The 121,896-nt window shown below is 34.1% G+C and overlaps 6 protein-coding genes across 6 annotated transcripts; 2 read left to right on the top strand and 4 right to left on the bottom strand.

Moving 5' to 3' along the window:
* The first annotated feature begins 3,778 nt into the window (after window positions 1-3,778).
* Window positions 3,779-6,303, top strand: LOC128206221 (uncharacterized). The gene is made up of 3 exons (XM_052908551.1): window positions 3,779-4,195; window positions 4,536-4,699; window positions 5,172-6,303. The coding sequence occupies exons 1-3, from the start codon at window positions 3,779-3,781 to the stop codon at window positions 6,175-6,177; spliced, it is 1,587 nt and encodes a 528-aa protein (XP_052764511.1). The 3' UTR covers window positions 6,178-6,303.
* Window positions 6,304-7,931: 1,628 nt separating this feature from the next.
* LOC128225206 (uncharacterized) lies at window positions 7,932-10,056 on the bottom strand. Its single transcript, XM_052935278.1, has 3 exons — window positions 9,736-10,056; window positions 9,306-9,502; window positions 7,932-9,087 (listed from the first exon to the last, which is right to left on the bottom strand). Exons 1-3 carry the CDS (start codon window positions 10,048-10,050, stop codon window positions 8,034-8,036), a joined length of 1,566 nt encoding a protein of 521 aa, XP_052791238.1. The 5' UTR covers window positions 10,051-10,056; the 3' UTR covers window positions 7,932-8,033.
* Window positions 10,057-10,697: 641 nt separating this feature from the next.
* LOC128222545 (mutS protein homolog 4-like) lies at window positions 10,698-31,344 on the bottom strand. Its single transcript, XM_052931604.1, has 26 exons — window positions 31,208-31,344; window positions 27,119-27,293; window positions 26,536-26,768; window positions 26,150-26,298; window positions 25,391-25,514; window positions 24,980-25,046; window positions 24,337-24,458; window positions 23,868-24,011; window positions 23,145-23,275; window positions 22,750-22,890; window positions 21,692-21,811; window positions 21,424-21,436; window positions 21,130-21,183; window positions 20,360-20,544; window positions 20,120-20,132; window positions 19,696-19,741; window positions 19,061-19,185; window positions 18,576-18,670; window positions 18,249-18,296; window positions 17,487-17,654; window positions 17,037-17,109; window positions 16,313-16,377; window positions 13,502-13,572; window positions 12,748-12,851; window positions 11,414-11,502; window positions 10,698-10,917 (listed from the first exon to the last, which is right to left on the bottom strand). The coding sequence occupies exons 1-26, from the start codon at window positions 31,236-31,238 to the stop codon at window positions 10,747-10,749; spliced, it is 2,757 nt and encodes a 918-aa protein (XP_052787564.1). The 5' UTR covers window positions 31,239-31,344; the 3' UTR covers window positions 10,698-10,746.
* A 2,260-nt stretch (window positions 31,345-33,604) lies between these two features.
* LOC128244665 (mitochondrial thiamine pyrophosphate carrier-like) lies at window positions 33,605-40,129 on the bottom strand. The gene is made up of 6 exons (XM_052962690.1): window positions 40,052-40,129; window positions 39,252-39,398; window positions 38,763-38,918; window positions 38,318-38,497; window positions 37,544-37,730; window positions 33,605-36,356 (listed from the first exon to the last, which is right to left on the bottom strand). The coding sequence occupies exons 2-6, from the start codon at window positions 39,372-39,374 to the stop codon at window positions 36,052-36,054; spliced, it is 951 nt and encodes a 316-aa protein (XP_052818650.1). The 5' UTR covers window positions 39,375-39,398; window positions 40,052-40,129; the 3' UTR covers window positions 33,605-36,051.
* A 24-nt stretch (window positions 40,130-40,153) lies between these two features.
* LOC128243212 (mismatch repair endonuclease PMS2-like) lies at window positions 40,154-61,642 on the top strand. The gene is made up of 24 exons (XM_052960822.1): window positions 40,154-40,259; window positions 41,231-41,423; window positions 41,793-41,879; window positions 42,363-42,465; window positions 43,648-43,750; window positions 44,516-44,685; window positions 45,212-45,290; window positions 45,739-45,830; window positions 46,210-46,309; window positions 46,560-46,644; window positions 47,297-47,376; window positions 47,898-48,010; window positions 48,252-48,279; window positions 49,416-49,527; window positions 50,513-51,198; window positions 52,699-52,780; window positions 53,176-53,278; window positions 54,271-54,438; window positions 56,292-56,392; window positions 56,927-56,995; window positions 57,187-57,224; window positions 57,824-57,928; window positions 58,743-58,778; window positions 60,123-61,642. Exons 2-24 carry the CDS (start codon window positions 41,249-41,251, stop codon window positions 60,183-60,185), a joined length of 2,778 nt encoding a protein of 925 aa, XP_052816782.1. The 5' UTR covers window positions 40,154-40,259; window positions 41,231-41,248; the 3' UTR covers window positions 60,186-61,642.
* A 20,439-nt stretch (window positions 61,643-82,081) lies between these two features.
* LOC128225268 (L-xylulose reductase-like) lies at window positions 82,082-87,622 on the bottom strand. The gene is made up of 7 exons (XM_052935382.1): window positions 87,507-87,622; window positions 86,476-86,573; window positions 84,518-84,672; window positions 84,261-84,303; window positions 83,906-84,070; window positions 83,376-83,493; window positions 82,082-82,269 (listed from the first exon to the last, which is right to left on the bottom strand). The coding sequence occupies exons 1-7, from the start codon at window positions 87,571-87,573 to the stop codon at window positions 82,160-82,162; spliced, it is 756 nt and encodes a 251-aa protein (XP_052791342.1). The 5' UTR covers window positions 87,574-87,622; the 3' UTR covers window positions 82,082-82,159.
* Window positions 87,623-121,896: the final 34,274 nt, after the last annotated feature.

Below are 121,896 nucleotides of genomic sequence, written 5' to 3'. Positions count from 1 at the left end.
AAAAATATCAAAGCGAAGAATAAAACAATAATTGATAGACACATTATAATAAGTCCAAATGTAACTATCAAGAAAACAGACGTCAAAAATTCTTCACAGCCAACAACAGACAGAACTACGAATGCCACCGAGTCGCGGTGACTTCGAACCAGTGAATCATTTTAGTGGCAAATACAAATACTTTACATTTCAGATTCAGCATACTGGCAGTCGGTAGATGTTCCCGTAACTTAATTCGTTTCAGAATTCCATCGTGGATCCGGGCTGGAGTCAACATCGCTTTGACACTAGTTACACGGCATTTTCATTTCAAAACTTGCTTAAGGGCCATATGTCATTACAAGGACCGGCTAGTTAGACCCCGAAGGTGTACATGGACCGAGGCATTTTTTTATTTCTGTTTACTTCTAGAGTTGGGGGTCTAACGTGACCTCGTCATCGGTGTTAAAGTATAATGTGAACGTGTTTTGTGTACCTGATTGAAAAGCACGTTTTCTAACTTATTTGCAAACAGTGGTAAAACATAATGGACTTAATATATTTTAAACATCAGAAATTTTCTAACATTTGCAAATATTTCGGCTTCATATTTTCGGTCACTGGGCCCCGTTTAAAAAAGATGGTAAACCCATTTTGACGTCAACTGCGCTTCAACAAGAACTATTCAAGTCTTAAAGCTGCACTCTCACAGATTGAACGTTTTGACAACTTTTTGTATTTTTTGTCTTGGAACGAGCCAATTTTTGCAAAAATCCATGGAAACCAGTTATATAAGACTGTTGACAAAAAATAGAACGCAGATTTTTATATTCAAGTTCAAAAATTGATGTTTTATGCCTATTTCTTAAACCGTAAGTAACGGTTTAAGCCATAAAACATTAATTTTCGAACGGAAAATATAAAATTCTGCTATCTGATCTTCTGTCAGAAGTATTATATCATTGGTTTGCAGATATTTACGCAAAAATTTGCTCTTTTCAAGACAAAAAAAAGTTGTAAAAATGGTAAATCTGTGAGGGTGCAGCTTTAAGACATTGATTCTGTCCGTATATTTACGGGTGTCCTTGAACACTCTTAGGCTGCGTAAGGTTGACGACTACAATATCTTACTTTACATCATCTGCAATCCTAACATTATTGGACCTGATACACGACAAACGTCGATGTTATATAGGACCTCTGATTACATTATTATTATAAGCAAGGTTACGTAACACCCATGTTTCATAAACAGCCGAACTTGAAGCTTAGAGCAGAAGATATTTTAAATGTAAGCACCAAAACATGAAAGGGTAAGTTGTATACTGTTAATATAAATTTAAAACTAAATGCTCCTTCTGTATTTTAACGCACCAATGAAAACAGCGCACCAATGAAAACAGCCTTGACGTTCTAGAGCTAGTATGTAAACATCCTGATTGAAAAAGATAATCATGAATGCACACGAGCTTGAATAAAAGTAATACATTGTTGATGACATTAATTTGCAGTGATGTGCATTTTTAGGGTGAACTTAGTGCGCACTTGCTTGCCTTAATAGTATATATATCTGACACAAACTTTCTACTTATTGGGTACAGGCTGTCCAGATCTGGTCAAACGGCGCTTATGATAAATGATGCTAGTATCCTATATAATACCAACATTCAACTGAAACAAGACAGCACAGCTCACAGCGGCCACTACAACAGATACTGACGGACCATACACACGTGAATGAAAATATAAGTCCAATACTGCACATCATATTGAATGTTGATCAATTATCTTTCATTAGTCTTCAATAAGCATAAGTTTTCTATAACTTCTTTAAATCCTTAAAACGTGTACTTGTGTGTTCGTGTATTTCCATTTTATGACTTCATGTTAAAATATAAATAGATATTAAGATGTAATCGTGTAATTAACTTCTAACATGTGCTTAGTCATAAAGCGTTTAAATAATTTACACTGACATGGATACGCTCATGAGACATTGACAGTAAAATGTGTTCAGAAAATACTGAGTTTGTTTTTAACTACAAACAGGGTTCTTTCATACCAAAAAATAGCAGAACATTACTTAAATTCGAAATCATGGTTGCTACTTTAACTTTTTTTAAAATTACATAACTGTGTTTTCCAACTACTATCATATGAAGTCGTATCTTACACCAGTTCCCCAAAACATTAATTATGTTCAATACAATAGGATGGCATTTAAATGATAGTAGTTTAACCCTTTTATGTATTTTGCGCCATTTTTTTTCTAAAACTTATTGTCAGATTTCAGCATTAACTTCGGCTTTAAGTGCTTCGAATGAAAGTACAGCCATTCGTAAAAATGGTATCTAACTTTGCAAAATCTCTTCAGATTCCGGAGTTCCGCTTTTATGCACAGAAGGAAGATGGGCTTTAAAAAGTTTGTTTCTAATTTCCCTTTTTTTTTTATATGATTGTGATTGAATAGTTTGTTAACATTCAGTTGTTGGAGTTTCTGGTGAATTACGGACACTACGGACCATGGACATTACGGACCAGATTTAGGGACACTACGGACCAGATTTAGAGACATTACGGACCATCTTCGGAATCTTACGGACCATGATTTAAACATTTTTTTTTTAAATTAATCACTCATTAGTTTTTAATTTGTTAATAATTACTTGAATATGAGTGCTCAGTATGACGTTATATCTTCCATAAAACTGTGAAAAATACCGTGAAGCTCGAATAGATCAATGGTTCAATATAAAATCTTGTGAAATTCCAAAAGGTGTTAATGACCTATGCATTTATAACAATTATGTGAACAATAATGGACGAAATTTGAAAGATTGGCAGTTAAATCAGTTAAAAGCAACAGAAGAAATATTTTCCAAAACAGTTTATGTACCAAAATAAATCGAGCATATATTAAATAAACGATGTGTTTGTTGCAATTCTTGCAAACTGATGTTTAAAACTGGCAATTTCTGTTGCCTTAATTAGTGTTTATTAGTTATAATTGTACCCGTAATTATCGGCGGTATATTACAAAAGAAACACACATTATACTGGCAACCTTTAATTGGCAATCATAAAAGTGTGAAAACCCATTGTAACGGCGCACTTTCACTGAACCCACGGCTCAATACACAATCCGTTGATTTTCGGCTCGAGTCGAGCGTTTTGGTGACGCCATCTTGCACTGAAACCAACCATTTGGTCACTGACTGAACCTTTCAATTAAAACAGATGAAAAGGAAAACAAACAAATATGACGATTTTAAGTTTATTTCAGAAAGCAATCGATCACATATGAAAACATTAATATTCACATTTACAATTATAGGATAAACACATATTTCGTTCATTATTATTCAAATTATTATAATATTTTATTAAAAATACATTGATGTTTAACATTGGAATTTCCTTGGATTTTTCAGTTACATTAAAGGCAATTTTCATACTGAGCACTAATATTCAAGTATTTATTAAATTTTTTAGACCAATGAGTGAATAAATTAAAAAAAAAAAAAAAATGTTTAAAAACATTATAAATGATGGTCCGTAAGTTTCTGAAGATGGTCCGTAATGTCCCTAAATCTGGTCCGTAGTGTCCCTAAATCTGGTCCGTAATGTCCATGGTCCGTAGTGTCCGTGACCCTTTCTGGTTACCCGTTGACATATTCTTAACTTACTGTTTTGAATCATTTGATTGGATCCTATTGTCCTTTCCGATAACTTGGTTACTTCCCCTGATTTCTAAGGGAGGCTACTCCATTTCCTACTTCCGGGGAATACATTTTGCAAGATGGCCGACGTAGACAATGAGATCACTGGGGCGTGTATGAATAACAATGAGTTGACACCATTTAAGGTCGTCGATTTGAAAAGATACCTTGCGAACCGGAAATTGAATGTATCAGGTCTTAAATGCGAATTGATTGAGAGGATAAAAGGCGCATATAGACTTTCTATAACTGACAAACGCGTGCTGGAGGAGAGAGATCGGGAAGAAAGAGAGAGAAGAGCAACCGAACGCTTTATCCTCCCATGTGGCGAGGGTCTTCCACCGCCATCAACACTGAAGGCATGGAAGTCCACTATTGATCTGTTTCCTGCTGTAGAGGAAAAGGATATATACAACTACATTGTACTGAAAAGAGACTCGAAACGTCAATTGAAGGCGAGGACTTATTATGTGGACGGACATGTACAGAAAGTTGAGGTATGTCAAATAGTGAGTTTATAATAAGTCTGAGGCTGTTTTTTCTGCCATGTTTACTTCATCTAGTTATATAATTAGCTCAAGGGGACTATTTTGACTTGGACATAAAAATAATTTGGTGTGAAAAATGTACTCAACATTTTTATGTAGGCGGGGCTAGCCACAATTAAGGGGGGTGTGGTGGATGCAAGCACATGTATGTGTCGAACCACACTGACTATATACTTATCTTAATTTTAAAAAAAATAATGTATTTTGTACAATTTTCATATGTTCTATGATGTATGTTGTTTATTTATTGTCATTTAAATTAAAATATTATTTATAATTTATTCTTCAGGTCCATCTCATAAGCGAAGAGTGCAGCCACTGTTATGTTCAAGCTTCCGTGCTGCCATCATTTCCAACTGCAGACAAAAGAAAGTCACCAGAGTACCAACCCTGGATCCTTCTGTCGAAAGTGACTGGCTGCATACACTCCGCGTTCTGCAACTGTCCAGCTGGGTAAGTTGAATTAATTTGTGATAAATCAAAGTCTCTGATCTGCATTGATGAAAGGTGTCAAACCCACACACGCTAGGCTATTTTGTCAGTATTATCAAATACTTAAACTTGGGGCATTCTTCAAACTATTTCATATCTTCTTATCAAACTTGGTACACTTGTTACAAGAGACAAAAAAGCACATGTTATAACTGTCATAATTTTGGCTTTCATGGTTAGCTGAGTTTTGCTATTTTTTTCTGAATGAAAGAACAGGCGAGCTTATGTATTGATTCAATGAACTCCCTTCACCGTGTTGGTGTTTACTTATGGCACTGTTTGTGTTTTGTATGTTCATGGCCTACCAGGAAATACTAAGTGTAAAATACTGTGTATTCACCTCCATTTTCAAACTTTAATGTTTTGGAATATACATGTAAGTATAACAAGTAAAAAGGCACACATGTAAATGAATTTTTTTATTTTCATCTAGTGAAGGTGAATGCTGCAACCATATTGGTGCCCTGCTGTATGGACTTGAAGACCTGACGCGTAAAAAAACCCTTGCTCCAACATCCAAACCCTGTGCCTGGAACAACTTCAGCATGCTGTCTGCACCACGGAAACGTAAGCTGTCGCCTAGGAAATCTGAAGATCTTATGTTCTCAAAGAAGAAACTGTACAACGTGTCAGTACGTAAAGTTTCTGTAAACAAAAACCATGAACTGAACTCTATCAATGGATGCACTGTTAACATTGACAGATTTAGGCAGAAACTGGTTGGTTCGAAGTTGAATGTAGGCTGGTTAAAAAACTTTGAAATTGAAACAACTGAAAATGAACCAGATCTCCCTGTGTTACATTCTGTGCCATTCAACTACCATGATAGTGTAAACTTGAGGGACAGTTCTAGTAAGACAGTGTTTTTGGATCATTTTGACTCTTTGAAGCAAAGCGCTGAAGAAATTCAATTAACTGAAATCTTAACAAGGGGCCAAAAAAGTGGGAAATGGCAAGAGGCCAGAAAAGAACGCCTAACAGCTTCAAACTTTGGCAGCATCTGTCGTAGGAAAGAATCAACTGAACCTGACGGACTCCTGCGGCAGATGTTGTATTCCAATTTCACAAGCAAGTACACAGAATATGGAATTAAACATGAAAAGGCTGCAAAGAGAATGTATGCGAAAGCAATGCTAACTGACCATAAAGGCCTAGCAGTTAAAGACAGTGGTCTAGTTGTATGTGCCGACAGACCCTACCTTGGTGCCAGTCCAGATGGGCTTGTGTTCTGTTCACATTGTACAGAAAGTGTTGGTCTGGTTGAGATTAAGTGTCCTGCCTCTAAGAAATGGAGGATGCAAACGCCTGAGGAATGCTGTGAAGACAATGATTTTTTTTGTCAGAGAATGGCAAGGTGTTACTCAAGGAAACACACAAATATTACTACCAGGTCCAAGGGCAGATGGGAATCACCGGGAGGAAATGGTGTGATTTTGTAGTTTGGACATGTGTAGGTCTTTCTATACAGAGAATTGCATTTTGTGAATCATTTTGGCTGAAAATGTTGTGTCAACTTGACAGATTTTGCCTTGAATCATACATTCCTGAACTGTACGCACAACGTGTTAAAAGGGGAATGAGTCTGTTCAATTGATTTGTACATCGTCTAGTTATGTGTTGTTTATACATGTACATTTGAATGATCAATAATGGCAATTTATGTGAATATCTTGTTTGCTTTCAGTTATTTTCATAACTATATTCAAAATGAAACTCCAAAATGACTGTATTGTTACTATAATTTGAAACCATGAATAAAAAAGTTGTAAATCTAAATTTTGGGCAGTATTTTGAAAGTATGTGTACTTTTGTCAACATATTGTGATTATGCGATGCTGTAAATCTACTTTAATTATTTCCTTGTTTTATGTTTGACCTTTTCTACTTTTCCTTTCCATTTATCTAGTTTTCAGGGATGTATTTCTGAGCTTAATAAATGGACATATGTTTAACCTTTCAAGTGTGTTATTATTGCATTTTGTGTGCAGGATAGTGATAGCGTTTATATTGCCATTGTTTAAAGAAGTAGCTGAGTTTTACTCTAAAACAATTGAAGATGTTCAATTGAATATTGGTTTGCATGTAGCTACTGCACGGCCCATAACTCAAGACTGTCGAGTTGTTCTCCTTTTCTGACTTGCTAATTAAAAACAACAAATGAGTGTTACTTTCTTATGTTTGCAGGGTGCAAAACTTAAAGGGGCTATACACCATGTGATGAAATATCGAAAAAAAAAAGAAACTTGTCAAAAACTGACATAAACTTGGTATCAATGTGTACAATGCATTGAAACTAACTAACTGAAGTACCACATACCGTAGTATACAATTAATTTATTTTCGCATTATTTTTTCCATATTTCTCCATTAATTTTTTTTTACTGGGTATGTATACCTAGTAGAATTCATTCTTATGCGTGATTTGCTAGTTGATGATATCATGGGATATAACCAAGTAAGGTATATTAGCTTAAGCATTCATATGGTTTCGGATAAGCCTTCGTAGCAAAGTGGATACAACACTGGACAGCTATTTTGGTGACACTAGTTCAATCCATAGCTCAATTTTCTTTTACATTTTGGTATTTCTTTACCATTATCATATCAGAAGAGTAAAACATTTTATTAAATAATTTGTCCTGAGATTTGTTACAGAAAAAAACTTTATTGGTGCCAATCTGGTGTACAGTCCCTTTAAACATTGGGACATATTTAGCATGGGGCTAGTTTTTTTAATCTAATGTATCTTAAAGTTAACATTTGTCGGGCATTTCAGTTTGATCTATGGCACTCTTGCCTATTCTTATTTCCACTTAGTTCAATTATGAAACTGATATGAAAATGGTTCATACTGAAAAATCCTTTAAGCAATTCAATACTAATGATTTGAAGTACGTGGTAGATCAATTACACATGGCAAATAAAAAAAAACTCATTTCAGAGCCAAACTTAATAAGTGATCTTTGACTTTTATTCTTAGAAATGTTACAAATAATAAAACCACAAAATACAAAGCAGATGTTTCACAAACAAAAAATTATATCAATAAATTGATCAGTTAATGCATACATGTTTCAAATCAAATCTTGAAATCCATTCACATGAGCATATTTCCTTATCCATTTTTGTCAAACCTGAATCAAATGTGTAATCTCATATGTTATCATATAACTTGCTCGAAAAAATGATTTTAAAACAAAATTGTAATTTCATTGTTCTAGTTAGAAGTATACAAGTTTTTATCCCTAAATCTAATGCTTGATATATACAAACGCTTTCATTGACACATGAGTTATTATTGAACAAGTGGTGGCCATAGATTTGTCAAATATGTGCATATTTTGAACACTTTAGAAATTCTCCTTGACTGTGTTATAGGAATATTGCCATGCAATATTCGAAAGTTCTTGATTCTCTCCATTTGCCTTTCAACATGTATTCGTAAACTTGCAATATCTTTTGTAAGGAGAACCTCACGTTTAGAGAATTGTTTTCCTTTCTGTTTAAATGGTGGAATAATGAGATGAATGCCTCTTGGAGTAGTAAGGTCTGTAATAGTGAAACCCTTATCAACCATTATGGCGTCTCCTTCTTCAAGCAAGTCCAAGAGTCCACATTTTTCTGTGAGTTTCTTGTCACTGGTACAGCCCACCCAACAGTCGGAAACAAAAGTTACAACACCATTTGGGCTTATACCCACCAAAATATTATGAGTCATGTGAGACTTGTAATCACTGTACATTAAACTTTTCAAAGAAAGAGAACTGGATGTTTCACTGTAAATTTCAGTGCAGTCGATAATAATTCTAGTGTTAGAATATTTCTCTTTAAATTGTTCAGGCATGTTATTTTTCACTACCTCACGAGATGGCCATTGAACAAGAAAGGATAATTGTACATGTAAATAGTTGATCCATCTTTCATCAATGTCACTACATTGTGAAGTGGATATGCAAAACCTAGTACCTAGATCTTCAAATAACAGACCTAGACGTAGGCGCATCAGCACCATGAAAAATTCATCCAGAACACTTAGAGTTCTTGGCCGTCCTCCATCTGAATCTTTATAGTTAAGTTTCCGCCTTGATGTCCGCACTTCAGCTTCATCCTTGATTTCATCAAACAAAGCTTCAAACACAACTCGATTAGGGATTCCGGTGTAAAAACTGACCAAATCGTCATTGTATTTTACGTCATCATATGTGAGCATAGGTAGCTGACATTGTACACCAAAGTCTCTAGTAGAATGTTCTGTTTGTGAACTGAAGTCTGCTGTTTTTCCCAGGAAACTTTCTTCAGTTTGTACTTCCATCACTGCACAGTTGTTCTCAGTCTGTGTGTCACAACATCTGAAACATATACAAATTGATCATGTACCCATTTACCACATCTTACATGTACAGTCTGGTAACCCTAACCAAATGTTTGTTTTTTTGGCCTTAAACATTTACAAACACTTAAATTTTCCTATTTTTGTTAAAGAATGAAGAAAAATGATCAGAAGTAATTAACTTATCAGATCGATTTCATAGCACAAGAAGCAATATATATATATATTGAACAATACCTAAAGGACTGATTCTGTGGCTGTAGTACTGGTCCCATGCAGTAATCATGCAGGTGGACAGAGGTATCAATGGCATGCCCGGAAGGGGATACAAATGACAGTTGTGGCTGTATACTATCATCATTTGACAGTTCTAGGTCTAAATCGTCATTGACCGTATCACCATCATCATCATCACCTACGTCTTCATCAAGGAGCTGAAATTGCAAATGAAACTGTACAAGATAAATGTTTTAGTACAAAATCTGCCAGGCTATATGGTACACATTTTTCCAGGCTGTATTTGAAAACAATTCTTTAATCATTTCTTAAATTACAAAATTTACAAATAAGTGCTGTGACATTGTTTTTAAGCACCGTTGATATAACATAATTCATTTTGAGGTGCATGTAAGGAAGAACTTAAACTAATATAAGAAATAAAAAATACCGTTGGCTGGAAGGTTTTGGTAGCACCAGTCTCAGTTGGAAACATAGATGGAAGTGTATGCTGGAATGAAGGTCCTCTGAAGCCAACAAAATGCTCACTACACAATCGTCTGTGTTCATTCCACTGGAACGATCTCATGACCGTTTTACATCGCTGCACCCACACACGTTTTAAACGTTTGTTCTGAGGAAAACGGTGCAATGACACTTTTCTCCCATCAATAACCTTTCCTCTGTAAATTCCTTTACAAATACAACAGTACTTAGGGGTTTTCCTGCCCGTTTTCTTTATTAGTTTTGAATCTTTACTTTCCATTTTCACTTGTTGCTGTTTACTTCCTGGTTTGTGTAGTCCCCGGAAGTAAATTTCCGCTTTTTGCGCATGCCCACTTGAAGAGTATTCAGGGAAAGATAATCGAGTTATCGGAAAGGACAATCCTATAGCCATATGCTTAACGAGACGCCAAAGCGGCAACGCCGCATTAAAGCCTGATTTTTAATTTGACGATGCAATTTTGTAAACCCAGGATTTGAGCTAGTGACCTAGTATTTATAACCAAACAGACCCATATTTATACTTATCGGAGATATCGTTCATACAAATAACCTGATCAACTGAAACTATTCCATTTGTGTGAGGATAAATGAACATTTTATAAATCAGCTTTTCTAATAAGATCTGTCCCAGAGACCTAGTTTTTGACCCTAGATGGCACACTTTATCATCTTAAAATCGGGGGGGGGGGGGGGGGGGGTGCGGGGGCGCATCCAACGCTTTACACCATGTAAGAACTTTAACAGAGCCGACTAGATTTCGTTTAATGATCTCTTTACATGATTTTCTTAATTTATGTTTAACTTATACTTTTTCCAATTCATGAAAATGCACCTTAAACGAATTCAGTTAATTTAATCATATTTATAAACAATATACAGTAGTAGTAAAAAACCAGAAGAGTGCAACAACAACATATTTTTCCACCATATATTTTTAGTTTTCAAGAGGCAGATATCACTCCTCAATATTTCCCATTTCGTCCAGGTATTTTTTCCTCAGACTGGTCACATATTGTCTGAGACTATCCTCATCTAGCTGGGAGCTCCTGGCAGCCTGAACCAGTCTGTTGGCTAGTTTGAACACCGCCCTTTGTCTACACAATTCTTTATCATTGCGCTCATTGTTCTGAAATGGAGAAACACATAATTTGCACATACATCAAATCAACATAGTTGTGTTGGTATGACATCTGACATTATACAAATATTGACAATGTACCAAAAACAGCAAATGAAGCCTACTTATATACCAAGTTAAATACCAACAACTATACATTCACAAAAAAATACATGAATTGTAGATAGCACAGGGAGATAAATTCAATGCCAATTCACATAAGTGTTTATTTTTAATCCATGGCAATGACTTACTCGTTTCAAGGACATGCAGATAAATAAGGTGTGGAAATGAGTTAGTAAGTCATGTCCACAACATAATTAAATCATGAGATAACTCAGTTGCGAGAATGATATAGATAGTTATTGCCACAAGTCATTGGATTGAGTAAGCAAGTCCTGGCCATAAGATAAAAAAATATTACATATGTCACCCCTATGCCATTGTTAAAAATTGAACTGATTTGTATGCAAATAATGTTTAAACTATTAATGAATCCAGCTACCTTTTTCTCCTCTGCAAGTTTGAGTGCTAACTGTTTGGCTTCTTTTATCACAGACTGTGGTAGGGTGGATATCTCAGCAAGCTGAATGCCTACATGATAAAACAGCTGTGTGTTTAATTATGAATAGCTAAATATCATATTTGGCAAAATTCCTAATTTAGACAAATTCTTACAGACATTTCCATTCTCAAACCATTGATTTTACCAATATATTTTAAATTTAGTTCTAAATGCTTGCTACAAAATGGCCACATGTCCAGTAGCCGATTGTATACTTTAGCTCCAGCATATACATGTACATTTTTTTTATTTCTTTAAAGTTAGCCTAAATGAATAAAGATTGTTCCATATTTAACCAATAATTACTATTATCCAATCAAACCATTTAAATGTTCAAACTAGCCAAAAGATAACCTATGGACATCAAATTAAAGTTTTAAACCATTGGCTGCTGTTTATTAACGTGAATAACTTATTGTGACACATAAGAAAGTCAACTTTGATCAGACATTCCTAGCAAAACTAGAAATGTGTCCATAGGACACGGATGCCCCCACTTCGATTTTTTGTCACAGAAAATAAGCCATAATGATTATTCAGGATAATCTGCACATATAGGATAAGTTGAGTTGAGTTGGGTTTTACGGCATCGCAAGACTGTATAGGTAATATGGCGCCATTCAGGCAGGAAAAAACTTGTTGGATCCACATTGGACACATACTTTTCAAGAATTAGATTGGAAACATATATTTTTGAAGTATTTTTGGCAAAAAAGGGCCGTAACTCCTAAATGACTAAAGCGATTTCCATGACTATCGAACTTGATCAAGATATTATGGTCACAAACATGTGTTTAAAGTTTGGTGAGGATTGGACAAACAGTTTTCAAGAATTAGATTGGAAACATATATTTTTGAAGTATTTTTGGCAAAAAAGGGCTGTAACTCCTAAATGACTAAAGCGATTTCCATGACTATCGAACTTGATCAAGATATTATGGTCACAAACATGTGTTTAAAGTTTGGTGAGGATTGGACAAACGGTTTTCAAGAATTAGATCGGAAACAATCTTCGGGACGTACGTACGTACAGACAGACAGACGTACGTACGGACAAGGGCAACCCTATATGCCGCCACTTTGTGGGGGCATAATCATGACAGTTAATTTTGAATGGTCTAAATGATATTTTCAACTAATACCACAAACAAGACTTCAGTTCTTGCTAGCATTAGTGAATCTTGTAATGGAATTGAATGACACATCTTCAAAACAGTTGCTAACTAAAAATCAGATCAAATCAAGTACAAACATAGCAAATATAATTGCAATACCATAGTGCTTCTCCTGAGTTTTCCCCTTGGCCAGTATGTGAGTGTAGATGACCTTGTCACTGTTTGCTTCAGTGCTGAAACTTCTCTGGATCTCAAAGAAGTAACTGAAATACAGTAACAAAACATATGCAAGCACTGGGAGGGAAATCTTCAGTTGAAATATACATTTTCAATCAAAATATTTACTAGTATATGAAATCATATTTTAAATACATAATCATTTAAATGCAGTTTAAGTAGTTATGCCAGAGTAACAACTGCAGTGGGGTTTTTTCTGAACAATTTGGAGCAGAAGTTTGGCTGGTTCCTAGTATGCTAAAACATATACTTTTTTAATGAAATTCTTTTAAATCAGTTCTTTTTCTACTTATTTCATAATTTTTTTTGGACAATATCACATTCTTTTATCTTATGCATTGTTGTTCATTTCTAAGCAACATTGGAAGTCCCATTTTCAGTCAAAATAATGCATTTGTCACAATCCCTGACCCCATTTGCAAAATGGTGAGAAAACAAACACACTGATTTGGATTTTATCTTAATGTAATAGTGAAACATATCAAATAAACAAACATGTATAACTTGAGATCAAATTTATAATTTGTTTCTAAGACTGATTTCAAAAACAATTCTTCAACAACGATTTATTGAATGTTATAACTGAATCCAAATATTTTTTTAACAATGACTTAAGGAATTAAACTGGTCTGGTTCTTCAAAGATCTATTTTTATATATTTCTTGTTAAATCTTACTTCTCAACATTTGGGTACAGGCTGTCAAGAGTGGTTAGCTCAGGGAAATGGGTCACAAAAAAAGTGAATGCCTGAAACGAAATAAACACTCAAGGTTTGCGCATAAACAAGAGATAAAGGCTAACAGCTATCCTCTTCAGATATAAAGGTACATACAAACATGGCATTTGTTGAACATAAATCAAATTTACTGCATTTGCACTCAAAGTTTTCAAATAAACAAGTGAAAAAGGTTATCAGCCTGTACTTAAGGAATCCCACCCACAAATAAATTACGCGGTAGTTCTCTGACAGCTCCATCTTAAATCTTAATCTTAAATTTTGATGTTCGGTGACCCATATTTTTTTATTTTGGTATCATTTGAAAAGAATATTTGCTTATTGATTAGGAATATGTAAATTAAATCATCAAAAGTACATCAAACAAACAGCTATTACAGTAAAATATATCGAGGGTTGAATGCGAAAAGGTTCTAAGTGACATTAAATAAAGAAAATAGAACCTTTTCGCTTTCACCCCTCGATATGCTCCATTCAACTGAAATACTAGGTAAATAACATTTTTTTGCAATCTTTGAAGGCCAAAAAAACTTGTTATATTATGTTCAGTTTTTTTTTGTACATTTTCCTATTCTGCTCACAAAACTTTGTCAAATGAAAACATAACACGACATGGGGTTGCCAAGCATCTAAAATTCACTTTTTTGTGGATCGGATACTTAAATATGGCCTTTAACTATTAAAGCAAATTCAAGATGAATACAAGACAAAATTTGATGCAAGACATTAAAGACGCGGCTGAAATAAGTTTAGATGTGAATATATATATTTTTTATCATAATTTGAATATTAAAAGGTAAACAGAAGTTTAAACAAGTTAATTAATGATTAAAAAAAGCGACAATTTAGGAGAAATGAAGAAAATGTTTCATTAACATCAGGTGCTTACTCTGCTAATGTCTGCCTATTGCATCATTATGCTGTCATGTAATGGTGGACCTATGAGGTTTTATAGAACGCCAAGTATGATGTGCTCTTAAACAATTACTGTGAATGGCAGATACTAGAGTTGTCAGAGTATACTATTATACTAAAACATACGCTAAGCAACTTGTACCCTGTGGTTCTTACTGTTACAACTTACGACAGGCACATGTATGCGGGTGAATATGTTGCGATTTTCAAGCTCAGTGCCTTCCATTGAAAAAGGGAATTAACCACTGTGTATGACCAGTGACCAGTCACAATAACAAGAGGGTCAAGATGGCCCTATATCACTCACCTGAGTAACACTTTGTGCTATAGACTTGTTGGCAATAATAGGCCCATTCACATTCTCACCAAATTTTGTGATGATTGTACAAATGCTTAAAAGTTATTGCTAAGACAAGAGCAATTTTAGGTAAATTTAATATTTAAGCGCAATAACTCTCGGGTAACTAAAGCAATTTTGCTGATTATCAAACACGTTCATACACATTCTGACCAAATTTGATCATGATTGGAAAAGGGTTCAAAAGTAATTGATAGGACTACCTACTGGATGGTGCCTGTCTGCCCTTCCATACAACATAGGTGGAACTATTATATGTCCAGTTTTTTTAAACAGGCGTGTAAAAACATGACAAATATGTATTTGTTTAAAAAGATACAAAGGGCAATAACTCTTACAATATTTAAGTTAGATTTATATAACTTGTCACAAAATATCACTATTTACTGTGAATAAGTTCATGAAGTTTGAAGTTGGTACCTTCAATGATTTTAAAACAATAAAATAACAATAAAAAAAAAAAGATGACCTATATTCGAACTTGACATAAAAATTATCAAAAGTTACCTTTCTGACAAATTTCCAGGATATTTGGACTCAAAATGTTACCTCTAGAGTGTTAACAAGGTTTTTCTATATTTGGGATCTGTGACCTAGTTTTTGACCCCAGATGACTCATATTCGAACTTGAGCTAGAAATCAACGAAACAACCTTTCTGACAAATTTCCAGGATATTTGGGCTGAAAATGTTACCTCTAGAGTGTTAACAAGATTTTTCCATATTGGGGCTCTGTGACCTAGTTTTTGACCCCAGATGACCCATATTCGAACTTGAGCTAGAAATCATCGAAACAACCTTTCTGACAAATTCCCAGGATATCTGGACTGAAAAAGTAGCCTCTAGAGTGTTAACAAGATTTTTCAATTTTTGGGTCATGTGACCTAGTTTTTCATCCCAGATGACCGATATTCGAACTCATTTGAGTAATTACTGGGACAAACATCCTGAACAAGTTTCGTGACAATTGAGGCAAAAATGTGACCACTAGAGTGTTAACAAACTAAATGTGGACTGACAACGGACATTCATCGATCCTAATAGCTCACCCTCAGCCTATGGCTATGGTGAGCTAAAAAGGCTAATAATTTTGTTGTTTTATGTTATAGCCATCTGGCTAACAATTCTTTATAAAAATATTTTATATTAGTGTTTTATTTATTCGATCATCCACATCTAAAGGGGTTCTTTTACAACATAGTTTAAGAAAAGATGAAAGAAATGTGTTTAATTCATAAGTATTCACTTTTCTTACAATCTAAAACTTATCCACAAACCCTTAATCATTGGAAATTGTAAAAATGTATCCCTATAGACGCAGCCTTCAGGTCACATCTAATAAAACGTACTTACTTTATTTTAAAATGTAAATCTGCTATCAGCCTTATTCATATAAACTTGAACCTTGAACATGCCGTAAAACAAACAAGACAGTAGCACTAAAGAAGATAAATGTCATGATCTTTAACACTATCTCACCTTTGTTTTCAAGAGATATTCACAAATGGAGAAGCAAAGCCCCACTCCTTCCTCCACACTGGTTCCTGAAATGAAACTGATTCCAATTAAATTCAGCAAAAAATGCTATCAAAATAACGTTTATATCAACTGATCATTCATTGGATATTTAAAAAAATTGGCCAACTTTTCATAATTTTTTTAAATATATCTTATGTTTGTTTCAACAACTGAGCAAAAAAAACTTGACAGAATTTTCAACTGTTACAGCCACACACCTTAAGAGATTAGGTTCAAGATGTCAAAATTGATATTTCATGACTAGCTATGAGATATTTCATGACTAGCTATGAGATATTTCATGACTAGCTATGAGATATTTCATGACTAGCTAGAAGATATTTCATGACTAGCTATGAGATATTTCATGACTAGCTAGAAGATATTTCATGACTAGCTATGAGATATTTCATGACTAGCTAGAAGATATTTCATGACTAGCTAGGAGATTATTTCATGACTAGCTATGAGATATTTCATGACTAGCTATGAGATATTTCATGACTAGCTAGGAGAGATTTCATGACTAGCTAGGAGATATTTCAAACCTAGCTAGGAGATATTTCATACCTAGCTAGGAGAAATTTTGCAGAAAGTTTGAATTTGAAGAAGTTTGCAATGTTGGTAATCTCTCCTAGGTATAAATTATCCCCTAGGATGCTTGATGAAATGGTGGCGAGATTACCTCTACCAAGCTCATCAATGATGATTAGAGAGCTGGTGGAGACAGTCTGAACAATGTAGTTGATCTCACGCATCTGAAAAATAGTTAATTTAAGACTGAAAAACAACCAGTTTGCACAAAGCACATGAAAACATTTCATGGTGGTAAAAGGGTGTAATGACGCTGTAATAACATTAATAACATTTCAATGGACTCTTTGATCTACATTGTACTATATTTCTTAAAATTAATTTGTGTGTGTTTACCTATCATGTAATTATTTATAATAGTTACAAGTGGTAGGTAGTTCAGTTATTTAGTTTAACTTTATTTATTGAATGGTTAATACTTTCCCTGAAGTTAGACTGTGTTTAAACAAAATTCATCAGACAAAATTTTAATTAATCACAAATATCAATTAAAATACTCTAAATAAAACGTAATTTAATTGTGCTATAACATATTTCCCACCTCCATCATGAATGTTGATGAGTTTGTTTCAAGGTCATCATCACTGCCAATCCTAGAGAAGATCTGATTGGCTATTCGAAAAGATGCATAATCCGCTGGCACGAAGGATCCCATCTGAGCCATGATCTGTAGTAAGGCTATCTGGCGCAGGTAGGTTGATTTTCCACTCTGAAGTAGTTATCAAGCATCATTTTTAACTTATTTTTATTATATATCTTAATTGATTTCTTTTGAAATAAAAATCTGTTCTGTAAGACTTTTGATTTAATTATCCTACAATGAATTACATGTTTCCTGTTTAAACTAAAATCATTTTTTATAATTACAGAATAAAGCATTGCTTTTCAACAATATTATTTTTGTGACAACAAGGGGAGGGCCTTTTGCAGCATGTTATGATAACTTGTGACCCGATCAAATTGTATAAATATGGTAACAGGTTCAAGTCACACAGTTAATTCATAGATTTCTATGAAACACTGAAAGCATCTCTTTGACAATACATTCCATAAAATGGAACAAAATCACAATATGAGGATGTCAAGGTGCCAACTTACAACCAGCACTTATATATATACACACAAATTTTGACGAAACAAATGCTATTATATTTCCTGCTAGAGCTGTAATTATTAACCTCTTTAGAATTAACATAAATCCCTAAGGCAATTGTCTAAGATAAGAACTAGAACTATATTGATACAGGCCTTGGACTTTCTTTCCTAGGCTCAAACCTAGGACCTAAGCCCAGCTCAAACATACCATATTTGGTCCTGTAATCACCAGGAAGTTGCTGTCCTCCGAAGCATACTGAAAAGATTCAGACTTAGTTTTAGCACCTACTAACTAGTTTGAACCAACCACTTGATGAAGTTAACAATAATTATTCAGTCAAGGTACTATCATCTTGAAATGACAATTATAATGACTAATTTGTTATTTTGCTTCATCAATGATGAACTAATGTTAACAGAAAATTATACAAGTATGTATAATGTCACAGCAAACAGCAACAACAAAGCATGATATAATACTCAGAGCAAAGAGTATATCAGTGAAGTCCAAATAAAAAATGAGCCTATAACCTACAATGTTGTTTGGTACAGGGGTTTCAACTGAGATTCTCCCCAGGATGGGGTGGCGGCCTTGATTCACAGCCAGGGTGTCTGTAAACTCTGGTCGCACTGCAAGCATATTTATGATTAAATGAGAATTACCAAGTTTATGAAGGGGCGTCTGTAAACTCTGGTCCTGCTGCTAAAGAAAAGAATCACACAAACTGCCTAATAAGGTTAACACTGTCAACAAACTGATTATTCAGTGTCACATATATCTTTGGATCAAAACCAAAGTAATCCAAAATCTAACATATTAACCCAATGATATTACCTAAGAACTCATTTTACTTCGATTCAAATTTAGCTTAAGAATTTCAAAGTATCATAAATGCATTGTTGCTTTGTTTCGGGTAAGAAAATTGTTAGGGTTTACAAGCAATGGATTCATACCATTACATGCTATTTAATAAGCCCTTTTATGAATTTCCAATCTGTACATTTCTTGTTCTCACTCACCAAAGTCCGAGAGTGTACAAGCATGGGCAAAGGAGAGTAGCATGTCCAGCATAGCGACAGTGTCTGTGAGCTTATATAGACAGCCTATGTCATCACGGACACCATTCAACAGCTCCGTCATCACACTAGAAAGGAATGAAAATGCCAGATAGAACTTTAGACAGTAAATGATTATGTTATATTGAGGACAAAAAGAGAAATGTAATATATATTTTAATTTTTATGTCACACTTATTGAAGACTTCTCGCAGAGGTCATTTCTCTTATTGAGACTGGGTACATTTTAAGTCACTTCTCCTTAAGTTTTAGTGTAGGATGAACTCTGAACTAGCTAAAAAGGTCAAACAAGCTCTGTAGAGCTTTCATAGTGACAAACACATAAAGTTTTAAAGCCTCATACATACATGAAATAAAGGGTACATGTCTTTGATCACCTACATCTACCTTGCCCTTATGTTTGAAAAGTTTCTGGTTGAGAGTTCTAGCAGGTGAAATCATTTATATTTGAATAACATGCATTTAGAATTTGAATGTGTAATTTGAGTTTTAGTATTCAAGAACGAAAAGAATAGCAAAGAATTTATCAAAGCTTATGAGAATTCGGTCAATTATTGCAAATTGAGTTTTGTACCTACATGCTGGTCATTATGTAGATCTCATGCAATGATTCCTTTACTCTGTCTGCAAAATAATGAGATTATTGAACACTTATAATATACTGATATTTATTCAAAATATCTTGCAAGCACTGTAAATGTTTTTTAATTTGTAACTATAGAAGCAATAATGACTTTAATTATCAACAGCTAAACAAGAACACAGCAAGCGATAGCCAATGCTCACCCATTTTTCTTGGTCAATTGAGAACTATAACTCACCAAAAAAATAAGCTACAGTTATGGAACATGCTCTAGACAGCATGGTGGACATGTGCTTCCATACTGCATGTTTTTTTTTTCTAAGTTATGGTATACATTGAATGTTTAATGCTTTGCAAATTGCCACAACGCTATAACAATAACTGGACAATCATATAAAGTACGGTATATGGTAACTTACCATTCATCCTGATCTGAAATTTAAAACATCAATGATTAAAATGTTTAAGGAATGAACCATTTGTATAAAGATTTACATGAGTGTCTGTGTAACAGTGTAAGTTCAGAATGCCTTGATTATGATTATTTTTTAGATGCTTCATTTCACAAATTATCCAGGCAATTGAAAGTCAGAATTAAGACCTTTTCTACAACAACAGAGGCAAAGTCATTAAATAAACATGAACAAAATAGTCCTCACCAAGTCTGTGGTGGTAAAGTTGAAAGTGTTCTTAATCTTGGTGACTTTAATAAAGATTCCTGGCAGAGAGTCCTGTGTGTGTCCGTCTGGCCCTCCAGTGTACATCTGAATGTGGAAGCCCCGTGATGAACTGTACGCCACCTTCAGGGGAAGGTTGTAGGTACCAGACATCTGCTGAACTAGGTCTGAGGAGGAAATTGGGACTTTTTGAGTTTTGTTAATACACATTTAGTCTAGAGAGGTTTCATCATTACTTAGCTTTTCTTTAAATGAAATAAACAGTCTAGTCTAGAGTCTAGTTTCCTGCAGAAAATTCTATAATTGGATTTAAGTTATAAAAATAATTTAATAAGATAGCTTAAGAAAAGTAGCTTGCTGGGTAGTTTGTTTGGGTTGAAACCAGGGGCATATTCATAAAACCTCTGAAGTAATTTCCTAACTTAAGTCACTTAGTATCTCGTTAGTCATATGAAATAAAAAAATGAAGTATTTCCAAAATACATTATTTTCATTGACCTTACTGAAAAAAAAGACAGATATTTTTTAATGTTAACAACACTTACAAGTATACATTTTGTAAAATTTGACTATGAAATTTTAGGAAATTGACTATTAAAGTTAGGAAATGACTTTAGATGCTTTATGAAAACTGTACTACATGTATTCATCTTTTATTTTATTTGTCATAATTTAATTTTTGGGCTGTTTGGATCTCATTTTAAGTAAGGTACAGTGCACTTAGTTCTAATATCACTGACAATAGATGATACCTGTTATATCGTCAATAATTTCCGTGTAAGTTTTTCTGGCAATGTCGAGTAAACCTGAAAGGAATGAAAAAAGGAGAGTAATATAACAAACAATTAGAATAATCACCTGTTATGAAATAGATGTATTAAAAGAGCATGATCCAATACTTAATTATCAATGTATTATGATTAAAAAAATCCTCAGATACTTAAAATATCTAAATGTGACAGGCAGACATGCAAAAAAACAATAAACATATTGCCATATAAAACAGAACTTAAAAAAACTGAACTGACATGCAAAGGAACGGTTACCATTTATATTTGGCTGTTAAAGAGAAAACATCATAATTATCATAATCAATGTTGTCTTAAAAATACTTAGTGATACTGTCTTTAAAGAAACACTATTTATGATAAAGAATTGTAAGAAAGGTACTATAGTACCTGACCTTTGAGTTTTTGTGTCACAGTTAAATTTTGAAGCAGTTTAAAACTAATGTATATCTTCCATCTATGTGTTTTCCACAAACCCAAAAATAATTTCTCCATATATCCCCCACCCACCACCGACATTACATACCTTGACAGCAAAGCACTTCTGTGACCTCATGATGAGCGCCCCCTTTTGGTACCTCGCATCTTCATGCACAATACAGTTAATCTTGTTGAGCATCACAGTGAACCGAGGGTCCTCCAGCAACTAGAAATAGATGAATAAAATATCATGATAATTTATGCAAATTGATTACTTAAAAGTTTAGGTTTGGTGGGGCTCAAACTCACAACCTCCCCAATCACATAACCAATTGTTTTAAGGGGGGGAGGGGGGGAGGGCAGGGGGGCTACCATCTGCATTATATGCCTGTAAATTTCAATAGCATTTTTTTTGTTTTAAAAGCTAAATATCTGCATAATTTTCCTCCGCACAATACCATTATCCCAAGATACATAATGAAGCCCGATTGGGAAACTGACAATGTGAAAAATACATGTACCAGGAAATGCTTCTCTATTCTAGTGGTGAAACCCATGCACCAAAATTCTATTAACTCTTTACCTTGAAGGATGCTTTATAGAGAGTTTTCACAGTTTTAGTCAATCACTGAATGGTTGAACCAGCTCCACTTGGAGATCACTTGCATTTTTAAAAAAAAAAAATCTGCTACTTATCACACCTACCCTTACCTTGTAGGAAGCTAAGAGGAGGCAACATATCCCGAGTGATTTAAGATATGTGTAGATAATCTTGATCTCAGTTATCAATCACATTTAATGACAAGAAAGCACTCTAGAATAGCCATTTATTTTTAGCCTTTGATTTCAAATACATCAAATATTGCTTGGAATCCGTAGGTAGATGTAATCTTAAACAATGCATTAGAATTGTGGAAAGTAAGATCATTTTGATTTTATAGCAAGAAATTGAAACCTCCCGTTTTAAAACTACATTTTACGAGAAACCTGACCCTTCAGAATTCGGTTATTTTTCTGATATTTTATACTTTCTGTTTCGCATCAGAGCATTATAAGAGAAAGTTGAAAGTCTGCTTGCATGTCTTTCAGAACATCACATTTTTCATGATATTTTATTCTCCGATGCCGATCACATACCCATACATATAAAACCAGCCTATATACCTTATATGAAGCCTTAAACAGTGGGTTTTCACAGTCTCCCAGTGCATCCCTCAGTGGAGGCACCAGCTCCAGGGTATGTTTCAGGTACATAACATTTGTAATTTTGTTCTCGGCTGTCTTGATATTCTCTTGTTTTGGTACCTAGAGAAATAAGCTGCTGATTGCATTTGATAGTTCAATAATCCTTCAATTTTGCATGCATGATTATAATGCCAAACTACATTAAATATTAACACTTGTTTTTTCATAGTTTGAATAAAATTGGCACTAAAAGAATCTACAATACTTACCTAAGAAAATAAATAAAGAGGAAATGTACCTGATTTTGTGGTAATCACTTTTATAATTTTAACAAGAAGTTATAAATTGAACTCATTTATCTTGCGAGAGTGTACCTGTACACAGAGTGAAAGTAGATGGTCAACATCAAGGAACCTGCTGATGACAGCCTGAAGATTGTAGAACACCTCCGATTTCTCTATCAGCTCAGATACCACATCCTGTCTCAGTGTGATTGTGTCTGGGTCTTGAAAAACGGCAAGGATTTGTTTGACAAACTAAATCAACTAACAGGCCTGAGATTGCAGAACATCTCTGGCTCTCTTGTAAGTTTTTGTTAATTTATTTTTAATTCAGACTTTTCATAATTTTTAAGTCTTAAAGAACTGAATACAGACTGCAAGATACTTAAACTTCTAAACGTCCTTTAGACCTCTCCAATAGCTTGTGGCAATGCTTCCATTTCTGGAATGGGGGGGTCCTGGATTCAATCCCTGATCGTGTCATACTAAAGTTTAGTGTCAAAATGGTATCAGTTGTTCCCTTACCTGGCACCCAGCTCTGAGGGTAGTACTGGGACACTTACAGAACTAAGTACTGGTTAATCCAGGAAAGCTATCTTAGTTGTATTGGTGATTTACACTCAGCATATTAAAGAACTAAGAGGTCTACTCAAAAAAGAGCTATAATAACTTACCCACACAGCCTTGTATCTCACACTGTGTTTTCCGCTTTCTTTTCTGCAGTCTCTTCAGTAACCAGAGGACAATAAGTGTCCATGATAGTTTCATGGGATTCAGATGGTAAGATCAGAATTATATTCACACATACATACTTACCTGATGGTGGCTGGAGTATGTTAGACCGAAGAAGCCTTGCCCCTCCTGAGGTTTTGGTGTAGTTTAGGACGCCATACAGTGTGTGGTCACTGCGGGGATCTCGCTGGTTCTGGAGCAGTTCTAGGTTACGTGCAGTGGACATATCTGTAGGAAAGTGAATGAGGTTTTTGGTGTTGTTTTGGATGCCATATAGTGTGTGGTCACTGAATAGCTTTTTGTTATGGGCAGATGACATTATGTGTACAGAAAATAATTATCTGACAAGTGAAGAATTTAACATGCATGCAGTATTTTAAGAATATGGTTTCACCACCGGCTGACAGTTATCCAAGCTGCTACAAATGCTACAAAAATACTGCTGAACCCAGTATTATCCATATCATTAGTTTAACATACTTCTGCAGTGCAAAAACAGATTAAGTTCTTATCAATAACTCTCTACCAGGTTTAAACATGAAAAGAAGCTCACCAATCATTGTTGTATTTTCACTGCCTTTGAAGATGATTTTCACTGAAGAAGGGGCAAAGACAGTGTTCTGTATGAACTCAATATACTTGACGAGGGCAGCAGCAGCAGCAAGGCAGTAGTACCTAGAGAAAGAAATCAATACTAGCCAGTAGATGCAATGAATTGAGGTAATACATTTTCAGCAGTGATTCATTTTGCTGGGCAATCCAAGCCTAAATATACTCATCATTTTTACGGAGGACCTGTTTTTCTTAAACATGTGCATACAATGGATGCATATTTTTAAAGTAACCTGAGTGCACAAAACTAGGTAATGATGGGGTGTCATTGTTTTACAGAGGACCCATGGTTTTGAAATATGTGTCCAAAAGAAGCATTTTAAAACAAATCATTGCACTTTTACTGATTGTTTTGTTCAATTCTTACACAGAAATTTTGTACTTTTTTCTATGGAACTTTACTATCTGATTCATTTCTGGCTATTGTTTGTAAGCAGAATAATTAAACTCAAATATTTTTACACACACTTACAGGGGAGACTGATAACCAAGCACTGAGGGTGCAGAAAATGAAAGATACAAGAATATAAGATAAAAAGCGTTAATACTATTCAAAGTTAACATGAAATTAACTTTTGATTTACTTTGATGCAACCTCGAGCTCCACACTGCTATATTCAGGCACACACAGCTGCTTGACAGTCAACAGGCCTGTAAATAAACAATTATCATTGGCAAGAAAATTATTTGAAATGACAAGACTCGAATTTAGTACCAAAATGATAATAACACAATAAAGGATTTTTGTCTTAGTTTCAAATATCTTAAGTCTATGTAAATGTCACAAATATCAACACCGTTATCAATTTTGTTTATTTCCTCAACTTAATGTTAATTTTCAAGGTTAACTACAATTAAATTTACACAAATATGCCCCAAAATCATGAAACAATGGCACAAAGATAATTTCAATTTACGACTCAAATCGACTAAAATATTTTTTGAAACGGCCCCCGGTTCTCTCATCATAAATATATGACAGTTTCAGTCAATACCCTTTGTTTCATTGAAGTATTTTCTCTGCACTGTAGAAATGGCAGTGTTTGGGAACTGGTCAGTCACAATCTTGGATAGAGTGGTCATAGTTCCTGCCTCACATGCTGTACTCGGCAGAATGATCTGCAAGAACATAAATGATTAACTTCATACTGTATTCACTTATGGAAATGATTTTAATGTAAAAAAATCTGCAAAACAAATTAGGTCTACAAAAAAGTCTTCTTGACAATGAAAAATGAACAATTTTGTATTCACTTTCCCTTTAAAAGATAAAATTTAAACAACAGGCCCAAATTTGTCAAACTATCTTCAGTCTTGTGAATGTTTCACAGCACATTTTGAATTCCAAATTTTAGCCAAAATGATGATCAAAAGGCACCAGCCCCATTCCTAAAATGGTGGAAAATACACTGGGCATAAGCTTTTTGTTTCAATATAGTTTACACACATTCATTTTAAAATCTGCCTGCATTCCTCGTAAATCATAACCAAGAATCCCCAGCACTACTTTGCGCACAATAACTTTAATACAGTGCATCTACAGGATACACACATTTAAAAATAATGGCTCTTCAGGAAAATAAAGTATAGGACTCAGGTCACGCAGCAAAATGAACAACTGGATTTGTGTTAAAAAAATTTATAAGGTAAAGTTTTACTTTTAAAGGATTTTTAAGATTTGTTGAGAAATCGTTGCCTGGTGGTCAAAATTATTTTTCCCACGTCAGAATACCACAACCATTGCTGTACAATACCTCCAGTGGATGGGCAATCTGCAGCTTTGTGATTGTTTTCACATATGTTGGCATATCTGAGAACTGTGACAGCCACAACTCTGGTTTCTTCAGGTCTAGGGAGGCCATACCAACCTCTCCCCGAGCCAGCCCTCGACCCTCAACTATTGCTGGAATGTTAACATGTCAAACTATCTGTAAAAGTGAATGTTAAAATAGATAGTTTTTTAGTTATTCAAGAATGTTAAAAAGCCCAAATAAAATCCTATACAGAATTTGTATTCAAAAATTATTAATAAGTAGACATTGAACCATCTTTGACAAATTCACATCCAAAACTATTACAGGCTCAGCAAAGTCAGCTATGAATTTGAAGTATGAACTTACCTGAATGTAAAACTACAAACCAACAAGTGTTGTGCAGTTAACAGCAGGAGTGGTAGGCCCTGGAGTTGCTGCACTGCTTCCCCCGGTGTGAGGTGTGCGCCGGGAACCGAACGTACGAGAGGAACTAGATACCCGAGGGGTCCTGTTGGAGGATGGTGTGGCACTGAAGCTTGAACTGCAACCTCCACTGCTCAAACTGCTATAAGGACCTGTGCTATATCTAGCTCTTCTGTCCAAAGTACTCACACTGCCACTGAAAAACATTAATTTTAATGGATTATGCACAGTATTTATTAATAATGAATTATATAATACTCAGAATCTGTTACATGTGAACACAATCATTTGAGCTCAAATTATTACTTTATTAGTAATTTGTAACTTTTTATCACAACAAGTAAGTTTTACTCTTTACATTATTTTTCCTGTAAATCTAATCTCCATAATTTATACTTGACAGGAACTCAGCAGAGAAGTACAGTTTCTTAAGTAGTGTTTTTATAGTGAGTTCAAAAACTGATTGTTAAATTGCATAACCAGCATCTTGATATAAACATTTTTCCATTAAGATGTTGGTTATTCAACTTAAAATACTTATTTTACCCTGAGGTTAGGTTGCTGTAGTTCGTAGGACCTGATGATGATACCCTTTTCGATGATGACCAAGGTGAAACATGGCGACCATGGGTAGAACTTGTATCTGACTCTATCATAGATCCATCAATAGTGGATATTTCACTCTGGTCTGCTGTAGCTGGCGTCTCTAACAGACCTAAATCTTTGAAATGAAAACATATATAATTGTTCTTATTGTAATTTTGACATTAACTCACGGAAATTCAATATTAAACAAAAATGCCAAAAAAATATGTATTCAAATGGCTGTAAAAAAGCTACTATTCGTCACTTAAAAATTATAACGACTTAAAGGGACTGTACACCAGATTGACACCCAAAAAAGTTTTTTTCTGTAACGAATCTCAGGACAATCATTTAATAGAATGTGTTACGCTTTGAAATCATAATTGTAAAAAAAAGTACCAAAATGTAAAAGGTTCTAACCCGTGTCGCCAAAATTGAAGTCCAGCGTACCCACTGAGCTTCGACGGCTTACTCTAATCGAATGACATAATTAAGCTATACACCTAACTCGGTAATATCACGTGATAACACCGACTAGCCAATCATGCATAAGGAATGAACTCTACTAGGTATACATACCCAGTATTCTTTTTTAATGGGAAAATACGAAATAACTGCTAAACTTAAATAAATTGTAAACTATGTGGTACTTCAGTTAGAAAGTTTCATTGCTTTGTACACATTTGTACCAAGTTTATGACAGTTTTCGACAATTTTCTTTTTTTCTTGCAAATAGATCATCTGGTGCACAGTTGGTTTAATAATATATAAAATGTGGCATTTTGGTTTAACAGTTTTACCATATTAATTTCAATTGATATCACAAAGCAGGAGCATACTGACCAATAAGATTTACCAGTATCCTGGAAAAATGCCTATAAAGTATAATAAAAAACGCCTGTACAGTTTTGTAGAACATAAATTTATCCTTGATAAAGAACAAGAAGGGTTCAGGGAAAGAAGAGATACAACCCATGCACTCCTCATACTTGTTGAAGATGTAACTGTTGGAATGAACCAAGGGAAGATGACTGCTGCTGTGTCTCTTGATATGGAAAAGGCTTTCTACACAGTGTGGAGAAAGGGGCTTATGGTCAAAATGAGCAGGTTAGGTATACGGGGAAATATATGGACTTGGATAGGAGACTTTCTACGAGACAGGGAGGCTTATTGCTGTGTAGAGAACACCGATGGAAAGATGATGGAGACATCAATAGTATTACCTAAAGGATCTGTCTTATCTCACTTACTTTTCAATATCTTCCTTAGTAATATGTTGAAAGAGGTGACAAGCTCAAAGGTGAAGTTTGCTGATGATGGTACAATTTGGAAAACTAGTAAAAACCAAAGCAATACTTTATCATGACCTTGATCAAGTGACACTATGGACAAAAAAAATGGAGAATGAAATTGAACACTGAAAAGACGGAATACATAATTTTCACACAGGAGCCCGAAGAAAAGAACCTTGGATAACACTTCAACAAAATGGAATTGAAACAAGTTAGTAAGACCAAGCTGCTTGGTGTGCTTCTGGACAAACAACTTACATTTGAGAATCACTTGAGCCAAGTAGAAATGAAATCAAAAACGGCAGTAAACTCCTTAATGAATGTTGCAAAGTCTGAGAAAATCAGTCCAGAAAACATGACATGGCTATACAAGAGCCTGGTAGTACCTTACATGGAATATGTGTCTCCCGTATGGCAATCAGGCAAAACAGGCAAAACACTAGACAAAGTCCAGAGAAAGGGTCTCAGCATTTGTCTTGGTGCTGTGCGCTCAGCCAGCTTGTAAGGTCTTGAGGTTCAAGCCAAATTATACCTCTAATAGATCTAAGATTTGAAGAAATTGCCATCAGAGAATACAAAGATTATAATGGCCAAACCTGACACATCCCTGATAAAACAGACTAAAATAGAGATAAAACCTGGGTGAAAAGAGGATAGATCAACTAAAACAGCCAACGCCAGTAACAACTAGAGCTGTCACAGGAGTGACGAATACCCCCAAATGCCGCCTGGACACAGGAATGGCAAACCATTCCTTTGAAAAGAGGCCATAACTCCAAGGTTACTGCACACTGCATCTTCTTTTATCATGCATTATTGTTTTATTTAAATCTGTTGGGTAATTTAGAAGTTACACTGCTGACAAGAAAAACTAGCCTTTCAGGAGTTATCGCCTGGAAACCGTTTTTCTATTTTTAGTAACAGTGACCTTGACCTTGGCCCCACCAGCCCCAATATCAAACTTGACCTGTATCTTCTGATGTTACACCTGTGTACCAAAAATTGTTCAAATCTGTCAAGCCTTTCATGATTTATCGTCCGGAAACCGTTTTTCTATTATTAGTAACAGTGACCTTGACCTTGGCCCAAGCAGCCCCAATATCGAACTTGACCTGTATCTTCTGATGTTACACCTGTGTACCAAAAAATTTTCAAATCTGTCAAGCCTTTTATGAGTTATCGTCCGGAAACAGTTTTTTTATTTTTAGTAACAGTGACCTTGACTTTGGCCCAACCAGCCCCAATATCGAACTTGACCTGTATCTTCTGATGTTACACCTGTGTACCAAAATTTTTTCAAATCTGTCTAGCCTTTCATGAGTTATCGTCCGGAAACCATGAAAACCGACAGACAGACCGACCGACCGACAAGCTCACTCCTATATACCCCCTCAAACTTCGTTTGTGGGGGTATAAAAATGCTACAACAAGTAACAGACATGAAATCACTGAAAGACATAAACACAAATTCAATTGAACCAGATGCATCCTACTAAGAAGGGTTACAACCAAGTAGAAGAAGGCCAGAATACTGGAACAACCTAGGTCTTAAAAACAAGAAATCTAGCACAACAAAAAGCTGCCAAAAAGATAATTTCACATATTATTGCAGAGGATGAAGTGAACACTGTAATTGCATTCACAGATGGGTCATTCTTAGGAAATCCAGGGCCATGTGGATCAGGAACCTGCATTTACTTCAATAATCAGGAAAGAGTAGACTAAATGAGCCAGCCAGTTGCCATGAGTGCTTCAATACTAGTTGGAGAATTAGTGGCAATAAAAATGACTTTACAGTGCATTATTGATGAAGCAAAGAAGAAGCAAATACAAAATATAAGGATACTACTAGACAGTCAAACCTCAGCTCGAATTCTAACCTTAGGATGGTCCTTCTCTTCTCAAAAAAGCTTGATCACTGAAATTCAAAACCTTCTGCAATCTTGTGAACAATCAAACATGCATGAAATTTCTTGGACACCAGGCCATGCTGACATTCAAGGAAATGAGGTAGCTGCCATGCTGGCCAAAAAAGCTGCAAAAGAGGCTGAGCTGCTGAATGAGGATCTTATGACAGCAGTTTTCCAAGGCGACATCAAATCAGCAGCAAGAAACGCGCTTTACATTAAATGGGCAAGACGATGGCGCATTTCAGAAAAAGCAAACTGAATACTACATTCCAACCACACCTCTGTTAAACAGAATTTTATTTCATTCGACTCCCTTCCATGGACCAAGGCATTCTGCTACAGCTTCAGAGTGGGCACTGCAAACTGAATGATTACCTCCACAGAATTGGAGCACTGGTGTATATGTGGTGAACCTGAAACCATTTCTAATTACCTGATTGACTGCAATCTCTTCTATGCTGAAAGGGAAAAATGTTCTCTAACCTCTACAACATAACTGGAACACAGCACCAATAGGTCACAAAACACCTTCTCCTCACTCCTGGACAAGATGATCCTACCAAGAGGTCACAGAACACCTTCTCCTCACTTTTTGACAAGATGATCCATGGGAAGAGCATTGACAAATTAACGCTGAAGAATTAAGTGCCTTTGTCGAAAATACAGAACGATTTTCAAATTGAATAGGAAATGAATCCCGCAATGTGATGTCTATAAAACAAATGTACCCGTGCGACTTTATTTGTTGACAAATACTGATGAACGAGTCCTACCATAAGTTATTGCGTCTAATTGAGTACAAGACGAAGAAATTCTATGAATACCATTTCGAGTGTTAATTTACTTACTGTATTTCGGTTGAGTATTTGCTTTGGACATGGCTACAATTTCTAAATTTCCTTCCAATCTGAATCAATTCAAACCTTGGAGCCACCACTCAATGAACGTGTCGCGAAAATGGATGCTTTTTCTAAAATAAAGTATGTAGCTTCAAAGCTTTACAACATCAACGAACCCGAAACAATTTGAATTGAACAGAAGTTTTTCAAATCATTGTTAAACATTTAAATTGTATAAATTCCAGTATTAATGAAGTAATATTGTACATCTAAAAGTGCAGACGATGTTTTCATTTTAAAATATTTTATGTCGTAAGATTGGTAAAACAGTCGGTCAAACGACAGGAAATAAACAATGCGTGAAAAGTAACTAAGACTTAATCGGAAAGAAACAGATTTTTCATTCATTTTTTATACTTATTTTACATAATGATACTCTGCCATCTTAAATCACGACGCCCAATCATAGGCACAACATTTTATTTTATTCGTTTAAAATGCTCTACCGTTGTGCAAGTGTATTGTCGACCTTTGAAGGCTATATTTTGTGAACGTTGTGGTGGCAATATATAGGTTTTGGGGCCAATGAACAGTTGTGGTGCTCATGCATTTTTTATTAAATTAATTCCGTGTGCATTAAAATTTGCTCAAGGCTGAAATATCGTCTATGTGTAGTAATTGCACTCCATCGTCGTGTAAAAGTCATCACTGAGCACTATCTACGACGTTCCCATATAGATACAGATAGACATTATTGTTTAAAAACATAAAAAAAAAATCTCAGACATATGGTGACTCTCTCTCTGTGAGAAATAAATAATCTTTTTTTTTTTTGCTCTTATGTTAATTGTAAGTGGATTTTTCTCTTACATAGGAAACATATATACAATAAGGAACCAACATTGCATTGTATCAGGTTGAAAGCATTTTTAGCCTTATAATGCAGTATATCATGTATTTTTTTTATCAAACTGTACATGTACTACTTGAAACAAACATAGATTTTGAGTGACAAACCTTTAACTACTTAAAAAAATCAATAACTGATAACAAGATTGTAACCGTGTTTTTAATAGTTAAAAAAGCAAAAGTATTAAATGATTGATGGATTATAAAAGATTTACTGTGATCTACTATTGTTTCATAAGGTAGAAATACCATGTTTTCTGCACTTTTCTTTCAAATTAAACTAGGTAGTCTTCATGAGAAACATTGCTTTCGACATTTATTCATTCTTTTTGGTATATTAAAACAATTGTTTTAATTGTGGTTAATATTCTTGGGAGTAAGAGTGCATCTTTAATTTTTTAAGGAGTTTTGCACAACAGAATAATGCAACAGTATTTCCTCAGATGAGAATACTGTCTTTACATATGTGATTCTGAGAAATTGTCCAACGTTATCGAACCATGTTAACATTTACCTTATAGAAATAATAAATTAATTCTGATAGTTTTTTTGTCTTTATAGCCTAGCCAACAGTCATTCATAATGCTTCATGTCAAGTCAAGAAATTAATTTAGTAAGTATTTAAAGGCCACCGGCCCTAAATACCATACATATATGTACATGATAAAATAATCATGAGTTCTGTCAAGAGAATGAATTCAAGCAGATATAGCTACTGTACATGCTAAACATGATTATTTCTCCTTATTTGTTAATTTCTAATATTATAGTCACACAGAAAAACACTTTACTTGGAAGCTCAATCATAATTCATTGTTTTTATAAGATTATAAATCATTTAAATCTTTACCAGAAGAGTACCAAGCAAACAAATATTGTCTTCTTATCTTGTCACAATTTGATAATAAAACATACATACGATCATCTTTTGCTGTGTTTAGGTGCCCACAAGTTTCTATTCTCAATTTATGGTTCGAACATCGTAGTTTTGAAAGTGCTACCTTTAAATTTTAATACCTTTAATATGTTTAAATGGTATAGCTACTGATAGGGATCTTTAAACATTTAATAGTGCTTTAAAGTTTTTATTAAAAAACGACAACTAGAATTGTTTTCAGATGCAGACCAGTTCTGGTTAAAACAATAAGTCTGTGTTTAAAGATATTTAGAGAAACGTTAAACGTCTTGATATTTCAAAATCCAAATGTTAACAGCATGTTTTTTGAAATTGGTTGCCCAGCAAGCTCGTGCAACTTCAAGCGTTTTAAGCATTAAATAGCATTGTCTTGAATGTCTACATGATTTATGGCCATTTTAATATCTCATACATTTAGAAAAATATGATATACATAATGGTAATGATTCAACACTCTCTACTTACATAAGTTATACTGTGCATTAATTAATTTGTATATCTTTCATGGCCCAGTAGAAGGTGACATTAACAAAGTTGAAACTTAAAACAAAATACAACACATAACATTTTTAAGGATTTTATTTCTGAATATTCACAGTAACATCACAAAAAAACAGTGTCAATTCATTTACAAATAATCAAATTAAAACAATATACAATGTAAATGACTTTATACATGTATGTCAAAACGGCATTTATTCAGAACAATGGCTGTCACAAAACATGACTGTTGGATAATAAGTCATTTGTATATAATATATATAATGTTGAATGAAATGTTTGATTAAAATCCTATTTATCTTAGCAAACGTTTAAAACTCTGTGAAGATGTAAGATCATAATGGCTGACCTCTGAATGTGACCTTTGAGAACAAATTTTATGCTAAATACACTTTCTCATGGTGCTATACAATCACATGAAGTTTGATTGAATTCCAATGAAAAGTTGAAAAGTTATGGCTCATTCACATATTCTTACATGAAATCCATATCATAAAATATCGACCTCCAAGTGTAACCTTGACCTACGAGATAAGAGCACAAATTGTATATGGGATACACCTTTCCATAACGCTGAACAGTTCTATTAAGTTATGGTTCAGACATGAATAATTGCTATAATTAATAATTTATAACATTTACCTCTAAATTTGACCTTGACTTTTAAGATAATTGCATCTATTTTATGAAGGACACACCTTCCCATGGTGCTCTACAATTCTGTGAAGTTTGAATAAAATACCATCAATAACAACAAATTAATTCATAAGACAAGGTTGTAACAGCTGGACATATGACATACCTTTTAAATAATTCCAAAACAGTACGCAAATCTATTTATGAGTCAGATTCTTAAAACTATGCTTATAACAGTTTAAATAAACTAACTGTCACAAGTAAGACACATATTTCAAATATAAATTCAAGCCCTCCAAACTAACAGGGAAAATCTCATTTAGACTGACTTCTGTACAATGTGTATAAACAAAATTATTGTTGAGCAGTATAGAAAATTAACAGTGAATCTTTGGGCTTTAAGCATAATACATACTCAATGTCATGTATAATACACCAGTAATAAAACACATATATAATGACATATATAGTTCACCAGTAACAATAATACACTAAAATACATGTATGTAAAAATTCCTGCAGTGCACTGTAGTAGAATCTGAGAATGTAAGAGATTCACAGGTAAGAAGAAGTTTAATGTACATGTGCCATTTAAAGCTGCACAGATTTACAATTTTGGCATCAACACCTCTAATTTAGTTATACAAGATAACTCGAATTAGAACAGATCTCATTTGTTAGAAAAACGGCCAAAAATTCCACTTATTTTAATGTGTTAGTAACGCTTAAAAGTAGCCATAAAACATCAATTTTCGACCATAAATATGAAAAACTGTGATCTAATCTTAAGTCAGCCTTCTTATATCACTCGTTTTCATACATTTACGCATACATTGGCTCATTCCTAGACAAAGAATAAAAAAATGTCAAACTGGTCAATCTGTTAGAGTGCAGCTTTAATATAATTTTAGATCAGTTGTTTTTAAAAGTAACGATATACAATTTAACTACATAAATGAAACACATTCACAATGTAGATCTATTAGTAATGCATAGTACATGAAACTCAAAATATAAAATTATACATATATCACTTAAGTCTAAAATCATATATTAAAACAAATCCTGTTACACAAATGGTGTGAAGATGAGTTTGACACACAATGGGTCGATTGTTCAGACTTTTGATCTGCTGTATTTCTAATAAGATTTGGGACAACTGTTTCAGCTGTACTTCTACAAATTTAAATATGTTAAGACACCATCATATAGTTAATGTTTAAAAAATAGCAACATCGTCGTTAATCTCATTGTTAACTTTAACAAAGTTCTGAACAATTGGTTTAAAAAAGGAGGTATGTATGTAGGTAGGTAGAGATGTAGTGCATGAAGAGGTACCTGCAGGCCAGTCTGTTTTGCAGGAACCCAAGTACAATTTTGGTAACAGACCAACTTATGTTTGGTGCATTTGAGGTGTTTTTATGTCAGTATTGTTCCCTGCTGCTTCCTGAAGTAAATAAAAGGAGTGTTTTTTATCACTGTGATTTTTCATAGATCACATTACCACACCATGTGATTGAGCTCACATGAACAGAGATAAAAAACTGTGTAAACAGTACTTGTTCCTGTTGCAGACATCATGGTTATTTGTGGTGGTAAAAAAGGGCACTAATCTTTGTAATGTTAATTTTGCGACATGAAATGTACATGTTTCTATGGGTACTTGCAGGAAATTGTTAATCGGGTACCCAGCTCCAAAAATTTTACCCGCCTATGCCCTAATATATAGACTGATCAACAAAAAATATTTATATGCCTCCTTTTTTGTGGGGGCATAAAATCAATGCAAAAGAAAATCCAATACTGAATGGGTCATATTTAAACAATTCACAACATCTAAATTTCTCACTTTTCTATTTATTTCTTCACAACATCTAAATTACTCACTTTTCTATCTATTTTTCATCATAAACACATAACACACTTGATCATAAACACAGAAAATAGTCCCTGAAACAAACACCGCCTTTAGCAAACTAGGACTCAACCCCTTGTACATTCCCCTTAACCCTTCATCCTTCAATGACTGCTTGATGCAGTGAACGACCCCTTTATATTGTCTCACGGCACCAAAGTTTTTTCTCGCTTCCTCAAAGCCTTGAATCTGGAGTCTTTTCTTGGTGACGTCCATTGGATACATGAGAAGCTTACTTAAGAATCCCGACCCAGAACCACAGATAAAACTCTCCACAGCACCTGGAACAAAATACATTAATGTTATAACAATCGAGGTGAGAAAATAAAACGTAATTCAAACCAACTAACATTTTGCAGCTACTATAACCATCAAAACAAGCCAGGGAATATTACAAGAGTTGTCACTCACACTTGCATACTCACAAAATGCGAGTGAAAATTCGAAAATGTGAGTTGAGTTTTAAAGCTGCACTCTCACAGATTAAACGTTTTGACAACTTTTTTTTTTTTTTTTACTTGGAACCAGCCAATTTTTGCGAAAATCCATTGACACCAGTTATATAAGACTGCTGACAAAAAATTAGATCACAGATTTTAATACTTAAGTTCAAAAACTGATGTTTTATGTATTTTTCTTAAACGGTATAAAAACCGTTAGTAACGGTTTAAGCCATAAAACATTAATTTTCAAACGGAAATATGAAAATCTACGATCTGATTTTTTGTAAGCAATCTTATATCATTGGTTTGCAGATATTTACGCAAAACATTTCTCTTTCCAAGACAAAAAATAAAAAAGTTGTAAAAATGGTATACCTGTGAGAGTGCAGCTTTAAGGTGCTTGCAAAATTTTGTGAGTGAAAGATCTTGAAAAATAGATGACCATGGTTATTTTTGTGCAGACTGCGCATCAGACTTCCTTAATTTTTTTTTGCTATGTTAATGAATCTAATGGCTTTAGAAGATGAATTGATATGGCACAGATTGCATTACATTTTCCTAAAAAAAACCAAGAGGTTAACAAAAAAAATTCGAGTGAACTTCAGATTTTGAGAGTTGGCATTTTTGCACTCCCAAAAAATTGCTAGTACCCCTCGTATAATTTTTTTTCTAAATTCAAGCCTTCTTTTTATCAATATAATAAATGATGTTATTTCGAAGTCCTGCAAGGTAATTCAAACACTGATAAGAAAGTTCTACATTTGGCATCAGCGCCCATGAAAGGTCCGTTAAACATTTTCATTTCTCAGTTTGTCGATAGGCATAATATGATGTATTTCAATCAGAGTTATGAGAGTTGCTACTGAATACCCACTGTAATTGTTAACATGAGTACCAAGTTTCATTTTAATACAGATATCTTTGATGATTATGTTTCCATGCCTTTGTTTCCGGCAACACAAGACTATGACAATATCTCAATTAATTATAAAGAAAAGAAAACAAGATTGAAAGGAAAGAAAAACCTGGGTAGGGTCTCTGTGAAAGATCAAATGCAGAGTTCCAGACGTTTTGCAGCAGGGAGTAGAAGCCAAACTGGAGACCCATCTGTGGGGCCACTCCGAGGCAGGCAGGGGCCAGACCCTTGTAGAACCCTCGGAACCCCTCAGTCCTTATGATACTGCTTGCTGCATGGTACATGGATCGATACACCTGGTGTGAAATGTTATTATGTAAGCATCAGTGAATTGCTCATCTGTACACACATGTAACAGAATTAAGAAACAAACCATTCAACGCAATTCACTAACACAAAATATTATATTCAGACAGTGGCAGCAAACACCATTACACACCAAAATTATGTCAACCGAAAGAGAAATACAAGCTAGTCATTTTTCCTCAGTTAATTTTTGCATAACTCTGTTGAATAACCTTTGCAAATCGATAGCAGAAACCTCATATTCTGATAGGAATAATTAGTAAAGTGAAACCCACGCATTGGATTCAATGCCCGAGACACGGTTCAGGCAATATGCAAATAGCTGAGAAGTTACACATGTTTAGTTTAAAATTAATAGTCACACACAACGAAGTTCCACAAGTGTATTTCTCCATGGTACATGAGGTAGAATAATACAAATCATTAAGAGTGGGTTTCGAGGATGACTTATAATGTGTCATTGAAAACATGTGTCCTTAGTTTCATGAAACTTTTTTGCAGGACTCCTTGACAATGACAGCAAGCCAGTAAAAATATCATAAGACTTATTTATACAATATCAACATTAAGTACTTACCTTAGGTTCTCCTTGAGCTATGATCCTGGTGCGGATAATATCCACAGGCTGAATGACCACTGTGGCCAAAGTAGAGGACAGGCTGCCTCCGAGAGCATGAGCCAATGGCTTGTATCTTGTTTGGAAACTCTCTGGTAATCCGTACCACAGAATCTTGGTGATGTACTCAAAACATGTAAACTGGAATAATGTTTATTGCATTTTTACTATGTCTCTGGTGAATGAATGAAAAAGAAAAAAACACTGATTACAAATACAATACTGGAAATTAATAAACCTATAAATTCATTGAAACATTACTTTGTTAATCAAAAGTTCTTCCACCATTTTATGTTTTAAAGCTACTCTGAAATACATGTGGACTATGTTCTTATCAAATTGTTTTTAGCATAGTTTTGTTTCTCTACAAACAGTAAAGTTGCGGATACTTTTTCATTTGCTATACCTCTACAACTCCAAATCCTACGGAGAGTATCTGTGCTGGAACATGGCCCTTCCACAGAGCCCGAGGGCCCTCTTCCCTCACAATACACCTAATTGCCTGCAGAATGCTCCGATACTTGGAGGAACTGCTGGATGATGAAATAGGCTCCACCTGCAACTGTTGTAGAGATGGCACTTTTACAATTTTTCTACTACTAGGTATTTCAATTTAGTTTTATGGATTTCTACTTTTTACTTGAACTTATTCCAGAATGGAAAGAAAGTGATGCATTATTGAAGCATTTGAGTGTAATAAATCTAAAACATAAAAATGTTGCTTGCATCAAATGAACTTAAGATGACAGATTTAATACCACTAAATATCTGGAAGCCAAGAAGGCTACCATGACAAAAATGAATGTCAGTTCTAATGATCAACTTTTAAAAACCAATGGAACCTATTATATAATTTGTTCATCATAGCACTATGGATATTCTCATTTCTTTGTACCTGAAATCTGATTTTGAGAACATCAAATGGCTGAACGACTGCCCTGGCCACTATGTTACTGACTGCTCCAGCCTGCGCCTGGTCAGCCTTGGTAAGCTTGATATCAGGGTTATATCCTACCATTAATCTTCACTCTTTGTACACAATCTGCAATGTTTTTGACATAGTCTAAGTCAAAACAATTTAGCAAAAATGTGTCAATTTTTCTTTTACTGTCCAGATGAGGCTGCTTTCTGTGGTCCAGTGTAAGAAAAGTAGAATTAGATATTACCAGCTTACTTCTACCACTGATGACAATCATCAAACTCTGTAAGGGAATTTCGATTGCCAATTAGAAACAAACATTTTAAAGATCCAAGAATTCCACGAATCAGAAGCATTTCTTGTCTGGAGCGCCAATTATTTTTTTCAGTCAGCATGACATTGATATATTTACACCAAAAGCAATAGGGGTCATCTTAAGACCCTGACCAATGCCTCTACAAAGTCATTCAAATATTATTGATTGGAAACGACAGTGATGATAAACTTTCTAGTGAAGCTCAAAATGACCTTTGCTCCATTGAACCTAAAATCGATAGAGGTCACCTTTTGACCATGAGTTATGACCATTGTGTATACCAAGTTTGAAGACGATGTTGATAATCCAATCAAAGTTACTGGATGAAACTGAGTTGATCGGACACGAAAGTGTAACTCAAACGCCGACGACCATGATGGACAAAGTAATCCCTACGTGTCTTTCATGATTCGCCATCCATATAAAATTGACAAAAACAACACCAATACAAATAGGTTACCTAGATCTTAAACCAAAAATAAATAATTTGTCCGAAAACAAACTTCGTAACGGAGCAAATTTTATGACAAAATATTTTTACGACATCGGTTTGTGATGCAGACAACAGTTTTGGTCCTTGGCTCGAAACTCGAAATGTAAAAGGGAGAGCTAAAAGCAACTAGTCTGTAACTAGCTCTTGTAGCATAAAGACATCTTTATATTAGCAGGTAATTTTATTCAGAATTACACAACTGGCATGCATAAAACCCGTAGCTTTTTCAGATATTGTGCAATATTGGTATTTCCCACTTAATCAATTACAGTGTATGGTCACAGTTCAGGAAATTATTGTTATAATTATTGTTAATTAGTGTTTGAAATTAACAATAATCAAAAGTTCATAATATCAGTAAGAAATACAATCATCACATTCATTTATATATATGGTTTAACAATCAGTATGTGTGATGCTATAGTCATCACTCATGCGTTTTACAACAGTAAGTAAATATCCATAACAGTGGTTACCTTTTTCTGTCTTTAATAACAAAATGATGCACACCGCATCAAGAAAGTTATCTTAGCATTTTATCCATGTGAAAGCATATTAAATATTTGTTAACCAGCTTAACATTTAATAACCTGTAATATTGGAGTTCATTAAAATATCTTAATTTAATAAAACTTTCACAAAAAAGTAAATTTGTTAATAACAAACGATACCAAAAAAGGTTTCAAAAACAGAATGCATCGAGCTGGGATCCCTGGTATTTGCAGGTAATACCGGACCCACTACACCATAGAGACAGATTATTGAGGTTTTATGAAATATATAAACAATTAGAAACAATTTGTAATTTTGGGAGAGTTTGTAATTTTTAAAGCTAAAGTGTTTACATTCACCAAATTTGTGGAAGAGAGTGAACTCCCTTGTTAAAATGAACTTAACGAAAATTTACCGGAAAGAAAAATTGACATTTATGCTACGTTGACCGCATAACAAAACATACATTGTTAACAGAAGTAACATAAGCGACATCGATTTTGGCCAACCACTATCGATTGTCACCGTCATAGCATTTTCAGCGCTGATTAATCGATTGTACTCGATAATCGTTTCATCAAAATTGTTAATTATTGTTATCTTCAAGTCAAAGAAAGTGTAAGATTTCGGTTTCATCATATGTTGGCAATTCAGTTTCAGGTATCTCAAACAATGGATGAGACAGATGGATGTGAACCAGACCTAGCTCATCCAAAGGCCAGCAATATTTGTGCTATTGACAAGAAATCTGTACACAGGATTTGTTCGGGGCAAGTTGTGCTGACGTTGGCAACTGCTGTCAAGGAGCTGCTGGAAAACAGTATTGATGCTGGGGCAACAATTGTTGGTAACTAATAGTTATGATGTCCCCAACTTATTGACAAAGGTGTATTGTGCGTGGCTGTGTGTTTTAGAAGTTGGAAGTGGTGAGAGTGGATGGCAAAAGAAGGAGGGGTTATCAAATAGGGCAACATACCAGGCACCCTTTTTTGTTAATAGCATCAAAATATATGAATTACTTATAATTTTAGAAGAATTTTCATGTATTCATATTTGCTTTACAACTTGACTTGTTATAAAACCTGTTTTAGAATTTTACTATTTTGTGTTTGATAATTTGTTAAGTGACACTTTCGACGTCTGTTTTATCTTGTTTACAAGTTTAGAACATGTAATAATGTATTCAAGTTATAACCATACCATTTGTGTTTTTCAGACATCAAGCTCAAAGACTATGGCAGTGAACAGATTGAGGTTTCTGACAATGGCTCTGGCGTACAGGAATGTAACTTTCAAGGACTCAGTTAGTAAATTATAATGATGATAATATCTTTATTTTAAGGTGGTTACAGGTTACACATTAAGACATTATTATAAAACTATAAAAAAACATCATATTCACAATGTGCCCTTCTATTAACAGAAACATATCAACACTTATTAAAATATTTGTTCAATAATATTACATTTATATGAGTATGGTTTACAAACTGTATCTTTTATTATAACATAGCAAATTTTTTCATTTAATTTCATTTATTCACCGACAGACACTCGGTCAATCACACAATATACAGAACATTGTTGTTATGGACATCCGACATAATATACCTGAGTATCCCAAAATGATACTATTAACTGAGTGATATAAAGGCATATGTTTGCTTCCTTAATAAGTTGTCTCACAGTACTCCATAACATGTTTGAAGTATAACAAAATACTACATGTACAAAATAAGTTACAATGCATACATGTTATTGTGCAAACAGTAATATCTTTCTTCAGCATTGAAGCATCACACATCGAAACTGCAAGACTTTACAGACCTCATGAATGTGGAGACCTTCGGGTTTAGAGGAGAAGCCTTAAGCTCGTTATGTGCTCTAAGGTACATTTATGTCGTTTATGCTTGGTAAGAACCACTGGGTATGTTGTACTCTGAAGTTAAATGCGAGTAGATTATAATAGTAGAAGAAGCATTTATATGTAACATTTTACTAGTACATAATAGTTCCAATACATTAAAAGAAGTATTATCTTATGATTTACTGGTTTGAAAGTATTCTCAATATATACTACAAGAAGTTTTATGTTGCATTTTAAAAGTTCCAAAAAAGACGCAATACTTTTAAAGAAGTATTAAATTACATTTTACTAGTCCCAAAATAGTCGCAATACTCTAAAAAAGCATTATGCTTTGTTTTACAAATTTCAAAACAGTCCAAATACTTTTAAATACATTTTTTTAGTCTCAAAATAGTTGCAATATGTAAAAAGAATTACTATATTGATTTTACTGGTCCCCAAATAGTCTTAATGTGTTGAATGAAGCATTATGATATGTTTTACTTATTTATTAAGTCCAAAAATAGTCTCAATAGTTTGTATACCTTTACCTTCAGGCTTTATTATTAAATGAATTGAATTTAGCTTAGGAATAAAATATTGTTCCACTTAGGACTAATATTTTGTACCACTTATTTTAAGGACTTAATGTTTCTTTCGGATGTAGAGTTCTAAAATTGGTCTAAAAAAATATGTGTCATGGTACCGATACCTATACAGGTGGTGAGGAGGTGTGTAAGCGGTCCGGTAGCTCAGTCGGTAGAGCACTCGCCCTGATAGTGAGGGGTCCCGGGTTCGAGCCCCAGTCTGGCTGCACACTTTTCTCACCATGTGACATTTGGCGCCCAACGAAGGACCGTGGCAGCACTGTTTAACAGCATAACGTGCTCTCAGTGTTAATTATGTGCATTCCTTGCCACTGGTGTTCCTCAAAGTCGAGGACGCATTTCCAGTTTGCGTGGAAGTATGTAACGGTACCGGTACCTATACAGGTGGTAAGGAGGTGTGTAAGCTGTCCGGTAGCTCAGTCGGTAGAGCACTCGCCCTGAAAGCGAGGGGTTCCGGGTTCGAGCACCAATCTGGCTTCACACTTTCTCACCCTGTGACATATGCATAATAATTAAGTTATTTCAATTATTTACATATTAAACACAAAAAAGAAGTGTTGGTGTATGCAGAATAAGGAAGTTTTGATATATGCTAATACTGAGAGTCATTTTTACAGTACCCTCAATGTAACAACAAGACACAAGTCAGCCAGTGTTGGTACAAGAATGGAGTTTGACCACAATGGCAAGATAACAAAGCAAACATCCATGGCTCGACAGGTAGGTTATAACTAAGTAATGAATTGAAGAATTTCCGGAAAGTAGAAGAGTAAATATTCACAGTGTTAGAAATATGATATTTTTGCAAATATTCCATCAAGTTAAACTTATGTCTCATAAGTCTACATTATTCTTGATTTACCCTTTGACAAGTATATAATAATTATACCACACTATCTGATGAGCCATGAAGGTTTTTGATAAGATTTTAAGACTTGAATAGTAATGAGTGTATGTCTCATCATATTTGTTTTTCCTCAATGTGATGAAATCTAAAAGCTTATAAAATGGTAGCAAGTCATTTCTTTTGGTAGAAACTAAAACTTATTCCTTATTAAGAGGTATCTGGAAAGTGCTACAGTCTTGGATCATACCTGGGACTTTGTGGATAAGGGGTGGTAATCTTGACCACAGCCAGTCGATTGTACCCACAGCCCCCCCGGTCCAGGGGTATACCAGGGATAGCCGGGGAAATGGGCCATGTTTTTACCTTCCAGGTGGCCCTGCAGTGCCGGGTGAATGCGGTGGTTTTGTCTTCGCGCCAAATATAGCAGGGAATGGACCTTACCTAGTGGTCGCTGGGGTGCGGGGGCATTTGATGGGGATCAGTTCGTCCCGGCAGGGCAGGGATTTTACCTGGGCTTGGCTGGACGGAAAGTCAAAGTCCCAGCTATTCGCCGAACCATGGGGGACCGTGGTTACAATTGACTGGTGCATAACAGAACCTATATCTGTCTGGGTTCTGAATCTTGATTTTTTCTTCAGATTGGAACCACTGTCACACTACAGAACCTGTTCTACACACTTCCTGTACGACACAAGGAGTTTCAGCGGAATGTAAAGAAGGAATTTATCAAGATGGTCCAGGTCCTTAACTCGTACTGCATCATCAGCACTGGTGTCCGCATCACGTGCACCAACCAGACAGCTAAAGGGTGAGGCTGCTGTGTTGATTTTTGAATAGTTGATGTTATCAGCAATCAGCATACATGTTCATATCTTAAAAAATCTCTCTTATTCCCATATAAACATTACCACAATTAGCCAGTCATTTAATATTTGTGTGTTTTCAGCTATTAAATACAGGGTTACAATCTTGTTATTAGTAACTAATATTTTCCATAAATGCATTATGTACAGTAAGTAGTTCAAGGTTTATCACTCAAAATTTATGTTTGTTATACATTTCTAAGTTGATTTTAAGTACAAGTATGACTAAGTAATTATAACATGTATTTATATTTTAGTTAATTTAAACTTTATGATAATTCATAAACATTTAAAGATTTTTTCACTTTCTGCCTTTGTACAAAAATGCTCAATGCTTATCAAGATTATAATTTGGGTCAAATTGAACTGTACTTACACAAATGAATCAGATGTACTTCAAGAATATAAACTGTTATTCTGAATGTTTCATTTTAAAGTTATATTATTTTCTAGTAATTCATCTACTTTCAGTAATAGGTCTGTTGTTGTAGCAAGTAAGGGTAACACTGCAATGAGTGAAAACATCTCAAATGTATTCGGTCCGAAACAGGTATGTGGTGATTTGTTAACTCTTCTGATTATAAAGAAAAATAATTGTAGTATCGTCATGGCCTTGGTGTCATTTTCATGGGTATCATCATGCAAATTTTGAACTTTGGCCATAACTTTTAAACAGATCAAGGTATTCAAATGATACTTACTTCTCATGTTGAACAATGATCTTATGTATATCAAGGACCTTACCTTTGGCTTAAATAATTGAGTTATATCCCTTGTGTTTTACTGGATAAAACCCCCACAGAAATACAGATAAGCATTTACTCTGCCATGCTCTTGTTTCAATTTAAATCTTACCTACTGCTTTGTTGAGAAATGCAGTTTCTTTAGGGGTGAAAGCATGGCCAGTTTCAATGCATAGACCAGTTGGGTAGACATGGGTTTTTTTCCCTTTACCCTCCTATTTCATACTATTTTTGCATGAATTCATGAATATCCAGATGTCCGGTCTAGAAGAGTTTGTACAGAAGTGTCCTGAAGAAGAAACATGCCAGGAGTTTGGTATTAAACAAGGAGCAGACAATATCTTCAGGCAAGATTGCATGTACTGTGGTGATTTAGAGCATAAGTCCTTTGAATTACATGTATGGAAGATCTTGGATGTTTCTGGTGGACATAATAGCAACAGTATAGCACTTAATTGAAAGTTTCTTCAGAAAGGGAATTTGAATGCATATCTCCCTACCGGTAGTCGAAGGGCATTTGCAATTTTCAGACAAAGAAACAATATAAACTGAAGTGTTAGGAGCTGATGTTTGAAGTAAAGTCATTATATGAGAAAATATTTTTTTTACTGAAAAATCTGTTACCAGGGTAGAAGAGTATGTATCCAAGGGTGCAAATGGTCTTATCTGTTATCAGGGTAGGAGGCTTTGTGTCCAAGTGTGAGAATGGTTTTTATCTGTTAACAGGGTAGAAGGCTATGTGTCCAAGTGTGAGCATGGTTTAGGACGAAGCAGTACAGACCGACAGTTCTTTTTCATCAATGGCAGGCCATTTGATTCAATCAAGGTTAGTCTGTTAATAGGTCTTACACATATAACCCATTTAAATTCTCGTTAGCCTTTGCTTATAGTTTTGCTACTAGTATACACACATGTGTATTCATGTAGTTGCTTTAATGATTACTTAATTTGATAGTGAAAGTGCTGAAAGTTTGGTTGTCCAGTAAATACTGTAACCACTGTAAAACATTAACAGAACAGAAAAGTATAAAATATATAATGTAAACACTCTCACTGTAAAACCGGGTATTTTACAGCTGAGTAAGGTCGTGAATGAAGTGTACCACCAGTACAACAGACACCAGTACCCATTTGTGGTCTTCAAAATCTCAACACAGAAAGGTATGTCTATTAAGGCATTGACTCTGTTGTAACTAACATTGCTGTCAATGAACAGTCTTAATCAAACACGGTCTGCTATTTTTTGTACTTCTGAATGACATTTTTTCCCAACAAATTAGCACATGTTTTTAGAGGCAGAGAAGAACTAAATACCAAATAGGATCACATATATTAATTAATACCTACAATTGTTTTCTGAAACACAACAATGAGTACGGTTTGCCAAATGATCTGATTTGTTTGAGACTATTGGTGACTTAATTGACTATCTTTTCTATTAATACTTTCAATTCTTATATTCTTATAATAGTCGTTTTGACACAAAAGATTGTCCTCACAATTTTGAGCTTAATATTACCACTTTGTCCATGTAATCGTTACAATATGTAACCATTATCTGGGTGACATGTAACAAATCTGCATGTATGTTTAGTTATCAAATGAAGACACTATTTTAGCTTGTAAAATAAACACAAACATAGGTGAGGTAGCTGTTATGTAGTCCACATAGAGATCTAGATGAGTTAGCATGAACAATGCCAAAACAGTACTAGCCCATTCCACATGTAGGACTAAAATTCTCAAGGCACAGAAAATATTTCACAAACTGGGGCATTTTGCGCAGACTGATAATATGTTCATGTAATTTCAGACAATGTGGATGTAAATGTGACCCCGGATAAGAGACAGGTCTTCATGGATGGGGAGAAACATATTCTCGCCACAGTCAAGGTGTGTACCCTCATGGGAAATGCTCGTATTATTTCTGCAGTGTGATATTGATTCTGAGAAACTATGGAATCAAGTATCTGTAGAAAATATACTTTCTGTGTAAATTCAATCAAGACATACCAAGTAGTTTTGACAAAAAGGTTTATTGTTTTGGTTTCCCTGCCAATAAAAAACCAGATCCTTGTTTTACTTCATGCCAGTAAATGTGATTAGTTAAAGTTTGTAAACTTTGTTTCACCAGATATAAAAAAGGAATATGTTTAAACTAGACTCCATGTATGTTAAAACTAAATTTTCTGGTTATATTCATGAAATTTATGACTTGGTAACTACATACAATATCTTCCATAAGTAAGTTATTTCAGTTGGTACCTAGTAACTGACTTACAAAGAGGAGGTCCCCTGGAAATCTAGGGCCAGTTTCATTTTAGACAGTGGAACTGCCTAGTTGGGTACTAGATTGCACTTATGATTTTTGATGAAATGGCCCCTTTTGTATTCTTCGAAAATTTAATTTGCAGTGTTCATTGGTAGCTATGTATGAACCCAGCACGTCCATACTCCGAATGCAACAGCCAGCTGGAATACCATCTCAGCTTAAATCTCCTTTGCCAGAATCTGTTGACCATATAGGGTAAGCAACATACAGAATCTTTGTGTATACTTAATATGTTATGAACTTAGTGTTATTAATTCTTGTGTCATGCATGATTTACACATTTGTATGTAAGTACTACAGTAATGTCTTATTTAAACATAAGAACATTTGATCTACTATCCCTAACACTAACACATACATTGTTTTATCACATACATGTATATATATATACTTCATACTTTTAACCTTAATTCAATTGATTTTATTTTATTATTAGGCTGTCAAGACACCAGAGTCTGGAAAAGGTATGTATACTTACATTTTAATGAATATGTGGATACTAATTCAGTGAAAATGCGTTCCCTCAAACAAGCGGTCGTTCAAGAACCGGCGTTCCCTCGAGGTCGGAGCTTGGTCCCAAACTTTTTTCCTTCTATTTTCTTATAAAATATACCCACGCTGCATCGAAACCTAATTATGATAAGCAGTCGAGCAATATCCTCGGTCTCAAGTACACAAATCGTGCACAAAACCTTATGGCTCCCTCGAGGACATAATTTCACACTTTTTCCCGTACCCGTGTTCCAAAATAAACAAACAATTGCTAGGTGTTAAAATTTTTTGCAAGTTGTGAAAATTGCAATGACAGTTGAAAGGCAATTTGATAAGGTGTGAAAAACCGTTTTTCACTGTTAACGCATGACCGATATTAGTTGATAATTAAGTTAAGTTAATGATGAGAAGTTAACGCTTTAGATGTGGTCAGAAGGTTCTTTGAATTCACTGCCGATGCTGACCGTTATCTTCAGACGCTCTGTACGCTGTCACATCACATTACGATTGAACAGTTTCGCGAAACCGACAAGATGCGCCAATCAACAATCCTTGATTTTGCGAAACTTAAATCACAATATGCCACAATATGTACTGTCATTCAAATGTTGCTTGTTATGAAAATGTGCTTTTTTGTTAAAATAAACATTTCTATTTATTCGTTTATTGTTTTTTCTTTTGTGTTTTACATTTAGTTTACGTCAACCATTGAACATATTAGCAATTTCCACAACGCAACACATAATCGGTGTCTTAGTAATCCGTCTGTTTGATAACTTTAAACTTAAAATACACTGAAAGATATTTCATATCAAACTGGAAAATTGAAAATCGGGTCGTTCGAAACATCAGTTCCCTCGAGGTTTTGGCTCGGTCCCTGGCGACCTCGAGCGATCGCAGTTTTACTGTAATACCTTTTTGTCCCATTTATCTTTTAATCAACACAAAGTATAACATAATGTTCTTTTTACATTTGTAGATCATGTAGCTTTGAACATTCTTTGAAAAAAGACATATTTGAAGTACTCATACTTAATCTAAACAAGTTTTGTGTAATCTCTGTGGAAGTCATTGTATGCAATATCTTTACTTAAAATTCTTCTTACAGCCAAGCGGTCTTTCCTCCCTGCAAAAGTTGAAAAGGTCGTTCAGTAGTGCGTTTTCCAAGGGGGATAACTCCCCTCAGGCCTCCCCTCGCAGTGGAACACAGCCCAGTAAACGTAAGATGGTTAACACAGACTTCTGCAGCCCTGGAGTAGCCAGTAGTATCTATTTAGCTGTATGTGTCATTCAGTTGTGCCTTTTGTGGATAACTTACCACAGGTATCTCTCCACACAGGTGACACGACCAAGTCAACATAGGTATAATATATGCATCCATTCTGCGGCCCAGTTGCCTATTTGCTATCCAAAATCTAAAGATGTCATAACAGTTGTGCATTAAAAAGGAGATAACTCTCCACAGACCACTCGAATCAGCCCAGTAAATGTTATTATGTTATTAATTTTTCAATATCAATATCAATTCATTAAATAAAAGTGTTTCCAGTAAGAAACCTCATGAATTGAAGTTTGGTCAATTAGAATATATCCTTTTGCTAGTTCTGTAAATAATTTTTTTCCTTTTTTTAGCTTGTCTGATTTTTGAAAGAAATGACGAGCTATTGTCGTCATCGTTGGAGGCATTGGTTAATTTTTGCGTTAAGGTCACTTCCTTGGAAACTATCATAGCTATCACTTTGAAACTTGGGGAACTTGTTCATCTAATACCCTTCTTCACATTGTACCCAAAAGATGCTGAGTCTCACCTGTTTTGGGGGTGAAAAACATGAATTTGATGGATTTTGGCTGATTTTGAGAATTGGACATAGCTTCTTCAATTTTTGTTGGATTGATCTCAAATTTGTTCACAGACAATGAATGGATTATGCCTTCAATATACATGTTTTAGAGGGCTAATGAAAATTGTGGTCTTCAAAGACAGTATTTTAGCAAATATTAACATTTGCTTAAGGGTTCCAGCTTTTGGTATCTTAGTTTTAACACTTCTAATGATTTGCCACACTTTTATTTTGTCATAAAAAAAGTGCATTATACAAAAACCTGTGCCTTTTGACCCTTCAGAGCCAATGGCCGAGTGTTGGCTTCTGTTTGTGGTGTTCTTGTTTGAATATCATAGCTACATTTTCATATGTTGAATTTCAGAGAGGAAGCTGGATGCCTTTGTTTCATCATGGAGTCCAGCAAAGAGAAATAAAGACACTTCACTGCACAAACTCTCTTCTCCATCAAAAGACATTGCAGGGGAGGGTAAGAACTTTGAATTTGTAGAGGAAAGAATTCATGAGAGATCTGAGAGTTTTATCATTGACAAGAATTGTGATAGTGACAGAGACACTATGAATGAAATGACGGAAAATATTGACAATTGTAAGCGTTTGTCTTCAGAATATCAGTTAATAAATTGCGATGAGAGTAAAAAAGATTGCAGTATTATTGAAGAAACTCGTAAACATCTTAATACTGATACACAAAAAGAATGTGATACAACAGAATCGTGTTCCAGTCAATCAATTAAAATAGTTCATCACGGTGTCAACTCTCAGGCAGTTGAGGTTAGTGAGTGTAAATCAAACCAACAAAGTATCGATGCTGATTCAGACCACCATGAAAGTCTTTATCATTACCAGACATCAGAGTGCTCATCACTCAGTGAAAAAATCAGCTCAGAAAGAGACAGTACACCCCAACAGTATGAAGAGAGTTTAACCAACATTGATAAACATGAAGCTGCATACAAAAATCAGTCAGAGTTTGATGAAGGGCATGAAAACATGAAGACAGAGGAGATTCCAAAAATCGACTGCACTGTGGATGCCTGCCATATTGTTGTAAGATATATTTGTAATTAGTACTTATTTGTAGTTATATGTTATGAAATGGCTTGTTTAAATGATAATTACTCAGACATAATGCTATTTCCGTCACATTAAGTCAGTGTAGTCTGTTATAATGCTATTATAGGATTTATAATATCTCTAATCAAATCTCACCTTTACACAAAAGCTTAAATAGTAAATGAATAGCATTATTTCTCTGATATTTACAGGGCTTTTTCTATAGTACCCACGGGTCCGACTATCGGACCCATTCCCAAAGCAAAATATAAGATATTTTTCCCAATCTTAAGAAAAAAATCCCAATCCAAAAAAAAATAAAATATTTTTTCCTGTACTGGTTCATTTTCAACATCCTAATAAATTATGTCATGTGAAGTTTTTTTGGTAATTGAACTCAGAAATCATTGATTTTCATCACATTCAGAGATCGGAAATATGAAATATTATCTGTCATGATTTATTGCAATAGATATTTACACCCCAAGGATTGATATTTCAGCCATTACGGGTCTTTTAAAGGGAAAAAAACTAATATTAAATCATTACCTATTTCGCAGGAGACTAGACAGCTTTTTCTTTTAACTGTAAAATTTCCCAATGATCTGATTTATAATCATCCATATGTTAAAGCTAACCTTTCAATAGTAGTTTATCTGCTATGTAAAACATAATTATCCAAACATAGAGACAAATATATTGCAAAGAATTACAAATTTACAGTGTTTCATGAGACTTAATAAAATGAGAATAATGCTATTTCTATCCCATTAAGTCAGAAACGCCTAGCAAATCTTATACTTATTAATTATCTGACATTATCCATGCTATGAAAGCTAACCTTTCAGTGATTAATCTGCAAAGTAAAGCATAAATGTAGAGACTGACTTGTAATTAATATTTTTTGAGATCTGCTTTATGTTTATGCTAGCAGTCTTGGACTAAGTCTAATGTTTAGATCCATGAATTCTTAAGTTTTTTTCAATTTTGCTGAAGAAATATTGCCAAAAGAAAGTTAAATACTGAGTTTTGAGCAAACCTGTAATAATTATAGGGTAAAAAAAGAAAATGCGTGATAATAGATCTCCCTTAAAATGGTCTGAAAACATTCAAAGATTATGTGTTATTTATCCAATTCTTGTAAAATATCAATGCAAGTTTTTTACAGAAAGGTATTTGCATTAAACATTTGGCAATTTTCAGAATGAACTTCTGTTTAAAAGTTGTTTTTCTTAAGCTTAAATAGAAACCGTATTTTTGGCTGACACAGTCACTTTATTCCTCCAATATATATTGGCAGTACTCAGGCTTGTGCCAAATACTTTAAACTTCTTGCTTAAACATTTAAATGCGGTGTTCTGCTTCTAAACAAATATGGGCCAAAGTTCAAACTTTGGCCCCATTCCCAATGTTAAAACATTTATATTTATTTTATCATGGAATAATTGGTAATATGGTGGAAAAGATCACTTAAATGTTTCCATCTTTCATCAGGACTCCGAGGAAGATTTTAAAAAGGCAGAAAAGCCAATCCAGTTTTCTATGGAAAACCTAAGGGACAGATGGAGAAGAAAAGGTATCAAAACAGTATTTTATCAAATTTGAAGTATTTGGTGGACTAGGAGATTGAGTTATTTTATGAAAAAAGGTTTGCTTTTATTGATAACTTGTGTCACTGAGACACACCACATGGCCACTGGCAACCGTATCATTTAATAATTGTGTAATATGCTTTCGCGTTACGCTTTATGTGTGTACAGTTCATCCCTCAGAATTAGCTACAAGTATGGTTCAGTTCAACCCACAGAATTAGCTAGTGGGATGGTCCAGTTCAACCTGCAGAATTAGCAAGAGGGATCAGATCCATTAGATAATTTAGGACAACATAAAAGTAAATCTATCAATAAACTTAGACAAACACTAGTGCATCATTGTTCCCCCTATGTTAAAACTGTTACCACTGTTTTGCAGCAAAAAACAAAGAAGATGGTAACAAGTTTTCTAGAGCTTTTCGTGCAACCATCAACCCAGCCGAAAACAGTACTGCTGAGCAGGAATTGCAGAGAGAAATCAAGTAAATTGTTTAAAAAGATTTCAGGGCTTTAAGGTTATAAGTCAAAAGCCCCAACATGTCAGTTAAATTTCCAATATTTACCATACCAATGTGTTCTGCAGCCCAGGATACATTTATGTCTTTCTTTCTTTGTAACAATCTTGGCTTTGAAATACTATTTAAGGCTTAATTGGTGAAGAAGTTATCAAATTGTAAGGTTAATGTTAAAAAGTGATCTGTAGATTTATAATTCAGTAGATTTACAATATTTTAGATGTATGACTGTTGAAATTGAAGAAGTGGTTTGTGTTAGCAAATCCTTTTTAACTCTTATAACTTTTAAATATATTTCTTTTATCTAACGCTTGTTATTTCAATGTTACACAAGAGTGTTGTCTTTTACAATGAGGGGAATCTTGATAAGCTGGAGTTAACCCACTTTTCCAGCTTGTTAATGCCACCTAGTAAATCCACACAGTTTTGTCTCAAGATTTCTCTATTGCTAAAGTTATACTTCAGCCTTTGTCACTACTTTCTATTTACTTTTTATCCCCCGCCTATGAAATAGGGAGGGGGATATTGAAATGGCGTTGTTCGTCCATCCTTCCGTCCGTCTTTCCTTCCGTCCGTCCTTCCTTCTGTCCGTCCATCCGTCACCTGCGTTTTCTCAGTAACTAGCCGGTAGAATTTCATGAAACTTAAAATAAATATGAACCACTATACTGGAATGATGCCTGTCCAAAAATAAATTTGATTGGTCAATTGTCCTTGGAGTTATTGCCCTTGATTTTTTGAAAAATGCACATTCACAGCCATTTCTCAGTCACTAGCTGGCAGAATTTCATGAAACTTAAAATAAATATGAATTACTATACCGGGATGATGCCTGTTCATTTTTTTTTTGGATTGGTCAATTGTACTTGGAGTTATTGCCCTTGATTTTTTGAAAAACTCTCATTTACAGCTATTTCTCAGTAACTAATTGGTAGAAATTCTTGTTTTTATAATTTTAGAAAAGACATGTTCTCTCAGATGGAGATCCTAGGGCAGTTTAATCTTGGCTTCATCATTGCCAAGTTTGAGCGAGATCTGTTCATTGTTGACCAGCATGCTACAGATGAGAAGTACAACTTTGAGACATTGCAGAGGGACTATGTTATACAAAGCCAGAAACTCATATGGTAAAACAATGCAGAGAATTAATGTATATGTATATAAATGTAACTTTACATAAAAATTCAGCCATATCCTGCATTTGTTATAGTAATGTAGTATATATATCTTTTACAACGATTATTAAGAAACTATTGATAACTTATACTAAGTCACTCTTGTGGGCACAATGTTGCGCAAGAGTGTGATCTTGTGTTGTTGGGGAAACCGGAGTACCTGGAGAAAACCCACTTGTCTAGCTTGATGACCACAAATCAAACTCACATGCGCCCAGGCCAAGAATCAAACCTTGATGTGATGCGAGAGCACTAACAACTACTCTAACCAGACAACTGGCGTATAGTAATAGTAATTTAATACTTGTTTAAAGCATGTGCATGAAGTTAACATTTGGACATGAAATAGTTATAACATTAGTGATGTTGAGGTTTTGTTTTTAACTTATCACTGATGCTCACTTTTTTTAGCTTTTCAGTGTTTTTAGCTCACTTGAGCACGAAGTGCTCAAGGTGAGCTATTGTGATCGCCCTGTGTCCGTCGTAGTCGTCCGTTGTCAGCAATTTGACTGTTAACACTCTAGAGGTCACAATTTGGGCACAATCTTGATGAAACTTGGTCAGAATGTTACCCTCAATAAAATCTTGGACGAGTTCGATATTCAGTCATCTGGGGTTTAAAACTAGGTAACCAGGTCAAATTAAAGGAAATGCTTGTTAACACTATAGAGGTCACATTTATGACTGTATCTTCAGGAAACTTAGTCAGAATGTTAATATTAATAATCTCTAGGTCAAAATCGAATCTGGGTCATGTGCGGTCAAAAACTAGGTCACCAGGTCAAATTGAAGGAAAAGCTTGTTAACACTCTAGAGGTCACATTTATGCCTGTATCTTCATGAAAGTTGGTAAGTATGTTAATATTTTTAATCTTTAAGTCATGTTTAAATCTGAGTCATGTGCAGTCAAAAACTAGGTCACCAGGTCAAATCATAGGAAAAGCTTGTAAGAAATCTAGAGGTCACATTTATGACTGTATGTTCATGAAACTTAGTCAGAATGTATATATTGATTAGCTCTAGGCCAAGATCGAATCTTGGTCATGTGGGGTCAAAACAAGGTTACCAGGTCAAATTTAAGGAAAAGCTTGTTAACAATCTAGGGGTCACATTTATAAATGTTTCTTCATGAAAGTTGGTCAGAATGTTTATATTAAAAATCTCTGAGCCAAGTTTAAATCGGGTCATATGCCGTCAAAAAATAGGTCACCAGGTCAAATAATAGGAAAAGCATGTTAACACTCTAGATGCCACTTTTATGACCATATGATCATGGAACTTGATCAGAATGTTATTTTTGATGATCTTTAAGTAGAGTTTGAAACTGGGTAATCAGAGGTCAAAAACCAGGCCACTAGGTCAAATCATAGAAAAACTTGAATTGCATCAGGTGAGCGATACAGGGCCTTCAGGGCCCTCTTGTTTAAGCAAAAGGCTTTGGTACTGTACATGTTCATGTATTTCCATAATGTTGAAGTCATTAGTATGAGTCTCATAGTGATTGTTGGGAATGTGCAAACACTTTACCCTTTGACCTTTATCTAGATAAAAGAAAACTTGATATTAACCTTCATCTAGATAAAAGAAAACTTGCTATTAACCTTTGACCTTTATCTAAACTTTGTACAAATGTTACCAATGTGCATATACCTAGCAAAGCCCTTCACTCTTTCTATAATAATTGTTATGACCATTGTCTTTGTGAGTAAAATCTATCTGGGTATTAGATAGCATCCACAGTTTTTAATATTCTTATAAAAAAATGTGTACGTCTCACATCGAAATTATACATATCCCTTTTTCAGCCCTATGAATCTAGAACTGACAGCAAGCAATGAAACGATACTAATGGACAACCTTGATGTGTTCAGAAAGAATGGCTTTGAGTTCCAAATAGATGAAAATGGTTAGTAAGTTACCATTTTATTTTAGTATGTCATATATGCATGTAGAAAAGATTATGAATGTATGTTCTGGCACTTTTAATTGTCAGTAAGCCCAGCACTAGTAAAACATTGGTTTGGCTTGCTCCTGTTAAACTGAACACATTAAGTGTGGCTTGTTAAAATTGACTAAGCTACATGTTTAGGTTCAATGTTCATAGGTTTATCGTTTTTTTGAGAAATAAGGTCAAGATTATCCTTGTTAGTCCTTATCATATGTAAGCAGCTGTAGCATCTTTGTCACTTGGATGCAAACACTTTAACATTGACCTAATCTAAAAAAAACTTCAAGATAATGAAACTTGGAAGACATGCAACAAAGGACATACATCTGGCTTAAAATAATTGAGTAATGCTTCTATTTGACTTGAAAATTCAGACGAATTGTTGGCTTTTGCTCTGCAGGGCTCTTATTTCTGATAACCAATCTTCCTCCAAAGGCTTCATTTTCACTGATGGATGTCAAATATAATTCTATGTTTTCATTATTTTGATAGGTCCTCCGATGCAGCGAGTAAAGCTGGCGTCTACCCCCGTTAGCAAGAACTGGAATTTTGGAAAGGAGGGTGAGTATACAGTGAAATTTAAACCATAATTCAAATTTTGGAGATGTTCTGATCAGATTTTAGCAGTTTCAGCTGTCAAGTGCTTGAAATAGGTTTAACCCCAGTGAAATTATCTGTGTTTATGCTGTCGGTTCTTGGACAGTAAATTTAAAATAATTTGATTTTTTACACAATTCCAATTCTATTTCCAGATATAGAGGAGATGATCTTTATGCTGACAGACTCCCCTGTAAGTTTCTTGGTTACTTGTACTTTCTAAAGTTGGTAATAATTCAATATTGAAAATTACTCCTGTCATGAGCAGAAATGGCAAGAGATTATATTTGGTCGGAGATAAAATAATGAATGAAAACTAATACTTATTTGGTTATTGAATTCATATTAGTGCAAGTGTCTGGACTATTATAATCTGGGTAGACTTTAATAGTGCATTTCAGGAAGCACATCTTGATTTTATTAGTCTCGATAGCACCAGGCTCGCATTTCTAATCATAGGACTTCCTAATAGCTTAAAGCTATATGGCTTTCATATAACTGGTCTGTATTTGAATCCAGGCATAATCATTTGAAACTTCATGTGTAAATTGTAACTTTAGCCATAACTTGTTCAAGGAAAATTAACATGAAACTTGGTATAAATGTTCACTTCAACCATGGCGCTTGTGTAGAAAGTTATGTAACTCTTGTAAACATTTGTTTAGTTATTCCCCTCTATTCACTGAGGTAAAAACCAAGACAACCATCAATGGGCATCTTCTTGGGATTCTTTGTTAAGTAATTTCTGACAAATATTGAGCCTTTGTCATATACGTATATTTTTTATGCCAGGGTGTTTTGTGTCGACCATCCAGAGTGCGAGCCATGTTTGCCTCTCGTTCGTGCCGGAAGTCTGTCATGATTGGAACCTACCTCAACAAGCCAGAAATGAAAAAGGTCTTTGGAAGGTTTTAGTTGTACATGTGTATATTTTAAAGTTAGATTTATGTGTGAGATTAAAGGAAAATAATTTCAATGATGTTTTGTGTAAAAAAACAACTTGATTGATAATTCTTATATTAAATCAAAATTCAAATGTTGCTAAAAATCATTATGTACCACAAACTAAACCACTCTGAGCTTGTACAATTGCCATTTATTGTGACGTCGTCAGCGAGAATAAATCATGATCATGAATATGTGACATTTCATTTTGCCAATTAAATGGAATTATGTTTGAAAATGATCCCTTATACAATTTTATCCACTAAGATAAATTTTCCATGATAGTTTATTTATTTTTCTTGGTAAAAGGACTCCTCAGGATTCATTTTCGTTGATGACATTGACAGAAAATACTTTTTAATTTTTGGTTTACAATCAAAAGTTTCTAGCTTATGTTTTTTTTAACTTTGTATTGTAAGGCGTAAAATTATTTGTTTTCACTTACCAAACCAACCCTATTTTTTCCTCTCGACCCTTAACTTTTTTTCCGTAGTTTTTTTTTTTTTCCGAAATTTCCTACAAAATGTGCATGTTTTGGTGGACATTTAAAGATTTGACAATTTCATATTTAAAATGATCTACAATAGTGATATATCCTGATGAAGAGCAGTTTGGTAAACAGAATCCCAGTCCTAAAAAAGAGGAAAAAGTTATGCCTACATACCTACCTATTTTTGGAAATGTTAGTGGAAACAATGAACTCTTTTTTAGCCTTATGCTTAAGTTTTTTGACACAGGCCATTAATTTTCTTTCCATCATTTTCAGCTGTTGTCTCATATGGGAGAAATAGATCAACCATGGGTATGTGCTTTCTGTTCAGGGGATATATTCTTAAAGTTTCTTAGTGAAGTTTTTCAACTTATTAAAAATATTCCAAATTTTGACAAAAAATTCTATAAATACCCTGTATTTTTCATGGAATTAATATTCACTATCTCATTTGAATCTTTTCCTTGTTTATTTTCAAACATTGCTAGTTTTCTTTTAATTCAACTTTGAGAAAAGTGCTTTCACAAAGTTGACATTTTTCACTAAGATGCTCTATGAATACAGCTTCTGAAACATACTTCTGTGATACAAGGTACAAGAAAAAATATATTAAATTTGATATACATAAATTACAACTGAAGCTCATAGAGCTATTTTCTGACAAAATGCAAATCAAATATCAAAAATGCAACTCAGAAACTGGAAGATAATAAATGCATTATAAGAACACAATTATGCGTAGACTTAAGTTTAAAGGGCCATTTTATAAAAAAAATGCACAAAATTTTTTGTAAGATCGAAAATTCTGGTTTGATATTGTAATAGTCTCTCAAGAATTCAGTTGAAGGTTTTGTTTGCCAATTTAAGTAAATTTTGTTTAAAATAACCATTCTTTAGATTTGTTTGAAAATACCTACCGGTACCTTCACTACTCAGAAATCTCGGTTTGAAAATACCTACCGGTACCTTCACTACTCAGAAATCTCGGTTTGAAAATACCTACCGGTACCTTCACTACTCAGAAATCTCGGTTTGAAAATACCTACCGGTACCTTCACTACTCAGAAATCTCGGTTTGAAAATACCGACCGGTACCTTCACTACTCAGAAATCTCGGTTTGAAAATACCTACCGGTACCTTCACTTCTCAGAAATCTCGGTTTGAAAATGCAATAGTATTATATATTTGCTAAGGGCTATTCCATTTAAACATATAACCCCCGGGGGTTATATGTTTTACTGGAATAGCCCTAATAAGACCGGGCCTCTGTTCTTATATTTTAAATCTGGAGCTGCATGAACCATAATATTGGGATCAACATTTTGTTAGTCATGTTTTGATTTAATAAACGCAATGTAGTGGTATAGGTATCTACCTTTCACTGAGGAGACTTCAAGGTGCATATTCTCTTGGCCTCTTATGAAGTACTGGTTTCTACCCTGGAAATGACCTTCATTCATATCAGCTTAAAACATTTATCTGAATTGATTTTAAGTAAAAAGGTTTAAGAAAAAAGTACCTAAAATATTTTGGCTTTAGAATTCACAGTGTAGTTGATTATTTTAGGACCATTGCAGAATAGAAACTTCATATAATACGTACCAGATACTGTAAACCAAGATATCTGTCTTCAATAATATATTTATATCTTTCAGAACTGCCCCCATGGTAGACCAACGATGAGACATTTAATCAACCTAGACATGCTTCCTACTTGACAATGATGATAAATTTAATTAAACTGGACATGCTTCCTACTTGACAATGAGGAGCCATGTAATCAACTTAAATACCCCTTCTGAGACATTTACCGTCCCACTTGACAATGATGAGACATTTAATCAACCTAGACATGCTTCCTACTTGAAAATGATGATAAATTTAATTAAACTGGACATGCTTCCTACTTGACAATGAGGAGCCATGTAATCAACTTAAATACGCCTTCTGAGACATTTACCGTCCCACTTGACAATGATGAGACATTTGATAAACCTAGACATGCTTCCTACTTGCTAGTCCCATCATAACATCTCAATTGTGCAGATTGTGTGTTTGCCTTCCAGTAGGAGACATGTCATATTGTGCAAACTCACTTGCAAGGAGCAGACCTCTCATATTTAGACTCGCAGGTTTGCCTGCAGGTATGGAAACCATACTATGTGCAGACTCGCAGGTTTGCCTGTTTGAAGCAGACATCAAATTATGTGTAGACTCACAAGTTTGCCTGCAGGTATGGAAACCATACTATGTGCAGACTCGCAGGTTTGCCTGTTTGAAGCAGACATCAAATTATGTGCAGACTTGTACTCGCTTGCCTGCAAGTACTGACACCATATTATGTGCAGACTTGCAAGTTTGCCTGTAAGTACTGACACCATATTATGTGCAAACTGGCTTGCCTGCAAGTAACGACACCATATTTTGTGCAAACTCGCTTGCCTGCAATTATGGACACAATATTATGTGCAAACTTGCTTGCCTGCAAGTACCGACACCATATTATGTGCAAACTCGCTTGCCTGCAAGTACCGACACCATATTATGTGCAAACTTGCTTGCCTGCAAGTACCGACATCATATTATGTGCAAACTTGCTTGCCTGCAAGTACCGACACCATACTTTGTGCAAACTCGCAAGTTTGCTGCCTGCAAGTACCAACATCATACTATGTGCAGACTCCCAAGTTTGCTGCCTGCAAGTACCAACATCATACTATGTGCAGACTCGCAAGTTTGCTGCCTGCAAGTACCAACATCATACTATGTGCAGACTCCCAAGTTTGCATGTTTGTCTGTTATTGACTATCCAAGGTTGACGCAGAGGTTTTTGTCTGCTATGGATGATTGACACTGGAAATAAATTATCAATGCCTATCACAGCAAGAACAGTTGTATAGGATCCTTGTATGTCTCCTTTTCAATTTACAAGGTTAGACATACTGTTTTTGTCAGTATTCTTATTCTTCTTCAACCGATTTTGTCCAAAGTGGAACTTGGGAACTACTGGAAGGAAATGATTGAAACTTAGAAGATAGATGGCAATATAAAGCTATGCCATTGCAAGAAATATAACACTGGTGCAGTTTTTCAATTTTTAAAACAATACTACCACATTGTGTTCATGAAAATGATGTATTTGTTGGTAAATAAAATGCCACAAAATGTGTTCATATATAAAAGATTGTGTTCAGAGATTGTGTTCAGTTTTATTTATTGCTATAACCTCTGGCAATTGCCAACTTTTCTTCTTATATTCTTGTTTAACCGATGCTAAATCATTGAATCTATGACTACTTCACCAGCGTTGAATCTATCTTTGTTAATCAGGTCAGGTGATCTATTGAAGATTGTCGTCATAATACACTTTTTTTTGATCACTTTATGTATCTCCACATATACTACATGTTCTTTCTTAATTGGTATACAAATGTTCAGAAATAAGTGCAATATTAATGGCCTGTCGAAGACACTCACATGAAACGAAACTGATTGCAGCCATCAGCGATATGAAGAATACGGGGTCAAGCCCAGTAGTCAAAAAATCAAAAATAAACCATAGGGGCATATATGTCGTATACGAGGTGTCAAAATGAACTAAATACTGAAGAGGAGGGCCCAATACCCCGCATAGCATGGACATATGTACAATTTGCAATCAATTAGAAAAACACGATGGCAAACAAAGCTCTTTGAAGCGCCGACAACTTCATTTTCATAGCGGCATCTGGGGCTGTAAAAATTGACTGTCTTGGTTGCAAAATGGCATCGTCTTTGTCCTTTTATTAATTGATTGACAGGAAAACTTTGTTTTAGTTTATTTGCAAACAGTGGTAAAATTAATCAGAATATTGCAGATTATTGTATTCTATTGTAAGCAATTAAAAATGTAACCTTACAAACATAAATCTAAAATAAGATTTTCTTTTATTAACAATTGAAATGACTGTTCCATGACAAGTAACATTATTTTATTGTCTTTGTTTTTGTTTTAATAGTTTGTTTATGAATGCTATGTAATACATGTATATGTTTTGTTACTTATAGTTATACATTCTACAAAAGAGTTTGAATGGGGTAAAATTTACTCACCCCGTGGTAGGTTTGTCAGTCGTTCAGTTAGATGGGCGGTCAGTCAAACAGTACGTTGCAGTTTTCCTTGTTTGTATCAAAACTTCATTCAAATGGATAGAATATTATAAAACTTAATACAATGATAGAACATAATGAGAGGAAGTGCAGTATGTAAGAACCATAACTCTTTAGCTTATTACTGAAACTGTCCTTTGTTACATTTTCTTGTCCGGAGCCTAACTTAAACGACTGCATGTATTTTTATTAAACTTCAAACAATGGCAGAGCACAATTGGAGGAAGCACAGTGTGAAGAAACCATAATTCTATTTCAGCTAACGAGGAATTGCCCTGTGTTATTTTTTCTTGTCCGGAGCCTTTCTTTAAAACAAATGAAAGGAATTTAATAAAACTTCATACAATGATACAACATATTGATTGGATTTGCAGTATGGAAGAACCATTTCTCTTTATTAGCTGATTACAGAGTTGGAGCCTTTTGTTACTTTTTCTTGTCTGGATCATAACTTTAACTTCTGGGTGGAATTTAATTGAACTTTATAAAATGATAGAACATAGTGAGAGGAAGTGCAGTATGTAAGAACTATAATTTTATTTAAGCTAATTACACAGTTATTGCCCTTTGTCACTTTTCATTGTCCGAAGCATTATTTGATAACTTCTGGATGAAGTTTTTGCAATGGTAAAGCAACATAAAAAGAGGTCTAGTGTACAATAACCATACCTATATATCAGCTGTTACAGAGTTATTGCCCTTTGTTACTTTCCGTGTCCGGGGGATAATTTTTAAACTACTGGATGGATTTTTATTTAACTTCATTACACTGTAAAGCATCTCGAGAACAACCGCATTGTTTATTTGAGCTACTTACAGAGTTTATTGCCCTGTTTACTTTTTTCTCTTCGGCAGCGTTACTTGGTAATCTATCAATGGATCTTAATTAAACAACACACTGTTGTTAAGAATAATAAGTAGAAAAGCAGTGTAGAATAACCTTAACTACATCTTGACTAATTTAGGAGTTATTACCCCCTGTTTCTTTCATTGTCTGCTTCAAAAGTTGAAAGTAAGTATTGGATGAAATTTGATGAAACTAGCTGCTTCCAAAATATATAGCTTCATCATATTTCCAGTAGAGCCTGGGCCTCTTGTTTCACAAAATTATGTCAAAAGGTTTCGTCACAGGGGCCAGGCCCCTGTGGGTTTCGTAAACAGTTTGACATTCCTGTGTCCAGGCAGCATCGGGCAAAGCTCTAGTTTGAAAACCTCTGCTTTCAATTTTAATATTTTTTTGTATATTTATTCATTTGTCAATATATTTTTCAAATATCAAGTGCCAGAAACATGTCAGAAATACGACCAAAACTATTTTTACCATATGGGCGGAATTAAAATGTTGTTACAGCCTTTTACACCTGTATATGTGTAGGCATGCACATGTTGCTTGTATGGTGTGAGTTGCATGTATCATGCTTCTACATGTATATTTAGTTGATCTTCATGAAACAATTGTTTTACTATCTAGGTTATGTGAAATTTTAATATCTATGTATTACAAATTTGCATGCTTCATTTAAACATGCATATGTAAAGAGATGCATTTTAAACAACTTTTGTTCCTGTTGAATGCATCCAATATTTTAGCCTCGAAACGGACAACAGTTCAAGTCAAATACGCCCTTAATTGACTCATGTAAACTATTGACCAAATTTATCTTTCCTGAGCAATTCTTCGTGATCGGTCGAAGTCTGTGGACAACACTTTGTTAAAACTCTAGCACCCACTCTTTATAGAACACCATTTTTTGAACTCAATTTCAAGTTCGACTATTGAGTATTTCGGGTCTATAAATAAATAAACCTATTAATAAAAAAAACAACAAACACGTTCATCATTTAGAGGACTCATTTTAGTACCAACATATGTCGTATAATGAAACAAAAAGGCATTAGGAGCAAAAAAACCTTAACTTTCTACAGGCAAAAGGTCACATGAACACAAATAAACGATACAAGACGATGACCACATTTTCTTCCTATTGTTTATTGTTATACAGATTAGGTAATAGCGTAACTACTTTAAGATATCAAGTCAGGTCAGATCCAGAAGGCTGCTGTTTCAACCATGATATGAAACAGAATATTATTTTAGAGTCTAAATGATGTCCGGTTATAGGTCATGTCTGGTAAAAACAAATGGAAGACACTACATAAATAATGTTAATCAATAGAACGTCCTTAAGGGAAACGTTTCTACTTCTTCGGCACAATGTTTGGGTCATTTTTGGTGACTGTTTCAAATACCAGGGTAAAAATTATCCACTCATGTCGTGTAAAATTCATATTAAGTTATATGAAGGAAAAACAACACATTTATGCAATATTTAATGATTTCATTCTTGAATGTATGGTACCCTTATAAGCAATAAAAACCCTTAATCGCGAGCGTGTTTGTTTTTTCTCTTTTTCACAAATACTCAATTGCTAGTTTCGAAAATGTATTAGTTTTCCTTACTGCAATTTTTTGTTGAAATAATCAAGCCTTCGCCTTAGAGCAATTTTTTCCCCAAATATGTTGGCCAAATTGACTACATAATTGCCACTTCTGTCAAATCTGTTATTCGACATGTACTGTAAAGGCGCTACTTCAAGAAAAAAATAATCACTTGTCTTCGTCGCATTGGAGTGCGTGCGTTTTCCCCAGCCTTTTATATCAGGGTCACTGTATCCGCTTGTTACTTTGCTTCGAATTCACGCTATTGTCACAGAATGAAATGGATGTGATTTGTTAGTCCTCGGGGATATAAAGCCGGCAAACATGAAACTCAGATGATCCCTATTAAGGACGTGCACTATGGTGATCTGATGATAAAATAAAGATTTTCGCGTTCCAAATGCATTCTTTTTTTTCTATCAACCCACCTTATTGAATTTCGATCGTAAATTATACATGCATGCAATGTTTTTGGCCTTTTCACCGAACATCATCACGTCGATTTTTACATTGAGATCACGATATTTTGAATACTCATTATTATGCCCCCCCCCCCCCCTTCGAAGAAGAAGGGTATATTGCTTTGCACATGTCGGTCGGTAGGTCGGTCGGTCGGTCCGTCGGTAGACCAAAGCTTGTCCAAGTGATAACTCAACAATGCCTTGAGGTATGGTCATCAAACTTGATAGGAAGAAAGGCCCTACCAGTAGATGGCCCCTATTGATTTTATTATGCCCCCCTTCGAAGAAGAGGGGTATATTGCTTTGCACATGTCGGTCGGTAGGTCGGTCCGTCCGTCGGTAGACCAAAGCTTGTCCGAGTGATAACTCAACAATGCCTTGAGGTATGGTCATCAAACTTGATAGGAAGATAGGGCCTGACCAGTAGATGACCCCTATTGATTTTAGGGGTCAAAGGTCAAGGTCACAGTGACCTCAAATGGTAAAAGGATTTTAAAGCTTTTCCGAGTGATTAATCAACAATGCCTAGACCTATGATCATCAAACTTGACATGGAGGCTGGGCCTGACCAGCAGATGACCCCTATTGATTTAAGGGGTCATCGGGTCAAAGGTCAAGGTCACAGTGACCTTGAAAGATAAAAGGTTGTCCGATTGGTATTTTGATAATGCCTGCACCCATGGCCCTCAATCTTGACTTGGAGTTTGTGTTTGACCAGTAATATTGATTTTGGGGTTCATCGCGCCAAGGGTCAAGGTAAAATTGACCTTAAATGATAAAAAGTTGTCCAAGTGATAACTTGACAATGCCTCCACTCATGGCCCTCAAATTTGACTTGGAGGTACGGCCTGACTAGTAGATAACACCTTTTGTTTTTGGGGTTCATTGGGCCAAAGGTCAAGGTCACAAGTCAATTGTCCAAATAATCCTGACAACATGGCGCTCAGGGGGGGGGGGGGCATAATGTTTGACAAGCATCTCTTGTTTTCATTCTAAATTGTAAAGAACTCGGATAAGCCTTTATCGCCATCGTGTTTACTTTAATGTTTTTGAGGCAGATTTAAATTGCATGTGTCTGAAATTTATTAAATTTCCTATCAAAAATAATGTTTAAATCTCAAGCCTTAGCCTTAAAAGAGATTTTTCCCCAAGATGAGCAAATTGACAACATAATTGCCTCTTTTGGCAAAACCATTTTTGACACGAGAATACTGTAAAGGTGCTTATTCAAGAAAAAATAATCAGCTTCAAGACTCCATATTAGAGGTTTTGCTTTTCTCTAAGCTTATTATTTTTGGATTAGGGTCAATATCCTGTTACGATGGTAAGTATTACGCGATTGACACAGATATGAAATACTGTAATTTATTAGTCCCTGGGGAAATAAACCGGCAAAAAAGAAAGAAACCGAGATGATTTATATTAAGAACATAAAGTATGGTGATCCGTTGATAGAATACATTTTCGCATGTTTCCAGAAAATAATATCGGCGTTGTTAAAATGTTTTATTTAAGTATACCATCTCGATGATGTGGGAGGGGATTATGCGAATTCCCGTTGTTAATCGTCCTGTGGTCCCTCCATCTATCAGTATACTGTTTGTAATGCTCTATAATTTAAACGTCCTGAAACATCCTAATGAAATTTGAGAGAACAACACGAAGCCAAAAACCTACTTGATTTGTTTGAATATCGTTGGGTCAAGGTTAGGTTCACAAAACAAGGTCAATGGTGTGTGCTATGCACTTAATGTGCAATCGTAATGCCTTAACCTTTAGATTGATGTGTAGAAAGAAACGTATCACCTGCTCACTGTTCAACCTATCAAGGCAACGATCAGAACATGTGTACGAACATCCTCAGATCATGGTCAAGTCTGCGCTTCATAGGTTTGAATCCATTAGATACTTGTATAGCGCGCATCCAACATAAATCACACAACGCAATCGGTCCAGGACTGGTAAATCGGTGACCCCATATTTTTCTATATTGGGTCACCAAATTTATATCGTAACAAAATGGCGTCTTTTGTCCGATTCCGATGAATAAATGATCGAATTATTTAAACATGTAAACAGGTTGTCGACGTGATATATACGTTACGGGGTTAATAGGTGACCCCGTAACTTATAATATCATACAAATATTATACCCACTTTGAAGTACATCAATGATACTTTCGTCACATATTTAACTGATCAAGGCAATATGCAGATCACATGTTTAAACATCGTCGAAGGTCAAGGTCAATGTCACAATACAAAGCATAGGGCTTAGCCTTTATTTCGAGTCCACTCTATATATTAAACATATATTGTACCATATTTCACTGATATCAACAACTATTAATTTCAAAGTAAGAAATCAATTTTCCTCTTGTTTCCTGTAATATAAATATCTGTGTTATTAACTTGGTTTACTATCTTTATATATATATGTATTTCGGATTCACATGCATCCATTAAACAGGACATGATGCATTAGTAAAGAAATAAATTTAGAATCAATCGTTTGATTTTTAAAGCAATGAAGAGTTTAGCCTTTAAACGGTTTAAAAGTGAAAGGCCGACAATCCAAAATTGGACTCGGTGGCTAAAGACTCCAAACATTCTCAAAAAAAAGTTCTGGGAAGAATAAGTTTTCCCTCCTGCTATTAAATGTTTAGATCTAAGAGCCTAAGAGTGTTCTCCCCCCCCCCCCCCCCCCAAGAAAGCTAGACAAATTGACTACATAATCGCCACTTCTGTCAAATCTGTTATTCGATGTGTACTGTAAGGGCGCTAATTCAAGAAGAAATAATCACTTGTCATACGGCCTATTGGAGGTTTTACTTTTCTATCAGCTTTTCATCAGGGTCACTGTATCCTCTACAATAATTGGAATCCACGCAATTGACACAGATTTAAAAGGATGTGATTTGTTAGTCCCTGGGGTTTGAATACCGCCAAACATGAACCCTGAGATGATTCGTATAAAGGACGTGAATTATGGTGATCTGTCGAAAAAAAATCCAGAAAATAAAGATCAGCATTCTTAAAATAATCTTTTTTCTAATATCCTGCCTTATTAAAGTTAGAGGAGATAAGCTGATTTCCGTCTTCCTGCAGGTCCTTACGTCAGTATTCGATTTGTGACTATAGTCTTCTTCCTTGAAAGATGTTGATTGAACTTGTGGTATGTTATAATTATCAAGGCTACCACAAAAACCTTCTGGTATGTTGGAACCTCGTCGGGTCAGTGTATGTTCACCATAGTAAATACAAGGTTAATGGTTTGAACATTGCTTTTGTGTTTACGCCATAATCTGTGATTAAACCTCCTCATGTCAAGCCTAACAACAAAAGTTAACATAAGGACTTGGTTTCCATTACACATAATGAAGAATATCAGTGATACATATGTTGGATCATCGTCTGATCTAGGTCAAGGTTACATTACAAGGTCAAGGCATGGGCCCTTAATTCTTGTCTACTCCACATATCATAGACTCCTTTATTGCAGCATATTGATAAAACTTGTTCTACTAATGAATATACCGTTAATCTATCGCAAATTTGAATCACGTCAAGTTAAGTTGACGGTATGAGGACTTTAATGAAAACTTGGTCATTTGTTCTTCTCACGCATAACACATACTGGAACTGCTAAAGGCCAAGGTCACAATAATGTACTCATTGATAATAAAGTACAGCGTATAATACGCTACGAAGACCCAGGAAACTTTTGTTCTACAAGGGTCTTGAAAGATTTTATAGATTGAATAGGTCAAACTGTTGTCATGTATGGCATTTTCTTATACTAAAAATATTACCATACAAACACCATTTTCGGAAAATTGATTGTGAATTGTTATTTAACTGGTGGCTGTTTTATTCAATCCCAGTTTCTAAATTAAAATTCCCTTTATTGATTTAGTTTTTAAAGAATAAAATCAATTTTCTACCAAGACAATGATCATGGATAACCTCTGCTGACTTTTAATCCCATGTATTATAAAAAGTGTCTTAAAATATAATAGTTTCATTAATCCTATTACATTTTTGCGACCCAATTCCGGTCATTAGATCATGAATGATCATTGTATGATTTTTCTTTTCACCACATAGATTTTGTTTAAAAATGCTAAATATAGAAAAAAAGTTGGCTCTGAATAACTTTAGTTAGGGTTGACATATTATGACCAATCTTGATATTTATGAAGGCTTTATATATACCTTTCATGGGATTGCGTTTGGACAAGGTGACGGTCACTGTTTCTTAAAAATAAGGTTCTGGTACTCAATAACAATAACTCTTATGTATTTTAAGAATCTACTTAAGTATGTTACTATAAGTAAGTAAGATGTTTTAATATCTTCGTAATGCTAGTCTTGTCTTTACAAATAAATTTGAAACATAGTTTTGTTTTGTATCTTATTTGAACATATTTGCTTGAAATTTAACATAAAACATAATCTCGCAATATTCTCCACATTCTATGAAAACGTTGGCTAATTGTTTCCGTAATGCAAAAGGTGGAGCTATTTTATCTCTTAATAATACGATACAGAGATTCATATGAACGATTTTCATACCGCTCAATGTTTGATCCTCGCATGTTTTCTTCTGACATTATAAAAGCTCACCTGAGAAATTCTCGTGATCAGCCGTAGTCTGTTGTCAACATTTTTTTGTTTAAACTCTAGCACCCACTCTTCACCGAACATAATGCTATGAACTTATGTTCAAGTTCGATTATGGGTAACAACAAAATATACCACTTGGTAAAAGATGAACAGCACACTTGTTAAACCTTAAGATACCATTTTTTCTACCCTAATCTTAGTCAGACTGTTTGCCTCATTTAAGCTAACTACCAATATAAGTAGCATAGGGTCAAACAGTGTATTCAAGGTCACATGTTAGAAACAAACCTCCTTAACCTTCCATAGGTAAAATGTCTCTTCAACGATTACTAGGAAAAACTTAACGATCCAGGATCCTGTCCATATTTTTTTCCCCTTTCTTAATAAGAGTAGGTCATATAAGTGAATATATGTCAGGTTCGAAATGTTCGAAAGCCATTGAGAACACTCATGACTGCCTTTTCTGCCAATGTAACATGGGACTTTTATATTTATATAAGAGTCTAGATGATGTTCGATGATTGGTTATGTATGGTGTAAAAATGGGACGATGTCATATAAACTAAAATGTTCAGTTATAGAACGTCCAAAAGCGTTACGCTTCTGAGCTTCATCGCTATTTGGGGGCCAATGTTGATTGACTTTGTTTCACATCCGAGATTAAAAACGTATTTAATTTTGTTGGAAAAAATCTAGGACATTTGGTTATTTGAAGGAAAATATCTTTGCATTTTTTCGCATTACCACCGAGCATCATCAGATCGTTTTTTTTAATATCGAGATAATGTTAATTTGAATAAGCATTATATTTCATTCAAAAATATATATAACTAAGATGATCCATTATCGCCATCCTGTTTGTATTACTGTTTTGAAATTGAAACGTTTTTGAAGGGGTTTTAAATTGTGGGTGTCGGAAATTTATAAGATTTCCTAGTGAACATTAAAGTTCAAATATCGAGACGATTCTTTAAAAGAGATTTTCCCCGATATAGATGAACAAATTGACTACATAATTGCCACCTTTGTCAAAACCTTTTTTGACACGAGTATACTGTTTAGGTGCTTATACAAGATAACAATCACGTGCCAGACGTCGTATAAGAGGTTTTGCGTTTCTCTAAGTTTATTTCTCTTTATGTAAATGTCATTTTATCCACATGTTTCGATGACTGGAATTCCCGCTATTGACAGATATAAAATAATGTACTTTGTTTGTCCTTAGGGACATAACGCCGGCACACATGAAACTTAGATGATTTCTATAAAAAAGATTATAAGTATCTTCCATGGCCGAGAGTGTAAGATAGGTTCATTCCGACCCGAGCGTAGGGTGTTTTGCGGAAACGAGGTTTACCGAGTTTCCGCAAAACACCCTGCGCGAGGGTCGGGATGAACCTTTCTTACACGAGCGGCTATGGTAGATGCTTTTTCTCCCACCTCTGTTAAACAAAATTAAGTAAAAATGTATTTTTTGCTGGAACTCGTTTGTGCTTAGTGAAAATAATTGCGTATGGATATGCGATAATTCGTTGTTATCATGGATATGCGCGCAGTGATTCAGATTATGTTAATAGTCAAATCGGTCTTTAAATAGTTCTAAGGAGAGTGAAGCATTGTTTCTTGAAAGGTGTGTGAAAACTGTTTTATGGTGACATTTGAAGCGAGAAATAATTAATTAGCGATCTAAATATTGCCACAAGACAATATTTCTATGATGCTACAGACGACAGTCTTCGACAAGGGATGTAATTACAATGTGGTGACCATTAAAAAGGAGTTCCATATGGGCATTTTATCTTCGCCCGTGGGCAAGATAAGAATGTCTAGCATGGTTAAATTATTAGATCTACTTATCTGAGTTGGGAGAAAAAGTAATCTAATGGTGATCTGTTGATAAATTACATTTTCACATGTTTCAAGGGAATAAAGTCGTCGTTGTAAAAATGTATTTATTAAGCAACCACTTCGATGATGTGGGAGGAGATAATACAAATTCCCATCGTTTACCCTCGTCCGGTCCGTCCATCTGTCCGTATTCTGTTTGACTCGCTCTATAACTTATAACTCATTGAAATATACTAATGGAACTTAATACATGTAATTCTCGACAATATGATGCTAAGAACCTACTGGATTTCTTTAAATATCGTCGGGTCAAAGTCAAGTTCACAATACATCGTTAGTGGTGTGAGCTTGGCAATTCGTATTTCCTCATTATATCTGCACCTCTTGATTGATTTGTTGGAAGAAACGTAATACCTTTCAAAGCAACGATCAGAACATGTGTACGAACATCCTCATGTCAAGGTCAAGGCTGCGCTTCAATGGTTTGAATCAAGTAAATTCTAGCATCTCATACAGATATTATATACGTTTTGAATTATTAATGATACTTTAAGAGGGCTAAGCTTTTATGTCGAAACCGCTCCACATCTCTTTCACCAATTTGTGATTTAAATGAAACTGTTGTCATTTGTTCTACGTGTCGACGTAAACTGTAACTTCACACGCTCAACTTTAAGGCATTGTATCTTTCAAAACTCCTGTATTTTAATATCTTTGTACATATGGACATACTTGATGAATATCAGTGTGTGATTTCTACGTTATAACGTAAATAATCTAAAATGACTCAACTGGAACTTTCCTAGCTTCGTCCACGCGAACGTCGCATTGTTACTGATGAAATTAAGCGTGAATTATAAACAACGAACATGAGTTTGTAAAAATAAGATACTTTTGTGCTAACGATTGCACTTTCTTGCAAAAAAATAAAAAATAATATGTATCCAACCTGCAAACATTATTCTCAGGATAGTGTTTATTACATATTGGAAACAATTTCTTTAACTCGTGATCATGTAAAACAGTTTTTGTCACTGGTGACTGTTTTTATGACAGCTCTGAAACAAAACATGATATTTCACTGAAATCAACAACTATCATCTATTGATTTAATTTTCAAAGTGTGAAATTTTCCACCTAGACCATTTTTACAGACAGCATGTACTGACTTTACACTAATGTAGTTGTAGTTTCTACAGTTTTTAATGGTATTTATGCTGTTGTTGATGAAAGACTACTTAATACATGAATCTGCTTCGTTACTTATTTCAACATATTGGTTTTTTATTAAAGAAAAAAGTTAATTGATTAGTACTTCTGCAGAATGTCAGTTTCAATAAAACGTCACAAATACAACCAAAATTGCTTTTGCAATATGGTCGAGATTGAAGTATCCTTACAGTCTTTGACTTGTATTTTCATGTACATGTGTACGTACATATTTATTTTTGTTGCATGTTACATGACTCTTCATGTGTATAACTGTATTTGGGCTGATTTGCTTCCTATAACATAAATATATGTTTTATTAACTAGGTAAACGGTCAAATGTGAAAGGCAGATGTTCCCTTAATACACTCGAAGATTAAAGACTCTAAACATTCTCAAAAATTGTTTGGGAAATGAATAAGTTTTTCTGACTGAAATTTAATGTTGAAATCTTAGAGCCTACGCCTTAGAGTAATTTCCCCCCAAGAAAGCTGGACAAATTGACTACATAATTGCCACTTCTGTCAGATTTGTTATTCGACGTGTACTGTAAGGGCGCTAATTCAAGAAGAAATACTCACTTGTCATACGTCCTATTGGAGTTTTAACTTTTCTCGGAGTCTTTTTTATATCAGGGTCACAGTATCCTCTACAATAATTAGAATTCACGCTGTTGACACATATATAAAAGGACGTAATTTGTTGGTCCTTGGGGATATAAAGCTGGCAAACACGAACCCCTGAGATGATTCCTATTAAGGACGTGAATCATTGTGATCTTTTGAAAAAATCCAGAAAATAAAAATCAGCATTCTAGAAATGGTTTGGTTTCTATGGTCCCGCCTTGTTGAGATTAGAGGAGGTAAGGTACATTCTGTCTTCCCGCAGGTCCTTACGTCAGTATAAGGTTTTGTGTCTGCTCAACAACAACATCTTAAGATGATATCTTACTCCTTAAAGTATGTTGATAAAACTTGTGATATGATATATTTATCAAGGCAGACACAAGAACCTTCTGGTATGTCAGAACCTCGCCGAGTCAAGTGCAGATCACAATTATTATAACAATGTCAATTGTTTAAAGTTTGCTTTCGTGTTTACTCGATAACCTTCTTATCATTTGAATGGTATTGATGAAATAGGCCACATGCTCTACTCATCAAAGCGACGTTCAGAACCCTAAATTTCTGATTGATACTGAAGGATACACTCCACTCTAAAATAATACTTAAGATCTTGATCTTTGCATGATTGCTTATGACATGGCCTCCTGTAGAATTTCTGTAAATAAGAATCAATTTTCTCTACGTTCAGGTCAGACGAATTCGACGAGTATTGATCAGTTTCCTAACATAATCCACCAATAGGTACATGAAAGCGAAATGTACACATCAGTTGATTTTAAACCGTTTTCATAGTTGGAAGATAATTGATAATGCACACGATATCTGCCTGATCCTCACATATTATTAAAACGTTTACATATTCCGTATTAACCCATTGCATTGTCTGGTTCCCTGCCAACATTATAAAAAATAGTAGAAAACAATGTGTCACGGGTCATGGTTTTGAATCCCCTTGCGAAAAATGAGCTTAGTTGGATTATATTGCATTTTGTTTACTATAAATATATGTATCGTTATTGTCAAAAGTGTTATAATAGTCATTCTACACGCTTGTAACCCATGAGGATTTCATCGAGGATGCAGAGAAAAACACATTGAATCGGATGTCCTTTATGCTTTTCTTTATGAGTGAAAGTGGTAACAAAACATCATTTTTACCACTGATTATTATTTCATTAAATGTTCAACGTTTTCATGAAATATGGAACAAAGCCTTTTCTCTATTAGAATTTATATTAATCCTTAAGCGATATTCCAGTGATGTTTTTTTTATTTTCTAATTTTGTGCACGATTAAAATTTTCTGTTGTCAAATAACACATGGGAATCATTAACTAAACGTTTTTAAAAAGGTTTTACTGAAACATTTACATCAGTTATATATTTCATGCGTCTTTAAACAACATTCAAAAGTGTAACTAGGACAACAAATAACGTATAGTCTGCTAGGAAGGCCCATTAAATACTTGTTTTATTTTAGAAAGCGTCTAGGAGGTATTGGGACATATTTTTATACCATCAATATCTCACAGTTATGTGTCCCGTCCCCAGTCTACAGTGGCTGCCCCTTCATGGAGCTATGCCAGGAATTATTTTTGAAATATTTGCATATCTAATTTCCATATTTCAATGTCAATGTAGTACTATTTCGTTCATTGTTTTACTAACATGCTTTGCTTATAAGGAGCTATGAATCAGATAAAATATATGACATAATTATGTGACCTTGTCCGGTAGAGGAACATTTGACATGTTCTTGTTTTGCAAAGAAGTGTTTAAAATCAGCAGTCAATCGTTGATACTTTTAGGGTTCTTATGGCCAGGGAAAAAGTCAGGGATATTTTTAATTGGACAGGACGTTTGGAATGATGGAAAAAAACAACAGGGAAAGTTGTTATCCAGAGGTCGAGAGCTGAAAGGACAAAAAGGCTAAGGCAGTTTCTTTGCTGGTTTAATCAAATCTTTTTATAGCAGGTATGGTTTTGTATGAGACCATCAAACGTTATGATTAAACTGTCGGTAGTTCATACAAAAAGTTAACACTATTGATTTATTTTGTAATAACAAAATAATCAGCATCATTGACATAATAAGGAATTCATTAAACACCTTGAAAAATTAAAGACTTATCTTAAAAAAAGAAGAAACTGAAAGGGGTTTAAGCGTCCCTTGCCTCCCGAGCTGTTCCTATTTCAGCATTTCACAGTTTGCGATTAAAGCTTGAACTAGTTCTCTCATTTAGAAGGAGACTAGAGTACCGCTTTTCAGTACACAAAGTCACTTTATTCCAATAGTTTTACACAGGTTAAGCATTTGGAAAAAGAATTAAGCAAAACTAATCTGTAGTTTTATTTCATTAAGGTTTTCTTTGTTTATCCTATTTCATTTAATACTATGATGCTTTTTAAGCTCCATGAAATCTTGCATTTAAGTACTCTGAATTGTTTCCTTCGTATGCCGTTAAAGTTGGGACCCCTAATTATAGAAGAACCTGTGGTTAACCACAAATCTTTTGTTATTATTTGTTTTATTTTTTAGTTTCCTCAATTTAATACATTCTTGGATAAGATTTACCATTTACGATTCTACTTTATTCGTGAATGTTGGGATAAATGTGAGGTTTTTCCCATTAACTAGTTAAAATCCCCAGTAAATTTTCATTTTGCTGACCGTTCAAAGCCGGAACCCAACAAATCTTGATAAACACCCCTAGTGTTATATATTCTATATGTTCTTTGTTTTTTAAGTAGTTATGTGTAGTTTTCCCGGTTTCTTGTTTGTGGATGTTTGTGTTTTGTGTGTTTCTTGCTTCGACCAGTGACATTGAAAGGAGTTTATGCTTTCGACTACAGGACCTGTTTATGTAGATTTTTCAAAGTAAAGCAGGAGAAACTTGAAGAAGCTTGCAAGCGAGTAGATAAACTTGAGAAAAAACTACAGGAGCTCTGCAAGTTTCTATTAGAAAATAAATGTTTCTTTTTTCCTGTTTTTTTAAATGCTTGCTCTGTATAGTTGCATGTATTTGTATCAAGTTTATTTTATTGTGCTACTCTTTCATATATGCTCGTATAAGGACATCACTGAGGTTTTAAACAATTCATACATGCTAATCATTTCTTTGTACTGCAATTGTAAAATAATTGTTAACATATTTTTGGACTGTATATTTAGTGATAATTGATTGCTTATGGGCTTTACTTATTATTTTTTTAATTTATGTTCTGAGATTTTCCATAACATATATACTATGGAAGTTCCAATCGTTTGAGTAGATTTGTCATAGATCATGCTAAGTTATAGTAGAATAATAGACGTACTATAAGGTACGTAATGATAAGGTACTGATATAAATCAAGTCCATCCATATGCACAAAGATTCTAAAATAAAAGGAAATTAACAAGAATAGACCTTATGACGTTGCGCAATTGCAGTTTCAATATAAGTCGACGGGTAGAACAAATAACAAAGTTAAATTAAGGTTCCTCGTAGATGTGCGAGATGTAGAGTGGTCACGAAATACAGGCCTAAGGCCCATTTTGACCTTGATTTGTGACCTTGATATGGAGAGGTTCTAATATTCACTAGATGAACGTTGTCTTTATGAGTAGAAAAGGTGCCCCAGTTAACATTATTCTAAAATATATGGTGTAGATGACTATGCGATATATAGAGCAATCACAAAAAAGGATCAGCTCTTGACCTTGTAATGTGACCTTAGCCTTGGTGTGACAAAGTTTGAATATGTATTTGCATATTTCCTTGATGAATTGAATATGTGACGAGCATAACAGCAATATAGTGCTGCTTTGACATTGACCTGAGGATGTTTGTACATATGTCTTAAGCTTCGCATTGAATCGCAGCTCAACCCATTGATCTTGTATTGTGATCTTGATCTTGACTCCTTCTGTATACATCATCTCAAAACTTTCATCAACATCTTTCAAGGCATTAACAGTCTGAAGTAAACAAAATGTATACGTACATATGGCCGAATAACGAACAGAATCCGTATAATTCCCATTATTGAAGTGGTATACTCAACAAATCAACTACACCAAAACAAAACAGACAAAGAACACGCGAATGTGTCATTTATCAACAGACCACTGTACTTTATATGCGTAATGTGCATCATTTTTCATGTTTTCCGGCTTTTTATCCCAAAGGACGAATAAGTGACATTATTTCAGTTTCGTTTAAATAACAGGAATTCCAACTATCGTAACAAGAGGATCAAGTGACCCTTATTAAAAAGCGCAAAAACTCGATGCCTAGCAGGTGATTATCTGTTCCTGAACTAGAGCAATTGCACTCGTGTAAACTAATGGTTTTGACAGAGGCGGCAATTATGTAGTCAATTTGTCCAACCATTTGGTGTAAAATGTCGTTTAAAGCGTAGGCTTGGTTATTTCAGCATAAGCTTACAGTAAGGAAAACGGAAACATACGATTCAATTCTTCTTCAAAAACGCTTATATTTTTATGAAAGAGTTACACAAGCACCATGGCGATGAATGTTCTTTATTGCTCATCTGAGTACCATACGCGTTGTATTGACATCGTGTCCTTTGTTTTGACGACAAACGACGCATAATCGAGCATCAGCCAGCTTCTATGCAAATACCCCTAATCATGCGAACAACGTCGACAAGTCTTGCTTTTTGAATGCAAAAGGTTTTTCATATCACACAATGTCTTAATCATCTCATGAATCACACAGTGTTTTGTGAATTCAATGTCAAGAAAAATAATGGTTATTTCAAGTATTAACGAAAGTCACATGTTCGAACAAAATTAAAACACTTCAGTCTGAGACTCTTAACGATCGACACGAAACTTTTTAAGAATATTTGTACAGAGTCTTGATGTTCTATCATTGGTCGTGTGTTGTCCAAACAATAGAAATTACGTAATGAACTAAAATATTTACAATAGAACGCCATATGTCATGACGTTAAAAACAACAACAACACATATATATGCAAAGTTTATTGCATTATATCGAACTGTGTTCAATATTTTCATTCTAAAATGTGTGGTACATAGTGTGAGTGATTATGTGAGCATAAAGGGCTATCATCGCCGTCGTATTTGTGTTACCGTTTTCCATTTAAAATGTGATACTTTTTGAAGTATTAAATTAAATGTTTCGGAAATTTATTACTTTTTCAAACTGCAATTTATTGTTGAAATGATCTAGTCTACGCATAAGAGTGAATTTTCCCAAAGGAACTTGGACATTATCAACACATAGTTACCACTTTTTCAAATCGATTACTTGGCAATAGAATTCTGTTAAGGCGATAATTCAAGAAAAAAAACCTGTTAGACATCATATTGGAATATTTTGCGTTTCTTCTAGCTTTTTTATATCAGAGTCACAATATCCTATTGCTACGATGGTTCGTATTAAGGCTATTGACACAGATATAAAAGGATGTGATTTATTACTCCGGGGAGATATACAGCCGACAAACATGAAACTGAGATGATTCCTATTAAGCACGTAATATATGGTGATCTGTTGAAAAAACACATCTTCGGGCTTTCAAGAAATCAAATTGTCGTTCTTAAAGTACAAAAGTTTAATGAGGTTCCCATATCTCACTATATTGTAGTTAGAGAAGATTAGGGGAGTTTGTTTCCAGTACTTTCATCCGCCCGTGTTATTTTTTGTCTGCTCTATAATCAATATCCTTGACAGTTGTTGATGGAACGTCATGATGAGTATAAACGAAGATACTTTCGCCTTCTAGTCAAATCATCAAAGCAACGTGCAATACACACATGGGTACATCGATGGATCGGGATCAAAGTTATATTACACGGTCAGATTAGAAGATTATTGATCAGTATCGTTTGTGTACGCTATTCATCCGTGACCATATCTTAGTGAACACCAGTAGCTTTAAAATGTTTCCATTTCTGCAAGATAATTGATATTGTTTATAAATATGCTATTTCTACAAACTCCTTCTTGTGAATATCCAGTTTTCAATGATAAACGCTTTGTAACCTTAGGGTATGAAAACTCTGAAATCACATAAATGAGTATTTGAGTACTCTAATCAATCCTGTTTCTAAAATAGGTTACAGTGAATTATGCTGCACAGTTTACAACTTATTTTTCCATAATCCGAAAAAGGACATGCGTCAGACAACAAACATTTAACGAATACAGTGAGAAACACAACCCTAGTAAAAAAACTGCTTAACTTTAGAAAGGAATTCACAAATGGTTTAAGTGACTTGTTTCCTTATTTTTTGCAATCTTGTAAATGTCCATTTATGTGCATTTGGAATTAAATACTGTTAAGCTAAATACTGAAGATTTCGAGAACTATAAGGCAAACATTCAACGCAAGGAAAAGCCAGAAATGAGAACTAATATGACACAAATTTAGCAATCAAACAATTCCTTGTATGTGGCAACATTTTATTTAGATTTTAGGAAACTTCTCTACCGTTAGTAAAGTTTTCTACTAAATGAAGTTTTGCTATAATTTAACATTCGTTTTCTTAGCTATTAAGCAAGGAACATCTGGAACGAGATACATGACACAAGAGGTTCTTCTGAAATCGGAACGTATGTAATAACTGCAATTTATTCACTGTCATTAAAGGGGCTGTACTCCGTATGATAAAATAGCGAAAAAAAGAAGAAAATTGTCGAAAACTGACATAAACTTGGCATCGATGTGTACAATGCATTGAAACTTACTAACTGAAGTACCACATAGTTTACAATTTATTTTTTGTTTGACAGTTATTTCGTATTTTTCCATTAAAAAATTACTAGGTATGTCTACCAGGTAGAATTCATTCCTTATGCATGATTGGCTAGTCGATGATATCACGTGATATTACCGAGGTAGGTCTATAGCTTAATTATGTCACCTAATTAGAGTAAGTCGTGGTAACTCAGTGGATACGACGCTGGACTGCAATTTTGGCGTCACGGGTTCGAAACCGGTCTCCGACACAATTTATTTTTACATTTTGGTACTTTTTTACAAGTATGATATCAAAGCGTAGTACATTCTATTAGATAATTGTCCTAAGATTCGTTACAGAAAAACCTTTTTTGGTGCCAATCTGGTGTACAGACCCTTTAACTCTCAAGCATGTCATTGTGTATTGTGACTGTTGTTCAGTGCAAAATAAAAACCAGCATTTGACAGGTTAGTTGCTTCACAATTTCACCGATCATTCACATGTACAAACCATTGAGCAAAGGTATCTAGAATCTGGACACACGCAGATGGTGTATCGCAATGCTTTCATGCCAAGAAATGCAAATCAATATACGTTCCAGGTCAGAGGGACACTGTATTTCACATGGCTGCAGCCCTGAGCTCAATTAAGGCTAACTGTAGGTATCTGTGGCTAATGATTGCGATTTGGTTCCCCGCTTGCAGTGCATGCGCTGCTATGGAACAGGGGTGCGCAACAAACACTTTACTTATGCTAGCAAGTGAAAGCCTAAACTGAACTGAAGTGTGCTTTTTATGAATCATTATAATTATATGAAATTGGCATTCATTCAAAAGTGTTTTATCAATTGTATGGTCCATTTAAATGGAAAAAATCAATTACAATACGAAAATGTTTTACTTATTTTGGAATGTGGATGCGGATATTAAGTTTTTTCTGTTGATATTCATCGTCCAAAAGAGTTAGTTGATGATGATGTACAAATGACTACATACTCACGCTTGTTTCGAAAACATTACGTAGCCTTACTTTCTCGACAATAATTTCAATCACTGTTAAAATGCTTTTTTTGAGAATGAAAATAATATAACACAGCTTTTCTTGGGCATACTTGTATTTTTTTAACAGGGATAATTAAGGAAAACGATGTGCGGAAGGCAAACTCGATATATTCCAAAACAAAGACAGATAAACTTTGATAATGCATTCCTCAAACGTGTTAGTATATATATCCTTTCACGTATGCGTTTCCTTATAAACACGTCATTTCAAAACAAAACATTAGTCTTAAATGTACTTTTGAAAGGTATCTTGCTTAATATCGCAATATGATCCAATATTTTTATTTTACTTTCTTTGGTTCTATTCTACATTGAGTTGATAGGCCAATGCTGTCATGTTGACGTCGCATTTAAAGACAAAATGGCAGGATATATGGAGAAAGGATTTGAGGAAAACAAAATCTAAGCTAATAGAGGAAGTTAGGGATCCAATATAAGTTAATTTCATTTAACTTTCTAAGTTTTATTTGACCTTTAATTTGCTTGTCAACACATTGGCAACACATCACAATAACAGGACATACACTTCAATTTCTTTAAGGTCAGGTGGTTCATACTAAACGCAACTGACAATCATTCCACCGTCCACCGGAAGTATTGCTCCATTTATCATTGACGACTTGTCACTCAGAAGGAAAACGGTAGCATTCACGATGTCCTCTTCCTCTATAATGAGAAAACATATTAGGTCATAAATTGAGTTGATGTGCTTTGAATGTACTAGTTTAGTAGAAAGATTTGCGGACAGTATATCACTTCCGTTATCTTTATCAAAATCTATAGTTTAAATAATTTTATGCACTTGAATAGAACAAACTCCAAGAAAGATATGACTCCAAGTCCGTGGTGTAAACCATTTAACGAGATCTCCATTTGAAATAGCTGATATGAGAAAAGAGTTTTGATTTTTTTACTTTGGGTTGGAATTGGAATTGGTGTTATAATTGCCACAGATGAACATATATTCCGGCAAATGATAATGATAATGCTATGAATAATTCAAAAGAAATATAAATATATATAACGTTAAAAACGTTACAAGCTGGCAATAATATGTTTTTACGAGCGAATACTTTAGTGGTCTTGTTCCCATACCTAAGTGTACTTTTTATTTGACAAGGGAGCATCGAGGCACAACCAAAGTAGTTATAGAATAAGCAAAGACATTTTTTAGAGGTTAATGCCTTACAAACTTTATAAGCGGGACAAAAACGCCACAATCCAACAAAGACAGACACATGCATTAAACACCTTAATTAACTAATCAATGTCTGGTCACTTCTTTGGAACGGTCACCAAAAGAGGGCACCGTCCGTACCTTCTCTAACATGCATACTTATATTTTAAGTCCTTTGGGTTATTGCATTGTTCATTACTGTAGAAAACGTCGTATATTGATGCACACACTTTTAGCTTTGCGCTACTTGATATTGATATCCTAACAGGCAACCGAGATGCGGGAGTGTTTCTAGATGGTTAGGATATTGATATTCTAATAAGTAATGGATGATTCCCTTGCAGTTGCACATGCACTTTACTTGACATGTGTCACTTAACGAATGTAAAATTGACCACCAGATATGATAACGTTTTCACTCCAGCAATTAACTCATAAACGCCTCACGTCAGCCATTAGAGAAGTGATTTCTTTTGAAAGTACTGTGAATAAACTGGCTACAAAATTGCTACTTTTGCTAAAGACATTTTCCTTGTCCAATTTCAATACACAAACATATCAGAATTTTTTCTGTTTCAAGAAAAAAACCAATTACCTCCCAGTCTTCCAATTGGGATTTTAGCAAGCGCTCCGGCTTTTTTAACTGGATCACTCCATCCTATTTTGCCAAGCTCAGTTAATACAATGGTTGGATTCACGCTGTTGACACGTATCTAAAAAAGGTGTAGAATAATTAAGCCATGGAAAAGTATTGCTGAAGGTCGGTACACAAGCGCAATGTCTATATACATGTCTTTGATACTGTTTACGTGGAATTAATCAGACAATGAATATGTTTAAAATTAAATGTGCTGTGTTAGTGCTCTATAGTTAAAAATATTGTTTTGGAAACTTTCAGTCTGCAAAGCTTTGAAAATCTCCAAAACAAGTTTTGCTGTAATATTTTTTCTGTTGTTTTGTCATATGAGGAATCAATAAGTTAACTTACCTTCATTGGTCCAAGTTCAAATGCTACTCTGTGTGAGCATGACAAAGATAATTTTCACGTTGCAGTAGCAGGTATGGTTATGGACCAATCACTGAACCACAACACTATCATTTATACAGTTAAAACACTTTACTGACCTTCTTTGGTCCGAGTTCAAATGCTAGTGTCATTGTTAGCATGTCAAGGGCAGCCTTTGCGGTACAGTAACAAGTATGGTTGTGGACCACCCTTTGTCCTGCAACACTGGAGATGTTCACCATTGCCCCGCTCGTCCCTCGGGCAGCCATACCCTGGGCTACAACCTATATAGTATTTACATGTTGATCAAAACATTACAGAGTGTGTATCGATGGGGATTGGGTATATTATCTTCATTATACAAGCTTCGTCATTTTCCGAATATTTTTCTATTTTGCTATGGTGACACATCTAAAAAATTAGGTAATGCATGTCTTTCGTATTTTCAAATTTGAAGATGTTATTTAAACCTACCTGGGAGATATTAAATGCAGCTTTGAAGTTTATATCATGAAGGCTGTAAAATAAATTGAGAAGTTTTATACATGTGTATATTCAAGATTGAATGAATAATACATACGACTGCAGTATTAATAAAATAATTATTTAATTACGATCAACGTTCGTTTTGCAATCGTCTTCAAGTTGTGATTTAATGAATCTCACTCTCACTGCTGTTTGTAATTAATAAATATGAGCGATGAATAACCTAAGAAAAAAGCATGTGTTACCTATCGAGTTCCTCCTTAGTAACATCCAGAAAACCCGTCCAGTTGGTGATTCCAGCATTGTTAACTAGCATGTCAATGGGACCCAAATCCTTCACGACCTGTCTGGTCTTATCCCAGTCTGATATATCCACTAAACGAGTCTCAATAGAGGGCACCTGAAAATGGATATTGTAGAGGAGGATAATATTAAATTATATTAATACATACCCTTTGTACAGCCTAAATAAAATAGTTAAACTGTACCGTGTCCCTGTTTGATACTATTTGGAAAAAGAGTTTTATTGTTTTAACTGCTTTTCTCATTAAAATATATTTCGACTGTTGGTAGTTTTGTTATCAAAATGGAGTGCAAATCTCGCTAAATACATTCAATTAAGCGTTATGTGACCTATACTTCAGCATATACTTTGAAGCTATGACCTATATATTCCTTATTCTAGTTTTGTTTTTATGCCCCCGAAGGTGGGCATATTAAAATCGCACCGTCCGTCCGTCTGTCCGTCCGTCCGTCCGTCCGGCTCTGTAACTTTCCCTTGTATTGACAGATTTTAAAATAACTTGCCACATGTGTTCCACATACCAAGACGACGTGTCGCGTGCAAGACCCGTGTCCCTACTTCAAAGGTCAAGGGCACACTTAGTGTTTATTCACAATGGAGTGCTGCATATAAGGACATAGAGTATAGGTTGTCGTGTCCGGGCTGTAACTTTCTCTTGTATGGATATATTTTAAAATAACTTGCCACATGTGTTCCACATACCAAGACGACGTGTCGGGTGCAAGACCCGTGTCCCTTCCTCAAAGGTCAAGGTCACACTTAGTGTTTCTTGACAATGGAGTGCTGCATATAAGGACATAGAGTATAGGTTGTCATGTCCGGGCTGTAACTTTCCCTTGTATGGACAGATTTTAAAATAACTTGCCACATGTGTTCCACATACCAAGACAACGTGTCGCGTGCAAGACCCGTGTCCCTACCTCAAAGGTCAAGGTCACACATAGTGTTTATTCACAATGGAGTGCTGCATATAAGGACCTAGAGTATAGGTTGTCGTGTCCGGGCTGTTACTTTCCCTTGTATGGACAGATTTTAAAATAACTTGCTACATGTGTTCCACATACCAAGACGACGTGTCGTGTGCAAGACCCATGTCCTTACCTCTAAGGTGAAAGATACACTAAGTGTTTATTCACAAGGGAATTCTGAATATAAGGACATAACAGTGTAGGTTGTCAAGTATGGGTGGTATTTTTTATATTCAGAGGCAATTTGAAATAACTTGCCATATGTATTTGACACGTAAAGGCAATATCAACTTTTCATGTACTGACCTTGTTCATAGGTCAATGTCACATTCGGGGGCATTCGTCACATACTGTGACAGCTCTTGTTCGAATTAAACATGCATGACCACGACCAGTTTAAATATTTTTTGCCGGTCAAACAATAGTTATGGAGGTCACACGATTTGGAAATTAGTAGCCAAAAATTCTAAACATTATGTTGCTCAACGATTTATTGTGATATTGACTAATATACGATGTCAGTTATACAGCTACTTCATTATATTTAATATTCTTTTCAACACAAAAAGGATTTTTTTATTGTCCTATTAACGCGTCCGGAGAATACAACAGGGGCAAATATGACAACGTCGGTATATTTTAACCAAGAGGTTGAATTTACCCTATGAATAAAATGGAAATGTAGTTAAAAGCAAAAAGCATACCGCATACTAATAACGCATGAACATTGGAAAAAATAACAAAATAATCAAATTACTGATGTTAAGCATTGATTGAAAAGATTATGTTCAATTGAGTTATTTGCCTTGTTGTTAGGTGGTTGTTCAAAAAAAAAAAGAATTACGATTCATTTTGAAGAACACGTTCATACATAATGTCGCCAGCATGAAAACTGCGATAGATTCAATGAAAAAAGGACATGACGTCTCACCTGTTCTCTAAGCTTATCAAGGTCTTCTTGTGTCCTTGAAATTCCAAACACTTTGGCACCAAGCTCAGCAAGCTTCACAGCTATAGCTCTCCCTATGCCTGAAGTTGTATTGAGATCAGTGCAGGAACAATGCAATGTGATGTTTTCTTTGCACAAAAATAATTCATGCTAATAATTTAAGCGATATAATAGAAATATACGAGGCCCCGGTGACCAAGAATATGATAGGCACTGGTAAATAACTTCTGTGTACGAACTAGTGCAGTTACGGTTTTGAAACCCGTTATATGTGAAGGGTTGTGAAAATACAATCGAAATCACGATATTTCGAATTCTATTATTTCGATGTTCTGACTATGTCGAGACTTTTTCGAATGTACTCGTATTGGACTTAGTTACACATTTTCTGTAGTATTTCGGTTATATCGAATGCTCGTTATCTCGAAGTATTTCCCGATGTCCAAACGTCTTCGACATATCAAGTTTTTACTGTACGCTATTTATGTCAGCACTCGTTATCCTATTCTTCAAATAGGCTAAAATAAATAAGGAGAGAGGAAAAAGAACTAGCTCAAAGCTATCTATTCGATCCTTACTTATTTTTTTATGTATTTTTGTCCTTGCTTTATGTAATTATATGCAATAAATATGTTTTAAACCAAAAACGGTGCGATCGAGCAATTTGATGTTTCGTATAAAAAAGTATTTAACAGTATTTCATAAACATGATAGTATTAATAAAAAGAGTGTAATTGACGGTTTAAAAACTATTAACATAGGCATGAAAGAAAAACAAATGATATAATAATAACCTTTAGACATTGAAGTTGCAATCAATATATTTGAATAACATCAATAAAAAGGTTTAGAACAAGTCATACTTCGAATAATCAGAATAAGAGTTGCAATTTGTTTTTGTTCCTTCATAGTGTTTAAAAATGTTTCCTAGATCCGTATACAATACCGATTAACAAGTTTTACGACCGTTAGTTCAATAATATTTCGATTGCAAAGATGTCAATAAAACATACCTTTACCGGCTCCTGTTACCAAAGCAACTTTCCCCTGAAAACTTGGGTCCACTGTATTATCTGCCATTGTTAATGATATAGTTCCTTAGTTTATTCTTAACACTATGAGAAATCTTAAAGTAATGTTTAAAGTCTCAAGCTGTTGAGGTCGTATAGATAAGAACACATACATGAACTTTGAGGTTAAGTATGTCGTCTTGATATTTATAATCTTTCTCATACATGTGGCAAGTACACGCTATAAGTGTTTGAAGGCGTACTGAACGGATCAATTATGCAAAGACATGAGTTATTTTGCAAACTTGTTATTCAAAATAAGGAGAACTATAATAAGCAAACTACATACAGAACTCTAAATACTATTCCATATTACATGCAAACTAGTTGGCAGAAATAGTTATCAATATTACTTTTAACCTTTACTTGTAAAAAGGCAAAAGCAATATTTTCACAGTAAAGAAAATAAAGTCCATGGTCTTTTAAAGTATAGAAGTCTATCAGCTTGAAGGTAAACTGACTTTGATGAACATAAGATAAGTGTTGGCCTTTAAGTGTTCAACTCACATTAAGTATAATGCCAATGCTTTGTAACTCCAAATTATTTGAGTACACAAACTAACTTACTGTATAATTGTAAAGCATTTTATTATCAGAATGTGAAAATGTAACAAGTTTGACCAAAAACCGCTTTGAACTTGAACGATTGGAATTTTGTCTCCTCACGTTCATTTCAATTAAAATATACAACTAAATTAATGTTCATAATTTCTGCAATGTATTTTTATGCATTTGCAGGCGACACACAAAGCAGCATAATCCGCAAACTAAATCGTGTCACAAAGTATACCTGGTCCATTAAGGTCGACTTGTCATAAATATTATATATGTTTTTTATTTAATATATTACCTACCATTTTATTCATTTGCTCAGATATATCCCCTGTCTAAGAACTTGCTTTCAACACATTCTGAGAACTTTTTTTAATATTTGATATTATAAAGTAGTTTTTCTATGCGGCGGTTTATTCTTTTTCAATAGGGGCAGGATGTTTTGGTTAGGCGAAAGTCTTTCTTGAATGTTCCCTTTTTGTGATAAAGTTGGAATACGCCTTTTTGCACCAATTGTTTTTCACAATGGGTTATGGTGTTCATGACATCTTCCGCGATTTTCCTACGCTGAGAGTTGAGTTTATATAATTAACCTCTAGTGAGAGTATTACAATGTCAAGTTTGAACGGTAGCAGTTCAACTACAAGTTATCCAGGTTCTTAATAGTTCGGTGTTGGATGTTCACACGCCGAAAGTTAGTGTTTAAAGCCAGCATATACGAGAGTGCTGATCTGTGCACAAACGGTGTCGTGTCTTTGTACATTGTAAATGTTTTGTTTTATTTTACTCGCCGCCATCGTCGTAATATTTACATAATATTATGTTTATTTATTTCGTCTTCATCTATGTAAAGCTTAGCCAGATAATTTTGAATACAAACAGTTCTCCTTGTAATTCATTTGTATTTATATTATCATAAATAACTAGAGTAATCAAAGTTCAGGTAAAACAAGTCTTATTTGTGTTGGGGATTTACTAAGCCTTTATATTTATCAGAAGTATTTGGTTAAACGTTGTATGCTTAACTGTTTGTTTTTGTTTAAAGATTAAATATGCAAATATATAGAAACCAAGTGAAAACAATTTCTGATTATTTTTAATAATACTGCATTTCCTATTGTTTTGATTGTTTTGCCAAATTTATTAATCAAACAAATAACTAAGAACGAAAATATGAAAAAAATGAAACAAGATTATTTTTGTTTATTATATATACACCACTGAACACCCTCAGATTTACATTTCCGATTACAAAAAGATAAATAAAAAACTCTAGTACTTGTTCAATTTAACTTGTAGTAAAATCAAATACGGAAAATTGAGTTTTCCGGAATCTTTTTTCATATTAAAATTTTTTGGTCTGCCGATAAAAACAAAATAAGGCAGATCGGCATGAACGTGCATCGATACAGACTCACGCTAATCCTACATTCTGTAGTTCATAAACTATTCTAAGTTATTTCATATTTACGATTGAATTCATATTTCTGGAAGTATAGTTTATTTTGTCTGTGTATTAAATTATTTAAGTTTGTTCAATTTGCTTTCATAATGAATAACATGCAATTTGGACATATTTGGATGATTGTAAAATGCTTGCTTGGGCTGTGATTTACCGAATTATATTCTCTCAAAGGAATTTAAATAATCGCAAAAAATATTTCATTACATTGTAGACAAAAAGGTAAGACTGTTATTAGTCTGTTTCTGTTTTTGAAAAGATGTAATCCAAGATAGCTAACCGATTTTATCATGTTCGTAGAGTTTGCTGCAAATAATGCCATTACATAATGGTTTTAGTTAAGACATGGAAACGAAAAGTAAAATTCTGATGGTCAGATCTCATTTTGTGTTAAGATATAAGAACATGTGTGTTAAAACAAATACATCAAGGTCATTGTCGGTGATTTAAAAAAGAACGTTACAGTAATCTGATAGGATATAACTGATGTGCGGTTTAGTCGTATAACTTGATTTCAGACAGAAAACATATATTTGTTCTGGTATATATAAAGGAGACGTTAAACAAAAGAAATATTTATTTCACTTCAGTCTGAAGTCACTTACAAAGGTATGCATTTGTCGGTATAAATAGCCCTCGCAGATGGAAATATTTACAACATGACAAGATTTCAATATTTGAGACAAGAAGAAACTACTGTGAAATTTCTGTAAAAATCAGCCAATGCCATTGAACTACATCTTATTCAACAAAACCATCAAAAGCAGAGGTTCATATGGAGGACAAGTATTTTGTCAGATAAAGCATCGTTTAATAGTTTCCGACAATTGTGCCATGGAAATGGTACTTAGCACTTGTTCCTTTTTAAGTGGTCTCAATTTCGGATGTGTTATTTTAAGCAATACTGCTCTCATTCCCTATTCAGTCCAAAGCAGATATCACTTAACGAAACAATCCCTTAATACGATGATTCGTGTAAATGCATTCCAGGTTGACGTACTAACAGGTTATCTAGTTATGGTTTGCGAATTCCACTAAGTAAATAACATAATAACTGGTTAACTAGTTAAAATTCATGTTACCACTAAGTGAAATTCGCAAATAATATGTATATAGATAATTGTATTAATCTATTAATATATATCTGGTGACACGAATTATTATCTAGTTCAGCAGTTAGTATGTTTCTTAGTTAGTGGAATTCGCAAATCATAACTAGATCCAGCAAAACCTTTAATAGTATGAATATTCTTAAAGCAAACATGATATGGTCGTACGTTAATTGTTTATTGAGTTTAAAGCGTATTGATGCTTAATAAATTTAGAATTAAGACCACAACCTTTTTGTTTCATATAATTGTTTTGAAACAGGCTTTTTTCTATAACGTAAACGTAAACCTGAAATCGCATTTATTATAAAACTTATTGTACCATCTATAACAGTTTACCAAGAACCACACATATATACAAAACATTCGGAAACATATCAAGTACTCGTGTTTAAATCACACACTATTTAACAACTACTGCAGTAATTAATATATGCGATTCGATAAGGGATATGCTTGATGGACCACATACATTCATTGCATAAAGATAGCAGTCTCGCTTCATTTATAGTAAACTACCAACGAGTTAATACATTTTGCATGTGGATTAAGGCTTTTAAGGTTTTAAAACACTAAAAAGGAACTGGGTTGATTCTGCCCAAATTTCGATCTCTTCTGAACGAACTTCAATATACCTCAAATAAGGATATTAAAATGTCACTTGACAACAACTGCTGCATTTAAACTGTAAGATCTGCGCTCAAAACTGAAAATGTAAGGCATTGGAGTATGCCTCTTACATGATTGTTAGCACAGAACAGACAAATTTCGAATGCCAGTGCAACGAAGCGACTTCAAATACTACTCAAAACCTGTTTGTTCAAGTTTTGCAATGGGAACGCGGTTTGCTTGACTGATTGACAAGCACTTTTATTTGCAACATTAGTAAATCACTGGTTTGAGCGGTGTTATATTTATTAAGAATCAGAAATTGTATCCAACAATCCCGAAGGACCAGAGAAAAAACAGCTACATTTCGCCCACATTCTAACATTACCAAGCCATGGATCATTCAGGCATCTGATTTTGTAAAAGAGAACAAACACATAAACACGACATGGCTTACTCATGTTTTATTATGTTTCTGAAGAGGGCAACTTTTTGAACGAGAACAATCAACGTCTTATTTCGTTTTATTGAAATGTGTGCAAGGAAACGAGGGAAAGGGCATTTAAAATCGTGTTACCCAAATTTATTATATTTATATTAAGTTGAAAGCATTTTACTCCTATTTCAATTGACATGCAAGGGAATTAATTAATATTTGAATTACATTTATAAAGTACTGACTTGAGACCAATACACTGTATGCGTGTTACAATACCTTCTCTATGCATGCTACCTGCGTGTCTTAATGCGTTACTTCGCCAATCTAATCTACGGTTCTTAATGACATCTTCTCTATTAAGTGGCTTGTAATTAACTGTTATTAAATTATTTTAAAATAGCAAATATTATAGGCACGAAATCATTGATCGATACAAATCATTTTTAAATGTTTTTAAATGTTTCATAAATAAACATCTTTAAAACAAATACAACCGTTTACATTCTCGAGGCAATTGGACGTAGTTTATTGTTATGATCTGCGTGAGAACGTCGCCTACTATAAGCAAAATGATAAAGGTAATACAAATAGAATCGCAGTCTCCTTCTTGTGCCGATAGCTCAAAACCCGCGTTAGGCTTAACAGACCGTTAAACAGCTAAGTGTCTGTTCAATTTCAACGCTAGGTAATTGTTGGGTCCAGCGTTACAACCGACAAAGCCAATGTAGAGGTCCAACCTTACAACCGACAAAACCAATGTAGAGGTCCAACGTTACAACCGACAAAGCCAATGTAGAGGTCCAACGTTACAACCGACAAAGCCAATGTAGAGGTCCAACGTTACAACCGACAAAGCCAATGTAGAGGTCCAACGTTACAACCGACAAAGCCAATGTAGAGGTCCAACGTTACAACCGACAAAGCCAATGTAGAGGTCCAAAGTTACAACTGACAAAGCCAATGTAGAGGTCCAAAGTTACAACCGACAAAGCCAATGCTGAGGTCCAAAGTTACAACCGACAAAGCCAATGTAGAGGTCCAACGTTACAACCGACAAAGCCAATGTAGAGGTCCAAAGTTACAACCGACAAAGCCAATGTAGAGGTCCAACGTTACAACCGACAAAGCCAATGTAGAGGTCCAACGTTACAACCGACACAGCCAATGTAGAGGTCCAACGTTACAAAATGTATTTTTTTATGATGAAAAATGTTAACCAAAGTATGAATTTCTGGTATTTGGCTTTATCAAGATGAGTTTTAGCAATAAAACTCCAGAATAACTGCATTATATAGATCTTATATTGCACCATAAAAAACCTTGTATAAATACATACTATATTGTGATTTGTTTTACAAAATATGAAGCTTTGTCGACGATTATTCAACTGGACGTTTTGATTAATTTGCTTTGTAAATTTTATAACGTTTTAAAATAGCAGATTTGACAGTTAGCAAAACATTAACACGGTTTAGATGAAAATTCACACATAAATTGGAGATATCTGCTTATTGATAAATGAGATTTCATTATGTTGTGAGTTTAGTTTCATTTATATTGTTTTCTAAAACAGATAATAATTTACGTCAATGTTATGTAGAAATATCTAAATATATATTTCTTCTGTCGAAACAAGGTTCGTGTAATCACTTCTTCATTTCATTCTTTCTTCTTCCTCTAATATTTCCTTTCTTTCCAATCTATATTTGTGTTTATTATAGTCCTTATTCGTCTTTTCCTCTTATCTATGAAATGAAAAACTAGTTTTACCACTGTTTTTTTTTATCGTGCAGTGCATCATCTTTGAAAAGGAATGCTGGGATTGTATGATGCATTACGGGACAGGAATTATGGAGTTGATGGCTGGTAAAGCATTTAACGTTGACGGACTTTTTCGGTAATGCGGTTTTATATTGATAGGATTTGAGAAACCGGCCCTTGGCTTGGGAATAATGAGTGTTCTTAACACTAATCTATACCTTATTCTCATATGGCCTTTCCAGACGAATTCGTTAAAGCAGGCATGTATTTAACAAAAGAGCAAAAACAATCTTAGCATTAACGGTAAAGAGAGAACTTTATCAGAAAATAATTTTGCTGCTGATGGCTATGTAGACTTTGATACTAATTAGTCAGCTTGTATTGTTGTTGTTGTTGTTGTGGTTGTTGTTGTTGTTGTTGTTGATGATGATGATAGTGATGATGATGATGATGATGATGATGATGATGATGATGATGCTGCTGCTGCTGCTGCTGCTGCTGATGATGATGATGATGATGATGATGATGATGATGATGATGATGATGATGATGATGATGATGATGATGATGATGATGATGATGATGATAATGATGATGATGATGTTGATGATGATGGCTATGTAGACATTGATACTAATAATTCTGCTTTTATTGTTGTTGTTGTTGTTGTTGATTATGATGATGGTGGTGATGATGATGATGATGATGATGATGATGATGATGATGATGATGATGATATCAATAATAAATGCGATTAAACATATTGAAAGGAAATAAAGCTCGGATATGGGTATAAACATTTTTAACTAGTATAAACAGTAATCACAGAATTGCCACTTAATTGGAATTGTGAATTGTCAGCGAATTTTTAAAAAATCAGTGAAAAGGAAATTTCAGAAAAGTTTTTTCCCGAACAAGATATATGCATGTGGCTATGGCATTCTTCAAGCTGTATTTATAAGTATTCATTATGCATATGTGTTTGTGGTTACATAAGATAATTATAACAGTTATGTGTTAATGAAATATTAAACTTATTTAAAATACAAAATTTGAAACTTTGAAGACTGAAAGGCTTTGCAACCCTTGCCTCCAGAGCAAACTTACTGTATACATTATCTTTCACCTTTGTAGCAGAGCAAGTATTACCTGTATTATCTGTATTAACTACTTTAAATTTACGTTTTTCTTATAGAGGAAGTTCAGACGTTTCACCAAAGAGAATAAATAAGTATTTGAACAAAAAACTATACAAATAAATGAATTGGTATTTTATTTCAAACCTTCATGTTTAACTTGCAGATTACTTCCTCGATAACAGTAGAAAATATCTGGTAAACGGACAAAGAGTTTTCAGCCTTTGAAGAATATTCAAAGAATACTGATCAGGACGGCTAGAGGGGCGGAGGAGACCAATAAAGTAATTTGGTATTGGTCAGTAAATATCATGACTTGATCAGTGAAATTGTACAATGCAAATGTACGTTGTTAAAGTGCACGATTTTTTTCTCATTTTGTTTTTAAAACAAAGTTGGTCTTGTTAAATAATGCAATGATGATAGACTTATTAAGTTAAATCAAATTTAGAATTAAACGTTTTTATTTTCGATTTTTTCTTCATAATAACCCAGTGAACTACTTGTGAATGTCCTCCTAAATTATCCTAAATTACTTTGTGTTACAATGCAACTGATGATGAGCGCATTTAAACTAATTTATTTCGCAAAGACAAAAAAGAAAATATTTAACATTCATTTTCCAGATACAAAGTGTATTACTTGAATCACGTTTCAGAATAGTTTTATGCTTGTTATTTATTTATATTTTGTTGTTCATATGATGCTTTGAAATTGATTGCAAATGAGATTATTTGGAAGTAGAAAGTATACATTCGGTGAAATTAAATTTCGCGCGAGTCATATTCCTTTGAAGAAACTAATACTCGGTTAACTTTACTTTGCAATAATAAGTCCCCAATGGCAAGCCAGTAAATATCGAATATAAACTTAAACATTAATCTTCTATTGTTTTCCATTGATTGCAGTTTCTTAACGTATTATATTTCAATGAATGTTTTAAAAGAGAGATAGAGTTTGCATGCGGGGCCACCTTCGCTACCCCCAGGTATCTTTGATTAGAAAAAAAATCAATTGCTATGGAATGAAATGCAAATGAAAATATAAAAAAAAACAATTCGCATTCCAGTTATAAATGCATTTTAGCGTTCATTATATTATATAATGTATTATTATGTTTCTGAAAAATCCTGAAAAAATTGTCATTCGTACAAAGATGAGTTTAATATTGTTACATCTGTATTGCCATAATAAGGTTGGTTTCGGAGATTAGCAAATGGTTGATTAAAACTGACATTGTCTCTCTCCTAGCATGATTAGAAAACATCAGCAAGTGTCATGTCTGCAACTGAAACATAGTTTTCATTTGTCGGAGAAATCCCTGAAAAAGTCGCCTACCACAGTACCAAAGTGGGCGACCATAACTGGAAACAAAGTTCTAAGTTTTGACGTCTTTTTCAAGAGTGTACTTTTGCAACAAGGTTTGTCTTAATAAAAAGTACGGAAATTGTACAAAGGAATTACCTTTCAGAGACTTTTCCGAAGAAAGGTATTTATTGTTTACGATATCGCAAATCCGAACACCCCTGCGTAATGGAGAAAATCTTTAATGCATGAAATACATTTCTACTCTCATTCTTGAAATGCATTTGAGTCCATTTATATATAAAATGAACATATAGAAACATCGCCAACTGACATGTCATGCATCATTATGTCACAGAACGGCGACAATTGATTGCATTTATATTTATTGCTCAATAAAACAAAAGAAGGTCACGTGGTGTATTATATCTTTAAGCATATGCAGTGTTCGTATTTCAAAGATTGTAGACTTTGATGGCATTTCCACTTTTTTATGATACGTATTTATGACATTTAAGTCTATATTTCAAGTCAAATTTATCTACATCAGTGGCGAATTACGAAACGTTCGCCGGAAACCTAGTTCAAGTTTTTTTAAATACCGATATTTGTTTTTCAGCATTTTTGATATTAACTATAGGTTGTGAAGCAGTCGTAAGAACATCAAATGAAACGAAAACATAATTTGTTTCCCACACCTATAATGAAAGTATTGTTAACATCCATCATATTTTATAACGTTAAAATTATTCATTGGCAACATGCAAAAACGATTTGTGCGTAAAAGAAACCTACTTTTTTAGATTGCTGCAAACATTTCCATTGCCACATAAAGCAATCCAAACTTTGCCAAGTGGTTTATGATAACTGACATCTTTTGCTGATTAATACTCTCCTTGCATATCGCGGAAAAAATAGAAAATGTCATTCAACTGGAATTTGTTGTTAACTTCCGTCAAAGGATGAGAAAATGCATTGCCATTGTAACGCTTCTTTAATTTACGGCATTACTAGCAATCGCACTGTGCTTTTCTGTTAACCAAAGGAGGAGTGTTACTTTAGAAGAGGATAATACGACTATTCCTAAGGAACTTAGTTTCATACAAAGAGAGCATTTGAGTCCATTTGTATATAAAATGAACATATAAAATCATCGCCAACTGACATGTCATGCAGCATTATGTCACAGAAAGGTGACAATTGATTGTATTTATATTTAATGCTCAATAACAGAAAGAGAAGGTCACGTGGGGTAGAATATCTAAAAGCATATGCAGTGTTCGTATTTAAACAGATTGTAGACTTTGATGACATCACCTCTTTTTCATAAAACGTATTTATGACATTTAAGTCTACATTTTCAATATTTATGCGAAAAACTACAGAAACAAGCTCAGTAGCAAAAAGTTTGAACATAAACATTAATGGCACTCAAAGTCAAATTTATTTACATCAGTGGCGAATTACGAAACGTTTGTCCGAAAACCTAGTTCAAGAATTTAAAAAAAAACGCTATTTGTTTTTCAGCAATTTTTGATATTACCTTTAACTATAAGGTGTGAAACAGTAGCAAGTACACTAAATGAAATGAAAACATGATTTGTTTCCCACACCTATAATAAAAGTATTGTTAACATCCATCATATTTTATAACGTTATGAATATTCATGGCAACATGCAAAAATGACTTGTGCGTAATAGAAATGTTTTTTAGAATGCTGCAAATATTTCCATTGCCACATAAAGTAACCCAAACTTTGCCAAGTGGTTAATGATAACTCACATCTTTTGCTGATTAATACTCTCCTTGCATATCGCGGAAAAAATAGAAAATGTCAGTCAACTGGAATTTGTTGTTAACTTCCGTCAAAGGATGAGAAAATGCATTCCCATTGTAACGCTTCTTTAATTAACGGCATTACTAGCAATCGCACTGTGCTTTTCTGTTAACCCAAGGAGGAGTATTACTTAAGAAGAGGATTATACGACTATTCCTAAGAAACTTTGTTTCATACAATGTGTAAAATCCTCTTAATACTGAGCTATAGTTTCAATCTGTAAATAATTTGCATGCATATCCGTCTGAAACAGCTTACAGCCAACGATTGTTTTGGAAAACCTGTCCACACAATATATTGTGACCATGACAAATATCATGGACATGGATTACATAACGTAAGTAGACATATAAAAAGTGTCACAACGAACACTGAACTTATATAACACTCGATACAAATAGACAGTCTCTCATATGACGCATAGGGAGTTTTTGCACTCCAAATACAAGTACCAAAATGTCACATGGAACAGAGAACATTGCTGCCGACTATAGAAAAGGGACACACATGTCATTTTGAACACAGCATTTTCCCACACAATCACATCGACAAACATATTGCACGGAGCAAAGAAGGTTTAATTACAAGAAACACATAGGCAAAATGTTACGTCGCGCATTGACTGTCTCAGCACACAAACTGACATCATTTAAATGAAGTGAAAATAAAATCATTATGATGATTTGTGCCACGTGTCCTACCCTGTTCAATACCTGTATACCACGTGATAAGTGACCTCATAATGCTTCGTCGGACGGCAATATTTTGTCTCGCATAAGGATGAAAATCAAAGGTAAAAAAGTTAGAATTTAACGCCTAGGGATATTTGACTATTTGTAGTACTAGTAGATTAAGTCAGGCCAAGCATTTCAATTTTCTGCGTAATTATATATTATTGTATAATTATTTGCCACGGTTCCTCGATAGCATTTATTTAAGATTTTTCGGCTTGCGTTCAAGTTCGCAATCTTAGGTACGTATTAATAAAAATGGTTTTTAATTCGCGTTACTTTTACAGCATAACACCATAAGTGCCATTTTGTTACCAAAGCGCATCAAAATTCATTGATAAATAATGTGCGTCAATTGAAAAAGGTTAAGGCTTTTGAACCAATTAAATAGTCATTGCATCCACAACCCGAGTTATTGAAATTATACACAACTAGCGCGAATACGCACCATTGACGAGAGTAGTGGGGGAAGTAACTGCTTTGCACTATCGTGTAAGTAAATATTGGAATATCGTTGGAATTTATCCGCACGATACAATTGCACGGTTAGATCACTGCTCTAAAGTTAACGTTCTTATATGTTAATTAATGAATAAACAGAAAAAATGCTACTGTTAATAAATACAGTTTTTATTTAAGGTAAATGCATAAAACGGCAACCCTTCTCTTCCTTAAAACGTCATTGGAATTTACTTGCAGGTTAGAAGGCAAATATGTCACTGCATAGGCATAACGATAATGGGAATTGTTCTCAAAACAACAGGAGGTCGTAAGGTGTATCTTACGGTAAATCAAGAACAGAGTCTGTGATTTATAAGCATAACCATTATATGGAGGCAATAACAATAACAAGGTATTCATACCTTATGAGACTATAGTACATCATAGTAAATCTTTTAGCATTCAACAATCATTTTATATTTTTGCGTTTTTAGCCATTAAATACACGGTTACAATCATGTTATCAGTAAGTAATGTTTTACCATAAATGCGTTATTTAGAAAGTAAATAAATGTCTCTCTCAAAATTTATGTTTGTTATACATCTATATGTATTGATTTTGAATAAGAGTGTCACTTAAAATAATATTTGCTTATGGTCGGAAACCTTGTTTTCAAACAATGCCGAAATAATTCAATATGTTTTGCACCACTTAAGGTGTTTTAAACCGCCATTATATTATTTAATCTTTAAAATGTTCGTGACAAAATGCCGGATAAGTCCTCTGCGTAAAAGACAGCATTTTAAAGTGTTGCAAAGACTGCAATTGCCACAAAGAGATATCCGAACTTTTCCATGTTGTTGACTTCTTTTGTTGATTTATTATCTCCTAGCGTATCTAGAAAACATTTACAAGTGTCATTAAACTGGATTGTAGTAGTTAACGTCCATCAAAGGATTAAGAAAATGGATTTCGTTTGAAACGCTTTTTTGATTAACGACATTATTAGTAAAAGAATTGTGCTTTTCTGTTTAGCTAAGGAGGACTTGAAATTCAGAAGAAGATTATTTGAATATCCATATGGGACCATTTTCAATCCAGACTGTAAAATTTGATTTTGGTTAAGCTGTAATTTCAATCCTCAAATAAATTTCATTCATATCCTAAATGTTTACGATATCGTAAATCTTAATCCCATGTGTAGTTGAGAAATAAAAGTAGAGTTATTGTGGTGATTTCATAACAAAATCTCGTTGAAAGAGGAAAACATTGCATACACAATAAGATCAAAATGAACAAATACACGTTGAGCAAGTATAGTCGGTTTTCGACATTTTACTGTGTTATGTTAATGTCTCGTTTATGTTTTTTGAACATCTGGAGACTATTTTGAAATATATATTTTTGTCATTTGACTGACACTTACATTAAGCTTTTCAAAGCGAATGCGATAACTTTAATATATATATATATAAAAATATAATGTAAAAACAAATCCATCAAACTTCATCCAACAAAGCAACTATATAGATATATATTTGTCAAATTATTATAACAAATATGAGGATTATTAAAATACAATTTATCATAGTCATGTTTTTTCCCCGTAGACCAAAGGTCAAGCTCTTCGTGAAGAGTGTTATATGACCATGTCCGCAGAATAATTTGAGAATGTTCTAACATAGGACTATGAAACTCCTTTCATGGGTTTAAGGTATAAGGATAAGGTCTAGGTCAGAGAAAACATTGTCGTCTGCAAAATAGCGTGAGAACTGTTTGACCTAGGACTACTCAACTTCACTTTCATGTTGCTTTTTGGCAGTTGCCTGACTCCTGTTGTTTTTATGTCAATATGTCAAAGAACGGAGTGTGTCAACACACCAAATGCGACCAGTTATCAGTAGGTAAAAACAACATTTAGGGTGTGAACTAACATGAAAATAGTGTAGGTAGAATGACAAAATGAAACGCATATTTTGCTGATGTTTGCGGATGTTTTCGATTAATTTTAATTAATTTAATAAATTATTTGTTTATCACCATTCTTAAACTGCTTACTGTAATTTGATTTAATTACAATAAAGTTGCGAGTTATCTTTTTCAAAATGACCTCCTTATGGCCAACTTTACAATGTTTAAAATTTGCAATGATATGACTTAATTATTTTAAATTTGTGTCGTGAAAAGTCGCGAATATTAGCATCTTGTGAAAATTAGATATTTTTTTTCGCAACCACTTAACAATACGAAAATATATCTTACATTTTCTATATCAAGGCAAACACGCAATCACATAAAACAGCTCCTGATTAATTACTTAAGGTACGAGAGAACCCACTCATCGATATATGACCAATATTTATGCGAAAAGCTACAGAAAAGTCTACTCAGGATATACCACACTCAGCGGAAATATCATAACGTTAAGCATGGTACATCGGTCACGCAATTACTTGCGCCATGTCCGCCCACTGTGTTCTAAGAAGACAATCCAGTTATTATTGCATGTCATACGCAACCGATACTCAGCGGATATATCAATATGTATATGAAAAACTACAGAAACATGTACAGTAGTCGAAAGTTTAAACATAAATACTTACGTGAAAAACTACAGAAACAAGCTCAGTAGCAATATTTTAAACACATAAACTCGGTTTAATGGCACTGGGTAAACGCCAAAGAGTATGTAAAATAAATACTACCGTTCTCAGTCTCTGTAAAACTGGAAATCATGGCAACATTCAATGTAAGTGCGGATCGACTTTTTACAGCTTCCACGTGGCACTCACAAAAACTGCTGTAAATATCAATACTTATGTGAAAAACTACAGAAACAAGCTCAGTAGCAAAACGTTTAAACATAAACCCGGTGTAATGGCACTTGGTAAACGCCAAAGGCATCTAAGATTATATAAACTAATTACTACCGTTCTCAGTCTCTGTAAAACTGGAAATTATGAAAATACAAACCCCGTTTAATTGCACAGGGTCAATGTCAAAGACATTGAACTCAAAAATAAACAATCACAAACAACAGCACAAAACTAAACAAACAAACAAGCAAACAATCAAACAAACAAACTAACAGTAAAGCACTGTCAATCGGTCACGCCGATGCTTGCGCAAACGTCCTCTTACTCCATTAGAAGAAGATACATATGCTAAAAGAATCGGTATTTGAAGAAAAGCATTCACCGAGTACTTTTTGTCTCTAAACCAATCAGTTAATTAATTAAATTGGTGTGTCCATGACCTGTGTTAATGGGCTGATTTTGTAGTAAGGTGGAAAAAGCGATGATCATATCGGATGCTTGTTCACATAATATCTCTTAAGTTTTCGAAACGTGATGTCACCAGCTTAAAAATAGCATAAATCTAATTTGCACATATACATATTTTGTGAATATAATTGATTTTTTTTAATTGCATATAACCAGGAGAAAAGCATTTCAAATTGATAAATAAATACAGATATCATTATAAGCAATTCTGACACGCCGTTAGAAAAAGTATAGTTTGTGATATGCTCTTATAGAGGTACTATATGTGATTAAGCTACACTTTGTTTATCAAACACGTTACTTAGGCTTTAGACATAAGAAAAAGCACAAGCATCCAACAAATATCAACACACCGTTTATCAACCACTGTCATGTATACCGCATGCGACCAGTAAGGCCAGAACATTTTAATTACACTTTGAGATTAACGCGGGTTTCGACCACATAACGTTACACTTGTCCTGTGATTTTATCAATAAATAAAGTAACCAAATTTCACCGCACAAAAGCGACATTGATTATTCCACAAGAGAAAGCATTGCTCTTTGCGTTAACCTAAATGTGTCATAGAAGACCAATCATTTTACAATCATCTTATAAGAATTAAACTGATGGCAGAAGTTAATTTCAATACGTAATTGAATTCTGAAGCCAGGGATAAATGCAAATGTCATTTCCATCTGATATATAATAGGCCGCCTGTCCCTGTCACCAATCTAGATCACTATGTTATTTAGAAATGACATATAGAATGCGTTATTCATAAATCATTTTGATGATTTTGACGTTGGCCTCAATTCAGTTTTTTGAATGTGACATTACAACATTACAACTAACTATCTCTTCATCCATAAAACAATTTAAAGTATTTCAGTGTACATGTATGCGAAACTGACACTTCGGAACTTTTGTCTCAAAACAAGATATATTTTTAGACAATTTTGCAGTTACTGGCAATAATATTATTCAATTACAGACAAAGAGGTTGGCTTCCACCTAAGATACAACGGAAAAAGGTTAAAAACAAATACCCTGTAAATATGCACCTAACAGATACAGAAAACGCCTCAGAACATTAAAGGCATACAGCACAAGAATCAAATTCTTTAATAGATACATGTTAAAGTTGCATATGTCACTTGACGAATGTAAACTTTACCAAATTATATGTCCATATTATATACTTCGCATCGACCTTGGCCTTGGTAGTGATAAATTTCCAAGGATTGTAAACTAATTAGCTACATAATTGCTACGTTTTCCAAAGCACATTTATCCTCGTCAATTTCATGACACAAACATATTTAAAACAGTGCTGTTTTAAGAAAGCAGTCTCCCAATTGGTAATTAATTAAAATCTTCAGCTTTTCTACTGCCCATAGAAATGTCACGAATACACACAATTCTGAAAAAGTACATCCGTTCAATCACTCAGACTTTGATCTTATTCAAATTAACCCGACAATAATTAAGTTTAAAGCTCAAACAATCAATCAATCAATCAATTGATTGAAGATAGATGAAAAAAGAAATCATTTAGATGCAGAAAGTGTATCATTGTTCATTTGTTCAGACAAAGGCCTTTTCATCTTAAATGAATTACGCTCGACGTCATTCCTTGTTAGAAACCAGTGCTGTGTGAACTCTAGGAAATGAGAAGTGCCCAGTGCATTGGACCTAGTTAAAAACGATCATTAAAATTATAGACACAATGTTTTGCTGTTATAATAGTTACTCGCACCCACTGCCGGAGTTATTGATATTATACTCAACTAGCGCGAATACGCGTCAATCATAAGGGAATATAATGGAATATCGTTTTGATATATCAGAAATATAGTTATTGTACGGTAAAATCACTGCTTTAAAGTTAACGTTCTTATATGAAAATTATTGCATAAACGCTACCGCTACTGTCTTTAAAATACAGTTTTCATACGTACTTTGACCAGCCCAATTGCGTTCATATCCCCAATATATATATTTCCAAATCTTTATCATACATGGGATCGACCGTGAATGAAAATCGACAACACAAGACAGATGTGTGGCGGAATACAAGACATTTCTATTGCATAATAATATTTTAACTGAAATTCAAGTAGAACCATTGTTGAAATTACAAATAAATAACTACTGACAAATTATACATAGAAGTAGCATACATTTATGTAACTTAACAAGTTAGAAGTATGCATTTAATAACACGAGCCTTTCAATACTTAAAGATATCACATATGGATTTCAGCAAATAATAATTGCAGAGTGTACTATGCTCCGTTATTTCAAGAGCATGTGATACTAAACTTTTACTCTGTTCTATAACAGGCAAACTGACATTTGCAAGCCAAGAGGACACACATTCTACGCATCTCACTACTTTATGAGGAGAAACACGCAAACAGCTCATGATTTATTACCTAATGTACCAGGAACCCTTTTATTAAAATGTGGCCAAGTCTTATCAGGATATGCCACACGCAATTGACACCTAGCGGAAGTATCAAGGCATTTTGCACGGTCAATCAGTCACGCAGTTACTTGCGCAACCTCCGCTTACTGTGTTCTAGGAAAACAATCCAGTTATCATTGCATGTCATACTCACCGAAACTCACCGGAAATATCAAACCGTTAAGCATGGTCAATCTGTCACGCGGTTGCATGCGCAAACGCCCTCATACACCGTTATTAGAAAATACATTTATTAAAGAAATCCAGCTTCGATTGCAACTCGGCCTTGAGATGTTTGGCATTTGGAGAAACGAATTCACCGTGAGCTTTTCATATCCAAATCCAATTAGTTCAATTGTTGTGTCCATGAAATGTTTTGATGTGTGAATTTTGTGGTGGAGAAAGCGATAATCATACCGGATGCGTGTTCACATAATAACATACGTTTCAGAAATGTGACGTCACCAACTTTAAAATAGCCTTAATCTATTTTGTACATATTTTGTTGAATATAATTAAATATTTTTTATTTCATGTAGCCAGAAGAAAACACTTTCAAATTATTAAAATAGATAAAGATAGCATTACAAGCAGTTCTGACACGTCGTTTGAAAATAGTATAGTGCTTGATATGCAGTTATTAAAGGCCATATTTATTTTGTTTTTTAACTACACGCTGTTAATTATACACGTTACATAGGCTTGAGACACAAGAAAAAGTTCCATTTTCGAACTAATATCAACACACCGTTTATCAACCACTGTTATGTTTACCGCGTTTGACCAGTTAGGCAAGTACATTTGAATTCACTGTAGGACTAACGCAGGTTTCGAGCACGTTATACTTGTCCCGAAATTTATCAATGAATAAAACAACCAAATATCTCCTCACAAAGGCAACGATGATTATTTTTACAAGAAGAAGCACTAGTCTTTGCGTTAACCTAAATATGTCAGAGAATACCAAGCATTTTACAATCATCCTCTTTCGATCATCAATATAATGACGGAAGTTAATTTTAATGCGTAATTCAATTCTGAAATGTTTATGATTGTTAATGTCATTTTCATCTTTTATAAAATAGCGCTCCGGTCACCAGTCTAGTATACTAAGTTATTTAGTAATGACACTATTTGTAAATGTGTTATTTGTAAACCATTTTGATGATTTTGATGTTGGCCTCATTTCAGATTTCTTTTTTGCATTTGGTATTATCTCGTATTTAAATTATTTTTTTTAGTATTTTAGTGTACATACATGCGAATATGTCGGTTTTTACTGTTGACATTTATCACTCATTTAGTCTTGTTTATCATCCATTTATGTTTAAACCTTTGGCGACTGAGCTTGTTTCTCTAGTTTTTCACACACGTATTGTTCTCAAAAAGATTATTTTTATAAATTGTTTCAAACACATTATCAACAGCATAAATCTCTTGAAAACAATGCACTGTAATGATGCATCTTATAACTTTCCGTTTTGAGATCTAAAAACACAATAATGCATACACCACAAAACGCCCTAAAGTTTCATTTCTCATTACAAAAGTTCAATAAATAACCTGGCACTGCTTCAATTTACTTTGTAGTAAAGGCAAATAAATTATTTAAATCATTTTGAATTTCGCTTCGGAAAATTAACTTTCCATAAATCTATTTCCTAATAAGAATTGGTATGTCGAGATAAAAAAATAAGGCAGACCGGCGTGAACGCGCATGGATACAGACTCATGTTTAGCCATGCATTCTTAAGCAGTTTGTTAATTAACTATGCTAAATTATTGCATATTTATTGTTGTTGTATATATTTATATTCAGTCCAGAGGACTTTTTATTCTGTCTGTGTATTAAACCATTAAAGGATGTGCTTTTTGCTTTCATATTGAATACCATGCAATTTGGCTTGTCGTTAAGAGGATAAAGCACATATGAGTGAAAAAATGCTTGCTTGTGCAGTAAGTCCGCCCGGTTAGCTCAGTCGGTAGAGCGTTGGGCTGTTAATCGGACCACCCGGGTTCGATTCCCGGGCGGACCAGGCCACTTCTGTTGTGATTGGTTATGAAATCCTTTTTACGACCATTCGCACTGTACCACTGCCCCTGGCATGTACAGAAGTTGTCAGTTCCTTGCAGAAGTGAAGGCACCTTGTACTGGTTCACCGCCCAGGATATGTGTGCGGTGGTTGAACTGTCACTCTGGGACCCTTCAATGTGCTCACGCCGGGACCCGGAGTATAAACTACTAACACCGCCACCGCCTGCTTGTGCAGTGTTCTATCGAATTATATTTCCTCAAACGAATTCAAATAATGGAAAAAAAATATTCCATTACATTGTAGACAAAAAGGTTAGACTGTTATTAGCCTTGTTTTGTTTTTGAAACAATGTAATCCAAGACAGCTAAACGATTTTATCATGTTCGTAGAGTTTGCTGCAAATTGTTTTATCATATAACTGTTTTAGTTAAAACACAAAAAAATGTAAAACTCTCATGATCAGATCTCATTTCGTATTTAGATATAAGCTCTGATTGTTTTGCATGTACATGTGTGCTAATGTAAATATATATACAACGTGTATGTTATTATTACTAAATCAAAATCATTGTCTGTGATTTAAAAAAGGGCGTTACAGTAATCTGATTGGATATAGCTGATGTGCGGTTTAGTAGTATAACTTGATTTGACAGAAATATATAATTTTTGTGATAGATGTAAAGGAGAAAGTTAAACAAAAGGAATATTTAGTTCACTTCAGTCAGAAGTCCCTTACAAAGGTATGTATTTGCTGGAATAAAAAGCTCTCGCAATTCAAAACATCTACAACACGATTTCAATATTCAAGACAACAGGAAACTACTGTGATTTTGTTTACTAATCAGCCAGTGCTATTGAAACTACAATTCATTTAACAAAACCAGAGATTTATTTTGAGGACTAGTATTTTTGTCAAATATTGCATCTTCTAATAGTTTCCGAAAAAAGTGCCACCCAGCAAGATAATGGAATTTAGCGATGTTACTTAAGTATTCTCCATTTGGGAACTGTTTTTAAGAAAAACTGCACCCATTCCCTTTTCAGACAAAAGCAGATATCACTTAATGAAACAAACCTTAATGCGGGTATTATTTACTTTGTGAGGAACAAAACTGTCATGTAAATTGAAAATACAATCAGTGAAAAGAAACAGGTCAGAAATTTCTCATTTATGGCACCAAATCTGCAGAGTTAAGAAGTATTTGATAAAAGTGGTAGACGAAATTATTTATTTTAAGTAAAACGTTTCCAACAATGCTCGTCTTTTCTTTTATATTACCCTGTAAAACCACTTGTTAATGTCCTTTCAAGTTATCTTAAGCTGTTTTGTGATACATGTAACTGGTGATGAGCCAATTTAAACTACTTAATTATGCAGGGACAAACTATCGAAATTATTTGAACTACATTTTACCGATACAAAGTCGCGCTTCAGTTTAGTTTAATGTTTGTTATAGCTATATCTTAAAAATTCATTTATTGAAATATTTTTTTTCAAATTTTGTTGTTCTCAAGATGATATGAGATTGATTGCAAATGAGAATTTTTGGAAGTAGAAAGGATTCATTTGGAAAGATTGGACAGTATTATCAATATAATCTTAAATAAATTAGGCGCGAGTCCATTTCCTTCGTGGAAACTAATACTTGGTAACTTTAATTTGCAATGAGAAGTTCCTATTGTCTGCGAGCCAGTAAATAATGAGCATGTACTGATACATAAATATTCTACTGCATGATACTTATTGCAGTTTCTAAACGTATTGTATTTAATTGATTGTTTTAAAAGAGGGACAAAGAGAGTTTGTACGACGCGTAAAACCGTAACAGTTATCTTTAATTAGGAAAATATATATTGCTATTGAATGAACTGCAAATGAAGAAAAATAAATCGTTCCGCATACCTGTTATTAAAGCAATTTAACGTTCATTATAGTCTAAACTGTTTAATAATGTTCCTTACAAAACTCCAGGAAATGTTGTTCGTAGAAGAATGAGTTTCACATTGTTGCAAACATCTGCATTGCCATAATGAGGAATTGTCCGGAGATTAGCAAATTGTTGATTAAACCTGACTTTGTTCGTTGATTAATTCTTTCCTAGCATGTCGAGGAAACATAAGTAAGTGTAAGAGAATCTTTTAGAATAGTCGATTGGAGCCATGTAGTTTGTTTTGTCCTGTTGAAAGACAGAAAAAAAATATTCCACACTAGTTTTAGGAACCGGACCGAAAAATTACTATCGATAATCGGTTTTTGAAACCAATCAATGATCGATTATTCATCGATTAAATCATTATTTAATTATCTTTCGTCATCATATTAAGGCATACAGATACAGTACATGCACCAGTTTTTAGCACAAATGTTCTCTTACAATATTTTTTGTACGTTTATTTGTATGAATTACATTATTTATTCAGAACGCAACTATCTTTTAGTGTTTACAAGTTACTTTTACAGAACCTGAGACCACATACACTATTTTTTGTCTTACATTTAGTATTGTATACATGAGTTTAATAACACAAACAATAATAACAATTCCTATTTAATAATCAGTCAGTAACAAGTACAAAAAGCAGTTGAATATTCTATATGTTTTACAAAAACCTTTCCTTTCAGAAACTGAGAAAAATCTACAGTCTTACATGATAAAAAGTAAACGGTAACATGTAATAAAAGTCATTTTTAAACCATGAGACGTTTAGAACCAATCCTAAACTAGCATAAACCAGACAAAGAAAATTAGTTGGTAGCGGTTACGTCCCTGTTTTCTATAATCGATTGTTCAAATTTCACTATCGATTGTCGCCGACGTAGGCCTTTCCGATCAATTGTCGATTATAATCGACCATCGGCACAACACTATTCCACAAATAATAGCCTGTCTACCTTCTATTGCGAATGCAAAGGAGGTTAAGGAAATTTGAATCCATAACTTTGCGTTAAATATTTGTTAATATTTCAGATTGGATACTTTAATGACATAACAACGTTTTCATTTAACGAATTTATGACATTTAAAGGTACAATAATGCGTTAATTAATGAACATTCGAATCACGAAAAGTTTAGCCGGAAGTAGAATATTTATGCAAAAAGCTACAGAAACAAGCTCAGTAGCAATCAGTTTAAACATAAACCCGGTTTAGTGGCACTGGGCAAACGCCAGACATAGAACACAAAATCACAGACAAGAAACATAGAAGAACAGCACACAACCGAGTTTCGTAATTATTTCTTAAAATACCACTATATGTTTTCAAACACTTTGATAATTATATTTTGCTAAAAGTATTATAACAATCGGTAGTACATAAGATGAAACAAAAACATAATTTAGCCCACAAAAAGTATTGTGAGTTTCCATCATATTCTATAATATTTAAAATTTTAAAACAAACATGCATGAAATGTGTTGTGTGTAAAAGACAGCTTTTTAATGTTGCATTTCCGTTGCTTCAAAACGTAACCCGAACTTTGCAAAGTGGTTAATGATAACTGACTGTCTTTGCTGATAAATTACCTCCTTGCATAACTAGAAAACATTTGCAAGTGTTATGCAACTGTAATTTGTTGTTAACGTCCGTCAAAGGATTAGAACATGCATTCCTATTCTTTCGCATCTTTTATTTCCGACATTACTATTAATCGAATTATGCTTTTCTGTTAACCAAAGGAGGAGTATTTCTTCATAGGATGATTATTATGGATACTCATATCGGACTGTGTTTCATCCAAAGTGTAAAATTTTCTTTAGGTAAAGCTTTATTTTCAATCTGTAAATAAATAGCTTACATATCCTAAAACTAACGATAAGCTACTCCCCTTATGTAACGGGGAATTGAAAATTGAGCTAATTTGCTTATAAAATGTTGTATGTTTACTTTTATTGAAAGATAGTACAAATACAAATGATCAATTATAATTGACTGCATAATATGCATAATATGCATAATTGTGCAATGGTAATCTCCCGTTTATAATCTTGTAAATATAGAAAATCATGACTGTGGACGTCTTGAAATATTTATGATTTGCAAAGCGAATGCTTGATTTTCGAAATAGCGTTTGCTTTGAAATAATGAAATACCAAATTTAGCAAAGTTTACTCTACAAAGCAAACATATAGATACATGTTTCTCACATATGTGAAGACCACTACTTGAAATATATAACTCAAGTTATTTTTACTACCATGTTTTTCCGTACAATAACTCTTGCTTACATCAGGAAGGGCTTGTAGGACTTGCCTTTGAGAAGAAGAGGAGCGCTATTGACTCTGATGCCTGTATTTCAAACGTATTACAAACGTAAAATAGCGACCAATTGTGTAATGAATGTTGTCCGTACAACCACTGGATAACCTAGGACCCACAAACTGTGTTCAAGGGTTTTTCTCCGTTAGTGTTTTTGGGGTCAGAAGAACAGTTGTAGGTCAACCAGTATACTCATTTTCCTTTGGGATACGTCGGTCAAAGTTCAATATTACAATAAAAAGTACAGAGCAAGTGCATTAGTAAAACAAACCTTAAGAGCACACTTAAAACTAAACGAGAGACACAAACGTATAAATACCACAAACACACAACGCATGCATCGAAATAGCTTCATCAAAAGATGACGGGATGACCACCAACGAACGGTCGGTAAAACACGAGTTTAATGGAACACGAGTTAACTTGGGGTCTGAACTAGATTATATGCGCATAATTTTACACTATGTATTTTCTGTGTACACGACGAATAAATAAAGACACCTGCTAATTGTTCTTGAGGTGTTTGGCGTTACCACGTTATCCTTACCTGTCAGTTATTAAAATGTTCTGTCCATGAGGCGTTTAGATGCGATTTCTTAGTCAATTTTGTTTTTAAGCTTGATATCTGATGCATATTTAGTGTATATAATGACACAAATAATAAATCATACTTTTAAGAAATGTTAGCTCTACGGCTTGAAAAAAGATACATCTAATCTATAGATACACTTACATTATTGAAAAAATTAGATATAATTGAACTGTAAAATGTATGCGGTGCCATGCAACTATGATACAAAACACAACAGTTAGCTAATGTTGGCGACTCTAGTTTTAACAGAACTCAGGACTGGCATGTGCTATTGATAAATTATGTTGAGGATTTCGAAAATGCCTTAATGAGATTATTTTTTACTGATTGTACAGCTCTATTCTTTATAAAAACACTACTTAAAACATCAATATGTTCATATTTAACCTCATAAAACAAATGTAAGATGTATTCATTGTACATGCGGATATTTCATGGGTCCTGAGTTTTCCTGGTAAAAAGATTATAAGTTTCTTCCATGGCCGAGAGTGTAGGGTGTTTTGCGGAAACGAGGTTTACCGAGTTTCCGCAAAACACCCTGTGAGGGGGTCGGGATGAAACTATCTTACACGAGCGGCTATGGTAGATGCTTTTTCTCCCACCTCAGTTAAACAAAATTAATTAAAAATGTATTTTTTGCTGGAAATCTTTTGTGCTTAGTAAAAATAATTGCGTATGGATATGCGATAGCACGTGGTTGTCATGGATACGCGCGCAGTGATTCAGTTAATGTTAATAGTCAAATCGGTCTTTTTAAATAGTTCAAAGGAAAATGAAGCATTATTTCTTGAATGGTGCGTGAAAACTGTTTTATGGTGACATTTGAAGCGAGAAATAATTAATTAGCGTTCTAAATATTACCATAAGACAAGATTTTCTTGAAGCTACTGACGGTCCAGTCGTTAACAAGGGAGGTAATTATAATGTGGTGACCGTTAAAAAGGAGTTCCATACGGGCATTTTATCTTCGCCCGTGGGCAAGATAAGAATATCTAGCATGGTTAAATTATTGGATCTACTTATCTGAGGTGGGAGAAAAAGAAATTGACAACATATTGATTCTTCTTTCATAAACGTTTTACAGGATTACTTTTTTGACAAGAATGCACTGTTATGGTTATGCTTTCTGAAAAAAATATTAAATTACTTTCAAGGAGCAATTTTCTTTCGATTTCACCATGGGCAATTTCATCAAACGATCTTAGTGGGAGATTCAATAATCTGAAATCTCTATTTGCGTCACAATTGGTTACACGTTGATTTGCTATTTCTTTGCCGCATTGTGTGCATTTTTCAAAGCCGGCTTAAATTCAAGTCTAGTAAATATGTAACAAAAAACGGAGCTGTGAAGCTAAATTTATTTTAATTAACCATATAAATCAACAAAGATCATTATTGAAATGGGCCCTCGCTTATTTAACGATGCCTAAAAAACTTAATACGACTGTTAAGGTCACGATTTTGAAGCTGAGCTTAAAATATATTTATTATTCCTCGGAGATAGATTACCATTAGCCATGACAGAACATTGGAAAAAAGCCTTTTCTCATTCTGCCAGAAAAACATACCGTTTACTGCTTTGTTTAAATTGTGCTGTTTATCAAACACCAGATAATTACCAAATATGAACGTTCTAGAAATCTTAACGAAATAAGGCTTATAAAACGTGTACATTTTTTTCCTTTTTTGTGTGAAAAGGTGGTAATTACAATATTTTTGTCAACATTTGAATGTTTGATTGCTATTTCTTTAAAAAAATGACACTTAAAAACAGACAAGGGCATAATATATCTGTGAGAGCGATTTAGTCAAAAAGTTAAAACACGAAAGTTTTAACCTTTTGATAAAAGGCACCGAACCGTTTGATTATAGGACTCATGGGAATCATAATGTTTCAAATATTTTAGATTTAAACACTGCAAAGCAGTTACAAAATGAAAAGATGCCATTTTGTTAATAAACGCCATTAAAAATGGCCAACACATCAACCGAAAAGGTCATACACAACTCAGGGTATTCAAACTCAGGTAATCAAACTAAACGCAACAAAATTTAACAGTCCGGATAAAGATTAACCAGTCTTTCTATTTGCATTATTTCAAACGGCATTACACCATGCGTCCTATTTTACAGCCCCGGTGAATTAATTCTTGTATAGGGTCCTGCCAATTCAAAAAGTAGATCTGACGATACCTGATTGTTTTTATCCCAACAGGAATAATAATGACATTCCGGAACTTGATAAATGTTCATAATGAGATATATGTTCTGGATAACTTTACAGTTATTGGCAAAAATAGATTTCCATGACAAAAGTATCACTTCGATTTTATACCTTAGATACAACGGAAAAACGGGTAAAACAAACCAACACTTTAAATAGGTGAACTGTTTAGGCCGAACAGACACCTAATGTATACACAATACGCATCGGAACATAAAACCTTGGCCTTTGTAGTGACACATTTCCAAGAAATGTGAACAAACTGGATACATGAATCAGTGCTGTTTCATGAAAAGAGTTTTCCAATTGGTATTTCAGCAAATACCCTAGCTGTTTTTACTGGATCTATATATCCTATTTTGAAAAGCTCTGTAAACAACTGTAAACAACTGTTGGATTCACGTTATACATATCTATAAAGATTAAGCGTTTTATCAGTAAACATAAAATATAAGAAGATTTCTATATATTAATATTATAATAGAGAGATAAATAGTTTTATGATGTGGCATATACTTACGTTTTTCAGCCCCTAGAAATGTCATGAATTGACTCAATAGTTTTAAAAAAAGTACGTCCATTCAATCACTCATACTTTGATACTGTCTTATTCGATTAACCAGACAATGATTAAGTTTAAAAGCTAAAACAATCAATCAATTGATCCTACGCAGTTGAAATACTATTCATTTGGATGCAGCAAGTTTATCTTTGTTCAGTTGATCAGGCATTATCATCTAAAATGATTTACGCTCGAGTCCTATTCCTTGAAATTGTACACAACTAGGGCAAATCAGCGCCAGTCACGAGGGCAGTTGGTGGCAGTATCTGTTTTGTGCAATATCATCACTAACCATGCACTTACTTGCGTGTGTATATTGAAATATCGTTGTTATTTATTCGCAACATACTTATTGCACGGTAAGATCACTGCTTAAAAGTTTATACATTATAATATGCTAACCATTGCATGAACGTTAAAAAAGAACTGCTACTGTGTAAATGTAAAATACAGTTTTATGTAAGGTTAAAAGCATAAACGACAAACCTTCCATTCCTAGAAACGTCGCTGGCATTAACTTGCATTTAGAAGACAAATATGTTACTGGATCGGCATAACCGTTATAAGTATTGTTCTCAAAATAATAGAAGGTCAAATGATGTATCTTACTGTAAATCAGAAGCAGAGTCTGTGCCCTGCAGATATGTGACTTTAAAAGCTTCACCACATTTGATAATTGATTCGGATTCTAAACCATTTAGGGTATGCCTTTTCCAGTCAAGTAATAATTTTATATATATATATAGACGCTTGTTTTTAAGAAGAACATTGAAATAGTTCCATATATTTTGTACCACTTTAAGTGTTTTTTAACCGCCATAAGGTTATTTAATTTTTAAAATGTTCATGAAAAAGGCCTTCGCGTAAAAGACCGTCTTTTATTTTCTTGCAAATTTTCTATTGCCACAAAGAGGTCTCTAAACTTTGGGAAGCCGTTGACTTCTTTTGTTCATTAATTATCTCCTAGCAAATGTAGAAAACAGTAGCAAGCTGGATTTCGGTTGTTAACGTCCATCAAAGGATTAAGAAAACGCATTTCCCTTGAAACCCTATTTTGATTAAAGACATTATTACAAATCGAATTGTGTTTTTCTGTTCACCCGAGGAGAGCTATTACTTCAGAGGAGGATTATTTGAATATTCATATGGGACCTTTTTCCATCCAAAATGTAAACTTTGTATAGGTTAAGCTGTAATTTCAAACTTAAAATAAATTGTATACACAATGTTTACGACATCGTAAATCTTAATCCCATGTGTAGTTGGTAAATGAAATTGGAGTTGCTGTGCTGATTTGATAAAATCTTCTTTCTCGTTTAAAATATATTTCAAACACAAAAATATTATGGTAAACAAATACCTGTCGACCAATTATTTACGGTGTACGACTCTACTGAGTAATGTTCATGTCACGTTTATGCTCGAAGAAAATACGTAGTTATAATATAAACATTTTGAAACGATCTGGGTAAGGCATATTCCTTGAATGAAATATGCCTTATGGTTTTAAATAATGTTAACATTTGAATGACACTGACTTTAAACTTTCGAAACAAAATTTGATAGCTTAAAATAATATTAAATTTCGATAATGAAATAACAAATCTATCCAACTTTATCATACAAAGCAAATATATAGATATGTGTTTGTCATTTTATTGTTACAAATGTGAGGAATATTCATATACACTTTATCCTTGTCAGGTTAGCACTGTGGTTAGTGCACTCGCTTCTCACCAAGTCGACCCGTGTTGGATTCCCGGCCTGGGCGCATGTGAGTTTCGTTAGTAGTCAATAAGCCGGACAAGGTCGCAGCAGATAAGCGTTTTTTTTCCGGGTACTTCGGTTTCCCCCACAACACAAGACCACACTCTTGCGAACAACCGTGCCAACGAGAGTGACTTAGTATAAGTTATCATAACTTTTTTCACTTTCGTTGTAAAATGTATAATGTCTACACTAACAAAACATTCCAAATGATCAACTCAAGTAAATTTATCAGTAAAGTTTCCATGAAATGTTTTGACGTGTGAATTTTGTTTTAAGGTGGAGCTGTTGATAATTATTTTGGATGCGTATTTAGTATACAAAGACAAAATTGAACTTATGTTTTCTTAATGGTACGTCACCAGCTTAAAAAAACAACATAAATCTGTTCTGCATATATACTTAAATGTTTATATAATTGAATATATTACAATTTCATATTACAGAAGACACAAGTTTAATTTATAATTTTGAAAAATTGATAAAGATATCACAATAATGCTTATTTCTGACACGCCTTTTGAAAAAGATATACGTATGATATGCACTTATGGCCTATACTATATGTGTTCAAACTACACGTTGTTAAGAACATACGTTATAAAGGCTTTAGACACTAGAAAAAGCCCAGGCTTCTTATATCAACACCCCGTTTATCCACCAATGTTAAGTTTATCAGATTTAAACGGGTAAGGCGAGTACAGTTGAATTCACTGTAGGGTAAACCTGGGTTTTGGGCACAGAACGTTTCACTTGTCCAATGATTTATCAATAAATAAGGTTACCAAATTTGATTGCATAAAGGCAGCGGTAATTATTCCCCAAGAAGATGCATTGCTCTTTGTGTTAACCTAAATATGTCACAGAAGACCAATCATTTTACAATCACCTTCTTTCGATCGTAAGAATGAAGCTGATGGCAGAATTAATTTCAATACGTAAATGAATTTTGAAGCCATGGTTAACTGTTAACGTCATTTCCATCTTATATATAATCGGCCGCTCGCTCCTGTCACAAATCTAGTATACTATGTTATTTAGCATTTTATTCGTAAATGCGTTATTCGTAAATCATTTTGATGATTTTGACGTTAATATCTCTTATTTATAAAACATTATTTTAGTATTTAAGTGTATATATATGCGGATTATTTGGTTTTCCTGTTAAAATATATCACCCATTTAGTCTTGTTATAAAAAAGATTAAACTTATGCCACTTGTTCTCAAACACATTAACAACAGCATAAATCTCTTGACAATAATGCACTTAAATAATAATCTTAAAACTTTCCGGAAGCATTATTGTGATTTCAAGGAAAAGCACCAGGACTAATCAGCGACATTAAGTTTATATTGTATTATTTATTATTAAGCGATCGACACAACGCTAAAGTGAGATCGACGGACCAAAGCACAGACTTAAAAATATTTTTTTTTATTTATATTGAAGGTGTAAATTTTATCCAGCACATCCAAGTACATTCTTGCCTATATGTTATGATATTGTATAGAGCCCTGTAACAGAAGATTTGAACAAACTTTAGCAGACAAATCATATTCATATGTTATGTAATTTTCAATGATCTGTCCGTTGCTAAAGACAGAAAAACCTCTAAAAGTTATGTTCTCGTATATACGCGCCAAGAGTTACTGTTAAAGCCCAGCGTAGGTGAGAGTGCGATTCCTCCCAACAACAACTGTGAAGTGCCTTTGTTCATTGCATTTTTTTTTTCGTTTTACCTGCCTTCAATTCTTCATTTGTAAAAATGTTCACAATTATTATATTTTCTTTATATCTATGTAAAGAATAGCCAATTATTTCTAATAATAACAGTTCTTCTTGTAATTTATGTGTAGTAATATTATCATCAATAGAGCAATGAGAGTTCAGGTAATAAATTCTTCTTTGTATTTGTGATTTAGAAAGCCTTAAAATTTATCAAAAGTCAAATGGTTGAACTTTGTATAACTGCTTGTGATTGTAAAAATATGAAATATGCAGACGTAAAGAAATCATGTGAATACAATTTCTGATTAATTTTGAGGAAACCACATTTTCCTTGTGATCTAATAAATCAATTTCATTCAAATAAACAACAAAAAAACGCAAATATAAAATTCAAAAGAAAACAAAATAACACAACAACATGAAACAGTAAGGTAAAAAATATGTTTTATACAATTTATATCAGTAAATAGAACGGCTATGACTGAGGGCAAATTAGTTTAATCGTATTTTATTGTAAATAATAAACATACGTGGTATACATATATTCGACAAACAATATTATGGGGGCAAATTCGTGTGTATTGAACGTTTTCTGGAAACTTGAGTTCAACACATTTATGCATACACCACAGAACGGCTTCAAATTTACATTCCCGATTTGAAAGATATAAACAAAACATTTATTTCTTGTTCAATTTATTTTGCAGTCAAAACAAATAAGCTATTTAAATCTTAACCTACATTATTAAGAAGCGTGCTAATGAACTATACTCAATCATTTTGTATTTACAATTGTATTCATTTGTTTGGAGGTAGTTTATTTTGCCTGTGTTTTAAATCATTAAAGGCTGTACTATTTGCTGTCATAATGAATACCATGGAATTTGGCTTGTCGATCCATTGGAGTCTATTACAAATACTTTGGACAAGTGCGAAATTGCTTGCTTGGGATGTGATTTACTGATTTATATTCCCTTAAAAGAGTTCAAATACTGGAATAAAAGATTTCATTAAAAAGTAGACAAAAAGGTTAGCAGGTAATTAGCTTTGTGTGTTTTATACGATGTTGGCCTAGACAGCTTACATACATTTTATTGTGGTCGTGGAGTTTGCTGCGAATGATGCCATCGCAAGATGGTAACAGCTAAGACATTGAAAAGAAAAGTTATATTCTCATGGTCAGATCTCAATTCGTGTTTAGATATACTATCTGATTTTCTGCTTGTATTTGTGTGCCGATGTATTATATATGAAACGTTTACGCTTTTAAAAGTCATTATCGGTGATTTAAAAATTCGTTACAGTAATCTGATATGATATAGCTGATGTGCTGTCAGGTCGTAAAACTTAATTATAGACAGAAAACATATAATTGCTCTGTTAAGGAGAAGTTCAAACAAAAAGGAATATTTATTTCACTTTAGTCAGAAATCACTTACAAATCAGGTATGCATTTGTCTGAAAAAAGCTCTCGCAGATGAAAGCATTTACATGACAAGATTTCTATATTTCAGACAAGAATAAACTGCTGTGGAATTTCTTGAAATAATCAGCCAATGGCATCAAAACTGAATTTCGTTCAAAAGTAGAGGTTCATATGGAGGACAAGTATTTTTATCAAATAAAGCATCGTTTAAAAGTTTCCGACAAATGTGCGACGAAGCAAGATAATGGTACTAAGCAATGTTTCTTTTTAAGTTTACTCCATTTCGAATGTGTTATTTTAAGCAATACTGCTCTCATTCCCCATTCAGTCAAGTAAAAAGAAGATATCACTTAACGAAACAATCCCTAAATACGAAGATTCGTGTTACCAATTACCTATAAATGGCTTCCAGGCTCACGAACTAACATGTTGTCTAGTAATGGTTTGCGAATTCCACTTACTAGTAAATAACATAATAACTGGTAAACTAGATAATATTCATGTTACCACTTACTAAGTGAAGTTCGACAATAATGTGTAGATATATAATTGTATGAATCTATTTATATATATCTGGTGACACTATTCTTAACTAGTTAACCAGTGAGAATGTTTCTTAGCTAGTGGAGTTCGAAATTTAGATAACCAGTTACTGCTGGAAGCTAGAAATGCATATAAAGATAAGTTGTAACACGAATTTTATCTAATACCATCGCCATTAAAAAATCCAGCAAAACCGGTAATCGTTTAAAGCGTAGCGATTTTTAATAAATACAAACAAGTAAATCCATAACTTTTTTGTTTCATATAAATGTTTTAAAACATGCTATTTTGTACCACTTAAACGTTTTGAAATCGCTTATATTATACAACTTATTGTACCATTTGACCGTATACTTCCAAACGTAGAGCATATCTGTGACAGCTTACCCATTACCACACTCACACAGTATATACAAAATATTGAGAAACATAATAATTACTCATGTTTAAACCATACTGTATTTAACAACACTGTAGTTATGGATATATTCAATTCGATAAGGGATATGCTTGAAGGACAACATACATTCAATGCATATAGAAAGCAGTCCCGTTTCATTGATAATAAACTAACAACGAATTATTACTATTTGCATGTGAAATAAGGCTTTTAAGGGTTTACAACATTGAAAAGCAACTGTGTTGTTTCCGACCAAATTGAGTTTTCTTCTGAACGAACATCAATACAGCTTGATAAAGGATGTTTTTATGTATCGTGGCAACAATTGATATATTAAAACTGTAAGATGTTGAGAACTAAAAAGGTAAATATGACTCTTCAAGTTTTGCAAAGGAAACACGCTTTGTTAGACTGATTGACAAGCACGTTTCACTCAGTTATTTTGCAACATGAATTTATCACTGGTTTAAGAGGTGTTATATTTATCAAGAATCAGAAATTGTATCCAACAATCCCGAAGCACCAGGGAAAACAAATTCATTTCGCCCACATTCTAATATTACGAAGCCATGGTTCATTCAGAGAGCATCTTACTTTGTAAAATACAACACACAGCTATTATTCACTTATATTCTAACAATACAACGACATGTCTCACTCAGAAGGCATCTTTATGAACGAGAACAACCAACTGACTTGTGACCAATACAAAGTATGCGTTTCCAATACCTTATTTATATATGTTACCTGCGTGTTCTAATGCCCTTGTTCGCCAATCTAATCTACGCTTCTTAAATGTCTTCTCCTATTTAATCTTAAAATCTTTTAAGGGGTCTGTACTTCATAGTTATTAACACTTTTTGAACAGGCAAATGTCATTGACACGAAATCATATTCGATATATAGCATTATTAAATATTACATTAATAAATAGATTAAACCTGAATAAAACCGTACAAATTCTCGAGGCAATAAAAGTAGTTTTGACCTCTTACCCACCATATATAGTAACGGGAGGTTCGAGATGGCAGATAATTGAATATAATTAATTTAAAATGAGAAAAAGCATGTTAAATTAGTATAAGGAACAATACTGAAACTTATTTGTGTACTTATTTTATTGATGGAGCTTTGCATCCGACATGGAGTATTTGGAGATTGGGAATGGTGATTGTTTTTATCAGTAATTTATACCTATTACTCTCATCGATATTCCAGAATTCTTCATTATAGTTGGCGTCCATTTAACAATTGGGCCAATCAAATGGACTTTCCATAAAATGACTTCAACCGACAAAATTAATTGGTGCATACGTTTCCTTAAAGTTCTGCTATCACGGTCCATCTTAGAGAGAATGTTCATTTTCTTCACTCCCTGTTGAATTAGGGTAACACTATATTGGACAACTGTTCTCAGGAAGTTAATAACACACGACATTAAGGCAGTTCATATAGAGGCCACGAGAATCATAGCAAGAGCAACACAACTGTTCCTGTTACAATATTGATGGGCTTCTCAATGAATTCCATTGGGACACTCCGTCCTAACGTAGAAGAAAATACCGCCTTTCTGTATTTTACAAAATGAAAAATCATCTTACCCCTTGTTATCTTTGGATCTCGTTCCACCACAAACACGACCTGCTTGGGCTCTTCAATCCTCGTGCCCAGATT

This window comes from Mya arenaria, chromosome 2, assembly GCF_026914265.1.
Source record: "Mya arenaria isolate MELC-2E11 chromosome 2, ASM2691426v1".
Classification (NCBI taxonomy): Eukaryota; Metazoa; Mollusca; class Bivalvia; order Myida; family Myidae; genus Mya; species Mya arenaria.
This window is presented reverse-complemented; position numbering and strand designations above follow the sequence as displayed.

Bases quoted from the DNA above. Each gene is read 5' to 3' on its own strand.
- LOC128206221 (XM_052908551.1), top strand. From the start codon at position 3,779: ATGGCCGACGTAGACAATGAGATCACTGGGGCGTGTATGAATAACAAT. The intron at 4,196-4,535 runs GTATGTCAAATA...TTTATTCTTCAG, and splicing joins GACATGTACAGAAAGTTGAG to GTCCATCTCATAAGCGAAGA. The intron at 4,700-5,171 runs GTAAGTTGAATT...ATTTTCATCTAG, and splicing joins TTCTGCAACTGTCCAGCTGG to TGAAGGTGAATGCTGCAACC.
- LOC128225206 (XM_052935278.1), bottom strand. From the start codon at position 10,050: ATGGAAAGTAAAGATTCAAAACTAATAAAGAAAACGGGCAGGAAAACC. The intron at 9,503-9,735 runs GTATTTTTTATT...TTGCAATTTCAG, and splicing joins CCAAAACCTTCCAGCCAACG to CTCCTTGATGAAGACGTAGG. The intron at 9,088-9,305 runs GTATTGTTCAAT...TATATGTTTCAG, and splicing joins CCACAGAATCAGTCCTTTAG to ATGTTGTGACACACAGACTG.
- LOC128222545 (XM_052931604.1), bottom strand. From the start codon at position 31,238: ATGTCCAAAGCAAATACTCAACCGAAATACA. The intron at 26,769-27,118 runs GTAAAATAAGTA...AATGTTTTTCAG, and splicing joins TACAGCAACCTAACCTCAGG to TGGCAGTGTGAGTACTTTGG. The intron at 23,276-23,867 runs GTAAGTATGTAT...CCGTTTTTCAAG, and splicing joins CATACTCCAGCCACCATCAG to ACCCAGACACAATCACACTG.
- LOC128244665 (XM_052962690.1), bottom strand. From the start codon at position 39,374: ATGGTAGGATATAACCCTGATATCAAGCTTACCAAGGCTGACCAGGCG. The intron at 37,731-38,317 runs GTAAGTACTTAA...ATTTCACACCAG, and splicing joins TAGCTCAAGGAGAACCTAAG to GTGTATCGATCCATGTACCA. The intron at 36,357-37,543 runs GTTTTTCTTTCC...ATTTTGTTCCAG, and splicing joins TTCACAGAGACCCTACCCAG to GTGCTGTGGAGAGTTTTATC.
- LOC128243212 (XM_052960822.1), top strand. From the start codon at position 41,249: ATGGATGAGACAGATGGATGTGAACCAGACCTAGCTCATCCAAAGGCC. The intron at 42,466-43,647 runs GTACATTTATGT...TCATTTTTACAG, and splicing joins AGCTCGTTATGTGCTCTAAG to TACCCTCAATGTAACAACAA. The intron at 52,781-53,175 runs GTATCAAAACAG...ACTGTTTTGCAG, and splicing joins GGACAGATGGAGAAGAAAAG to CAAAAAACAAAGAAGATGGT.
- LOC128225268 (XM_052935382.1), bottom strand. From the start codon at position 87,573: ATGGCAGATAATACAGTGGACCCAAGTTTTCAGGGGAAAGTTGCTTTG. The intron at 86,574-87,506 runs GTATGTTTTATT...ATACAACTTCAG, and splicing joins GGTAACAGGAGCCGGTAAAG to GCATAGGGAGAGCTATAGCT. The intron at 84,304-84,517 runs GTAACACATGCT...TTTATTTTACAG, and splicing joins ACTAAGGAGGAACTCGATAG to CCTTCATGATATAAACTTCA.